This window comes from Pinus tabuliformis, chromosome 1_2, assembly GCF_031772625.1.
Source record: "Pinus tabuliformis cultivar Carrire ecotype Pingquan chromosome 1_2, CPIR1, whole genome shotgun sequence".
Classification (NCBI taxonomy): Eukaryota; Viridiplantae; Streptophyta; class Pinopsida; order Pinales; family Pinaceae; genus Pinus; species Pinus tabuliformis.
The window spans coordinates 59,916,176-60,060,354 of record NC_142298.1 but is presented as its reverse complement, the minus strand read 5'-3'; positions in this window follow the sequence as shown (position 1 = coordinate 60,060,354).

Below are 144,179 nucleotides of genomic sequence, written 5' to 3'. Positions count from 1 at the left end.
ACTTCAGTTATACTTCAGTTCTTGAGTCCACTTGGAGATCCTTGCTTCCACTTGGAGTTTAAGAACCTCTTACTCATCACTGGGCGAATTCCTTGATCCAAGTGTCATTTTGGAAGCTTCCTGGGCATTGACACCTTGAGAAATGAGCCTGCCACTTGTCCTTGACATTCAGTGCAGGTAGCCAGTGTAGCAGTTGACATGATCCAGAATTGCCTTGTTTTTGAGCGTTTTCAGGTGGAGAACTGATTTGAAGTGCTGTGGTTTGCTGACCTTGTTCCTCTAGGGGTAAGAACAACATGTTTAGGGACTTTGGATCCCTTTGATTATGGACATTTCATGCTTCATGCTGTAAGGCACAAAAATGTCTATAACAAAAACCCATCCATCTATAATGTCTTGATTTTTGCAACTTAGTTTGGGAGTGCAAATATTGAAGTGGTTGATGATCAGTATGTATTACTGTCTCTTTGCCCATTACCTAATGTTTCCACTTTTTCACACTTTGAGCTAATGCATACAATTCTTTATCATATGTAGGATAGTTAACTACTATAGGATTAAAAGTCTCAGAATGATAACATATGGGTTTACCATGCTGTGTCAACACTGCTCCCATGGCATAGTCACTGGCATCAGTTTAGATCTCAAATGGTCTTTGTAGATCAGTCAGTGCTAGTACAGGTGCAACACTAATCTTTTCTTTCAAGGTGTCAAAGGCTTTCTGATGTTTGCCTCCCCACTGAAACACCTTATTCAATCTTGTTAAAGCATGTAATGGATCTGCAATTGAGGAAAAGGTAGAAATGAACCTCCTCCAATACTGTGTTGCTCCTAAGAAGCTTCTCACTTCTATAGCAGACTTGGGTTTAGGCTAGTTCACAATGACTGCCACTTTAGAGTGATCTATTTTCAATTCACCTCCCCCTACTATATGACCCAAGTAGTTTAGAGATTTTTTGCCAAAATCACATTTTGAGAGTTTAACATAATGTTTTTCTCTTTTCAAAACATCTACTGTCTACCTAACATGCTTTAAATGTTCTTCCCACGTTTTACTAAAAATCAGAATGTCATTTAGGTACACAATAACAAAGTCATCAAGAAATGGTTTGAGTACATCATTCATTAATCTCATGAAAGTAGCAGGAGCATTGGTCAAGCCAAAAGGAATAACCAGCCATTCATACAATCCCTGCTTTGTTTTGAAAGCAATCTTCCATGCATCTTTCTCTGCAACCCTGACCTGATGGTATCCACTGTGCAAATCCAGCTTGGTGAAATAAACAACTTCCTTCAATTGATCTAAAAGATCATCTATGCAAGGAAGAGGATAACGATTTTTTATTGTTATCTTATTCAGTGCTCGGTAGTCAATGCACATTCTCCACGAGCCATCTTTCTTTCTCACCAAAATGATTGGTGATCCACATGCTGATGTGCTAGGCCTGATGAACCCTTTCTCGAGCAACTCCTGCACCTGCTTCTTCATTTCAGCATTCCCTAAAGTAGACAACCTATACATCCCAATGTTAGGCAATGGAACATCTTGCTGCAAAATAATATCATGTACTATTCCCTTTTTGGGTAGCAGACCTTTAGGTTCTTGAAATAAGATATCATACTCTGAAACAACCTTTTCTATATCAACTTGTTGTTCAGCATTACAACCCTCAAATACATTGGTTTTATAAGGTTTCCTTTCCTGTACAACCATCAGTAAGAATTGTTTGCATGAATTTATCATTCTTTTCATCTGCCTTGAGTTTATGAGAGTATAATTATTCTTGAGCTTATGATCTCTTACAAAGCATTTGATTCCATCTTTAACAAGTAGATACTTGTTCTCAACTCTATAGAAAATATCCTTTCTATCATACACGTAAGGACTTCCTAAAAAAATTCCACATACATCTAGAGGAATTATGTCTAACTCAACCTCATCTACAAATGCTGACCCAAAAGAAAACTTGAGTTTGCACTGTCTAGTCACTTGTAGTTGTGCTTTATCATTCAACCATCCTAATGGGTATGGTTTCTTGTGAGGTGTAGTTTCTAATCCCAATTTCTTTACAATTGCTTCAGAAATTAGATTTACTTGTGAGCCACTATCAAACAAAGTATCAATCTTTTGATTTTTGGAAACAACTCGAATATGGAAAAGTTCATGTCTTTTTCTCTCATTTTCTTCATCAATAACAGATTGAGTAGAATTACTAGTATATGCTTCAGAATTCTTACCTTTTATACCTTTGGCTGCAATAGTTGTTTCATCCCCTGAGTCTGACCCCAAATATTTCTGAATAGTTGCAGCAGTCTTCTTCTTCTTGCCCTCAGACTTCTTAGGTCTTAGCTCTAGATGCAGAATCCAACAATGCTCATCATCATGCCCATACTTTTTATAGTGTGTGTATGAAGTTTTACTTTTCTGTGCTGTGTTAGCCTTCCTTGCTTTCCACTTTTGCTTTCTTTTCTCCTTTCTCTTGCTTACAGTGGGTTGGGATGGTCCCCCAACTTCTGGATTTCCATTCTTTCCTCTAGCTTCTAAATGAGTAGCTTGTACAGATACCTCATCTATACTATTTGGATTAAACATGAGGCTAGTATGCCTCATGTAGCTATGTAGACCACCATTGTACTTCAAAAGAGTCTCTGGTGAGTCTAATGAGACACCCAACATCAATGCTCTCTTTCTAAATTCTTGAGTTTACCCTTGCACACTTTGCCCTTTCAACTGCCAAAGAGTTTTCCAACTCATCATGGCTTGTTGCATGTAGGCCAATCGATAAAACTGCTTCTTGATTGCAGCAACAAATTCACTCCAGAAAGAGATAATATTACCATGTCTTTTCATATCAGCTTGGGTCATGCCTTCCCACCAAACAAAGGCAATGCCTCCTAGGCGTAGGCTTGCAAGTTGAATCTTACTCTTGTCTGAGTCTATGTTCTGTACCCTGCAATACACATCAATTTGTCTAATCCAATTCTCCAACTTTTCAACATTTAGCTCTCCATCATATATAGGCAAATCAAATTTAACATCTAGCTTGATCAAAGATGCTTTCTTATTATGCATAGGGCTATTAGGAGGTGTGAGAAAGCTTTCCTCTTTCCCTTCTCCTTTGGAGTGGTCATGGAAATGAGACTCATCTTCTTCTTTATCTTGTTTAGAACCAGAGGAGTCTTCATTCTTATGCTTTCTAAAGTCCTTGTACATTTCTTCTACCATAGACTTTATACCTAGGAAACTTTATATGAATTGAGGGTTTGGCCACACAAAACCTTCCTCTGATATTGTCTTCCAAGGATAGACTCTCCCAATTTCAGGATTAGTTTCCACCAACTCTCATTCTTCTAATTTGATCTTTGATCTAGTGAGCATTCAACAGCTAAACCAACACAAGCTTGTCCAACCTTACAGCCTAAAGCTCTTATACCACTTGATCTGATAATCACCCTATGAGTGACATCAGTTAAATATTTATTGATTAAAAGTATTATAGACTCATGTGTTGGTGTGTGTGTCTATGTTATTTAAGCAACGGATCAATTAGATTGCTAATATACACACATTTAAATGGAAAGACAACAGAGAAATACAGTAAGAAAATACAAGAACACAAGAAATTAATAAGGAGTTCACCCTATTCTCTAGGGCTACATCTCTGGTCTATCTCTCAGTGGTGGCCTTGTTTACTGTGTCTTAAGCAGAGAATTACAATGCAGGAGCTCAATATGAGTCACCTGAAGCAGATTTGCTTGGCAGGGTGGTTCTTGGATTTCCCAAGCCAATGGAGTGCACAAAATCGTTTGCTTACCAACTCTGTGACCTTATGTTCTACAATGGAGAGAGCCCAATGTGGTGCTTAGTCTGGACAGATCCTCTCTAGGATGGCTTGAATCTCTCAAGCTCTCTGGTGCTCAATGCTGCCTTTGGTCAGCTTGGCCCTTTGTCTTCTTCTGCTTTTTCTTTACTGTCTTCTTCACTTCTCTATCTTTTGTCTTCCTCTTCCTTCTTGTCTTCCTCTCTGGGTTTTGGTTCCTCTCTGTGTGTCTTCTGTCTTTGTTCATAGCTTTGAAGCCATTCCTTCCCAGTCTGTTCGGTTCCTCTTCCACCTTTGTCGAATAACCTTCTGCAGCTGCACTAGGAGTTCCCTTTTTAGTGTCATCATCACGCTCATAGGGAGTGGCCACATGTTCTCCTGTAAATGGCGTCAGCCTACTTCGTCGATTGAATTCTTCATTTTCATCATGGAATGAGTCTTCCTCCACCATGGCAGTCAAAACGAACCTCAATTCCTTCTAAATCACGTCTTATTCCTTCATTGATTCCGCTTCCCCATCAGGCGCAATCTCAGCCGTCTGATCTTGATCCCCCAGATCTAATGTCGTTCTCTCATTTTGCATGGTTGACTTGCTCGACCATTAGCACATGATCAACGGTAGTTTTCTCTCTCCTCCACCTACCACATGTCGATCAATGAATGGGATCACTCCAATTTCTCCAAAAATGCTTACTCTTTGAGGGCGCCCCGATCAATACTGCCATTTTTTCGGAGTGCAGGTCTCACCTTGTCCTTTAGCACTTTCACCTTTTTTCCTCGTGGTTATCTAGCTCCCCACACAACCAAGTGCCCAGGGCTTCCCCATTTCAAGCCTTTTTGCCTAGTGAGCGCTAATCGTGCATCAAAATATACCTCTGTTTCCTGATCCGGGCCTCCCAGGGGATAATTTGGCCTCATGCGTAGTCTCCATGGGCCTCGGTCAGCGTGCTTTGACCGAAGTCCTCGTCATTCCACGCTAGCTGCCATTGGCACTGGTTCAGGGTGTTTTTCATCTCTGTTTTGAATTCTTAGAAGTTTTTCCCAACCTGATACAGTCATGGTTCCTTTGACAATTCTTTATGGATCCAATTCGAATCAGGAACCTTCCGTGAAAGTAAGAAACCCAACAGGTATCAAGGATACTTGACCAGTATGAACACAATAATACAAAATGAGCCTTCATCATTCTCAGATGACATCAAGCATCAAGTATGGAAGGATGCTATGATCATTATGGAGAATGATGTCTGGGAAGTAGTTCCCAAACCCCAGGACAAGACAATTGTTACTTCAAAATGGATTTACAAGATAAAGTTGCAGCAGATGGAAGTATAGAATAGTATAAGGCTCATTTTGTTGCTCATGGTTTCTCCCAGAAGAAAGGTATAGACTATCATGTGATATTTGCACCTATTGCTAGATATACGACCATCCACTTGATCATAGCCCTTGTGGCTTGACAAGGATGGAACCTACATCAGATGCATGTCAAGACCGCGTTCTTGCACAGTTCAATCAACGAAGAGGTCTATGTGGAGCAACCCAAAGGATTTGAGATTTATGATTTAAAATCTCATGTATGTAGGTTGAAGAAGGCTCTCTATGGGCTAAAGTAAGCACCCCAAGCCTTGTATGAGAGGATCAATAGCTACTTGATGAAGTTGGGATTCACTAGGAGTGAAGTCAATCCTAACCTTTACTTTAAGGTTGAAGATGACAAGCCTCTCATACTAGTGTTGTATGTGGATGACCTCTTGCTAACAGATGCATACCCTCTCATTCACAAATGTAAGACGGAGTTGGCTTCTAAATTTGAAATGAAGAACCAAGGACTTGAAGTGTGGAAGAAGCCAAGGGAAATTTTCCTATCTCAAGGAAAATATGTGGTGAAGATTCTGAAAAGAATTGGTATGGTGGACTACAAGCCTGTGACTACCTCGAGGATCTTAACTTTTAGATGTTATATGGTAGTGATGTCAGACTAGATTTGGGAAGTGCCTCTGAGTTTCAAAAACTCATTTGTGTTGATGTTCTTGGTGAACCTCCATCTCAACATATGTTTTGTAGTTAGAATTGTGAGCTCATATTTGGTTGAGCCTCACTAGATTGGTGCCAAGAATCTTCTGAGATGTCTTCAGGACACAATCTCTCATGGATTGAGATACACTACAAGAAATATGAAACTGCATGATTATTCGAATGTTGATTAGGCAGGTAGTGTGGAGGATCACTGGAGCACCTTTTAGTGTTGTTTCTCTTTGAATTCTTCTTTGATATAATGGATGAGCAAGAAGAAGAAGTTGGTTTCCATAAGCACCACCGAGACCAGATACATATCTACGAGTATGATCTCGTATGAAGCTACCTGTTTGGGGAAGCTATTCAGTGAGTTGTTTGAACACATACCATTGTGATTCTCTGTAAGAACCAGAGGTAGGATTCGATTATTGAGGAATCCCGTATTCGTCGATTGCTCCAGCAGATAGACATCATCTAGGATATGGTAAGTCGATGAGCAAGGAGGCTCCATTGCATTAAGATGATGTACAGGTCAATACACCTTGTCAAAGCCTAGAGGAAAGATATAATCTGTGATATTCCCAAACGACTTGGAGTTGTCAAGAAACCCTTGTACAAGGGTCCTACATGTTGCATACATTGAGCTCTGGGAGCTCTGAGGCCTTGTGGTTCTTACTAGAGCAACATACGACCACAGGGTGAGTCACCCTCCGCTGGTGGTGCGCACTGGAACAAGATGATTCACTCTCTTGTGTGACAAGATGATTCGCTCTCTTATGGAATAGGATGATTCACTCTCCTGTGTAGCAGGATGATTAGTTCTCCTGTGAGGCCTGGATTGATGTGTTCTCCATGGTGATTGTAGCAAGATTGATGTGTTCTCCTGTGAGGCCAAGATTGATGTGTTCTCCTGTGAGGCTTGGATTGATGTGTTCTCCTGTGAGGCTAGGATTAATGTGTTCTCTTGTGAGGCCTGGATTGATGTGTTCTCCATGGCAATTGTAGCAGGATTGATGTGTTCTCCTGTGAGGCCTAGATTGATGTGTTCTCCATGGTAGTCTAGATTGATGTGTTCTCCATGGTGATTATAGCGGGATTGATGTGTTCTCTTGTGAGGACGGGATTGAATAAGTTCTCTTGTCGAGACATCCTACCCATGCAGTCTGGGACTCATGGGAAGTACCTCTCATCTGATCAATGAGAAGGGAAATGAAGTTAGGGACCATAGTAGTACCGATGGACACATCATTATATCTATTATACTCCCTACACTAGGATGACCTCCATTGATCTAGGATCAGTGATACTGGTCTGGGACCAGTGGTAGGAGTGGTACATTCTATGACACTGACTTCGGGTCGGTTGTTACTGGTCTGGGACTAGTGGTACGCACTTTGAGACTAACTTTGAGTCAGTGGAGAATGTTACTGGTTTAGGACTAGTGGTAGGAGTTGTACTTACTATGATGCTGACTTTGGGTTGGTTGAGACTAGTTTGGGACCAGTGGTACATACTCTGAGACTAACTTTGAGTCAGTATGATACATCCTCGATCATTTCTTCTTTTTACATAATTTGGACAAAAGCAGAGAAGAGCATAATAGAGCAGAGCCATACAGATCAGTACAGGGTAGAACAAGACAAAGCAAAATAGGTAGAATAGAGCAGAGTTGGGCAAGGGTCAGGCTATGTAGGGCAGTGCATTCTATGGATGAATAGTAACAATCGATAGACAGATTGCAGATTGCAGATGAAGTTCTCCCTAGTTGAGAGGGAGTGTTAAAATTGGCAACTAGGACCAAACTTCATGTGGGTCATCTTATTCATGGCCAATAATATTTTTATTAGATTCCTCTCATTGAGAGGTGTAGGATTGATATAAAGATCATCCGATTATGATAAGTATTCATGGAGATATGAATTTATTTTGATTATGGAATTATTATCAAGCCGACCTACAACTCATGTAGGCTCAAAAGCCCAACAGTCACATCTATTCAAACACCAACGTTGTGTATAAATACAGTAGGAATTTTCCTCATTTGGACTTACTCATCTCATCACATCTCTCTCTCTCCCTCTACTGCATAGAAAAGAGTCTCTTCTCTACTACTCAAAAAAGGGTCTCTCCCTCACACATGTGAAGCCGAAAGCTGCTGAAACTGAAGCTGCAACTACAGAAGTAAAGTTTGACCTAAATGGACTAGAATATCTCCTCATCTAAACTATGCTATAGGTTCATCTAAACCTCCTATGAAAGCCGCAAATTTTGGTGGTGGAATCAAGTCAATCCGATGGATGGTTTGCAAGATATCGACTGCACTAGTTTGAAGGACGCTGCTAAAACTGAAGTTGTAACTGCAGAAGTGAAGTTTGACCTACGTGGACCAAAAGATCTCCTCATCTAAACTGTGTTGTAGGTTCATCTAAACCTATTCTAGAAGTCGCAACTTTTGGTGGTGGAATCAAGTCAATCCGATTGTCGGTTTGTGAGATATCGTCTACCCTAGTTTGATGATGAAGCTGCTAATGCTGATGCTGCTGATCTAGGGTTTGCTACTACTGATATAAATCAGATTTATTGTACTATTTCTCTCTACTAAATTATTGAATATAAAATAAGATTTGATTAAAGGGTTTCCCCACACATTGTGGGGTTTGTCCCTGGCTAGCCACCACATCTTATGTCTCTTGTATTCGCTTATTTTCAGTCGATCATTTAATGTTCTATTTGCACTTTACTTTATGTACATGTGTTTGCTAATCTGTGGAATATAATAAGAAAAAGAAGTAAATTGTTATAAGCATATAACATACCATAACGTAACAATATTTTGCTCTAGTAAGTACCCCAATCCCCCCAGAGCTCTCAGAGCTTAATGCATGCAACATGTAGGACCCTTATAAGAAGGTCTCTCAACAACTCCAAGTTTTTTAGGAAAGTCACAAATTTGACCTTTCCTCGGGGCCTTGACAAAATGTTTGTGACCTATACATCAGTCTCAATGCGATGGAGCCTCCTCACTCATCGACCTACCATATCCTAGATAAGGCAGTATCTAATGTCTATCCACTGGAGAAATCATCAAATATGGGATTCCTCAATAATCTAATCCCCCCTCTGGTTGTCACAGAGAATCACAGTGGTATTCATTATGTGTACAAACAGCTCACTTAAGAGCTATCGCAACCATGCAGGTTCACACGAGATCATACTCGTAGTTATGTATTCGGTCTTGATAATGCTTACAGCAACTGACTTCTGCTTCATGCTCATCCATGATACCAAAGCAGAATCCAAAGAGAACTAGCACTGAGAATTGCTCTAGTGATCCTCCACACTACCTGCCCAGTCAGCATTTGAATAATCATGTAGTTTCATATTTCCGACAGTGTATCTCAATCCATGAGAGATTGTGCCTCGAAGTTATCTCAAAATATTCTTGGCACCAATCCAGTGAGGCTCAACCAAATATGAGCTCACCATGCTAACTTCAAAACATATGTCCGGATGGAAGTTCACCAAGAACATCAATGTGAATGAGTTTATGAAACTCAGAGGCATTTCCCAAATCTGGTCTGACATCACTACCATATAACTTTTGAAAGTTAAGATCCTTGAGGTAGTCACAGGCTTGCAGTTTATCATTCCACATCTGGAATCCAACTCCCTCTTACTTCTGCAAATGAGAGGGTCTGCACTTGTCAGAAATAGGTTGTCCTCATAAGGTGTCGGTATGAGAGGCCTATCATCCACAACCTTCAGGTAATGGTTTGGATCAGTTTCACTCCTAGTGAATCTCAACTTCATCATACAACTATCAATCCTCTCATAGTACACCTGAGGTGTTTTGCTTCAAGCCATAGAGGGATTTCTTCCACATGTGTACATGAGATTCCCGATCATGAATCTCAAACTCCTCGGATTGTTCCAAACCTGTGGACCCGCTGCATGAGGGGAATGGTCCCCTTATAAGATTTTCGTTTGGTACATCTCAGACATGTACCTTCATGCTATTCTTGAATTTAGGAATCCATATCACCATCTGACTCACATCAGGTAGGGCCCCATAGGTAGATGTCTAGTGTTATAGATGTGATATGTCAATTGATATGATCCTAAATGGACCATCCTGCAACTTGATAAAAATTTCCAACCCTGAACCCATGAGAAAAATCATTTTTAAAATTCTATTTTGAAACACGTACCTTTCCATCAATGAATGCCACCCTGAAACCTTTGACTTCCATTTCCGAGATGGACACCAAGTTCTTCTTGAGATTAGGTACATAAAAGAGATTCTTGTAGATGAATAGAGTTACCCTCATTCAATTGAGGGGTAACATTACCTATACCCTTTCTGGGATAGGTGACATCGACTCCAAGTATAATCCCACAGTTTTCCATCTCTACCAAATTCGAGAGAGCACCCTTCTATCCGATGAGGTGCCTTGAAGCACTACGATCAAGAAGCCAGATTCCCAAAGAATATGAAGGAGAGGGCCAATACAAGATAACACTTCTTTATCTTATCAGAAACAACATTTGATTCTTCATACCTATGGTTCCTTACTTTCTCTGAAGGTTTGGTCGTTTCCTTGATGACCTTCATTACCTGTCATTCCTCCAATCATTGAAGATTTCCCTAGAATGATTGTTATCTTCATCAAGAGATGTGTCTCTACCATTCAGACACTCCTTCACATAGTGGGTGAACTTATTACAACCAAGGCATCTGCCTTTCCTTCCACCCTTAGATCTAGACTTCCTATTGAAGTGATCTTTAGGTAGGCCATCAGAAACTTATGTTGTAATGGATTGCAGATTTCTATGGTTCGGTTTTTTAGAATCTGAACTCGGATAATCCACAGTTTTCATTTTTCTCTGTCGACGTTTCGAGTCTAGACCAAGACTCATCATCAGGACTTGATTTACAAAGGAGAGAGAGAAATGTGTTGATAAATAGGGTTTGAGGATGAATTGTCAAGAATGTGGACCGGCCAGTTTCATGCTTGAATAAACTGGATTATTTTTGACCTATCCAATATATATTCTATTAAGTTTCTTTTTAATTTTATTTATTATTTATGGAAATTTATTATAGCTATAAATTAATTTCCTTTTAAGTGAATAGTTTTAGTAATAAGTTTTTTATTTATAAATGATGATTTTGTTTTTATTTATTTGAAACTTTATGATCTGTATGTATGATTATTTCTTTACCCATTATGTAATGTTTCTACTTTTTCACACTTTGTACTAATGCATACAATTCTTTATCATATGTAGGATAGTTAACTACTGCAGAAGTAAATGTCGCAGAATGATAGCATATAGGATTTTTGTGTTGCATTAACACTGCTCCCATGGCATAGTCATTGGCATCTGTCTCAATCTCAAGTGGATGTTGAAGATCTGGCAGTGCTAGTACTGGTGTTGTACTGATTTTTTCTCTTAAGGTGTCGAAGGCTTTCTGCTGTTTGCGCCCCCACTTAAACACCTATTTCAATCTTATTAAAGCATGTAATGGAGCTGCAATCAAAGAAAAGTTAGCAATAAACTTTCTCCAATATTGCGCTACCCCTAGGAAACTCCTAACCTCTATAACAGATTTGGATTTAGGCCAGTTCACAATGACTTCAACCTTAGAGGGATCTATCTTCAATTCACCACCCCCTACAATATAACCCAAATAATTTAAAGATGTTCTGCCAAATTCACATTTTGATAGTTTTACATAGATATTTTCTCTTTTTAAAACATCTAAAGTCTGCTTCACATGATTTACATGGTCTTCCCATGTCTTACTAAAAACAAGAATTTCATCTAAATAAACAATTACAAAATCATCAATAAATGGTCTGAGTACATCATTCATGACTCTCATAAATGTAGCAAGAGAATTAGTTAAGCCAAAAGGCATAACCAACCATTCATAAAGTCCCTGCTTTGTCTTGAAAGCAGTCTTCCCTACATCTTGTTCTGCAACTCTGACCTGATGATAACCACTTCGTAAATCTAACTTAGAAAAGTAAACTGCTTCTTTTAATTGATCTAATAAATCATCAATACGAGGAAGAGGATAATGATTCTTGATCGTTATTTTATTTAGTGCTCTATAATCAATGCACATTCTCCAGGAACCATCTTTCTTTTTCACCAGCATGATTGGAGATCCACATGGTTATGTGCTTGGTCGTATAAACCCTTTATCGAGCAATTCCTATACCTACTTCTTTATCTCTGCATTCTCTAACACTGACAACCTGTACATTCCAATGTTAGGTAATGGAGCATCTTGCTGCAAATAAATATCATGTACTATTTCCCGCTTGGGTGGCAGACCTTTAGGTTCTTGAAATAGAACACCATATTCTGAAACAACTTTAACTAAATCAGCTTTCTATTTAGAATCACAACCTTCAAATGCATTGGATTTATCAGGATCCTTTGCCTATACAACCATTAGTAAAAATTTCTTACATGATTCACAATTCTTTTCATCTCTCCCGAGTTTATGAGAGAATAGTTACCTTTGAGTTTATGAGCTCTTATAATGTATTCTATTCCATTTTTAGTTAGTTGATACTTATTCTCATCTCTATAGAAAATAGCTTTCCTATCATACAAGTATGGACTTCCCAAAACAATACCACATATATATAATGGAACTATATCTAATTTAACCTCATCTACAAATGTTGATCCAATAGCAAACCTAAGTTTACATTGTCTCATTACTTGTAACTTTGTTTTATCACACACCCAACCTAATGGATATGGATTCTCATGAGGTTTTGTTTATAATCCCAAATTCTTTACAATTGTTTCAGAAATCAAATTTACTTGTGATCCACTATCAAATAAAGTATCAATCTTATTGTGCTTAGAAATCACTCTAATATGAAAAAGGTCATTTCTTTCCCTCTCATTATTTTCATTATCAACAGATTGTGTAGAATTACTTGTGGATGCTTCAAAATCTTTACCTTTAATACCTGTGGCTGTAACTATTGTTTCATCGCCTGAATCTGATCCCAAGTCCTGCTGAATAGCAACAACATTCTTTCTCTCCTTTCCACCAAACTTAGTAGGTTTCAATTCTGGATGAAAAAACCAGCAGTGTGCCTCATCGTGTCCTTCCTTCTTGCAATGAGTGCATGAAGGTTTATCCTTCTTTACAGTGTTTTCTTTCCTCTCCTTCCATTCCAGTTTCTTCTTTTCCTTACTCTTTCTTACAGAATATTTAGATGATCCCCCAACCTCTGGGTTTACATTCTTACCTCTGGCTTATAGATGTGTGGCTTAAACTGATACATCATCTAAGCTAGTGGGATTAAACATGAGAATAGTATGATTTAAATAGCTATGAAGAACACCTATTGTTACACAAAAATATCGTCACCATAATTATTTGCAGTCAGTATGGGTCTATCATCACTTGTACTGTCCTCCTAAGCAAGTCTCATACCTCAGCTCTTCAAGTCAAGCTTTGAAAATGGGAGAAAGACATTGAAAATCAATGAAACTCTGGTTCCGCACTTTCTCTCACTGTCACCTGTGGTCCCGCACCTTCTGTTTACAAAAACTGCAGACCTGCCCGCTCTGTCCCTAAAGGTGTGGGTGCGGACCCCTGTGAAAGTCAAAAGGCGCAAGTTTTATCTTAAAAAACTCACTTTGGGTTAATTCTAGAGGATTCTAGAAGGAATTTTGACGTGGATTGTTCGCTCTGAGGTGGTTCATGCATCCCAAAAGAGAAGGAGCTAATCCCTTGATGAGAGGAGCTATCCCTTTGAAGGAGGGCTTTATCCCTTTGAAGGAGGACCTAGTAACCTCCCTCCATTGCACTATAAATTCAGGAATTGGGCTGGTTGCTGGAGAGGTTAGAAGCTGAACATTTTTTAGGGTAAATGCTGGTGAAATCAAGACTTCTTAGTTGAGCTTAAGAGGAGAGATCACATACCTTTTTGGCTTCATTGGGGAGTGAGTGAAACTTGTCAAAGTAGAGGAGACTTCTTGCTGGACCCTGGGAGAAGCTTGTACAGCATCAAGGCATAGGTTTTAAAGTTCTTCTTCTTTTGAATTAATACAATCAAACTCATTTTTCTCAACAAGTATCTCATGTTATTTGTTTCATGGACTCCTTTACTTTCATGTTAAATATGTTTTATGATATTGGCTTTTCAGGTGCTATTTAATTTGTTTGCCTTGTTTGTGTTTGCAAATTCGCGACAAAGGAGCTCATTTGGATCGAAGGAGCGAGGGCATCCACAAACTTGCGTTGGACCTAAGGTAGGCCCTAAAAACACTTGTTTGCCATTATTTATAAAAGCATATTTAGAGAAAGATAGTGTCTGGTTGGTTTGCTTGTCATTAGGTCTTCTTTAGATTCTAGGAAGGTCTATCTTGTCTGCAAGATCAACTTATTTTGTGTGACAAAATGGCGACTTCGCTGGGGACTTGATTGTTTTCCTTGTTTTTACTTTGACCTGAGAAACTGTGTTTTTGTTTCTGTTTTTGGCTTGTTGTGTGTAAAATTGGGTAGAGTTTGTAGATCTAGGGTTATTTTTTGTTTTTCATAGCTTTGGGAGAGGACCGCACCCTAGCCTTTTGACACAGTGCGTACCTATCCGCACCTTTGCTTTTAGCACAGAGCGGGACCGCACCTATGTTAACTATGGGCCTGCGGATGATGTCAAAATTTTGAAAAACCTAAGATTTCCTCTGTTAGTCAGCTTAGTTTTTGTTTAGAAATTGTTATCCACTGCCCAGACCTACATATAACCTGTCAGAAGCTTTCCTTAGGTTGATTTCATTAGTGTTAGGGTTTTAGGTGAAATTCCTAGGAGTTTTGCTTGTTGGGCTTGTTTTTCATTTTGGTTGTGTAGTGGCTCTGAGCTTAGAAGCTGTAGGGACTTCAGATCACCTTGGTGTCTACCAGCCATCTTATGAGTCTGACCATTTATGAAATCTCCCCTTGTTGAGGAATCTACTTTGAGTTTTCTCTTTACAAAACTTCGAAAAGCTTGTGTTTAAAAGTTTGGATTTTCATTTTCAAAAAGAAAACAAAATTGGTTGTTCTTGACTGATTTGTGATTCTGCATAAATTGGTCCTTAGCTTACATCTAGGTAAGTAAAACATCCTTAAAAAAGACATCTAGTAGGCTTTGACTTCAAATAGGTTTTTATAATTTATAGATCTCAAAGTTAGTCATTTCCATAGTTTTGAGTGTTTTATAAAAAAATAAAAAATCTCTTTTGGAAAAAGTTTGTTTTTTGTAGTGGTTGAGTGCTTTGAAACGAAAAAGGGAAATTTTTGTGAAATAACTAGTTGTCTCGTTTTGAGTGCATTGGAAAGGATAAAATCTCTTCTTTTAATTTGTTTCTTAAGAAGGATTTGTGTTTACAAAGTATTTGCATTCTCAAACTCTTTCTTAGTTTAGAAGTTCATCGAAGAGAAAAAGATTGTTTAAATCATCGTAGGTGCATTTTTAGTGATTTTGAGTCAAGTCTTCACACCACGAGTTTCATCTCCGCACCTTTTGACTTAAACAAAAACCAATAAAAATAACACTTAAAGTAAAATTCATCTAGTAACATTTTTATTTCTAGGGCTCTCATACACCAACTTAGCTTAGGCTAGGGTCTTGGAGTAGGAGAGTAATTAACTCTCCAAGACAGTAAAAACAAACAAGTAGCTGTATCTTGTGGTAGGGAAGAAATCCAATTGTTGCATTTATGCTCTGGGAAAGCTCCTCTTAAAGGAGAAGCACGAGATCGTGTCCGAACCAGTGTGGGAATCAATCCTTCCTCATTGGGAACGATGCCAGATATTCACGTATTAAAAATAGTAAACCTTGGATTAACCATTGTCGAGGAGCCTAGGGTCACTTGTTGGTAAACCTTGGATTATGCCAAGGAGCCTTCAAGGGGATTGAGCTTGCTACTCTGCCCTTGCGTGCGTATCGGATCGTAGACTGTTCCCCCAGATATATTTGTTTCAGTTGGTAACCTTAGTGGCCATATTATTTAGGATTCTTCCTAAGGTGACAGTGGTGGGAAGATCCCACTGTACCTGGAGCAGACGTCGGCTAGACTCACTTGGATTTTCTGGGGGGTTCTCTTCACTCGAGACGGTTAAGTGGAGGAACTTGTGCCAGTCTATTCATTAAGCAGGTTGTCGGGGTAACTGTTCCAACCGCCATTTCGGTATTGAACTCTGCGACGTTGGATTTCATCACCAACTAGTGTTTTCAGTACGGAAAGTTACTGTTTGTGTGTGTTTGATCTCCTAGATTCTTTAAGCGTGTGATTCAAATCTGTTTGGTTCTTTAGAGGCCTTAGGTGGTTTTCATTGAGATTTTACTTTGTTTGCGTGTGAAGTAGTTAAAAGTTTTTAACTGTGGCTAAATTACCAAGGCAGTCCCGTATGCTTCGGGGCCAACCTCCTGAGTTTTTAACCGTGGCTAAATTATTGAGGAAGTCCCGTAGACTTCGGGGCCAACCTCCTGAGGAAGTCCTGAGCCAGCTTGAAGGCTTGAAAGTCGTCGTAACTCCTAGAGACAGTAGAGTTGGGTCACCTGAAGAAGGAGAATCTTCTTTGATAGTACATCCTGATTTTCAAACGTTAGTGGCAGATTATAATCCACAGTCAGTGTCTGCTTCCGAAGTGACTGGTAGCTTTTCATCTACTAGTGATATAGGTGAGGAACCTGAAATATCCGAGCCTGAAAGTAAATTTGCTGCTACTCCGACATCGGGGTTTGTTTCTCCAGCTTCTAAGTGGTCCTGGTTCACCTAGGGTAGAAAGAGTAATCACCCAAGATCTTCCTTCTGAACTTATTGCTATTGAAGAACTTGCTACTCCGGAAGAAGAAGTAGGCATCCCTATCCCTAAAAATCAACCTTTTATTTAGCTAAGGGAGCGTGAATCAATTTTTTACAGTCCACCTAGGAGCAGTGCTTGGTATCTTTCTTTGACTAATTTCTTAGAAAACCCAGGGTTAAGTTTTTCACCACCTCGCGCTCCTTATCACTCAACACCTAGAGGTTATTATCCTCCGTTAAATATGTTAGGGTAGTCGTCCGTGTTTACTCAATCGCCTGAATCCTTTTTGTATGGTGGTCCTTCTGTTTCCTCTGGGTATCAGTCTCTTTCTAGTACTTTTTCGGGAGCATCTCCTCAACCCATTGAGCAAGGGTTATTAACTGGAAGCAATGGTACTAAGCCGTTGAGCATAGAAGACATTCTCATGATGTCAGGTTCTATTCCCAATCCTCAACCTCAAGGTGGCTAGTTACCGCCTGGGGGGTAGCCTCAATTATCGCTTGGGGGGCAACCTCAAGGTACCCAATTTGCATCTGGGGGGCAACCTCAAGGACAGTACATACCTACGGGACAATACGTTCCTCAAGGTCAACCCCAGACTCAATATGAACCCCAAGGTCAACACCAGTATCAATTTATACCTCAAGGTTAACCCCAGTATCAGTACGTGCCTCAAGGGTATCAACCCCAAGGTCAGTACTTGAACCAAGGTTTCCAACCACCCTCCGGTCAAGCGTATATGCAAGGAACGGGAAATGTACCTTTAAATTATCAATCCTAGCCTCAACCCGATTATGGTCCTCAAAATTCTCAACCTGTTATGGGTCAGTACCCCGGAATGAATATAGTGTGGGATCCATCGCAAACTCAACAGGTGTTGCAGCCAAATGTACAGTTGTCATCTCAAACTGGACAACCCTTAGTTTCTGGTACACCCCAGCAACCAGTGCAGTCTAACATTCAAACTTCTGTACCTTCGGTAGTTTCTCAGTTTGGGCCTAGTACACCTCGTACTCTACCTCAAACGACTGCTACAACTACCACAACATCTGTTCAATCTACCCCACCTACTTCCGGAGTATCGACGGCTCTGGTTTCTACTATTCCTGTATCTACTCCTCAGACATCTTTACCACCGTCTAGATCTACGATTCAAACTTTAGTTTAGATGCCTGTAGGACAACTTCGTTCAAGTACGATTGTCACAAGTCAAGCACAATTTACTTATCAATCGTACCAGGGACAGTACCAATTTGGTCCTGATGTGCAGCAGCCAGTCTATCAGTATCAACCGTACCCTGGGTACACTTATCAACAACCACAACAACCTCAGTACGATCCAATTAATCCTAGTTTTCCGGGAGGATACAATATCCCAAATGCAATTCATATTCCTAGTTATCCCGGATATCCTCCTCCTGGGGCTCGTCTCATGACCCAGAGTTTTAGGGACCCTAATCATCAGTTACCGTTTATTGCAACTTTGGACTTACCTGACTTGTCGCGCCTGATGAACGATCCCATTAATTATCTTCCGTTTTGGCCGCTAATGCCGAATAAGTTGCCCAGTGACATTCCTAAGTTCGAAGGTAAATCAGGAGAGGACTCGTTGAACCATGTGATGACTTACCACCTCTGGTGTGCGTCTAACTCCATTTCAGATGATTCAATCCGTCTTAGACTTTTCCAGCGCACTCTAATTGGTCTCGCGACCAAGTGGTACATTGAGTTACCGCGAGGTACTTTTTATAATTTTAGTCAGTTAGCTACCTCGTTTTTAACTCATTTTCAGTTGCCAGTCCGATATGACAATGGCACAGAATTGTTAACTTTGTTAAAACAATCGACATCCACTTACATTTCAGATCATATTCATGAGTGGAGACGTTGACGGCGTTTAGTGAAGGTGTTTATTCCGGATCAGATCTTGGCCGAGTGGTTTGTAAAATCTTTGTTGCCAAAGATCACTGAAGATGTAGCTAAAGCCGGAGTTGTTACTGAGGAGCAAGTAATTTCTCAAGCATAGTACCTTGACTTGGTCTATACTCAGTCAGGTACGTTACACGAGAAAATCCCCGATCTTCCCAAGCAAAATCAAATCGCTGCAGCTCCTTCGGGATCTCATGCCGCCGATGGTATGATTGGTACGGTTAACACTAAAAGTAAGAAGAAGTCTTCCAAGAATTCTTCTCCTATTATAACCTTGCCTGATTCCCCAACAGGAGATTCTTCTGCAGAGATTTCCGCCGATATTCACGTTGTAGAGTCATCTACAGCCAAATCAAAATCCGGTGGGAAGAAGAAAGGAAAGAAGAAAAATAAAACGGACAAAAATCCAAAGGAGAAACTTGAAAAATCGGAATCCAATGATGAAAAGCACAAACCTCGTTATCCTTGTCTAATTTGTCACGATGAACATTTTACAAGAGACTGCCCTCATCGTGCAGAGGTTGCGAAGATTGTCAAAGGTTCCCAAACTCCTGCTGTTTTGAAGGATCCTTTTCCAGCTCAAGACAGTAAGATGATAGGTTCGTCCTCGAGTGCCAATGAATAACCCATACTGATGATGTCCCATGTTAGGATTGCGACTCGATCGCAAGATTTTGGTATTAAAAGTCCTGTTGATGGTAAAGAAGCAGAATCTTCTCATTCTAATCCATCAACCTCAGCTCCCGGTTCTGATCCAATACAGATCGAGAAACCTAATCCAGACTTGGTAATCAAACCGCCTGCCAAGGGTATACTTCGAAAGTCAGCTTTCAATTCACATGCGAGAGCGGCTCAGAATTATAACATTGTTGAGGATTTAGCTGTTTCACCCTCAGCAATGTCAGCTTTGGAAGTGCTACAATCATGTCCAGCACAACGTAAATTACTTTTGTCAGCTATAGGCTCTGTTGATGTTCAGGACTTGAACCTAATAATTTTCGATCTAGAAAATATTACACCACGTTTGCCTCATCAAATGGCTTTCCAGATTCCAGTGATAGTAAAAAACAGGCCTATTCATCGAATTGTAATTGATGAGGGAGCCTCAACGTGTATTATGTCGATACAGTGTTGGAGATCGCTTGGTTCTCCTTCGCTAAATCAATCCCCGACGATTCTAAAGGCCTTTGATGGCCGTGGGTTTCATCCTTTTGGCATTCTACAGGATTTTCCTATAGGGGTTGAAGGAAAAACCGTTATTCTAGATGTGGAAGTGGTTGATGCCCCTCTAGATTACAACCTTCTCTTGGGTCGAAGTTGGTCTTACGCTATGACAGCGGTCGTTTCATTGGTCTTTCGAGTTATAAGTTTCCGCATAATGGAAAGATCGTAACAATAGACCAGCTGGCGTACTTTTCTTCCGACCCACCCTCTTCTGAAAGTATTCAGCATGTCGGTAAAATGACTATCCCATATAAGGATGTTGGAGTAGGACTAATTAAAGATGCCGGTTTACTGGGAACTTTTCCTTTTCCTCCGATCAATACATCGTCTTCATTTGTAACCATTCATATGATCACATCAAACACCATTATTTATGATGATCCTTGGATCATTCCTTCTGAATCTGAGATAGACTCATTTGGTGATGTCATGCCTTTGAGTCCATATGAAATTGCGTATGAGGCCGTGCAATCGTTTACCGGCCCATCTTCAACCGAAATTGACTTCATGAATGTGGTCCATGAGGAATCACTTTTAACATCAACCTCGTATTTAATCACGTTTTCTGAACTTGTTCACTCTGATGAGCAAATTCGTGAAATCCTATGTGTAGATGATTTACCATGGGAAGATCTCCATCACAGATCTTCGTTTTTACCCGAGAATGATCATTTTGAAAATGATTTCTCATCAATTTTTACGACTGAATATGTCAAGGAACCTCAGAATCTCATGAAACATCCCGATTCAGAGTTAAATTTGGGAAACATCTCTCGAACTATTCCTATTGACATTTCGGTTAAGCCCGGAATTGTTGAGAACATTCATATAGGTGCTGTTATCACAAAATCAGTACTAAGGGCTGCTACCTAGCAAGATCTCATGTAACTATTTCAACCAGACTTTAGACTAAGGATTAGCCTCCTTAGTCAGAGAGGGCTCTCTCACTGATTTTTGATAGGAAATATTAACAAGAAAAGATGGCTAACTCTTCAAACAGTTTATGAAAACAAGCTGGTTGGACAAATATCAAATTAGTCTTCATTGGGCTATGGAGTCTCACACATTCAGTAAACAAAAGCACAGTCATTTCATGGAAGTCAAGGCTCTTTACATCAGATGTTCAAACATACTTTACAATAAACCACAGCTTGCCAAGCATACAGGAAGTCAGAGCATTAAACATGAATTCTGAGTGATTATGCTGTAACAAGGCTGTAAAAGAACACTAAGAGAATAAACCACCATTACATTTGAACAATATGATCTATTGAGAATCTTGAGAAGAAACAACAACTGTTTTTCTATTACTGTAATAAGTCTTTTACATCAGCCAAAATAAAACTCTGTTTTTCATAAGTCTCCAACCCCTATTACATCCTAGTTTTCACCATATATAGGAAAACCCCCAAAACTATCACTATCTTGAGTCTCCTCAACAAGCATGAAGGGAGAACTCGATGATCTACCATTAATTACCCTTATCTATTTCTAAACCAACTCATTAAATACATGAAGTGTTGGGCTGTAAATACATAGAAATATTTCAAATCCAATTCCATCTCCTCGTATGCATGATTCTCCTTGGATCCTTGACAGCTGTACAATTTATGTTGTGGCTGAGACATGTTGAGGAACATTCACTGAACGAGCTGACCCTCGGGTGCTAGCTGTATAGATAACTCATAAATTGGCAAACCCGAACACCCTATTTTCATGGTCCCTGTCTTCCACTTTTCTTTACCATTTAAAGAGCACACTCCAAGTTCTTTAATACCTTTAATAACCACGCATAACACCATATGCTTTATGATCTGGATGCTTTGTGAACTGAACAGGTGTCTGCAGTTGCTTGTTGGCCCTTAATATAACATGTTTTCCATCACCCTGAAATATAGGAAACTGTTCCTGTTTGTCGGTCTTTGATTTGCCTCACCATATTAGAATCCAAAAGAGCTTACCTTTTATCTTTAATCGACCAAAATAGAGCGGACTGCCACATCTTGGATGTGCTGTAGGCTATACTGATAGACATGTGTCTCTCTTTCAAGTTTCTCAATCATCTCACCAACATAGCTGCTCTGCGTTTAAAATCATCACCTACAGCAGTTTCGTAGCGCGCTACGAAACTGCTGTGTGATTTAAAAAACACAGTCTTCCTCTAAACCCCTCACAAAATTGAATATCTGTTGTTTTCTAGGCTTCACGGTTCACCATTTGAAAAATAAAAAATAAGGCCTTGCATATAAGAGATCAATTGAAATCCCACTGAATTTAAACCGCATCAAGGAAACCCTTTCTATCAATGCTATAAACCCCATTTTCAAACAATGCTACAAACGTAGGAACCCATCCTAGAACGTTAAAACAATGGCTTACTTGTGAACGCTGTGCCAAGGTACATATACCCACCTACAATCTCGCTGAATCTGGAAGCTCCCAAATGCAGAAAACCGGGTATGAGAAACCCCGACATATCCACAACTATCTCTGCTACTCCCGGTGCAAAATCCCTAGATTATTATAAGCTTCTGTATATGCAGGATTTGCCATTATAGCCTTTTCAATCATGCTTGCAACAGCCTCCAACCATAAGATGTAGAGGTTCAATTTCCAGTTCTGTTTTTTCTAAAGTCGACGTTCAGATGTGAAGTAGAAATATTCCCAATTTCATCTCGGTAATAAACCGAATGTGCTTGAGGTGGCAGTCTTGCCACTAGACTCTTAAAAGATGATGCGCCTCTAGCATTTGGTCTTGATGGCTGTAGTTTGCACTTTAACTAGATAAGGAGAAAGAAAGTAGGCACTGTCACGATAAAGAACAAGCTGAATTTGTGCCTAAGGGATCTTCTTCACTGAATGTGTAAAGACTGAAAGCACTTCTATAGTTACAGTGTCACCCTTTTTAATGCCGTCACCAAAGAGCTTGAAAATAAAACTATACCACCAGGTGCGTCCTCTGATTGAGAAGGGCTCACTATAAGTGAAACAGAAACCTTATTTTTACCCTTTCCTTTACGGGCAGCTGCTTTCAAATACGCCAGATTTTCAACCTGGTCAGGAGGAAAGGCAAGAAAACTTTTGAAGTCGTGCCCAAACCAGTATTTTCAACCTTCAAGAATGTAACAACCCGTATAATGGGTGATGTCAAGTCAATCCGGCGTTCCACCTTTAGGAGCACCAATTCTGATGACGGTGCCGCCAGACATAGATGGCATAATGTCAAGAGCACTACACATGCAAACACTGAATGCTTGAGTTTTGACGGGATCACTCCACCAATCGCCATTACCATTGCTGATATCTACATTTTCTCAATTTTATAACCTCCTCCCAAAGCAACTTCTCGTTCCAGATATGCACAATAGGTCTCAAACACACTAACAGTTACCAGTTTGTATTTGGAGTAGTAATTCTGGATCATGCTACGACAATCTGATCAAGGCGGAATTACCTTAAATAATATGAACACCTTTCTGGCAACGATAAGCTAATTTCGACCATGTGTCTCTGTCTTTTGTCGGTGGCAGAGCTAATAAACGAACAGCTAATATCGTTTGCCACATCTTCAACGTTTCGTTTGTCAAAACTCATGACTGACACGTACACGATCCCACAATCATGTACACCTGAAGATGACATATGCACTTCCTTAGATTCAGGATCCAATGCCTTTGTCGTTGCAGAAATTGTCTTAGGAGTGAAAGCCTGTAGAAAACATGACTCTGGGCAATTTCAATTCGCTCCCGAGGATCATACATGATCTCATCCTGTAACTAGCTCATTTTCCCGCAATCACTGAAAATGATAACTGCGCCAAGCCACAGATATCGAACCAGAAAACACTAGTACACAGGTTTTGCAATGATAGATCATCACATACCACTCTGACATCTACTCTCTGGTTCCAAAATCCATGTTACTAACTAACACCAATTAAAATTCCCTTCATACTAGCGCAGATATTCCCTTACAATTCACTTTCATGTCTTCAATATGTGCATTAATAATGAACCAACGTGCTTAATAAGATTCACGACATTTTCACCTATATCAGTCATCTGTAAAGCAAATGCAGAGTTAGAGCAGGCTAATATTTTGCTCCCAACGAGCTGCCAACTGAACAACTGTTTGTGATGGACCAAAAAGGCTCTGGTGTGGCTCTAAACACTGCAGTGTCAATAGTAGTAAGCACCATTCGGGCAGGAACCTTATCATCACAATTTAGGTATATGAACCTTCTGCTGAAAGCTCAAGCCAATCCCCAATTTCGTAGCGCGCTACGAAACCGCCTAAACATGTAGCGCTGCGAAAACACCCTGTCTTTAAGCTAGGCTAAAAAAATTTGGCTCCACAGCATTTTCAGTGATAACAGTGGCTCCACTTGGGATAGTGTGCCCTTGTGGTACACTAAGAACCTGCAGTTCCAGTGCCTTATCCATTTTGACAAACTGAAATTTGCTCGACAATCATCCCTGTAGGAGAAAGAAAGCTACATCTACTGAAAAAAGAAATGCTCAGTTAACCTTGAGCTTATTTGCAATTACCTCTACCTACCTACCCTAACCATTTCAACTTCTTTTCTGCTCAATCAATATGAAATTTCCAATGTAGCCAATCATTTGTCTTATCTGATATTTGATTTCTTTGACTGCATCGGAGTTCAGAGCCAATGTGATAGTGTGATGACCGCTGCCACTGAAATTGTCTCTGATCTTTGTAAGTAAACTGAAACACTGGAGAGTAAAACTCTTCCATGTAATCAGCTATAGGATCCCAGAACACATGAACAGCTTGATTCTTCTTGTAACCTTCAGGTTGTGCAAACTGATCTTCAACAACCATGTATAGCTCCTTAAACGTGAAAGAGAAAGGAAGTGGCACTCTCTCCTTGTGTTCTGTCATAGAAAGCTGCTGAAAATAATGATCATGATAACACTCTTCATTTTCAGGCCACTGATTCTCAACCACACAAGACCCCTCTGATGTGCTATCCACTTTTCTATTTGACAAGCTATCCAGCTGCTTTTCTGAATCATTCCAACAAACAATGGAATTTTCCTCACTATTATGATTATTATTTGGAGTAAGATGCTGCAAGGAATTACAAAATTGAGCAAGCTTTTCCTCTGCCTGAGGGTCATAGAAAATTTCCTCCAATATTTCTTCTTGCTGAGTGCAATCAATTTCATCTCCATCATGATCTAAAACCTGACAAATCTGCTGCATCTCTACATCAATATCTAAGGATAAAACATGGTTTTCACAGGTAAACTCTTGCTGCTCTTCATGTTGTGCTTCATGGAATGTTATACCTTCTCCTTGGTGCTGAAAAACATTGTTATGAAGAGCCTCTAAAATTTCTTCATCTGTAAATTCATCATCACCATAACAATCCTCCAAGTACTGAATAAGATTTAAAGAATGCCTACAACAATCTTTGAGCAGCAACAAAGAAGGATAAAATTCTTTATACATTTCACAGAACACATCATGGAAATCAGCAAGAGAAGATAATGAACCATTTTCCAAACTTTTATACCAAGACCATGCTTCTCCTTCTAAAGTGGCCATAAACATCCTCATGAGACAATCTTCAGGGAAATAAACCTTAAGACTGCGTACATGCATGTGAAACCTAACCAAATGGAGAGCAGCATCATCCTTCTTTTCATCTTTGAATATTGGAAGATCATCTAACCAATCAACCTTTGGCATAGGATTTGGAAAACCAGGGATATGAGACCAATTCATAGGAGCATACCTGGCATTCTTTCTTGCAGTGGAATCCATCTTGAAACTTCATCAAGCTACTGATCTTCTAGCAGTGGAGTCACCTTCTAATTTATTCTTTGATGTGTGGAGTCGCCAAGGTAGTTTTACAGCCTCAAAATGATGCCTGAGCTCCTGCTACCTTCAGAAGTTCAGCCATTGATTTCGGGAATGAATAGACTTCAGACTCCCGGCAGACGCACCAAAATGTTATCACAAAATCAGTACTAAGGGCTGCTACCTAGCAAGATCTCATGTAACTATTTCAACCAGACTTTAGACTAAGGATTAGCCTCCTTAGTCAGAGAGGGCTCTCTCACTGATTTTTGATAGGAAATATTAACAAGAAAAGATGGCTAACTCTTCAAACAGTTTATGAAACCAAGTTGGTTGGACAAATATCAAATTAGTCTTCATTGGGCTATGGAGTCTCACACATTCAGTAAACAAAAGCACAATCATTTCATGGAAGTCAAGGCTCTTTACATCAGATGTTCAAACATACTTTAAAATAAACCACAGCTTGCCAAGCATACAGGAAGTCGGAGCATTAAACATGAATTCTGAGTGATTATGCTGTAACAAGGCTGTAAAAGAACACTAAGAGAATAAACCACCATTACATTTGAACAATATGATCTATTGAGAATCTTGAGAAGAAACAACAGCTGTTTTTCTATTACTGTAATAAGTCTTTTACATCAGCCAAAATAAAACTCTGTTTTTCATAAGTCTCCAACCCCTATTACATCCTAGTTTTCACCATATATAGGAAAACCCAAAACTATCACTATCTTGAGTCTCCTCAACAAGCATGAAGGGAGAACTCGATGATCTACCATTAATTACCCTTATCTATTTCTAAACCAACTCATTAAATACATGAAGTGTTGGGCTGTAAATACATAGAAATATTTCAAATCCAACTCCATCTCCTCGTACGCATGATTCTCCTTGGATCCTTGACAGCTGTACAATTTCTGTTGTGGCTGAGACATGTTGAGGAACATTCACTGAACGAGCTGACCCTCGGGTGCTAGCTGTATAGATAACTCATAAATTGGCAAACCCGAACACCCTATTTTCATGGTCCCTGTCTTCCACTTTTCTTTACCATTTAAAGAGCACACTCCAAGTTCTTTAATACCTTTAATAACCACGCATAACACCATATGCTTTATGATCTGGATGCTTTGTGAACTGAACAGGTGTCTGCAGTTGCTTGTTGGCCCTTAATATAACATGTTTTCCATCACCCTGAAATATAGGAAACTGTTCCTGTTTGTCGGTCTTTGATTTGCCTCACCATATTCGAATCCAAAAGAGCTTACCTTTTATCTTTAATCGACCAAAATAGAGCGGACTGCCACATCTTGGATGTGCTGTAGGCTATACTGATAGACATGTGTCTCTCTTTCAAGTTTCTCAATCATCTCACCAACATAGCTGCTCTGCGTTTAAAATCATCACCTACAGTAGTTTCGTAGCGCGATACGAAACTGCTGTGTGATTTAAAAAACACAGTCTTCCTCTAAACCCCTCACAAAATTGAATATCTGTTGTTTTCTAGGCTTCACGGTTCACCATTTGAAAAATAAAAAATAAGGCCTTGCATATAAGAGATCAATTGAAATCCCACTGAATATAAACCGCATCAAGGAAACCCTTTCTATCAATGCTATAAACCCCATTTTCAAACAATGCTACAAATGTAGGAACCCATCCTAGAACGTTAAAACAATGGCTTACTTGTGAACGCTGTGCCAAGGTACATATACCCACCTACAATCTCGTTGAATCTGGAAGCTCCCAAATGCAGAAAACCGGGTATGAGAAACCCTGACATATCCACAACTATCTCTGCTACTCCCGGTGCAAAATCCCTAGATTATTATAAGCTTCTGTATATGCAGGATTTGCCATTATAGCCTTTTCAATCATGCTTGCAACAGCCTCCAACCATAAGATGTAGAGGTTCAATTTCCAGTTCTATTTTTTCTAAAGTCGACGTTCAGATGTGAAGTAGAAATATTCCCAATTTCATCTCGGTAATAAACCGAATGTGCTTGAGGTGGCAGTCTTGCCACTAGACTCTTAAAAGATGATGCGCCTCTAGCATTTGGTCTTGATGGCTGTAGTTTGCACTTTAACTAGATAAGGAGAAAGAAAGTAGGCACTGTCACGATAAAGAACAAGCTGAATTTGTGCCTAAGGGATCTTCTTCACTGAATGTGTAAAGACTGAAAGCACTTCTATAGTTACAGTGTCACCCTTTTTAATGCCGTCACCAAAGAGCTTGAAAATAAAACTATACCACCAGGTGCGTCCTCTGATTGAGAAGGGCTCACTATAAGTGAAACAGAAACCTTATTTTTACCCTTTCCTTTACGGGCAGCTGCTTTCAGATACGCCAGATTTTCAACCTGGTCAGGAGGAAAGGCAAGAAAACTTCTGAAGTCGTGCCCAAACCAGTATTTTCAACCTTCAAGAATGTAACAACCCGTATAATGGGTGATGTCAAGTCAATCCAGCGTTCCACCTTTAGGAGCACCAATTCTGATGACGGTGCCGCCAGACATAGATGGCATAATGTCAAGAGCACTACACATGCAAACACTGAATGCTTGAGTTTTGACGGGATCACTCCACAAATCGCCATTACCATTGCTGATATCTGCATTTTCTCAATTTTATAACCTCCTCCCAAAGCAACTTCTCGTTCCATATATGCACAATAGGTCTCAAACACACTAACAGTTACCAGTTTGTATTTGGAGTAGTAATTCTGGATCATGCTGCGATAATCTGATCAAGGCGGAATTACCTTAAATAATATGAACACCTTTCTGGCAACGATAAGCTAATTTCGACCATGTGTCTCTGTCTTTTGTCGGTGGCAGAGCTAATAAACGAACAGCTAATATCGTTTGCCACATCTTCAACGTTTCGTTTGTCAAAACTCATGACTGACACGTACGCGATCCCACAATCATGTACACCTGAAGATGACATATGCACTTCCTTAGATTCAGGATCCAATGCCTTTGTCGTTGCAGAAATTGTCTTAGGAGTGAAAGCCTGTAGAAAACATGACTCTGGGCAATTTCAATTCGCTCCCGAGGATCATACATGATCTCATCCTGTAACTAGCTCATTTTCCCGCAATCACTGAAAATGATAACTGCGCCAAGCCACAGATATCGAACCAGAAAACACTAGTACACAGGTTTTGCAATGATAGATCATCACATACCACTCTGACATCTACTCTCTGGTTCCAAAATCCATGTTACTAACTAACACCAATTAAAATTCCCTTCATACTAGCGCAGATATTCCCTTACAATTCACTTTCATGTCTTCAATATGTGCATTAATAATGAACCAACGTGCTTAATAAGATTCACGACATTTTCACCTATATCAGTCATCTGTAAAGCAAATGCAGAGTTAGAGCAGGCTAATATTTTGCTCCCAACGAGCTGCCAACTGAACAACTGTTTGTGATGAACCAAAAAGGCTCTGGTGTGGCTCTAAACACTGCAGTGTCAATAGTAGTAAGCACCATTCGGGCAGGAACCTTATCATCACAATTTAGGTATATGAACCTTCTGCTGAAAGCTCAAGCCAATCCCCAATTTCGTAGCGCGCTACGAAACTGCCTAAACATGTAGCGCTGCAAAAACACCCTGTCTTTAAGCTAGGCTAAAAAAATTTGGCTCCACAGCATTTTCAGTGATAACAGGTGCCTCGTGTACAGATGATGAAATTAAGATATATAAGGCCCTATTTCAAGAATTCCGCAACGTGTTTGCCTGGTCCTATGAGGAAATGCCAGGAATTGATCCCGCGATTGTTGTTCATGAGATCAAGACTTACCCGGACGCTAAACCCGTCCGGCAACGTTTGCATCAGATACACCCGAAAAAAGCTGCTGCAATTAAAGCAGAAGTTGAAAAATTACTGAAAGCAGGTTTCATTTATCCGATCCCGTTAACAGATTGGGTATCGAATATTGTTCCGATTAACAAAAAGCAGGGCACAATAAGAATATGTATCGATTATAGGGACATTAATCGAGCCTGTCCAAAGGAAAATTACCCAACTCCCTATATCGATCAAATTATTGATGATTGTGCCGGCAGCGAAATATTCTCCTTCATGGATGGTTTTTCCGGATACAATCAAATCAATATTCTACCTGCCGATCAACCAAAAACGGGTTTCATTTGTCCATGGGGGACATTTGCTTATTGCAAGTTACCTTTTGGGCTCAAGAATGCCGGAGCAACTTTTCAAAGGGCCATGTCTTATGCATTTCATGACATCAAGCACATTGTGAAACCGTATCTCGATGACTTGCTTGCTCATTCATTACATCGAGCTGATCACCTCGTCCATTTACGAGCAATCTATATGAGGTGTAGGCATTATCGGATTCGGTTGAACCCACACAAATGTGTTTTCTGTATAGAAATGGGTCGATTACTAGGGTTTGTAGTTTTGAAAGCCGACATTCGCGTCGTTCCCTCGAAGGTCGAAGCTATCGTCAAATTGCCTCCTCCTTCGAGTCTTCGCCAACTCCAAAGTTTGCAAGGGAAAGCAAACTTTTTACGACGATTCATTCCTAACTACGTCGAAGTTACAAAGGGTTTTACCTGGTTGTTGAAACAGAATACTCCATTCTATTGGGATGAGATAGCTCAGAAATCTTTTGATGCACTTAAACACACGTTGACCCATGCACTGTTATTGCATCCTCCCAATTACAACCAGGATTACTTCTTGTATCTCGCCGCCTCTCATTCCACCATTGGAATGGTCTTAGTTCAGGAAGATGAATTCGGAACTGAACATGTGATATATTACCTTAGTCGAACTTTAAATCCAACTGAGCTAAAATACTCACATGTGGAGAAATTGGCATTGGCAGCTGTTCAAGCTGTCCAACGTTTTTGTCACTACATTTTACTACGTAAAACTACAGTAATTTCGGATTGCAACCCTATGATCTACATTTTGACCAAACAATTGCTAGGGGGCAAGTACTCTAAATGGATTGTTATCCTGCAGGAGTTCGACTTGGAATTTGAGAAATCTAAGTCTAAGAAATCTTTAGTCTTTGCGGAGTTAATGTGTGACTTCCCGCGTGCTGAAACGGAAACTGTGGCAGAGGAGCCCATTGCGGATGAATCCTTGTTTCTAATCAGCACTTTAGATCCGTGGTATGGGGATATCATCGTTTATCTCTAGACCCAATCCTTTCGGCCATAAATTTCAAGGTCAGAACATCGAAAAATTCGATTCCAGTCCCAACATTCAGGATTATTGGAGATACTCTTTATCACCGTGGAGCGGATTCTGTGTTTCGACGTTACTTAACTCACGAAGAAGCTGAAAGGGTTCTAAATGACTGTCACTTTGGAGCATGTGGCGGTCATATGTCTGGGTATGCCACAGCCCAAAAGATATTGCGCGCTCGCTACTTCTGGCCGTCTTTATTTAAAGATTGTATTACGACGGTCCGAAAATGCCACAACTGCCAAATTTTTGATCGAAGGATGTGCGCTCCACCTGCTCCTCTCCACCCTATAATTGTCGTTGGTCCTTTTGCCAAATGGGGTATCGATTTTATTACATGTAACCCTCACTCGGCCGGGGGGCATGTGTATATCATCCTTGCGGTAGGTTATTTTACCAAGTGGGCCGAGGCGATGCCTACATTTGAGGCAGACGGTAAGACAGCTACAATTTTCGTGTTCAATCATATAATTGCTAGGTTTGGTGTCCTGCAAGTGATAATCACTGATCATGGGCATCATTTTCGAAACGTTATGATGACCAAACTTACAGGCCAGCTTGGTTTACGTCACGATAGTTCAACCCCTTATTATCCACAAGCTAATGGTCTGGTTGAATCCATCAACAAAGTTTTAGTTATCATGATCCGACGAATCATTGGGATTCATCGGTCGAATTGGCATAACATGCTATTTTCAGTGCTTTGGGCGTACCGAACTTCAGCAAAAACATCAACAGGGTTCACTCCTTTCCAACTAGTCTATGGTTTGGAAGCTGTGTTACCCATTGAATGCGAAATCCCGTCACTGCAAATGGCCATCGAGTTACTTCCAGCCATGGAAAATTTTAGGGGCTAATGTTCGCCCAGTGGGCTAATCTTGCATGATTTTTCCACAAAAAACATTCGCCAATTTCCAATTTTATAAAATATGATTCGCCCGAATTTTAGAATATAAAATTATTTTACCTTAAAAATCGCCAACATTATATAGAGACTATATATAAAATCATTATAATTTTGAATAATTTTACAAATATATCAATACACATTTCATAGTTTGCATATTAGGGATTAGTGAGATTCGCCAATGCTTTTAAACTTCAATAAAATTTTCCATCCTTAAAATTTTCCTTGCTTCCAGCCACTTCCGAAGAGGAAAAGCGTTTGTTATACTTGGCTCAATTAGATGAGAATCGATGTGATGCTGCATTGGCGATCGAGACTCACGCAAAACGCATGAAAGCTCAGTATGATCGAAATGTGACCCCTCGAAATTTTTTGGAAGGAGATCTAGTCTTAGTTTACGATCAAGCTAATGATAAATTAGGCGCTAGAAAATTCATTCCTATGTGGCATGGTCCCTATGTTGTCAAGCGAAAGCTAGCAAAAGGGGCCTATGAATTGGTAGACTTTGACGGGGACTCTTTGGGTAAACCCAGAAATGGTCTTTACTTGAAGAGGTATTATGCTTAAAGAATGGGTATGGAGATTTTTAGTTAGGATAGTTTTTCTTTCTAGCTGGTGGGTTTTAGTTTAAACAGTGTGCTTAGCTTAGAGAGAGTTTTTTCGTCATTATTCCTGCTTATCTTGGTTTTACTCTTGATATTGCAGATGTTGATGCCTCTCCAAACATACATTGGTTTCGCTGATGGTGCTTGTCGTAATACACAGAACATTTCTTCCGCAGCTTGGGTTATCTATTCGCCCTCTGACGAGTTACTATCTATGCATGGGGTAAGCCTCGGCCAAACAATGAACAACATTGCCGAGTATAGTGCAGTGATTGAGTTATTATCTGAATCTATTTCATTTGAGATTCAGAGTTTGATAGTGAGGTTAGATTCTGAACTCGTTGTATTACAGCTTAATAGAGTGTGTGCCATTAGAAATCCAGTGTTATTAAGATTATTTTTGAGAGTGCGTCTCTTGGAATGTGAATTTGACTATCTTGAATATCAGCATATTCCAAGATCTTTAAATACATTAGCAGATGCAATTGCTTCTCGTATGTTAAATAGACATTTGCAATAATCATACATGTAAATTTAAAACCATTCCATAACATGATTTACAAGATAAGCTGGTAATAGTGATATATATATAGGAGTGTGTCAAAAAATACATCGTCCTCGATCATAGGTTGAAAAACACCTTATGATCGGCAAAAATGATAAGTACAAAAAACAAAAATGTCATACGTGCCCACAATAGGCGATCATCCTATCACTGGTGATGATCTTGATAAGAAACCATTGCACGGGCCACCTTGCAAAGGAACCTCCTAAAAGGTCCCGGGACCCCAATCACATAGCGCTGAAGTCGACGAGGAATGTCATCTATAGTGGTCTCCCGAATATCTCCTATCAAGCGCTCCAGATAACCCTCCAACTCAGCCAAAACCTCTACTGATTCGTCCTGTGGGGCTGGCACGGCTGGAACTAGTTTTTTCCTCTCGTAAGGCCGGAGAGCGGCTGGTCGCTGTGGACCCACATCTGCATTTCAAACTTTTTTTATCAGTTTTGAGGCGATGGAAAAATGATAAAAAAAATTAAAATAGGAAAAATGTTGAAAATGATTTTACGTGAGTCATCCCACTGCTCTCCTGGTGGAAGAGCCATGTCTAGGTCGCCACGAAAATCTACCCCAGCGTAAGGGAAGTCCTAAATAGAAAATACTTGGTTTTCCAGCCATTGGAAATACTCAGGTTTGAATCGAACAACCTCTGTCCTCTCATCCGGGTGACGGGCCATAACTGCGACCCATCGCATCAGTTTGGGCTCTAGAGGAAGCCCAGCTCCAACAGTAAGGTGCTGCTGGATCAACACGGGAACCCTCTCCAGGCCAAAACTCACAACCAAAGCCCTATAACCAAAGGTCTTTAGTTGTTTGTTTTTGGCCTTGGTCAGTTGGCCTTTCAGATTGGCCAACATGGCATCGCACGAGTTGAAGATGGTGCCTCGAAAGCAATCAACTGCCATACGCATTTGGGATCTGGTGGCAATATGTAATGCGGCAGCCCTGCAACGTCTGGTGACAGTAAACGCAATCACCATGAGTTCAGGACGGGATATGGTCTTTATGTATATCCCTTTGTCTCTAGCCTGGCTGTTGCAATACTCTAGCCGGAGGCTATCGACAGACTGGCCACCTGGCCTAGCCCCAAACAGAGTCAAGTCTTCGCCTCTCTTAGGCAAACCAGTCAAGAAATATATGTCCGCCAGCTCGATTTCGAGCTGGTGGCCACCATTGAAGAAGCACTGGTCCTGTATGCTCCATCTGTCAACCAGCCACTATAAGAAATCCACCTGAGCCCTCATGCGAGGAATGGCCCAGAATTTGTACAAGCCGCATGCCCTCAAAGCATCAAGTGAAGGCTGATGATTCCATGCGGCAACATCCACGTCCTCATGCTCTCGTTCATGCCAATCTAGCATGATGTACTCTCTGCATCAAGTATAAAGATAAATTAAAATGCTAGAAATTATTTTGTTTGGTCCAATTTTGAGAATTTTTGGGTTAAAAACCCTTGCGATGGGGACCGCACCCTCCGGGTTAGACACAGTGCGTGGGACCGCACCTTGTCTACATGGAAGGTGCGGACCCCTGGCTTTTTCCCAATGGAGAAAAAGTCGGGGTCCGCAGGCCAGCAGTGGTAAACCTGCGGGCCCCCGCGCGCGGGTTTTAAGCCTAAAAACCCTCCCAAAAAATGAAATGAATGACTAAAACAAAAATTGAAACGGTCAAAAATGAAGAGTAGGATGATGTGGATTACCTGGAGAAGACGACGTTCGATTCCGACGATTGGATTTTCCGCAATCTTCACGGGAAGTTTTCTGAACAAAAGCACTATTTTCTCACCCAAAACTCAAATGGTAAAAATGAATTGATGAAGGCGCTTTTTATAAGTTTTTTGAGTAAATAAATTGCAAATTTGTTTATGTTTCACTTTGGAAAGGTATTTTTGCGACATTTTTATCCATTTCAAACAGGTATGAGTAATGTTTGTGTTTTTGTGCAAGATAACGGATTATTCAGGCGAAATCTATCGTTTTCGACGAAAAAAACATTTAGAGTCACCTTTAAGCTCTTTTCTGACTCCTAAAACATGAAAAGATCGCCGAGTTTTTATTTTAAACTCATTAAAATGGAATTAAAAGACGGTCCAATTACAACTCTTTTCCGACCGTAAAAACATGAAAATATTGCCAGATTTTTGTTGTTACAAATTCGATATTGGTTATAAAACGACGTGTCGTTGATCGCTTTTTTACTTTTTCAGATCAAGGGAACTAATGACGAAAAGTAATCCTTGGTCGTAAAATATCAAGCGGTTCTTTCAAGTATTATTTTATACTTTTTCGGGCTTGGGAGACACAAACTTACGAAAAAGGTCAACCCTGGAGTCTTCTTAAGTTTTTTCAGACTCTTTAAAATTGAAAAGCGTTGAGTTTCTCCTATACTGGACTCGTTAAAATTTCACAGTAAAGGACCTGTTCAATTACAAACAGGAACGAACCACTCCTTCTGAGGGTTCGAATTTAAACTAAGTTGGACTCATCCAAAGGATGAGCTTATAATCAAGCAAATGTTATCCTCCTCAAGCTTGTAAAAAATAAACAGGTACTTGCTAGAAATGGTGGGGGAAAAGAGAGAAAAATGAGCCTGTTTGTCATACTTTGTAATCACTCTTGAACACAACACTTTTATTCACCTGGGTTGGGAAATCCTTTACCTAACAGTTGATCAAACCACATTGAAAGTCTTCAGCCGGTTTCTGGGTATTAACTTTGGGTCAATTGTCACCAAGCCATCTGTCGTGTCGTTATGTGTTCAAGAGGTCACTGCCAATAAGCCATTCATCTGCAAAATATCTGTCATCCATCTTGACCATCCCTAAGTCAGTCCTTGCAACTAAATTTCTTCGACTTGATCTATGATTTCGTGTTGTGGGCTTGCCTACGACGGATCGCTTTCTATCGACTTCAGCTCATTATCTAGAAAGATGATCTAGAAATAGTCAGTACCTTGAGATCTACATGCCTCAATGGCAGGTTTCTCGCCTTTGACAACAGGTTGCATCATTGACCTTTGATCAAAGGATTCCATGACATGTTCGACATCAACACATTTAGTCGCATCTCATGGATTGTACTGGGTACTTTGAGAGCCATTGACATCACTGGTGGTTTCTCTCACACTTGTTAACAATTTACATCATTGACTAGTAATCAAGTGGTTTCTACCATATTTGACATCAACACATTCATTCGCATGGATAGAATCGTACTATTTCGGGAAGTAGAAATGAAGACCCTGGATCTAGTTTCCACAATCTAGGCTGCGAGGAATTTTGTATTCATTATATAATGGACTATTCATAAACAGATGGCTGTGTCCATACTGTGTCCACATGAGTCTATACTTGTGATGTTTTACAAGATCATTCCTGTATCAGAGCAGTAGTTAGTTTTCTAGTCAGTTTTGATCTGAGCATGGGAATGCTTACCTTAGCGATGATATGATCTCATATATATATCTTGCATTGAATGTTTTTTATAGGTTCCAACTGGGCTCTCCACAAGATGATCCTCGAAATGATAAAGTACTTCACTCTTCCTAAATGATAAATGAAATCCTCATCTACTACAGACTTTTCACTTTAGGGGTCAAACTGTTACACAAAAATATCGTCACCATGATTATTTGTAGTCAGTATGGGTCTATAATCACTTGTACTATCCTCCTAAGCAAGTCTCAGACCTCAGCTCTTCAAGTCAAGCTTTGAAAATGGGAGAAAGACATTGAAAATCAATGAAAATCTGGTTCTGCACTTTCTCTTACTGTCACCTGCGGTCCCACACCTTCTGTTTACAAAAACTGCGGACCTGCCCGCTTTGTCCCTAAAGGTGTGGGTGCGGACCCGTATGAAAGTCAAAAGGCACAAGTTTTATCTTAAAAAACTCACTTTGGGTTAATTCTAGAGGATTCTATAAGGAATTTTGACGTGGATTGTTCGCTCTGAGGTGGTTCATGCATCCCAAAAGAGAAGGAGCTAATCCCTTGATGAGAGGAGCTATCCCTTTGAAGGAGGGCTTTATCCCTTTGAAGGAGGACCTAGTAACCTCCCTCCATTGCACTATAAATTCAGGCATTGGGCTGGTTGCTGGAGAGGTTAGAAGCTGAACATTTTTTAGGGTAAATGCTGGTGAAATCAAAACTTCCTAGTTGAGCTTAAGAGGAGAGATCACATACCTTTTTGGCTTCATTGGGGAGTGAGTGAAACTTGTCAAAGTAGAGGAGACTTCTTGCTGGACCCTGGGAGGAGCTTGTACAGCATCAAGGCACAGGTTTTAAAGTTCTTCTTCTTTTGAATTAATACAATCAAACTCATTTTTCTCAACAAGTATCTCATGTTATTTGTTTCATGGACTCCTTTACTTTCATGTTAAATATGTTTTATGATATTGGATTTTCAGGTGCTATTTAATTTGTTTGCCTTGTTTGTGTTTGCACATTCGCGACAAAGGAGCTCATTTGGATCGAAGGAGCGAGGGCATCCACAAACTTGCGTTGGACCTAAGGTAGGCCCTAAAAACACTTGTTTGACATTGTTTATAAAAGCATATTTAGAGAAAGATAGTGTCTGGTTGGTTTGCTTGTCATTAGGTCTTCTTTAGATTCTAGGAAGGTCTATCTTGTCCGCAAGATCGACTTATTCCGTGTGACACCTATATACTTCAATAAAGTCTCAGGTGAGTCTAATGATATACCTAGAGTAAAGATCTCTTTCTAAATTCCTGAGTATAACTTTGTACACTTTAACCCTTCAACTAACGAAGAGTTTGCCAACTCATCATTGCCTACTGCATGTAAGCTAAAGGATAGAATTTTTTTTTTATAGCAGAAACAAATTCATTCTAGGTAGAAATGATTTTACCATGTTTTTGCAAATCAGCTTGTGCCTTTCCTTCCCACCATACCAGTGTAGTTCCTCCAAGTCAAAGGCTAGCCAGCTGAATCTTTTTCCTTTTTGAATCAACATTTTGTACCCTACAATATACATCAATTTGTCTTATTCAATTATCTAGCTTTTCTACATTTAGTTCTCCATCATAAATTGGCAAATCAAACTTCACACCTAATTTGATTAAGGAATTTTTCTTCTTCTTCTTAGAAGAGCTAGAAGATGGTGATGATGAGGATGATGATGGAGGAGATGGTGGAGGAGTCATTCCTCCTTTTCCTTTGCCTTTTGGAGGGGCAACTAGAAACGGTTCCTCTACTCCTTTGTCTAGTTTGGGTGTTTCAGTGCTTCCACCACGACCCTTCTTAAATTCTAGATACATCTCTTCCACCATGGCTTGGAGTGTCTTAAAACTTTCTATAAATTGAGATTTTGATCCAAATGGAGCTTCTTCTGCCATTCTCCTATGAGAGTAGACTCTTCCAATCTATGGATTAGCCTCAACAAGTTCTCCTTCTCCTAGTCTAAGATTTAATCTAGTTAGCATTCAAAATCCAGCACAAGCTTGTCTAACCTTAATAAAACCAAAACCAAATGCTCTAATACCACTTGATCCAAAATGGATACTAAATCAAGAATAAAAGGTATTACAGAATCACGTGCAGGAATTCCTATATTACTTAGTGCAATGGATTGAAAAGATTGTGAATAATATAGAAAATTGACAGCTAGCAAACATAACAAAAACACATCAACACAACCAAAATGATAAAGGAGTTCACCAGACTTCCTGGCTACGTCTCCTGGTCCAAGATTTCAGTGTTGACCTCTATATTATGTCTTCAATTATAGGTTGTTACAAGTGTGAGCTCAACACTAAGTCTCAACACAGTAATTGTATTTCACACAGAGTTTACCTCGAAACTCTTGAGTCGACTGAGAGACACAACCTCCAAACCCCCTAGATGGTTCCAAAACCTCTTTGGCTCTATTCTCCATCACTCTGTCTATCAACTCTGCCTTCCCTGTTTTCTCTGTGTTAATCGTCGTCTTTAACACTGTTTCATTACCCTCCTTAAAACATGGAAACTGTAATGGTTTCCCAATGAAGGGATTGGCGGGCATGGGTGGACTCGACCGTCGGACTTCCTATGACATGAATCCCAAAATGGATGGATCAGATGGTTATCATGCCTCGTACACCTATGCCCTTTGACATTCCACACCATTTGATCTACCCTCATCTGACGGTTCGTATCCAACTCGATCATCAAACAACCCACTCAATATCCATCATTGACCCATGGTCTCCAAATCAACGGCTGACAGTCATTTCAAGTGGCCCACTTGTACGGAGATTACCCACCCGAAAAAGGTAGTTTTCTCTCTCCTGCAGCGTCCTACGTGTTGGCTGGTGTATGGAATTAGAGGAAACCCTTCCAATACCACTTACTGCTTGAAGCTCGCTCAAAATATCGTTTACCACAAAACTCAAAAGGTTCGTTGTTTTATTCATAAATCCATCAAGTCCGCTACCTAATGAGGTTTAGTGGTAAACAACGTTTAACATCATTAATCATGTTTTCCACTTTTAACCCTATTCCACATCTTTGATGCTGTGAGCCAATCTCTGAATGCCACCTCATCTGTTGTGCTAACATCACTAGAAACCTGTGACTCTATCCCGGGTTGCCACATGTCCTGCTGACGTGGCCATTGATTCTCTGGCTCAAAGTTTGACTTGGTTCTATTCTCGGATTTACATGTGATTTGCGCCATTCAACCTGTACTTCTTATTTGAATATTTTTAGACTTAAAGGTCATGCTAGATCCATTTTGGATCATATTTGTTCATTTTCAAATGATTTAACTAGAGTACTCACCTCATCTAGAGAGAAGGGACTTGGATTAATAATCATCACATAGAGTGGAATCATGAAGGAGCGGCTTGGAAAATGTGGCTTTATTTTTAGAAAGTGTTATCTATGCATTTCGTTCAGCTATTGCAAATTTCTGGATTGGTCTGATTAGATGCATTTCCCGCCATATTCCAAATATTGTTGTGATGAAAGTGCTCAACATGTGGGAAATAATCTAAGTTTTGTGGTAAAGTTGAATATTTATATGAATTGGAACTGAATGTTAAAGGTTTAAATAATTTGCAAAATTGTTTGGATGATTATCTAAGTACTAAGCATCCGCAAGTTGAAAATTAATACTTATATGAATCTTGTAAAGCTCGTGTAGATGCAACCCATTGTATTAATTTGTGTACGCTTCCTCTAGTACTAAATTTTTAGATTAAGCAATTTGTTTTCATTACCAATATTACATCAAAGAAGAATTTCGCTTCAAAATTCATTTTTCCAATAATTTTGGATATGGGATCAAGACTGAGTGAGACTTAAGAGCATGGGACTCTCGTTCTCATATATGATATTTAAAATATATGGATACACAAGGGGGCCATGGTAATAAATGGTAATTATGTTGCACATATTAAATAAAAACAAATTGGAATGTGGTGGGAGTTTTATGATGAGAAAGTGTTAAAGTTAGGATCTTATCCATTTGGTTAAGGATCATCTACATGAGGTAAAAGTGGCAATGCTTTGCTGGAATCTAATACTAACTTATTTGATTTTCATGTAAACACAAATCCCTTTGTTCCAGGACAACCGAGCCTCCTATTGTCAGAAGAAGGTCTACAAACCTAGATAATAAACAACAAAACTCTATTTCCAGCATTGATTTGAAAATCAAGAACATATTTGAGGGGAAGAACCTGATCTGATCCATGAAATCTGAGCATTGAGTGTAGATGAGAAATATATTGTGAATTATGCTCACTATAAGAAAGTAGTTTCTGTAGCTTTACTTGATAGTGTACCTGAGGAAAAAGTATCAAGAACTAATATTATTCTTATAGTTGTAAAGGAGCTATGGTTTCAAAGTGATGATGTGGTTTCAAAATGATTTGAGTAATGTTCAATCTCCATGACCCTTGAGTGAATCCGATTTAGATTCATTTTGTGGTCAAAACAAAGACAAATCACACAAATTGTGTTTTAATGGACAATTCTCTTTGATGATGATTACGATTCTAAGTATCATCCTCTCATAGCTTTGATTCAAAAATATTTAGAGAACTAGTCATATGTTAGCATGTATGGCCGACCATTTAATGTTTTTAAGATAAATGATGCAAAATTAAGGGAAAATTTGAGTAGAGAAATTGGCCTAACAATATGAGAGATCTTAGGGGATGAAGAGTAGCTAAATCACCATCCTGGAACATGAGCACTGTGTTCCTATAACTTTTCCAGAAACTCAACCAAGTTTGTTTGTTTTCGAGTATGGGAACACCATTGAATTTGATGTGGATACACTATTGGATGTGGGACACAAAAAAAACTATGACATATTGGATTTATTTTGAGTGGGAACCCATTTTCAATGATGAGTTACAAATACAACATATTCCTAATTATGAGAAACCACATTCCATGTCTGAAAACAAAGAGGATATTGCTATGGATATTCACACTATTGATGATATTGAGAAACAACACTACTTAGGCTTCCCAGGACTGGAAACAAATTAATTCCTAGCCATAAATTAATATGTTACCACAAAATTGACAGTATATGATCACCTTGTTGATTCTTTTGGCCACACACTGGTCAAGGAACAAGCAAGTGAGTAGGACACATCAATATTTGTGATACATTATGTAACACCCTTCTCCCACATCCACCCAAGTAACCATGCCAACTGGGTTAACATGCAACGAGAGGCCACTATGATTTGATTCAATCTCCTATGTGACCTTAAGGAAGTGGAATCAACGGAACAAATCAGCCAACCTATCCACATTAGCAATAGAAACCTCAAGAGACATGTATACCAGTCAGAAATCCTATCCCTGGGTCCCACTGATGTTTTGGACATCTTAGGTTTCAGTCACTCCCATGCTATAGGCAAGCGAGCATCCAAAAACCCAAATTCACTCTCATAGGTTTGTCTGCCAACAACTAGAGACTAAATTGGTCAGTGCTATGCCAATGACTCTAGGATTTGAGCCACTTTTTTAGGCCTAGAGCCCAGGTCACTATCCAAAATGGAATGATAACTCAGAAACAGTAAAATAATAGGGAAACAATGATGTAAAAGTAATAAGTGGAACAAGACCTTAATCAGACCCCTACAAGCCATGCCAGGCATTTCGTCAAGCATATAATCAACATGTAACCTATAGGTGTAAACACCATAATTAATTGTAGGGATCTCATACTTATCTGAGAATCACTATGAACCATTGTTCCCTCATTCCATTTGCTGCATTATCATCTATTAGGCCATAGATACACTATCCATTCATTTACAAGTAAAAACATGCTAAGACCCATACATAGTTGTTGTCATAAAACACACATATAACCATCACAATAAAAAACAAATACTCATGAAAGTATAGCCATATGGATCACATATAATCCATCAAAATGATCATAGAACTACAAGGAGAAATAATCTTTCATTAACGATGCAAAAACCAAACCCAGGATGGGACTTCCATGTTCTACCCGACCATAGAATGGCTAAGACAAATCTCTCTTCAACCATTCACCCCCGCGCCATATTCCAAGCATGAATGTGGGACTCAAACCAAAAGAACCAACCAGGGCATACCAAGGCTAAACCTCCTCACCCTCATCAATAGAAACCAATCTTTACTGTAATCCATGCAGAATCACTAGGCCAACACAATGAACACATCATAATAGGATTTACCATGATCTCCACTCGATCACTAGGCCGAACAAGTATGGATTCCACTGGGTTTCTCCACCTACACCATGAGGAATTTTCCTGTCTCCTAGTCTCTTAGGCTTTACCTCAATCCAAACTCGTATCACTAGACCCTAAACAGAGACCTACTCTCTAGGCTTTAGCGCATATCCAAAACTTGGGATTACTAGGACCAACAAAGAGAAAACCACCTTTTGGATTTACCACATATCCTGCCATTCACCGACAAGGAGTCCTAGGCCCATCGACAAAACACAATCCTGGATTTATCGCAACCCACAGTCTAGCTCAAGGGTCACTAGACCAGTGGCTTTATCGTGATCCATAGTTTGTTTCAGGGACCACTAGGACATGTGCTCTATCATTCAAAGATCCACCCCACTTAGCTTCAAATCCATCTAGAAATCTAGCTCAACAAAAATGTGAGAACCCCATTGTTGTTGGGAAAAGTATCCAATACTGAATGACCCTATCCCACTCTAAGGGTGATAGTACCTCAGCAACAATCAAAGCAAAGCTATTTGAGATTACTTCTTTATGAGATGTAAGAGAGAGGAGAAAGAGATCCACTAACCGTTATCTTCCGCTAATGATTGATCCAATCTTCCCTCTTTGCTGCTTGCTCCCAGCTCCTTGCTCTTTCACTGGCCCAACTACACAAAGATCCTGCAAAATGACAAGAGAGGGAAACTACAAGAAGCATACATTCATAATTGATTCAAGGATTAGAATAAATCAAATATACAAGCATAACAATACACCATTGAGACACATGCATATAGAAGAACCTCAAATGCTTTATTAATGGAAGAAGTAAAGTTCAGGAAGTAATACAACCATAAAAGGCCCAATCCAGCATCACCTCCCAGCAGAAAGAAATCTCCTCTTCACCTCCTTCAAGCAAATCACCCAATAGTTCTATACTCAAACCAACAACACTTCCTTACATTCACAAGATTCCAGCCTCTATAGACCTCATGAGAGAGCTCTATATATAGGAGTTTTGGAGAAAGGATGAGTCAGCTTGAGGCTGGCATGAAGCTGACTAGTGTCCTCTCCCACTTCAGTTATTCTTTAGTTCTTGAGTCCACTTGGAGGTTCTTGCTTCCACTTGGAGATCTAGACCCTCTTACTCATCACTAGGTGAATTCCCTGATCCAAGTGTCATTTTGGAAGCTTCCTGGGCATTGACACCTTGAGGAATGACTGTGCCACTTGGCCAATCTCACCCAGCGCAGGTAGCCTTCATTAATGTTGACATTCAGCGCAGGTACAGAGTGGAGCAGTTGACATTCAGCGCAAATGCTCAGTGGAGCAGTTGACATGATCCAGAATTAGCTTGTTTTGAGTGTTTTCAGGTGGAGAACTGATATTTAGTGCTGTGGTTTGCTGACCTTGTTCCTCTAGGGGTAGGAACAACATGTTTAGGGACTTTGGATCCCTTAGATTATTGACATTTCATGCTTCATGCTGCAAGGCACAAAAATGTCTATAACAGTTGCCCCCTAAAGTATGAGGTTGTTTATCGGGTGAAATGCTTTATCAGGAGGATCCGAAGTTCATTCAATTGCTGAGAGGTGACCTGTAATAAAATACAATACAATACATTATTTTTCATTCTGCTTTCATGATCTAGCTGAGGCGGGCATTCCCATGCTCAGCTTTATAAATTCATTTTGGTACATAGAACAGACGATCGTCTGATGGTAGACTGATAATTCTCTGCTGAAATTATCATCCTTTGAGTAGGATGATCATCTGCTGCAATGATGTACATATCAAATGTCTTTATATTTCCTGAATATATATCACAGCCCAGATGGATGAAACTAGATCTGGGGTCTTCAAACTCGTTCGATCTTCACTCTAAGTACAAGTCGATCCATGTGAGAATTGCGCTGAAGTCGAACATGGAAAGACATCGCTTGATTACTGGGCAATAATGTAAACCGTTAACAAGCGCGAGAGGAATCACCGATAATGATAATGACCCTCAAGGTACTGTAGTACAATTCACGTGGTGTGAATAAAGGACTTGGCGTCGAACACCACGCAAAATCTTTTGGTCGAAGGTCATTAATGTATACCTGTCGCTGGAAGTGAGAAACTTGCCATTGAGGCATGCAAGCTTCAAAGTACTGGGGGGTTTGTCCCTAGATCAACTTCTTGGATAATGAGCTGAAGTCGACAAGAAGCGATCCGTCAAAGGAGGGCCTTAATGAATCCCTCATCAGTGACACGGAACGGAGCTAATGATTTTAGTGGAGGTGAAAACAATCTGTGAAATATGATTCAGGGCGGCGATCATGGGTGGATGAAGGATAATGTATGGCAGTGGATGGGACACGGTTGACTCTTTCTGAACAACATCTCTTGAACATATAACGACACTGATGTGATGGATCGGTAGCATTACCCCAAATGTGGATGGTTTGGCGAAGACCATGGTGATGAGACCAGTGAATGAAACAACCCAACCCGATGTGATACGGAGGACAAAGTGTCATGTTCAAGAGCGACTTGCTACCATTAAAGCTTTGAGGTTCTCCCAATTTTCCCCCAGTCATTTCTGACCAGTACCTCTTTATTTTTGTCAAGCTTGAGGAGGATAACATATGCTTGTTCTATAACCTGCCCTTCGGGCAAGCCCATCGCTATGTTTTAATGAGCCTAGCGATAGGGAAACTCGTTCTCGTCTAAAGACAAGTTTGTCGCTATTTAATCATTTTAACGAGTCTAACGACAAGGACAACTCGGTCCTTTTCATTTTTAGAGAGTCTGAAAAGGTACAGAAAGTCAACTCCAAAATTCCTTTTTCGTCATCTAATCCCTTAAGTCCAAAAAAGTATAAAACAATACAGAAGGGATGAGTTTTCGATAACTTTAACGAGCCGAATAAAACAAGCGCTCGACCTTTTTGTGCAATAATCCCTCAGGTCCAAAAAGATTAAAATCTAGAAGAGGGATAGCTCTTCCGGTCACTTTAACGAGCTGGAAGGCCAAAACTCTGTAAAATTTTCATATTTTACGAGTCAGGAGAAAAGAGCTCAGAGAAGACTCGTCTTTTGAGGAACGAGTGATAAACAGGGATAGCAGCAGATTCCAGGTACAGGTTGGAATTTTCCAAACACGGCAGTGTCACAAGGATGGCTAGGTGAGATCACTCTTCGCAGCTGTTCCTCAAAATGGGTAAACAATCATATGGAGGTGAACGATTGGCCAAATGAAATGGAAGTGGCAAGTGCAAAACACGACCAAGGCTTTTTATGGCTAATAAATTTACGATCACAATGGTTATTTACTGGTACTGGGTTCATTTTTTAAAGAGCTTGAATGCGCCAAAACACTGCTCATTCTTATGTTTATTTTTTAACGAGCATGAACTATGTGCTAAAACTGCTCGGATCTTCGCTTTTCTATTTTTTAACGAGCATAAATTCCGCGGTAAAACTGCTCGATATACCAGTCATAAGATAAGAAATGTCTCCTGTGAGATAGCTATTTTTTATGGAGCTTTATCTCACGAAGCTATGCTCCTCATTTGGCAAATTTTGACCTTTGCCCCACATCCTTTCTTTATGCAAGTTTAGAAACGACTAATCCAAAAAAAAGATAAATAACCGCTCTTTGCTTGCACTCCAAAAGGTTCGCATGCCCCCAGGTATAAAGTACAATTTCAAGGCTGCCCCTACTTATCCGATAAAACATTTGTTTTAAAGGGTGAGGCTTGCCTCTTTCTGGTTACCCAAAGATTGTTTCGTTAACACCATCAAACTAAAACATTTCCTCGGCACTGTCTACCGAAGTAGACAATGGTGAATGACCTTTGTCAAACAAGTAACCTTGACAAAAGAATCATGTTCCAGAACAACCCCTCTTCCTCTACGGACGGGGTACGGACTAGTCATATTCTCCCGCGGAAATTCTATTTTATACCTAAGGTTTTTTCTGCCCGAAGCAGACCAGGATGCATGCCCCCTGGGTTCCAGTCCCATCTTTTCGAATCACTCGCACTCATCGGGAAGGAGGACTGGGGGTGGAGACATTTCTTGGGTGAATAGACCATTGAGGGTTGGTATGTGACTATTTGCGATGCGTGATCCCGGAAATGAAAGTTGGTCTACGAGCTTGACCATTCTTCCTTCGTGTGGAAAACACATTACTCTAAAGAGTGAGGAGACTATAGCTCCCATGCAATATATATAGTCTCGTCCAAGGAGTAGGTTATAATCCAAGGGTCCTTGAACGACTATCACGTTCATTTGAACGGTCTTCCCTTTCAATGTAACAGGTACATTGGGGAGGATCCCTAATGGTCGACTGGTTCCTTTATCAAAACCCGAGAGATTTCTTATCTCAGGCAAAAGCGCCGGGGAACCCAGTGCTTTCCAAGCAATAGAGGAAAGGATACTCACAGATGCCCCTTCATCAATGATAGTTCCAGCCATTACCATTCTATAAATTTGGATAATGATTCTGAATGGTATACTGGCTGGCAACCAGGGTCTGCCTAGTTGGTTCCAATCAAAGGACACAACCAGGTTGCTTGGTGGTGGGACCGAATACACGGCCGGATATGACCCTGACGATGTTCCTTCCTGCGATAAAGGAATGGGCGCATTGCCCTGATGCTCATCAGAATTTGTGTTGATGAAAAGAACCTGGATGGTGTCATCCTTATTCTCTTTAGTGAGGGTGTCATTTGAAGATGAATCTTCATTGACGGTGTCATTTGAGGATGAAACCTCTGAAGGAAGAACCGGGTCAACTGCCGTATCGACCTTTAGACTTTTGTCTGGTCTGGATTCAGTAGGTTCATTTTCAATGACTGACGCTTCAGCTGACCACTTGAGTGGGCCGGCTGTATTTTCAACCAACGAAGGACTTGGCACGAGTTTTTTGTATCCAGGAGGAAGTCTCATCGGTGAAACTGGGCGATCTTCCAAAACTCTCTTCGCTTCGTCTAAGAAGGGACAACGGTGGATGGCGTGATCGCCTTCACACAGTCTGCAGGGGAATCTTGCTCCCCTTCTTTGTCTTGAACCTTCACTTTCACTGGTTGACGGTAAGCATTCAACATGGCTATCAAAGGTTGATGCTCCCGAATTGTGCAAACGAGGTGACCAGTCCCTTAGTATCCGGGGAATACAGGGACAATCTCTATGGAAGTGGTCTCCTCTACATATGACACATGGCGATTGAGGCCCGGTCTGTGCTGTGTGTGGATTTTTGTCAGATGTCTTTTGCTTGCCCCCAGTCACCTTAGGCTCCTTCTTCTTCTTCTCTCTCTTCTTCTTCTCCTTCTTCTCCATGGGAGCTTGGCTTTTGCCGGCTCTACCTTGCGAAGATGAAGGATTGGAGGAAGAGTTATAGGAAGTAGAAGGCTGGTGGGCAGCTCTAGACTGATCTAACTGTTGACTCGACTGTTCAGGAACCATGGTGTTCTGAACTACATTGGTTGAGAATAGCCAAATTGGTAGGCCAATTGTCAATCCTGGAGGCAACAATGTGGCCATGTGGGGCGCACCAACTTCTCCCCAAGAGGAGAAAGGACTAGGATTTCCATCTTGTGGAATTCCTTGGTTGGGGCGTTCCATGTTCTCAACCTACAGATCAACGCAGGAATAGGAGGTGATTATGTTCCGTTTAAAATAAATTTTATAACGACGCTTTAGACACAACTTGCTTTTTCACTTTTTAAGAGTCGAGAAAAAGCTAAATATGACTCTAGTCTCCTTCGATGTTTTAACGAGCCCGAAGTGACAAATGCTCGGATGGACTTTTTCAGTTATAGAGTTTGAAAAAGGCCAAAAGAAACTGCTCTGGAGATCTAGGCAGAGGGTGTGCCAAACCTTTCGCAAAACCACAGAATACGTTTTATGGTACGAGTGGTCGATCTTCGTGAATGCTGTGTTCACTGCATTGCGATCAGTAGGGCGGACGACATGGTTTCCTATGGATAAAGGCTTTGTTCCTATAGGGGTCTCCCAATATATACGCGATGGTACGTAGGAGCACAAGTCCGTATTGATACTTATCGCTTCACCGTGGAGGAATCACCCAACCACTCAACGCTAAGATATCACGTTTAACGACGCCGGAACACGTCTCTAGCTTAGACCTCTATGTGTTTGCGTTATGTTTCAATGCGTTGTTATGTAAATTCAATTTATTTTAAGGTTGATCTTGTTTAGCAGTTTGCCTTTATGGATCACCACGAGATGTATAGTAACACTCCTAAATGCAGTCTAAGATGATAAGCAAGCTTTTCAAGCTTTCAACTTTGAAAATCTTAACTACTGAGGAAAAAGAAAGACAACATCTTTTCACACAGATCATAGAGCACACACTAATGCACTTTTTCCTAAATCAATATACAAACTGTCAAAGATGCACATGCACAATGCAGGTATTTCTTTTCTCTTTCTTAATGTTTGTGCGATACAAAAAGAAAGCTGTTGTATAACTTTGAATTCAATTTCGAGTGAAAGTAAACAAGCTTGTCCAAAATCAAAAGACACCTTAAGATTTACTTGTTTCGACACTAGAAATATATAAATTCAAACCATATGACGAAAGCAAAAGCTCAATTGACTATGAACAACAAATAAACTAACTCTTGAGATCAAAACGACACTTATCACAGGTCTAGATCTAAGAGGCCACAGCAAGACTAGTTCACTTTCGTTATGGGAAACTGTAAATGATATAAGAAATACAAAAAGAACAAATACAGTTTCTTTATACAACCGAGGTGGAATAGTGGCAAGGAAAGTTGGTTTCAGATAGGTACATTGACTGGTAACAAGCTGCAAAAACAAGGGTGAAAACAGGGCAAGAAACAACAGGAAACCCCAGTAGCACAAGGCAAGACTGGTTCAGCGCAGGTAGTACACTGTCAGTTTGACATTCAGCGCAGGTAGTCCCTTCGGGAACTGCGCTGAAATTGAGACAACCTTCACACAGCCTGCACTGAAGAACGAAACTTTCGTTTCTCTTGGTTTCCGGGTCACAGATTGCTCAAAAATTCACAGTTTTTGGCCAAATCAGAAGCTATCAGTCAAGTACACACTAAGGGATGAAAAGGAGGATGAAAAGCTATCACTAAGAGCTATTTAGAGTCCTTGTGGATCAGCTCTTCAAATCATAAACTTGCCCAGAAACGGAGCTAGAGTAGCTGCCCTCTACTTTGCATTTGAAAGATCCAAATGCAGTTCGATTCGATACTCCCTTTGTTTATGAAATGAATAGCAAAAACACAAACAACCAACAAGATACGATCCCCAGCGGAGTCGCCAATTTGTTGTTGGGAAAAGTATCCAATACGGAATGACCCTATCCCACTCTAAGGGTGATAGTACCTCAGCAACAATCAAAGAAAAGCTATTCGAGATTACTTCTTTATGAGATGTAAGAGAGAGGAGAAAGAGATCCACTAACCGTTATCTTCCGCTAATGATTGATCCAATCTTCCCTCTTTGCTGCTTGCTCCCAGCTCCTTGCTCTTTCACTGGCCCAGCTACACAAAGATCCTGCAAAATGACAAGAGAGGGAAACTACAAGAAGCATACATTCATAATTGATTCAAGGATTAGAATAAATCAAATATACAAGCATAACAATACACCATTGAGACACATGCATATAGAAGAACCTCAAATGCTTTATTAATGGAAGAAGTAAAGTTCAGGAAGTAATACAACCATAAAAGGCCCAATCCAGCATCACCTCCCAGCAGAAAGAAATCTCCTCTTCACCTCCTTCAAGCAAATCACCCAATAGTTCTATACTCAAACCAACAGCACTTCCTTACATTCACAAGATTCCAGCCTCTATAGACCTCATGAGAGAGCTTTATATATAGGAGTTTTGGAGAAAGGATGAGTCAGCTTGAGGCTGGCATGAAGCTGACTAGTGTCCTCTCCCACTTCAGTTATTCTTCAGTTCTTGAGTCCACTTGGAGGTTCTTGCTTCCACTTGGAGATCTAGACCCTCTTACTCATCACTAGGTGAATTCCCTGATCCAAGTGTCATTTTGGAAGCTTCCTGGGCATTGACACCTTGAGGAATGACTGTGCCACTTGGCCAATCTCGCCCAGCGTAGGTAGCCTTCATTAAAGTTGACATTCAGCGCAGGTACAGAGTGGAGCAGTTGACATTCAGCGCAGATGCTCAGTGGAGCAGTTGACATGATCCAGAATTAGCTTGTTTTGAGTGTTTTCAGGTGGAGAACTGATATTTAGTGCTGTGGTTTGCTGACCTTGTTCCTCTAGGGGTAGGAACAACATGTTTAGGGACTTTGGATCCCTTAGATTATTGACATTTCATGCTTCATGCTGCAAGGCACAAAAATGTCTATAACACCCATCACACCATGGCTATCCATAAATCAAAAGGGTAGGATGAAAACACTATTACACCTTGAAAAACCCATGCCATGATAGAAAAGAACCACATGAAATACCATGCATGCCAAATCTATCAAGGAAAATACACATGCAAATTGATAGTTGCAAAGAATCTTGTTCTAGCTGCTTGATCCTGCCTTTCCTTGCTTGATCTTTGCTTCCTCTTTCATTCTATTCCTTTCTTGCTCCAATGCCAAAATTCTCCAAGGAAAATCTATGTTTCCAAGAGTGAGAGAGAGAGAGAACAATGAGAGAGATCCAAAATAAAGTGACAAAATTTTACCGACTGATCCTCACAATCCCTTTTATGAATGAGACCTTTATTTTCTTCATTTTCCATTATTTTTCTTCAATTCCCTCCTCACGTGAAACCTGTGACCTTTCACCTCCCTTTTCTCCTAATTTCCAGTATTTTCATAAATAAATGTGCCAAAAATGCTACTTTTCCTTTTCAAAGCCTTAGCCATTGCCTTTGCCAATTTCCTTAGCCATAAAAAACCAAATGAACACCCACTAGGATGTCTTTCTCAACATTTAGCTTGGAATAAGTGTCCCATCAACTGTAATTATTATTTTTTCCTTTTTAACTTTTATTACATGGAAATGTTCGCCAGGGCTATTACAGAACCCTCCCCATTAGGGAACACCATCCTTGGTGTTATACCACACCAAGAACTCAGCAAAACCGCTAGAAAAAAAATACTACCCATGGAGCTTTATAACATAGTTTGATGCAGTATTTACAATGATCAACCTGCTGAAAAGAAAACCAACATCATAACAACATAATAACATGATGTCATAATGACATGACACCCATACTGCTTATTGGATCTTTATAACTTAGCTCATGGTGATATTTACATCCATATACATATGTACATATAAAAACATCACCAAAACATATACCAAAACATGTACTAAGACATATACCCAAAACACCATACCAAAAATGCTTTGCCTCAACTGGAAAACAAGGAAGGATACATAGCCCACATCTGACCCTCCATCTCCAATGTAGATTCATCAGGCCCAAAGTGCTTCCACTACACTCTAACTTGCTCGATTTCTCAGTTCCAGAGCATAAGCACCTTTTTCTGCAATATACATTGAGGCTTCGACTGAAATTCTCCATCTAGTTTTACCTACAATACAGTCCAGTCAATCACATGATCAACATATTTAACATACTTCTTAAGCAATGATACATGGAAAACATCATAGAATTTCACTATTAGAGGAAATGTAATTCGATAGGATACTAGCCCAATCCTCTCAATGATACTAAAGGGTCCACAAACCTGTGGTGCCAGCTTGGAACATGATCCAATCCATAAGGAGATATTCTTCAGTTCGATGTGCAAGTACACCTGTTCCCCAACCTAGAACTCCTTGAACAACCTGCTCTGATCTGCATAAATTTTCTCCCTATCCTGTGTTGGCTTTAGATTTTTCTTTATAGCCTACATGTCCTATTCCATGTCTTCCAACATCTTTGGTCCAATCGACACCCTACTAACCGGATCACTTCAACTGATGGGAGTGTTGCAACTCCACCCATACAATGTCTCAAAAGGACTCATCCTCAATGACTCTTGATAACCATTGTTTTATGCAAACTTTACCAAGGGGAGATACTCTTTTCACTTCCTCAAATGATGCATCACATACATACACAACATGTCCTCCAATATCTTGCTGACCCTCTCTATCTGTGGATGATATGCTATATTGAAGGCCAACTCTGTGCCCAAACATGCAAATAACTCCTTCCAAATCTTGGAAGTGAACTTTGCATCCCTGTTTGACACAATCTTCTTTGGAACACCATGCAATCTGACCACGTCTCGAATGAATACCTGTGCCACATCACTAGCTGAGAATGTAGACTTCACGAGAATAAAATGTGTAACCTTTGTTAACTTGAACCGAAATCACTGCACACACCAAGACCCAAGAAGGAAAAACAAGCAATGGCTCCCGTACGTGCGTCCACGTAGAACCTGTTGCACAGCAAACTGTCGGTGGAGGAGAAGGGGAAAGCCGTCACTATAGAAACATATGAAGAGAAAGAAGATTTGCAGGATCTTACAATTGTAGAAGAAGATGATGAAGGCATGGAGGGGGATACTCAGCCTAGGCACTCTGTGAAAAAAATACCTGCCTATGTCCCCCCGTGAAAAGGGAAGGCCAAAGTGCCCAAGGATTTGGACAAAGGCACAGGACTATAAACATATGTAGTAGATCCAGCAAGCAATAGCTTAGTGCACTGCTAACCTTTGCGCAGTTCGAGAACAGTTGGAGGGACTCCGCGCCAAGATTGCCGCGCTGACAGAGTGACTCGAGGGCGAGTCATGATGTTTGTGTTGGGGGCTTGTTGGGCATGGAATTCCCCCCAAGGCATGTTTTGGGGCTCAAAGCCCAAGTTTTGTCCTAATCTTGTTGTAAAGCTCCGTGAATTGCGGGTGCAGAGCGCGAAAAGTATGATAGAGTCACAGGGTTGTCTGCCCTAGTTTTGTAACGTAATGTCGACTGGATGGACCTACCCATGGTCCGCGGACCGTGGGATTATATAAATATAGCAAGGCTATAAGTGTAAAAAAGAGGAGAATTATAGAAATAAGAAGAGAGGCTACGGAAGTAAGGTGAAGTGTGTCTTTGTGTCGTAAAGTAGGAGAAGGCTCTGCAACTGAGTGCACAGAGGCCTAGTAGTCTGCAGCTAAGTGCACGGACTCTTGTAGATGAGTGCGTAGGATAGAGTCGTGTCTATAACCAAAGAAGGAATTAATAAAGAAAAGTTTTATCATAACTCTGTGTATCTGTTCTTGGGTTAATGCATGTTTGATATACTTTGCAAATATATTGTTTATTTACTACGCGCACCTATATGAATGGTTTATGTTGTTAAGTATATCTTAAATCACACAAGTAGGCTAAAATAATCAACTAACATTGGACTACCAGTAAGGTCTTGGTTAATAACGGAGAAGCGCAATGTTTTTCCCCCAAGTAGGGCTGTGCAAAGGTAGCATATCAGGTTGTGAGGTACGAGAAAGTGCGCAAAGAGAGTTGCGCATAGGGTCAAACCACAGACCACTCGAACTCATCAGACATCTCTAGGATGTGGAAACCTTGTTCTAGCACCCTCCCATACTACTTTGGGTGAGACCTCAGTTCACACTCCAAGTACTGTTGTCGAAAGGGCCAGTAGTACCGGGATTTGTTTGGCTAACTTAACTATGAACCTGGGTTAGGACCCAATAAGACACAAAATCTTAAGATAGGAGTATCTTAGAGAAATCTTCGAGAGTATTGTAACGAGCCTTGACTTCGCCACATTAAAATGCTAGTAAATCTCTTTGGAGCAGCAGGCGGTAGTGACTATAACGTTCCGCTACTGGGAATAGTGGTTGGTCATGGTTGTGTTGTATGATTGGAACTTTCACTTTCAATATAATTGAGCTAGCAAGTTTCGTGCATATGTTGTTATTGTATTTCAGCTATCTTGGTCACTCTAATGATATATGTATATATTTTCTTATGCATGGATGTACAGAATATTTTTGTATAAATATGTGTGAATCTTACTATGATGTGCCATTGGTTTAACCATCACTTTGGATTGTTAGCTTACTTGCTTTCCAGTTTGTGATGCATCTTCACTCGTGTGTTCCCTTCTAAGCTACGCGCTTCCATAGGTTTCCAAGGGGCACACTCACCTTACTTTCCGTGTGTTGGAACCATTCATGCACCTTCCTTGGCTTGCTACACATGTCACACCCTTGCTACCAACAAGGATATCTTACTTGCCTCTACGCACAACCATAGTCAAGGCGATAGCATATGACCCACTATTGGGACTCCTACACCAAACGATATGAGGTATAGTTGGGACTTCTTACCGGGGAGATCCCTTGACATGTTGGCGGGTTCAACACCATCAACATTTTTGGCACTAGAAGGAGGGCCAGATGACAAAATGAGTCCTCTCATCCAGTTTTGAACCTTTCCACATCTATCATGGATACTGTCACACTCACCCCACCATGATGGTTTTCATATGTCGAACCTCTTGATATCACGAGGGAGTTTGATTATCTCTTGTCCGAATTCACATATGATGGTGAAGGTGAAGTAGCCTAGCCTGAGTACTTAGAATAATTCTATTCATTCCTTTCATATGAGTTCTATGCAGAAGAGGCCAACGTGTTGCTTATATACACACTTCATGAATCCCCACTACGGTGATGCTGGAGTCTACCACCTAGCAGCGTGCACTCACTTGAGGAGTTATGTGATCTCATTGAATCTACTTTCCATCATTTTGATCTAGAACCTCTTGACCAAAAACTATTAAAACAATGGAAGGCCCTGCATGAACTGCTTATGGAATTTTGGGACCGCTTCCATGTCTTGCAGTTTTAAGATCTGAAATGTCAAATGAAATTCCAGTATCTCATGGACATGTTTGAGTATTGTCTCACTAAATCTATTAATCCTAAAAGGAAGTTCAAGCCCAAGCCTCGCTCATCATACTTCGATGATGGAGCTGCACAATCACAGATGGACACAGTTGTGTCACAAGTCACTGTCCTCCATCCCCTCATCAAACAACTCCACCACTGGAGAGTGATGTGGGAGAACAGGCACACAAATCCCTTCAACTATCACATCCTCCCAACATCACTTATCTCAATTTCATGTAGATTTGGTTGCGAATCACATGGGTTTTTGCATGTATTTCGTACCTCAACCTTCATCTTCGTATTCTGATGATCCTCCTGATTCCACTATCTTGTGTTCTCCCATTTCGAACTCTACACTTGTTGTGAACAAGGATCAAGCCATTGACAGAGTTGGTATTTCACAACCAACCTACGTAGTCATTCATGAAAAGTATGACTGGGAGGTTATGCATCAACCCATGGTGAAGGATGATTCCCTTCTATCTACACCTCCTCCACTTTTCTCTGACATTTTGGTGATTCTACCATCCCTGATTTCGCTCGTGTATCTCCGTCTATAGATGCACCTATTGGGGGGTTAATTTGTCATTATTATTATCACTTTTTAATACCTGTTTCATCCATTTCTATTCTTTATCATGTCATTTATCATGGTTTATCATATAATTCCATTTTATAATTATATATGATCTTATGGATAAATATTATTTCTTCTCTATTTTTAATAAATTGATTATTATACATGTTTTTACCAATGATGGTTTATTAATAAATTTGTTCACCATTTTAGCCTCCAAGATATTTTCCATATTGAAGATTTGATCTCCAGCTCATCATTAAATGTGCCAACTCAGAAATTCGTTGGAATAAGAAGTGACAATTTTTCATTGGACATTTTGGGCAAACGGAGAAGAATCTAGAAAATCCGAAACATGGGTTTTGTCTAGAACAGACCAAATTAGTTTTGTGATGGGCCGTTTTCCCAAATTTGGTTTGTACTGAGAGAAACAGAAGGTTCTCTAAAGACGTTTTTCTCAGATTCGCTATTGTGGCCATTTTCCAAAATATCTCAGCTGCAATGCCAAATTTGACCTGTTCTTGTTGAATGATTGATGAAAAGATATTCTAGATAGGATCTTGTTTATCAATTTGTTGTGAGAAATCCAATTTTGTAATGAGGATCATATTGTAATCATCTCTGTTGTAACTGCTCTTTGCTCTCTGTATTTAAATGAAAATAGAGATCAGAGAAGGGGATTTAGGATTCAGGATTCACGATGGATGATTAGAGAGAGAATTAAATGGGTCAGTAGATTAGAGATAGGATAGGATAGGATAGGAGTAAAGGGGATGGATCTCTATTATTTCAAATTGTAATTCTAATTTACAGACTTGTGGTGCCAAAAGAACGTGATCGTATTGTAATGTCACTCAAGTTCAATGATTAATATACAGTTTGGAGGTTTCTATTCATTCACCTTATCTGAAGTAGCCCAGCAGCATTCGCTGGTGGCTAAGGGCCCAGCCTCTGGTGGATTAAGCTATTGCTGTATTATATCTTTCTAATTTATACAAGTGTGGTTTGTTTAATGATTACCTTCTGCAATTGAATTTTGTTGCTATTTTCTTCCACCATAACAAAGATTGCTATTTATCACAACTTAAATTGTTATGCTGTTCATTTTGTTTATAAAGCTTCACTGTTCACTTCAGATTCTACCGTGCATTACAGGTTGCTTCTTATTTAGTATTGTTGCTCATTTCTATTAATTTTGTAGTGTTGTTCATTTCCATTTAGTATTACTGTTCCTTTCCATCAATATTTCATTTATGTAAGATGAGCTTTGTTGTTCAATTCATTTCCACTAAAGTTAAGCTTTGTTGTTCAGTTTTTCAATAGACTCAGTTGCTGTTCTTTTCTGCAAGGATTTGATTTCATCTTTTAATTGATATTGCAGCAAGTGTGTTTTAGTAAGCATTTCCAATTAAATTTCCATTTCCAGTTATTTGCTTTAGTGTGGATTGAAAGATCAATAACTGTAAAGAGCATTGACTATAGCTGTCTAAGTTCTCAGATTAGAGATCTTGCATATGATAGATTTTCATTTGCATCAGTTTACAGGGGAGAGAGTTATCATTATTGAGTCCTCGACTAATGATTGTTTGAGTAAATGATTTAATTCAGAACATTTCGGTTTCTTGTTGTTCCAAATAGATTTTGTTTCCAACATTCATTTATCTTTGCATTTTAAAGCACTATACTGAAAAACATTACTCTTGAGTAAATAGCCACCTCAGACTGAGTACACTCTTGAAATAAAAAATTGTCCCTCGGTTGACAATTAACGTGAAGATAATTAGGAGTTAAAAAGACACCTTTTATCACTCAACAACACCTATTTTTTATCTCTCACAAAACACACTGGATGTCATTCCATCATTTGACAATAGATAGGACAAATCATTCATTGAATATCCATTTGATTCTTCATATGCTTTTTCTGGAAATGTAGAGGGTAAACATTCTTGCTTCTCATATACCCCTCTATGATATTCATCAAATCATGAGGATCCTGACAAACAACCTGAATTTCCTGATCTTGGTTGTCGTGATCTCTCTACTTTTTCATCTGATCAAGATGTTGATTCAATCGTTGCTAACCTATCTAAGACATTGGTCTATGATGATATATCTGTCAACGAAGTCAAAACCCCATAGAATGTCGAGGCACTTCAGCCCGAGCTAATGGTTATGTCATGCCCTCGCTATCCTGAGGTTGGTTTCATTTCTAATCAGGAAATTGTTCAAACACCCAAGGCTCCTCATCACTCATCTGTATGCATTGAAGATCAATCTCACACACATATTTTTCTTCCTCCACTTGAACTACACTATCCCATCGCTCATTCATTGGAGGAATCTTACACACCAAGCACACTTGCGCAACGTAAGTGGTCTACCTTTTTTACATTTTCTTGCATGTCACAGTCAAGAGAATGCATACACTTAAAATATGCACACACTTGAACATAGCACCATGGCAAGTCTACATAGTGCATGTCATGCGCTTTCACTTCTTTTTTGTGGACGCACTTAAGCTCGGAGTGTGTTTGTCTTCATTTTTACATCCTTCATCTTTGCTCATTTGCACTTTTGTGCTATTCACGAACCATACCTTCACCAACATGGGTCGACCAATGTGTCGGTGGCTACATGGGAAATATCAGTTCACGTGAGCATACCCATGTATCATTAACTTAGGAGTAGGAGTATTTTTTTCTTTTGGTTTGTTTTCTTGCATGCATGATTGCTTCTTACTTTGCATGTTTGTTTGTATTCCTACTTTTTTTCTTACTCCCTTTACTTATGCACTTACTTCTACTTTTTCTTTGTCTTGTTGTTTGTTTCTTATTTACATTCGTAGGTTAGTTTCGCATTAAACTGTGTGCAACTCTTGAAACAAGCTGGGTAAGGTACAAGAGGACTTATGCAGTTATCAATAATTAGTTATCTTTCGTCCTACCTTTGTATGAAGAACTTATTATATTTAGTCTATGATATGTCAATGGAAAATACATACTCTTCGAAGTGAACCTTGGTGTTACAGGTCTATTTGGGCACATCACTCCCAACATTAAAATAAGTACTTTTAGGGCTCATCAAACCCTAATTCAGTTGCTACATGCCCTAGACAAGTCATCACATTGAATGCCAACATTCCTGAGAGTTTCTTGGACTGAAGATATCGTGAAATGACTCCTTGAGGGACCAACGCAACCTTGGTTAGGGGTAAGTGCTCTGCAGAGTAGGCCCATTCAAGCCTACTTTGCACAACACCTAGGCCCACTTTGACCTGCACTGGGCAAGATTGAGTGAAATATTCATGGGGCTCTGGGAATATTCTTTCATTCTAGATCATTCTAGAAGATTCCCACCTCTTATCCTCTCTTATGAGCTTGAAATTGGATAGGGAATGAATCAAATAACCTCCTATGCTCTCATCCCTTCCTCCATGGAAACTTACTCCCAAACTAGGAAGACATTCAATGCCTAATTTATGACAAAACCACCTCCATTTCCCTATAAATTGATCACTCATCATCGTGATCAAGGGCTGGACTTTGAGAATTTGCAAGGAGATACTGTTGGTTTGAGGTTTGAGATCATAAGAAAGTATTGTTATGCTACTGGAGTGTTGTGCTTTTAGTGTGGTGAAGGATGGAACTCAAGCTGGTTGAGTGACATGGGATTGAACTTCTTTGGTTGTAACTCTTCCTTCTAATTAATAAAGCTATTTACACCTTTTCCCATATTCTTGTCTTTATGTATGATGATTATATGTGTAAATGATTTCGATTTTATTTGCTTATAGTAGATATATCTCTTGCTTTGATTGGTTTTTTTCCTCTATTTATGATTGCAGGTACCTATCGAGCAGATTCAGTTTGCGAAGGAATGATGGGATCTATTGAAAGGAGACAAAGGGAAGTGAAAGATAACAAGTAGGTCCCTTGTCTTATTTATCTTCTATAGGAAAAGGTTAAACTCTTTAAATATGGTGTTCTAAGTGTAGCTACCCACTTAGGGAAGTTGTGTTTATCCGTAGATGCAAAATTCCACATAAAAAAATTGGCGACTCCATTGGAGATCGACCATTATTCCGAGTAGTTTATCCTCATCATAGTACACCCTAGTAGACTTTACTGACTTTGTTGATCTCTTTTCAGTCATTTTGAAGCTTTTTTGGTAAAAATTTGCACTAGAATGCCTACTTTAGGAATGTGTTGGTACCAGATCACCCTTGGTCAGGGGATAGTGCTCTACAGAGCACCCTTGGCTTAGAGACAATGCTATGTAGCACAATTAACCCACTCTAACTTGCGCTAGTCCTCCTTAAGCTTAAAACCCATCTTTGGGTTGGATTTTTCCAAATTTTCTTCTCAAGTTGTTTGGTGAAAGATCAATGGTTGTTATGGTCTTTGAAATCAATTTGTGTTTCCTTTCCTAGCCCTAGTTCGGCCTTGATTGTTTAGTGTTTCTTAAGTCATTTCTTTTTCATTATCAATTCATTGTCTAAGTTAGTTTATATCAATTAATATTTGCTAAAAAAACGTGTCGTAAAGTCTTCATTTCTTTGCAAAAGAAACTGTCGTGAAGTCTTCATTTCTTGAAGAAAAGTATTGATTGATTTGTTTGTGCATCTAGTTCTTTTTGTTCATCTAAACACTAAAGGGACTGAAAAGAAAAATTTTCATCGTGCATATTGTAGTTTGTGAATGCTTGATAGGAATAGTTTAGGGAAAGTTGCATTAGGTGTGTTCTTTGCTCTTTGTCAAAGATCTGATTCCTCTATCCCTTACTAGTTACTATTTTCATTGTTAATTGAATGAAAGAATGTTTCTCATGTTAGTTTCATTCTAGGAATTGCAAACATACATTGCGTGGTGAACCTTGAAAGGTAAAATTTTAAGAAGATCAACTTAAAAGTTATCTAAATTAACCTAATGGAGCATTGTAACTTAACGCATAACATTTAGAGGTCTAGGATAGAGATGTGTTTTGGCGTCGTTAAACATAGCAGCTATCGCTAACTTGTCTCCGATACATTCCTAGTGTGATACCTTATTCCACGTATGTAATTATATCGCAGCTAGTCCACGTACCTTCAGGTATATAGGGCAGTGTTATAGTATGAAAAGTATAAAGGAATGCTCTCACTGTGCAGCTTCACATTAGACAACGCTAACATGGATTGGGCCTCCACATACTTTCAGGTATATATGGGAGGACTACATTAGGTTGTGATGCATTTGTAAGTAACCAAGTCGCCTGCCTTGTACAATGTGATACGCCAAACACATCATTCGGGGATATTTCCTGTACGTATGTTAAGTCCTTGGTTTACCGAGGTAGTATGTTGCAGTTCACAGTTGCTTGGTAATCCTTTTGCCGAGATTATCCCTCTTTTGATTTGTTATGTTATTTTGATTAAAATAAAATTAATTGACCATGGATAACATCCTCCATGTCACTCCTTAGTTGATCTTAGGTTGAGACATATGGCAACAACTCCGAAGTTCACCGATCAAGGAATTCCTATTGATGGGAATCCTAGTCCTTTTCCTCCTTTCAGAAATATTGGTGCTCCTTATATGGCTACATTGTCCCTTTTGGGACTTACTATCGGCTTGCCAGTATGGGTTTTCTCAACCTCCTTGGCCCCGCAACTAAATATTCCTATAACTGGACAAATTCAACCTCCAGTTTATCCTCAAGTTGACCCTTTGCCTTCTTCATCGGTTGTTTCTTCCTCCCCTTCTTCCTCTTTGCTTGGTGAAAGTATTGACACTAGTAACTAGGTGGATAAGAAGAAGAAGAAGAAAATTTAGCAGTGGGGCAACCAAGCAACCATTGCTTTGAATGCAACCTCTGATGAGAAACTGTCCAATAAGCCTCACAAAGTTTGATATCCATGCAAACTTTGTACGGGAGACCATATTCTTCGAAATTGTCATGATATTCCTCATATCTTAGAAGAATGGTCTTCTTGTTCACATCGTACTGTGTCATCAAATTTTGGAGATCATGCTGGCGACACACCATCACCTAGTGATAGTAAAGTTAATGGAAATAAGGCTAAAGTTAAGTTTCCCTATAGGTTATGTGAAGGGAATCACATCATTCACCTTTTTCCCTATTTGGATAAAGCCAGAAAAGTGTTGGATAAATGTCTTGCTTCTCCGCAGCAACTTCCATATGGTTATGGGAGACTCTCCCTTATTCCTTCACTAGTTGATAAAGTGACTGACCCAAATCAACTGTTGGTCAAACCCACTCTCTCTGAATGTGAATCCCATGATTCTATACTTGACCCATCACAGGTTGAGGAAACAGTTGACCCAATTTCACCTTCAATTAATCGTACCTTTCTTGTAGAGAGTGAGTATGATACCACTCAGGTTCTTTTTCTTTCTTTAGATTCCAATGGGCTTGAAGGAAACCGTCCTGTTCCATCAAGGCAGGAGGAAAATCCTTCCGTTATCGTAACTCAAGGGGGTAATTCTCCTGTTCTTATGGTACCCCCTCCAAGTAGTCTGGTCACTTCCTTTGATTGGAATCGACTGGCAAGATGTCGTCTTCCTTCTTATGTGCCTTTCCAGATCATAGTACAAGTTTGTAATATGATTGTACCTAGCACTATTATAGATGTTGCATCAATGAGTATCGTTTCCTCCACCACTTGGAAAGCACTGGGATTTTTGCCACTTGTGCCTGTTATCCAGAATCTGTTGGCTTTTAACAGAGGAACTAGTTAACCATTAGGGATCCTTCCTCATTTGCCTATTACTTTGGGATGAAAAAATGTTTATCTCAATGTGATGGTAGTCCTAGGCCCTTCAGATTACAATTTACTTCTTGGGAGTGACTATGTTTATGACATGGGAGCTATTGTTTCAACACTCTTTCAAGTGATGTGTTTCCCGAATGAAGGCAGAATTGTCACTGTTGACCAGCTTTCATTTCCTAGTCCAAATATGGCTTCCAGTCAACCATCTTCCCTAAATGGTCCTTTTGTCCCAATGGTATCTTCCCTGCCATGGGTCAATTATGTGGCAACCCATTCCATGCCTACATCATGGACGATCAATTCTATGATGTTGTACATTATGTAGTGGGGGAATTGGAACCAGATCTCTCCTTCCAGAGAATTGTTCTCCCATTTGATGAGAACCTCTTGGAAGTCATGACCTCTTATGGGTCGTGATCAAGTAATATGAGGACAGTTCCTGGTCTTGTGTCAACCTCGTTAAAAAATGAAACAAAGAGTATAAGCATAGTTCCTTGTCTTGTGTCAAGCTCGTTAAAAAATGAAACAAGGAATATGAGCATAGTTACTTGTCTTGTGTCAAGCTCATTAAAAAATGAAACAAGGAATATGAGGATAGTTCCTATTCTTGTTTCAACCTCATTAAAAAATGAAACAAAGGGTATGTGCATAGTTCCATGTCTTGTGTCAAGCTTGTTAAAAAATGAAACAAGGAATATGGGGATAGTTATTTTAGTCTGTCAATCTCATTAAAAAATGAAACAGGTCCCAAAGCATAGTTCCTTGTCTTGTGTCAAGCTCATTAAAAAATGAAACAAGGAATATGAGCATAGTTCCTTGTCTTGTGTCAAGCTTGTTAAAAAATGAAACAAGGAATATGAGGATAGTTCCTGTTCTTGTTTCAAACTTGTTAAAAAATGAAACAAAGGGTATGAGCATAGTTCCTTGTCTTGTGTCAAGCTCGTTAAAAAATGAAACAAGGAATATGAGGATAGTTATTTTACTATGTCAACCTCATTAAAAAATGAAACAAGTCCCAAAGCATAGTTCCTTGTCTTGTGTCAAGTTCGTTAAAAAAAGAAATAAGGAATTTGAGAAGAATTCCTTGTCTTGTGTCAAGCTCATGAAAAAATGAAATAATGTCCCTTGGAGAAAAGTTCCAATTCAAGTCTTTGATTAGATCTCATAAAATCCTAGTTGAGTCTTTCACTTGATCTCGTATATGAACCTTCATTCCATCCACCTGATAGCCACGAGTAGTCTACTTAGGTGAATGCAATGAAGCTTGGGGGGCATGCACCTAGAATCGAGTCATCATGCTGGGTGCATGTAAACTAATCTCAAACATAGTTTTTTGTTTCAAGCTTGTGTAAAAATGAAACTGAATCCAAGCATAGTTTTTCGTTTCAAGCTTGTGTAAACATGAAACTGAATCCAAGCATATTTCTTCGTTTCAAGCTAGTGTAAACATGAAACTGAATCCAAGCATAGTTCCCTATGGTTCAAGCTTGTGTAAAAATGAACCCATCTCCATTTTAACCCTTGTGATTGCCATTTTATCAGCCTCTTCCGTCAAATGAGCCTTGGTTTTTCTCCTTCCATCGTCACTATTTTCTTGGCCAATCATATGCTTTCACTTGGTTGTTTTACCATTTTTTGAGGAACAGTTGCAATGAGTGGTCTTATTAGCCAACCTATTCACATAAATCAACATGTTTTGAGAAGTTCCAACATCATCGAAACTAATTGCTATCCTACACACCACTCGTTCCTCTAATTGGAGTCCTCCTTAAGCTCTTTTCAGACTCTCGAAATATGAAAAGATTGCCAAGCGTTTGTCCTTTCCAGCTCATTAACGGATTGGAAACGACATCTACTCAATATAAGTTTAACCCTTTTCTGGATTGAGATAGATTATTTACAAAAAAAGAATACGTTGATCAAACATGGTCAATAGGTTCTCTCTCGTATTGTTTTACGCTTTTTTGGACTTGAGAGACAAATCTATGAAAAATAACTTGTGGAGTTTTCTTTTTGCCCCATTTCAAACTCTCTAAAAATGAAAAGGACCAAGTTATCATTGTCGTTAAACTTGTTAAAACATCAAATAGCGAAAAACTTGCCCATCATGACAAGACCGAGTTTCACCTTCCTGAGACTCATTAAAACATCACATAGTGATGGATTCACCCGAAGGGTGGAATTATACAACAAGCATATGTTATCCTCCTCAATCTTGATAAAAAAGAAAGAGGTACTGGTCAGCAATGACTGGGGAAAATGGGAAAATGGGTAAACTACTTTATGGTAGTAGGTCGCTCTTGAACATGACACTTTCACTTCATCTCTGTGACTACTTAGGTTGGGTTATCTACTTGATGGTTATCACACCTATGGTATATCATACCATCCATTACTATGGTTTTGGGTCAATGCTACCAATTCATTCAGTGTCACCGATATGTTCAAGAGAAGTCACTCAGTAAAACTTCATCCTTTGCAATACTCATAAACCTTCATTTTCATGGCCACCATTCCTGAACCTTGTGTCATCAGTCACATTTTGCCTCCAAAATCATTACACTCATTTCGTTTCGTTGACATGGGATACATTAAGGGCCTCCTACGATGAGTCGCTTCTTGTCAACATCAACACATTATCCAAGAAGTTGAGTTAGAAATGCCTTTCCAGTACCTTGAGGCTTGCATACATCAATGGAAATTTTCTCGCTTTCGGCAATAGGTTGACATCAGTGGCCTTCGATTGAAAGACTTTGTATGGTGTTCAACATCAAAACATCCATTCACACAATGTATAATGTATTGTAATACCTTGAGGATCATTATCATTATCGGTGATTTCTCTCACATCTGTCAATGGCTTACATCATTGGCTGGTAATCAAACAGTTTCTTCCCATGTTCGACTTTAGATCACATATTCACATGGTTATACTCATACTTGAGCAAACGATTGTATGAGATAGAAGGCCCCAGATCTAGTTTCATCCATCTGGGTTGCGATTCCAAGAAAGTACTAAATCACCTGTACAATGGCTTTACACTGATGGGCATCCCATCATGGGTCTATATCTGTAGATGGCTATCTATGTAAATGTAATGAAAAGTTTATATGTTGAGTGTGGGTATGCTTTCCCTCAAAAATTCATGAAAAAATCCAAAATATCATGATATTATGTATTTTAATTGGTGTACATCACCATTCGCTTCAAAACCTCCTCATCACATCGTAAAGCATATCATCGACATTATCATTTTTGACTTCATGCTTTAGGGGGTAGCTGTTACAGGTCTATTTGGGCACATCACTCCCAACATTTAGATCAGTACTTTTAGGGCTCATCAAACCCTAATTTAGTTGCTACATGCCCTAGACAAGTCATCACATTGAATGCCATCATTCTTGAGAATTTCCTAGCCTAAAGACATCTGGAAATGACTCCTTGAGGGACCAGCGCAACCTTGGTTAGGGGTAAGTGCTCTGCAGAGAACTTAGGTCCATTCAAGCCTGCTCTGCAGAGCACCTAGGCCCACTTTGACCTGCGCTGGGCGAGATTGAGCGAAATCTTCATAGGGTTCTGGGAATATTCTTTCATTCTAGATCATTCTAGAATATTCCCACCTCTTATCCTCTCCTATGAGCTCAAAATTGGATATGGAATGAATAAAATAACCTCCTATCCTCTCATCCCTTCCTCCATGGAAACTAACTCCCAAATTGGAAAGCCATTCAATCCCAATTTATGACAAAACCACCTCCATTTCCATATAAATTGAGCAATCATCATAGTGATCAAGGGCTGGACTTTGAGAATTTGTAAGAAGATATTATTGGTTTGAGGTTTGAGATCATAAGCAAGTATTGTTATGCTACTGGAGTGTTGTGCTTTCGGTGTGATGAAGGATGGAACTCAAGTTGGATGAGTGACATGGGATCAGACTTCTTTGGTTGTAACTCTTCCTTCTTCTTAATAAAGTTGTTTACACCTTTTCCCATGTTATTATCTTTATGTATGATGATTATATGTGTAAATGCTTTTGTTCCATTTTCTTATAGTAGATAGATTTTTTTCTTTGATTTTGTTTGTCCTTTGTTTATGTTGCCTTATTGGGGCCTGACCCAGGTTCAGAGTGATTTAGCCAAACAAATCCCAAAACTACCGGCCCTCTCGGCAACGGTCCATGGTGCGTGGACTGAGGTCTCACCCGAGGTAGTATGGGAAGGTGCTAGAACCAGGTTTTCACACCCTAGGGATGTCTTGATGAGGTCTAGGAAGTTCGCGACCCGATCCTGCGCACTTGCACTGCTCTACTCAACCATCTATCCTTCGCAACTCATGCGTCTGCTTCCACATAGCTCTATAACGAGCATGAAGAGGAGCTGTCTATATCCTTTATCCATATTGTGGTTTTATTATAGATATTAACTTAATTATGTGGGCCCAATATTCTTATTAATCATTCAACAATTATAACTAGTGTGCACAATCATAAATTGTAAAGAGATGCATAAATATCACAGAAGAAATAAACACATAGTATTTTAGAATCAACTTATCTTTTATTAATCCTCTATTCAAATACAATCCCAACTCTACCCTGCACACTCAGCTGCAGGGGTCCGCACACACAACTGCAGACTCTACCAGGCCTCTATGCACTCAGCTGCAGAGCCTCTTCCTACTAATATAACCCAAAACTTGGACTTACAGACTCAAATCTAATTCAGCATACAAAACCCATATCCTTTCTCAAAGCTTATAACTCCCTTTTTCCCTTAGAGCCTCGCTCTATTTATACAATCCCATGGTCCACGGACCCTGGGTAGGCCAACACATTCTATATTAAATTACATTATTTTAGGGCGGACAACCCTAGACTCTCGCACTCCGCGCTCACATTTTGTGGGGCCTTTACATTACATTGACCAAAAATTTGGGCTTTAAAGCCCCAAAAACATGTTATGGGGGAATTTGTTGCCCAACAAGCTCCCAACACAATCATCGTGACTTGTCTCGAGTCACTCAACTAGTGCATTGATCTTCGAGCGAAGTTCATCCAACAAACTTTGCGCTTCGCTGACATCCGCCGCACATGCTTTCGCTGTCCACTGTACCAGTTGTGTGCAACTCACTAATGCATCATTGTCAGGAGCAATTCCTTGCCTAAGTGCATATATGCCCTGCATCTGTGACAGCGTTCCCTCGATCTTGGTGGTAACGGTGAATGCTTCCTCGAGCCAAGGCTAGATGCGTGCTTTAAGCATTGCTTCTTTCTAACGTGTGGCGTCCACCTGTTCCTTTTGAGCCTGAGTCTCCCTCATCTTGGCCAGTCATTGAGTAAGGGTGACTATCTGCACAATCCCCCAAACAATGGCATAGGCTTGCTGCAACTCCCACGCTTTTGTCTCTAAACGTTGTAGCGTTGAGTCTTCCTGCAGTGAAGTGAGGGTGAAGAGTGACTGATCTAACAAGCCCGTGCAATCCTGTATGGTGCGCTCTATTGCTTCCAACCCTGATTGGATGGTGCAACATTGCCGCTCTCTATAGAGGGTTGCGCCTTCAGTCGTAGCTCGGCGATCTATAGGTTTAGGTCCAGATGGATCCTTGTTGCTTCCTCTTTTACCTCGTGGAATCCACTGGCCAATTTATGGATCTGTATCCTTACTGGTAATTCTGTTGCAATCTCTAGCTTGAGGATGCGACGACATGCTTCTTCAACAATTTGCTCCAGCTGCTGAGTCTGTGCTACCGCTTCATCGCATTGGAGGCTCAGTTTCTCAATGTTGATTTGCTGTTCACTAAGCATCTATACTGCACATCCATACCTAGCGTGGAGCTCTGTCATCGCTCCATCCTACAGTTGGTATAATACCTCTTGCGGAAGGGCATCCAAGTTTAGGCCAAGTCCCTTGAGCCAGCCTACCATGGCTTTGCCCTCCATGTTGTCGGCTGTCAGTGCTCTATTTGGCAGTGCGACGATATTAGCCATTTTGGCCTGCAGCAATTACTCAATTTCTGATGTACTCGTAGCCCCATAGACAGCTACTATTCCCTACTGTGGGGGCCACACCTAAAGTTCCCGGAGTTGCGGCCTGAGTGCCCCCAACACATTCTACTGCTGCGTCATTGCTTCTTGGAGCGCCTTCCTGGTGAGTTCGCGAACTATGTCACTGACGTCGTACAGGTCACCCTTGGTTAGTGTAATAGGCTCCCCATCCAACTTAGAAGCCTTGGTCTTCTTCCGTGGCCCTGTTCGTTCCATCTCGCGTGACTGTTTCAATTGTGTAAAAGTGGTGCTTGGGTCTGTGTCTTCCCTTGTATCATCTGCTTCTTGTCAGGTGGTGAGGTTTGGGCCTCTTTGCTCTTGCGTCGTGGTGGCCCCTACTACTACTGTTTCATCGATGGCCTTGGTTTGCTCTACGATGACCTTTGCTACTTCGCGGGAAACCCTAAACTCCTCGGTGAGCTACTCGTTCTGTTTCTATTGTGCCAGCAGCTTGGCGACATCCTTCCGTCTTTGTATCGCTGCCCCATCGCATACTGTTAGATCTGGTGTGCTCCATTCCTATGGCCATGAGTCAAGCACTACGAAAACAACGTCATCTATTTCGATAAAGGGGAGTGTGGTCCACTTCTACTCTAGGTCCTTCCTTGCCCTAATATACATAGTGTGGATGTCTGCTTTAAGGTATGCAAAGCTATGTAGACTGTCAATATACCGAGCGGGATAGGCATGGCCATTTGTTGATCCACATTCATATGCTCACCTCGATCAATACCTATAAGATCTTGGTTTCACGGATTCATGTGGCATCCTTTGTCGTCCATAGCGACGTGTACTTTGTTGCTTCTGGCCAGTGCTAGTCTAGGGGAGGAAACTAACTGTTCCCCGTCAATTCCCCTACAACTAACAAGATGGATAAGAGCAACCACGCGTAATGGAAGGTCTTACCGTACTCTTGAGCCTCCTTGCAGTTTGTCAGGAACTCTTCGCAGAGGAATTGAACCCAGTTGTACCGTACCCCTTTTGTGCATTGCTCGGCTAGTGTGATGACCGTTGCTAGTACCTTGTTCCCACGACATTTTCTCATCACTTTTCCTACCAACAACTGGGTAGTGACTCAGACCCCTTTGTCTTGAATGCGAGTAATAACGTAACCCCTTTGCTTTTTCTCCAACTTATATTTATTTTTCATATCCTCTACAATTTCCAAGTCTCCACTTGTACCAGCTATTTCTGTGGGTCCCTTCCCGTACAGGGAAGCCGAGAAATCTTATGAATAAGTTTCACCGTGATGGGAATGGGCTCCTCCAGCCACAAGTACCCATCATGCATCAGGCAAAGCAGTTTCCCGATGACAAATATCGTGATCGGTGCTCGATGAAAGTGTGGGATCGAGAGGAGGCGGAGTAGCCCGGCCTCCTCCACCCCGTGCAGCCATTTCTATGGTTGCAGCGCTGTAACTACCCCCTCCTTGCTTTGCTCCATCAGTTGGCTGGTTTCTAAATGAGGGAACTTTTCACTATCCACAAGTTCCCAGTCTTCAAACTTCATCGTGGGTACGTGGCCCACAACGGAACCTTCAAACATAATTTCCTCAGGGAGGAACAGGGTTTTGAGTGTGCTTTTAACGACATCCAAATCTTTAGGTACTTTCACCGTCCCTTTCCACCATGGGACATACTTGGGCAGCTTTGCTGCGGTGCGCACTAGCTGGATGTCTTCCTCCATTTCAACCTCTAGTTCAATCTCTTCTATGAATGCCTGGAAATCCTCCTCTTGATCATCGCTCCCAATATTAACAGTTTTTCCCTTCTCTTCCATGGACAGCTTTCCAAACCACGAATTTCACAAAGACATATGGATCGGTCCTGCTGCCTGTGGGTCCTTTTTGGGCCTTGGTGTCTGGGGTGATTTTGGGATTTTCGGTGCATCCCCTACTAGTGGCATAGAACTCTGCGCGGATCCCTTGGTTGTTGTCATTATGCTTATCAGGGAATCTTGTGTCTCCTTCAGCAATCCTTCAAACCACGAACTTGCTCTTACAACCTCCAAATTCGTCAAGTTCATACCCACTTGATAACACAACAACTGAATTCTTAAAATGACAAGGGTCATTTTGTGGAGAGCCACCTATGATTTATAGGCCCTTTTTAATTAAAATTAGACCCTTCCCCCTATTAGGCTCATTAGCGTGAGAATGGCAGTAGATAGCCCCAAATCTTGGTTTGAATTTGTGACTTAATTACCCATCGCCCACTCCTCGTTGCCTTAAATTGGACACCTTGTCATGAACAGTGACACCAATGGTCACTTTCCAGCCTACCCGCGTAGCAGTGCAGCCCCTTGTGCGTGAACGCTACCCCTGTGACATACTGAACCTCCCATGCTCTCTTTCAACTGCTGGGAGTGTTGAGACTGTGTTTCCTACAGATAGTTAGGTGGTCGCACCCGTCGTGCAAGGCTTTAAGTCACCTTTCAGTCCAGTTTGTGGACCTTCCTTAATTATTCTTGTGCTAGTGAGTGCCTCACATTCTTCGTTATGTGGTGCACTTCCTTGGCTACATTGTCTGATTAGGTGTGGTCACAACCATGGTAGTATAGCCAAAAATTCTCGGCAACAATCTTCTAGTGCGGTGGTAGGGCTGCCCATATGTGGCCTTTCCTTTTGTCGACGCATAATGCTTGTGACATTTTGGTTTCCAGTTTTATGATATCCTTGTCCATTAATATGCTTTTCTGCTTCAGTCCTACCTGATCTTCTTTGACTTCGCGAAGCTCAAGGTTCCCTCGCTGAAAAGCTTCTTGAATCTACATATGTTCATCCTCGCATGGCTACATAATCTCTTCAGTCTGGTCTTTGCATGTTGTCATAATTATGGAAGTTATTGCATGAGGAACTTTTCCTGAAGCTATGGCCTCGACTCTGCTCGTCATCTTCGAACTCATTTTTACACTCAGGTTCTTGCACATGGCCCCATAGGCCCATCGGACCATTAGCACGCGCATGTCCCAATCAGTTTGTTCCACCTGGTAAACTCAGTTCATGATTCCACATAGCTTTGTGAATGCTCTGACGTGGAAGATTTGTGGTGTGCATCGCTTTCCCTACTGCCGCATCGGGTTTTGATTTCCAATTCTTAGTCTGGGATGTGCTTGCACAACACACATCTGCACCCATCGACACAGGTGGGTGTGCAAGATTCTTCGTCTTGGTTGCCCGGCTCTCATTCGACGCCGGGGACTTCCAAACTATAAATGAATCTGTCTTCTAAATTCGCTGTAGTTTCCAATAGTCTTCTGATATGTACTCCACCATCGTGTAGGTGTCGTGCGCAATGCCCATTCCAGCGTGCCGTACCACTGTGAATTTGGTACTGCATTTTCAAATTTATCTAAGAATTCATCCACCAATGTTACCCCATCATATGTTAGCAGTTCCCTTGCTTCTGTCGTCACGCACCGTAGTGATCTAATCATCATGTTGCAATTTAGAGTTGTCACATCATGCAACCGGTTCTACTAGCGTTCTACTTCTTTATCTGAATCTGAAGTACATGAACTGTCGCATTCCCATGAGATTCTCCCATCTACAGTTAGGTTCACCCGATCCTGGTCTTTTGCCGTTATCTAGTAAATGTAATGTAGCTCATCATCGCTGTCATTGTCATGCACAGGTTCAGTGTAGCGCACTCCTTCTGCTGGGTCTAGTGGAATGACTACGCAAAGGGAATTTTTCTCAAATATCATCTTTTGCTTATTTAGGTTGATGACTCCATTCATATCAGTGGCCCAGTCTATTCCTAGCAATCCGGGATAAGGATTGCTTTCATCCACAATCTCTATCACTTCAAAGTCCATCTATGTGCTCGTGCCCTCGATATCAACTGTTACCCCTTGCAACCTCCCAATGGGAAAAATATTTTGTTGGTTCACCATTCGTAATTAAATAGGGGACCACTGCAACGTGGGCCTACCCATGCATTCCCATGTCTGCTTTGGTAAAACATTTGCATCCGAACCCAAGTCTAGGATTACTTGATCCATCTCATATTCACCAATCTGCGTCATTAATATCATTTCCCTCCCAGTGCACAATGTATGTTTTCCTAGTTTCCAAAGTACGTGTGATTCACTCGACCTTGCACACCTAGTGATCAGCTCTTGTAGTCCTTTAATTGCCTTATTGTCATGCAGCAGCTTCATGCATGTCTCTAAAAAGGTAGTAAGCATAGAAGGATCCATTCCTGGCTCTCGTTGATCCTTACTGCCTAAAGTAGAGCAGGGAAAATTTTAAGAACCCCCCCTAAATTTATAAATATAATAAATGGGCGAATCTCCATGGTATATAGGAAAAATGGAAGGCGATTTTATCAATAATATAATATGTATATATAATTTTTTGGCGAATCTCTCACCAGCCATGGCGAATATTTTACTCAATTATAAAATCTTGTAAGATCTTGGTGAGTCTTTCACTAAATAATAAAACTTTGTAAATTCCTAGTGAATCTTAGCATAGGCTACATGCTGGTTTAATTCCCCCAGTTAAATAGGCTAAGGTGAATACCATGGGTCAATACCATGTGCCATTTTGGTGAATACCATGGGTCAATACCATGTGCCATTTTTATTTTTATTAATTCTAATATTAGGGTTAATAATGGTTTTTTGCATGGTATTAATAATAATCTAGTCCATGGTATTTGTCCCATAGTATTTTGGCCATAGTTTTCACCTAAATATAACCCATTTTTTGAGTGTTCGTAAATATAAGGTGACTTATGGAGTAAACATAAAAAAAAAAATTATTTGTTTACCATACCTCTCATTTATTTATATTTTTATTAATTTACCATACCTCTTTTACAAATATGGTATTTGGCCCATAGGATTCACTTAAATAAAACCTCTTTCTTGAGCCTTCATAAATAGAACGAGGGTTATGGACTAAATATAAAAAGAGGTTTTATTTAGTCTAGTTTATTTATATTTTTATTTATTTACCATACCTTTTGAGTAAGTATAAAAAGACGTTTTATTTATTTACCATACCTCCACTTTACTTATATTTTTATTTGTTTACACCCTTACATGTATATAAGGTGACATATGGAGTAAATATAAAAAATGTTTTATTTATTTACCATACCTCTCATTTATTTATATTTTATTAATTTACCATGCCTCTTTTATAAATATGGTATTTGGCCCATAGGATTCACTTAAATAAAACCTATTCTTGAAAATGGGCGAATGGATTCACTTAAATAAAACCTATTCTTGAAAATGGGCGAATGGAAGGTTGTAAGTCCTAATTTCAAGGGCTAAATTTACCTTTTTTACCCTCTCCCTTAAAATAAGGTGGGCTATTTGAGGTGATTTGTAAAAATGTACTATGATACAAAATATTCGCCCACTAAAAATTTAAAACCCCTTAATTTCGCCAAAGGGCGAACATTCGCCCCTAAAATTATCCTTGAAGTAGAGGCCTCCGCGAAGCTCTTCTTAGCTTCCGTAAACATCTCTTTTGCGCATTCCAACTCAAACTCAAGTTCCTTTGTAGGAGACTTGTGAACCCATGTATCCTCCTCAGGCTGCTTCCCCTTATCTTCCCCTGTGGTTGTGCTGCTTCTGAGCACCATATTCACATTTGGGTCTTCTTCGCATGGTTCAGACCTCATCATTTGAATATTTTGAGTCGGAGTGGGCTGGAGTACTCCTTTCTCGCACATTTGTGTGATCAACGTAGGACAATCTACCATTTCATGATCAAATTGATTACAATATGAACAAGATATCCTCGTTGCGTTGGTACAATCACGAGCGTAGTGCCCTGGTCCTCCACAATTGTAACATATTAACTGTCCACGGCCCCTTCCTGGTCCCACTCCTCCTCGTCCTCGACCTCGGCCTTGAAATCCAGCACGCACCATCCCTGTAGCTGGATTGAGGCCTCACGTTTCCATTTGCATTCTATAGGTTGAGGTCCACTCCATCATCAATTCATAGCTGCGATAAGTATGCTTGTTGTGGCCCAACGACCTACAAACATTACAAAATAGCTACTGCGGAGTCTGTGGATACTTCTGCAACAAATGATAGCTATCCATCATGTGTTTTCTTCCTATCTAACATATCATGCACTAGAGCGCAGGTGCCACATTTGGCCTTACCTGTGCCTCCACCCTCAATGGCATTGGCTCCCCTCCTGCCAAGTAGTTCATGAATACTGTACAATGGTATTTGTCATGGCCTTGGCATTTACATTTTATGCACCACACTTCTTCGCGCGCCTCTGGCCATGGCGCCCTATCCTGCTTCAAACTCTGTATCTTCAAGCATAGATTTTGTAGTTTCACGTGGATTTGTTTGACTCCAAATCTCGAATCCTGTATCAGTATTTCATGCAACCTCATTGCCATTTCCGAAGCTTCGGCCTGGGTTGAAAGCTTCTGCTATGACAATGCTATCCTCAGGTGTGGTTTTAAAGATGCTACAAACCATGCGCAGTGTTGCACATCTGTTAGATTTATAAATTTTGAATAATTTAACACATATTCAACAGAGATTATCCTTATCATGTACTATTGCAGAATACATACACAATACATAAGCTCCTCTACGTTGATCATCAATATAGCAACATCAATAACAATAAAACATCAAGAGCATTCACACATTAACACAGTATGTAACTCGGGGAAAGCATCTCGCTAAACACCCCACACTATCTGTATATTAATGATTGAGACCATGTAACATTACAAAGTACAATGCTTATCACAAGCAATCCAGTACCAGCTCCACCTGTTACACACAATACAGCTAAGATCTGATCTCCAAATCTATTCCACTGCTTGCCTGCCTCCACTGCTCAATACCTGCTCAAGAATTGAATGAGAATGGTTTACCAAACTCGTATTTCACCTCCAAAGAATCACTCAAACTGTGTTAGACATGAGCAGAGGCTATAATACTGGGCAAATACATGAGCAAACTCATTGGCATACTCAATCCCTTGATTGTGCAAATCCTCATGCACAACTATAGTCACAAATGATAGCAATCTGATCCTCTAACACCTGTCCCTGTTGAACTGAACATGCACTGACATGCAACTGAGTTAACTGATGTATTTTTTAGTTGTATTATGAGTTAATGATTAGTTTAACAACTCATCATTATTCTATTTGTAGTTAGACTAACTACAACTAGTTTAACCAAGTCAAACTGAACACAACTCCATCAACTCTACAATCAACTCCACCAAACTCAATTGATTGAGTTCTAACTGAAGTCATGCATGCAACAACTCAACTGACTCATAATAAAAGCATACTTCCTTCTGACAGCTACATGGGCCACATCTGTAGCTCAAACTAATGTGCTCGAAGAGAATAAGATCAAGTTTATAGTCCAAATATTATTATGAGACAATAATATTTGACTTTTCTATTTTGGACAGCCAGTCTAAAAATAGACTTTGATCACTCCTGCTGTGATCCCTCCTGCCGTGGTCACTCCTGCTATGATCATCCCTGCTATGGTCACTCCTACTGTGATCATCCTTGCTGGGATCCAAAAATAGAACTTGCGCCATAATTTGCCTGCGGGCCCACTTAGTGAAGGCGACTCTTTTCACTAAGCTCCATCATCTTGTTGCAATCTCAACACTCCCTCTCGAAAAGATATGGATTATTAGCAACCCCTATCCTACCTCGGTGGTACTCGAATTTGCTCCTGGTGAGAGCCTTCATCAAAATATCAGCATCCTGATCCTCCGTTGGAATGTATGAAAGTAACATGATCCTCTGCTGCACACAATCTCTGATATGATGGTACCTAATGTCCTTGCTGCCATATACTCGGCCTCTTGAGCTCCCTGCCCAATCTGCATCCTTCTGTCTGTACCAAGATCCATATTCCGATGTGCCTCTCAAGTAGCACAATACATGCTTGCCAACCTTCCAGAAGAGCTTGGTAGGCTTAACCATAGCTTGTGAAAGCTGGTTAACTGCATAGCATATATCAGGTTGTGTATTGACCAAATACATCAGCGACCCCACCAACTGTCGATAAACAGTGGCATCCACTTCTTCTCCCGAAGTGGCATCCTCCTTCCTCCAACCTCCAGGAAGAGGAGTATCAACAAGCTTGCAGCCATGCATGTTGAACTTCTCCAGTATCTCCCGAGCATACTTGCCCTGAGAAACAAATAGTCCACCACTGCACTACCATATTTCCAATCCTAGGAAATAGTGAAGGAGGACCAAGTCCTTCATCTCAAACTCTGTAGCAAGATCCTTCTTGCATGACAGTATCAACAACTCATCACCCGTTAGAATCAAATCATCAACATACAGTACAATGATAAGCAACTTACCCTCCACCACAATCTGGTATAGGTTAGGATCTGCCTCACTCTTGGAGAATCCAAGTCCTGTGAAATAGCTATCTATCCATGTGTACCAATCACGTGGTGCTTACTTCAACCCATATAGTGCTCTCTTGAGCCTGCACACATGCGACTCGCTACTGAAGACCTCAAAGCCTTTGGGCTGCTCAATGTACACCTCCTCCTCAATGACTTCATTGAGGAACGCAGTCTTCACATCCATCTGATGAATGTGCCATCCCATCTGCGTTGAGAGAGCAATTCTGTATGGAAGAATACCTTGCGACAGGTGTAAAGGTCTCCTCATAATCGATCCCCTCTATCTGTGAAAAGCCTTGGGCAACAAATCTTGCCTTGTACTTCTCCACACTCCCGTCAGCTGCCTGCTTAACTTTGTAGATCCATCTCGAACCCACCAGTGATTTCCCTTCCGGTCTAGGAACAATCTCCCATGCACTGTTTCTGACAATAGAATCATACTCTTCCACCATGGCGTCTACCCATCTAGGATCCTCCATAGCTTCCTCGAAAGAGGATGGCTCAGTCACAACACACTTGCTCATAAGAGCCATGTATCCAGTGTACCGATCAAGTGACTGTCTCTGCCTGCGTTGGGCTGTAGGTGGTCCTACAACTTTCTCTGCATCTTGAGCCAGTCGCTCAGCTTCTGTCAAGCGCTTTCTCCCTCTAATGGTTGGCGCTGCATGAGTGGTCTCTTCCACTCCATGAATCTCATTCTGTGGCTGATCCACGTCCTGAAGCTCATCCTTAGGAACTAATAGCTCCTCATCAACATGTAAGTGTAGCTCCCTCTCAAGCGTCGCATGACATTTTTACCACTGTCTGGAAAATACACACGATAGTTGTGGGGCGTATCAGTGTACCCCACAAATATCCCAACCTCTGTGGATGGCTCCAACTTCTTCCTGGCATCCTTCGTCACATGCATGTAAACGTTAGCACCAAAAATCCTCAAATGAGAAAGATCGGGCTTCTTACCAGAATAAGCCTCCTCGAGTGTACTCATGCCAGTATCCTATGAGGACAACGGTTCTGCACATAAACTGCTGTATTGCATGCTTCCACCCACAAGTGAAGGGGTAGGCCCTGATCATGCAACATTGCCCATGCAGCACCCACAATTGTTCTGTTCTTCCACTCAGCTACCCCTTTCTGGTGTTGGTTATGGGAAGCTATGAGCTCTCTACGAATCCCTTCTGCCTTGCAGAAATCCTTGAACTCGTCCGAGATGTATTCACCACCATTATCGCTCCTAAGAGCCTTCACCTTCTTCCTCGACTCCTTCTCGACCAGTGCTTTGAATTCACAGAACTTTGAATATGTCTCGCTCTTCTTCTGCATGAAGAAGATCCAGCACTTACGAGACAAATCATCAACAAAAATCACATAATACCTGTGTTTTGCTGTCGAAGCAACTGAGAAAGGTCCACACACGTCTGTGTGAATTCTCTCAAGGATCGTCGTGGCGCGACTATCCTTCTCATGAAAGGTGGCTTTCACAAACTTCCCCAAAGTACACCGCTTGCACTGATCTGACTGTGCAAGTGTGCCTTTAGGAAGCCCTGTAGTGATCTGCTGTAGTATCTTCAAGGCTCCATGGTGAAGGTGACCCAATCTCCTGTGCCACAACTCGCCATCATCCCGGCTCACCAATCCTTCTACCTTTCCTGCCATTGCTGTGCATCCATATACATGCAACTAATAAAGGTTCCTCACTCGAACCCCTATCTTCCGGGTCTCACTAGTTGTCTTGCTGCGCAGGAAAGCCTTTCCCTCGCTGAAAACAACATCATACCCCTTGTCTTCTAACATCGCCACTGAGATAAGATTCTTCTTCAATCCTGGAACATGCATGACTTCCTTCAATACAAAGGGTTTACTAGACTCCCTCTCAAAGGAAATGGTACCGATACCGGTTGCACTGTATCTACCATCATCGCCCATCTCGATGTGCACTCCAAGATCTTTGTCCTCCAGATCAGAGAACAAATGTCTATCTCCCATCATGTGAAAAGACGCACCACTGTCCAAGAACCACACCAATCCCATCACACTTGAAACCAAGTATGCAATCAATGAAAAATCAAGCTCAAACTATGAGGCTAGGACCTCTCCTGCTGAAGATCCAGCAGCCTACTTGTTCTTCTTCTTCTGCGGACAATTAGTGGCATAGTGTCCATGCTGGTGACAGTGAAAACACTTCACCTTGGACATGTCCTGCTTCTTGCCTTTCGCACCAGGCTGAGAAGATTTCTTGCTCTTCCCTTTCTTTGCTTTGGCAGCCAAATCGCAATTCTCTTCATCATCTCCCTTTGACGAAGATCCGTCCCTGGTACTCCGCCTGATCTCCTCCTGCACAAGATCTGACCATAGTCTTTCCCATCCTGGCAATTTCTCCGGACCATTGACAGACTCCTGATAGGAATTCCAACTCTTCAGAAGACGAAGGAGAGCCAAGCTCACCAAGTCCTCATCATCGACAGTAACCGCCACACTTCCCAGCTCATCTCGACACTGAGTGAACTTCATGAGATACTTGGGCATACTGTCACCCTTCTCGCATTTGATGTTTCTGAGTTTATCTTTGAGTGCCAGCTTCCTCTGATTGCTCTTGCTTTGGAATAATTCTGTTAATGATTTCCACATCAAATATGGAGTAGCCTTTCCATGGAGGCTGGACACAATGTGATCCTTCACGCCCTCCAACAGAATCCTTCGACATTTTGCGGTCTTCTTTTGCCAAGCATCAACTTGAGTAGCATCAGTAGGCTTTGGGAAATCCATATCTATGAACTCCTTCATCTCGTTATCATCTAATACTGCTTCCATCATGTCCTTCCATGCAATATAGTTTGAGCTGCCCTCAAGAGCATACTCCAATCGCAATCCGTTGAAAGACATTGCTGCGTTGCCACCAAGAAAACACTGCTGCAAATTTGAATTCCACCAGCAACCAACTCAACCGCCTCGGATCTAAGATTCGTGAGAACATAATATTTCTCGTACAGAGATTGACTATATGGGAATTCATCGGATATCTCACCTTCCAAAGGAAGGATGAATCCAGAGGCTACCTGGCCCGATTACAAACTCTGCCTGAAGAAATAGAATGTAAACACTTCCTGAATAGTAGATCTGATGATCAACAACTCTGATACCATGTAGAAATTTTGAATAATTTAACACATATTCAACAGAGATTATCCTGATCATGTACTATTGCGGAATACATACACAATACGTAAGCTTCTCTACGTTGATCATCAATATAGCAGCATCAATAACAATAAAACATCAAGAGCATTCACACATTAACACAGTATGTAACCCGGGGAAAGCATCTCGCTAAAAACCCCACACTATCTGTATATTAATGATGGAGACCATGTAACATTAAAAAGTACAATGCTTATCACAAGCAATCCAGTACCAGCTCCACCTGTTACACACAATACAGCTAAGATCTGATCTCCAAATCTATTCCACTGCTTGCCTACCTCCACTGCTCAATACCTGCTCAAGAATTGAATGAGAATGGTTTACCAAACTCGTATTTCACCTCCAAAGAATCACTCACACTGTGTTAGACGTGAGCAGAGGCTATAATACTGGGCAAATACATGAGCAAACTCATTGGCATACTCAATCCCTTGATTGTGCAAATCCTCATGCACAAATATAGTCACAACTGATAGCAATCTGATCCTCTAACACCTGTCCCTGTTGAACTGAACATGAACTGACATGCAACTGAGTTAACTGATGTATTCCGTAGTTGTATTATGAGTTAATAATTAGTTTAACAACTCATCATTAGTTTATTTGCAGTTAGACTAACTACAACTAGTTTAACCAAGTCAAACTGAACACAACTCCATCAACTCTACAATCAACTCCACCAAACTCAACTGATTGAGTTCTAACTGAAGTCATGCATGCAAAAACTCAACTGACTCATAAGAAAAGCGTACTTCCTTCTGACAGCTGCATGGGCCACATCTGTAGCTTAAACTGAAGTGCTCCAAGAGAATAAGATCAAGTTTATAGTCCAAATATTATTATGAGACAATACTATTTGACTTTTCTATTTTGGACAGCCAGTCTAAAAATAGACTTTGGTCACTCCTGCTGTGATCGCTCCTGCTGTGGTCACTCTTGCTGTGATCATCCCTGTTGTGGTCACTCCTGCTGTGATCATCCCTGCTGGGATCCAAAAATAGAACTTGCGCCATAGTTTGCCTGCGGGCCCACTTAGTGAAGGCGACTCTTTTCACTAAGCTCCATCATCTTGTCGCAATCTCAACATTAGCATCATATTAGCTTCATGGATCGTACTCTTCAGCTGCTAATCTAGATCCCAAGGGGTCTCGCCTGGAAGCATCGTGATTTTTTTGAATCTGATAATTGACTGGGTCTCTGATTTCGGCCAACTAAACTCTCTATTCAACGCGTTTTGGATCTCTGCTATTCCTACATTTGGTGATCATTAGAATGCTTGATATACCATGTGAACGCATGATCCTGTACTGCGCTCACCAATGCGGCCTTCTTGATGTTGTCTTCCATGATCCCTTATGCTTCCTACACTACTCTTACCATGAACTAGAACTGATCTGGATCCTCATTTCCTACTCCTTTGAATATGGGTAGCTTGATCGTGCTCACCATGTTGAAATGTGGGTTTGGTGGAGGTGGGGTGGTTGGAGATGGCTGTGAGGTAGGTGAAGTGGGTGATGGTGTAACTAGAGGGGATAGCTGGGGAATGTGCTGCCTTATCAAACTGATTGCACTTCTTGGAGAAACTCGAGTGAGCTCTTCCTCATTCTCGCACGAAGGTGAAATTAAGGGACTATTTCCTAATCCCTCGGTACCTTTGCAGATCTTTCTATTCCACATCGTTCCAAATATTAATGTATTCGCATTACCCGATTCTCACATAACAACACCTTAATCTAGGTATTCAAGGACCTAATGTTCCTACCTCGCGGTCCCTTGAGAAAACATCATTTTGCTTCGCTATAGCTCACGGTCGTGTCTATCGCATACTCAGTGATAGACCCTCTGTTATAGACATTTTTGTGCCTTACAGCATTGAGCATGAAATGTCCATAATCTAAGGGATCCAAAGTCCCTAAACATGTTGTTCCTACCCCTAGAGGAACAAGGCTAACAAACCACAGCAATTCACAGAAGTTCTCCACCAGAAACTGCTCAAAAACAAGTCAATTCAGGATCATTTCAGTGGCTACACTAGCTGTTTGCGTTGAATGTCAAAGCCAACACTGGCTACCTACGTTGAATGTCAACTGGAACACTGGCTACCTACGCTGAACGAGAATGGACAAGTGGCAGGCTCATTTCTCAAGGTGTCAAAACCCAGGAAGCTTCCAAAATGACACTTGCCTCAGGGAATTCGACTGGTGATGAGTAAGAGGTTCCAAATCTCCAAGTGGAAGCAAGAACCTCCAAGTGGACTCAAGAACTGACAGAGGGAGAGGACACTAGTCAGATCTCAAGCTGACTCATCCTCTCTCCAAACATCTATATATGGATCTCTCCTCCATGAGATCTAGAGGCTGGAATTTTGTTATTGCAAAGAATTGCTGTTGGTTTGAGACTGGAATCATTGGGTGCTTAATGCTTTGAAGGGGGAAAAGAGAGGAATTCCATTTTCTGGGAAGGAGATGCTGGATTGGAGCCCTTTGGGTTGTATCTCTTCCTGAACCTTGTTATTCATCAATAAAGCTATCTTGGTTTCTCCTATATGCTGATGTATTTTGATGTATGAATGTATTAGTGTATTTGGTTTATTTCTAATCCTAAACTAGTTATGAATGTGAACATCTGTCTTTGTGTAGTGTTCTTCTCTTGTCGCAAGTAGCTGTTCTCTTGTGATCTTGTAGGAAGTTGAAGCTGGATAAGCAAGAAGGCAAGTAGCTGTGAACACCCAAAGAGAAGAGAGACCTGATCGAGGGACAAACGGAAGACACCGGTAATTCTATTGATCTCTCTTCTTTCACATTTCATAAAGGAAGAAACTAGAATAGCTGTACTCGTTTGTTGCTAAGGCACTGTCACACCTTAGGTGGATAGGATCATCCTGCATAGGCATTTTTCCCCACAACAAATTGGTGACTCCACTGGGGAGATTTGTTTAGTCATTTTGTTTGTGTTTCTATCATTGTTTGTTTCATAGACTTGACAGCAACAATCGAACTGCATCTTTCCCGGATGCAAAGTAGACAGTTGCTGCTTTGATCTAGTTACTGGACTTGTCTATGATCTGAACAATATATTCATAAATGATTTGATGATCCTTGTGATAGATCTTAGTAGCCCTTCAAAGCATCCCTTTGATTGTACCTTGCTTGTTGCTTTTATTTGGCCTGAAACAATGAATTAAAGAGCAATCTGTGACCCAGAACCTGAGGGAAACGAGAGTTTCTCCTTCAGCGCAGACCTAGAGAAGGGATTCTGCATTTCAACGTAGGTCCCGTGAAGGCTACCTGCGCTGAATGTCAAAACCCCTGTGTTGAGGTTGTGCTGAACCAGTTTGCTCTTGTGCAGCTGGGGTTCTCTGCTCTGTTTTGCCTTGTTTTGATCTCTGATTTTTGCAGCCTGTAACCAACATAGGTACCAGTCTGATAACTCCTTTTCTCTGCTTAGATTCCGCCTCTTTTTGTACAAAAAGACTGTGAGTGTTTTTATGCGTTTGTGGCGTCATTTACAGTTTTCCTTTGCATGAGTGAAGTAGTCATCCTGTAGCCCTTGATTCAAATCTGTTGATTGTGATCTTAGAAGAGAGTTCATTGGCTGTTTGCAGATTGATTATACATTTTCTTTTGCTTATTGGTTTGAGTTTGTCTCTTTTAAGTGTCAAAACAAGTCTTCATTTCGAAAATCATTAAGTGTTGTAATCTCTTCTATCTTCTCTGATTTCGAAAAAGTAAACTTGTTTGTAATTGATCATTTAAAAGCAAATTCAAAGTTGTACAAAAAGCTTTCTTTGTAGGCATCAATACTAAGAAAGCGGAAAACAAACACCTGCATTGTGCGTTTTGCATTTGATAGTTTGCATGTTGGATTTAGGAAAAGTGCATTAGAGTGTGCTGATTGCTCTTTGAGAAAAGATGGTGTCTTTCTTTTCCCTTAGTAGCTAGGATTTTCAAAGTTGAAAAGATATAAAGCTTGCTTATCATCTTTAGACTGCATTTAGGAATTTGTATCATACATCTCGTGGTGAACCTTGAAAGGCAAACTTTAAAAAGATCAACCTAAAATAAATTGAATGAACTTAACAACGCTTTGCAACATAACGCACAACATAGAGGTCTAGGCTAGAGACGTGTTCCGGCGTCGTTAAGCCTGGTGACTATCGATCTCGCGGATGGTGGGTGATTCCTCCTGAGGGACGATAGCGCCAGTACGGATTGTGCTCCCACGTACCGTCACGTATATATTGGGAGACCCCTATAGGCATAAAACCTTTATCCTTAGGAAGCCGTGTCGGCCGCCCTACTGATCGCAATGCACTGAACACAGCATTCAGGAAGATCGACCGCCCGTACCCTAAAAAGTATTCTGCGGTTTTGTGAAAAGTTTGGCACACCCTCTGCCTAGAACTCCAGAGCAGTTCCTTTTGGCCTTTTTCAGACTCTATAATGGAAAAAGTCCATCCGAGCATTTGTCACTTCGGGCTCGTTAAAACATCGAAGGAGACTAGAGTCATCTTTAGCTTTTTCTCGACTCTTTAAAAGTGAAAAAGAAAGTTGTGTCTAAAAGCGTCTAAAAAATTCATTTAATTCAGAAATACACTTTCCCCTTTTGTATTTTGGTTGATCGAGTAATCCGCAATCGTGGAAGAAAGTCAATCGAAACCCCGTCGTTCGCGGAGGCTTACGAGTCAACCGTCTTTGTCTCCGGAATCGAAAATAGTACGGACAAAGCGAACTCGTTTAACCGGTTCGAAATCTCCTATCAAAGTTAGAACAAGTGTTCCAACGACATCTGAGATTCCGGTTACTCCAAACATTTCTGGAAACCCTGCCTCTATAGAAGAAGTTCAACAGCCACAAAGGGACAGTAACACTGACCCTAGTCTGGGAGCAAATACTTGCATTACTGAACCAGTTCCATCCGTAACCGGTTTAGAGAGTCTTGCTCCTCAAACAACTGTCGCTGTCGATTCAACCCCTTCTTCGGCACCAGAAATATTTTACGGACCTGACGGTCTTCCTCTTCCACCAGGTTTGATTGCGATAGAGGAAATTGTAGAGGATCCGCAAGCAAGTACTCCAACCCATTTTGGAGTCGGGGTCACTCTATTTCCTTCATCAGAAGTTAATCCACCACAAGTGGAAGTTCCTGTAGAATCGCTAGGCAATCTATTGGATAGACTCAAAATGTCTGAACAACTGTCAACATCTAGGACTGTGTCGAATGACGCAACGACAGCAGAAGCCCCTGCTATCACTCCGACAATGTTTGCCGGCATACCATCTGTCCCGACTAGCTCGCAACCGCTAGGAGTCCACCAAGGGACTATTTCGACAGTGTGGTCTGTTCTAGTTTGTTCATCCAGAATAATATCCGGCAACTCTTATGTTGAGACTCGCCAGATTGATCCATTTGGAGGTCAGTTTGGGCAATCCAGTCCCCAAGGACAAACAATCCCCTTGAGTTCCGGATTGCTACCGTATGGGGGGCAGTATGCCCTTTCATTACCCCCTCCGGGAGGGTATCCATACGGGAGTTCACAACAGTATTCAGGTTATACTGGAATTACATCAAGTGGTTGGGTACCTATGCTACCTCAACAACCAAGGGTTGTATATTCTATGCAACAGTGTGTACCTATGTCGAACATCTCGACCACACTGGCTATTGTGACAGTGTCGCAAGTTCAAACGTTCCCTGTTGTATGTCAACCTCAGATTTCTCAGGTTGTAATGCAACAGCCCCTTGACCCTGTGACACAACCACAATCGCCAACTGGTGGGGCGACACAGGTCCAAACGGGTACAATTACCCCACACCTTGGTCCAACGGTTAGCATAGCGCCACAGAACATGGCTTCACAACCGTGGCTGGTGCAATACCAACAACCACAATTCCAGCAAGTGTACCAAGGTTCTGAGCAGCAGATCTTTGCGAACAGTGGACAACCGTATATTCAAAACGGTCAAAACCAACCGCTTTACAGTGGTCAAGTCCACCAACCGTATCAGTCATACCAACATCAATTACATTATGCTGGTATGCAAAGGCCCACTGCTCAGGTGATCCCATCGTACCCTGGGTATGCTTCACCTAACCTGAATCAATAGTTACCATTCATGGCAACTTTAGAGTTACCCGATCTACACCGGTTAACCAACGATCCGATTGCTTACGCCCCTTGGTGGCGAGCGATTCCTCACAAACTTCCATCTGACATTCCTAAATTCAATGGAAATCCAGGTGAAGACTCATCGAATCACATGATGACTTTTCATCTGTGGTGTTCATCAAACACCCTGAATGATGATTCGATAAGGCTTCGCCTTTTCCAGAGGACGTTAACGGGTCCAGCGGAAAAATGGTATATTGAATTACCCAGAGCCTCGTTCGACAATTTCAGCTCCCTAGCCACGACTTTCTTAACACATTTTCAATTACCGATAAGGTATGAAATGGGAACGGAAATCTTAACCAACTTCAAGCAGACAACGGCCACTCATATATCCGATCATATACATGAGTGGCTTCGTCGTCGTAGGATGGTGAAAACATACGTTCCCGATCAGCTGTTAGCTGAATGGTTTATAAAGTCGTTACTTCCTGCTATAACAGAAGATGTGGCAAAGGGGGGAGTCGTAATAGAGGAGCAAGTTATTGCTCGTGCACAATATCTAGACTTAGTTTATACTCAGTCTGGCACGCTCTACGACAAAATACCTGACGCCCCTAGACCAGAATTTTCAATTCCTCCTCCTCCTAAATCAAATAGTCACTCTCATACCAGCGATGGCGTGATTGGCACGGCAAACGCAAAATCGACAAAGGCTTTGTCTAAGAAAGCCCGTAAGAATTCGGATCAAAATGCAAAAGATGAAATTCTTGCTTCGGAAGTAAATGTCGTATCAGTAGATAAGTGCAAAGAAACCAAGCAACCAGGGAGCAAGAAGAAACAAAACAAAGGGAAGAAGAAGAAACAGTGTGAGTCATCCCCTGGAAAAACTTCTTCAAACCCTCCTGGGAAAGGGAAACAAAAAAGTCCATGCATGATATGTGACGAGGATCATTGGACAGGCAATTGTCCATACAGAGCTGAGCTTAAAAGATTCTTTAAAAGTTCGCAGACTTCAGCTGTGTTAACTGATCCATTCCCAAACCCAGGTCAAAATCTGGTTGATAGTGGAAATGCTTCCCCGTCGCAAGTGCTTATGTTGTCGGTCTCAAAACAGCAGAATGATGCTTTGATTTTGACAAGGAACAAAGATTACGGGAATCCGCAGCTGTCGAACGACAAAGGTAAAGATCAACCAAGTAGTTCGACAACAACTTCGACAGAAGTTGTACCACCCATCATTCCTGAATTAACAATAAAACCGCCAAAGGGAGTAGTACACAAGTCGACATTTAATCCTCGCGCCAGAGCAGCGCAACATTATAACATAGTGGAAGATTTGGCCCAATCGCCATCCGCTATGTAGACTCTTGAAGTACTACAAAATTGCCCATCCCAAAGGCAGGCGTTGTTATCGGCTATTGGTGGGGTTGATCCTAAGGATTCCAATCTTGTATCCTTTGATCACAAAGGATACGATCCTCAGTTACCAGCTCAACTAGCTTTCCTTATTCAAGTGAAAGCCCTCTACAAAACTGTTCACCGAACAATTATTGATGAGGGGGCATCTACATGTATTATGTCGATGAGTTGCTGGAAAACTTTAGGATCTCCAACCTTGTTGCGATCTTCGACGACATTAAAAGCATTCGACGGAAGGACATATACCCCATGCGGTATCCTTAATAACTTGAAAGTTGAACTAGGAGGAAAAACAGTAGAAATAGATGTTGAAGTCATCGATGGGAATCTGGACTACAACATCCTACTGGGAAGACCGTGGATATATGCCATGGCAGCTGTAGTGTCGACTTATTTTAGGAAGATCGCATTCCCTTTTCAAGGAGGGATTACGATCGTCGACCAACAAGACTTCCTCCCTAATGGTTCACAAGTTACAGGAAGCATTCCCATGATCCATGGAAGCAACCACTCGCTTCAAGACATCGGAGTAGGCATACTGAAAGACCCCACATTAATGGGAACTTTCGCACTTCCACCTCCAATCTATATAGGAGAAGTAGCGATGGTAAGAGCCCGCAACATGATATCTTCCACGAAGATCTCAAAAGATGATGTCGACATGGATCATGCAATGGTTTTGCCCCCAAGCCCTATAGAAATATTGTAGCAATCAATGTTTCGGGCATGGGAGGCGAACCCAAGTCAACGCTCATCAAGCGTTTGGGTAGATAGGTCTAGAGAATATGGTACCCCATTAGATCCTTGGTCGAAAGTACATGGGACTGACGAAGGAATCCTACAATCAATGTTGATTGAGGGGACACCATGGAATGATTGCCACCATCGTTCCCTTCTTCCGGAATATGAAGAAGATACTCAGCATGACCTTTACCACCCTTCAGTTTTTGAATTCCTATCAAATACTGTAAACACGGTGGATTCCGAGCGAAATTTATCCAATATTGAAGAGACTATAGCCATAAATATCTCGACTAAAACAAATGTTGTAGAGAATATTTATGTCGGCAAAGGATGTTCTCCTTCAGAACTGGAAGTATATAACGCTCTTTTTCGCGAGTTCAGAGATGTATTTGCTTGGTCATATGATGAAATGCCAGGAATTGACTTGAGTATCATTGAACATGAAATTAAAATGTATCCTGATGTCAAACCAGTAAGACAACGGCTTCGACAGGTGCACCCCAAGAAAGCCGCTGCCATTAAGGCAGAAGTTGAAAAACTTCTCCATGCTGGCTTCATCTACCTGGTTCCTCTAACCGATTGGGTATCGAATATTGTCCTTGTTATGAAGAAACAAGGGACAATTAGAGTGTGTGTTGATTATAGGGATGTAAACCAAGCTTGTCCGAAGGACAACTACCCTACACCTTTCATCGACTAGATAATTGACGAATGCGATGGATGTGAAATATTTTCATTTATGGATGGATTTTCTGGGTATAATCAAATAAATATCCGCCCACAGGACCAGTCAAAGACTGCATTCATCTGTCCGTGGGGCACATTCACTTATCGAAAATTACCCTTTGGTTTAAAGAACACAGGGGTGACATTTCAGAGGGCAATGAATTATGCCTTCCATGACATCAAGAACATCGTTCAACCTTATCTCGACGACCTTCTGGCTCATTCGCGAAAGCAGACTGATCATCCGCAGCATTTAAGAGCGATATTTCTACGTTGCCGACACTACAAGATAAGACTCAATCCACACAAATGTGTGTTTTGCGTCGGTTCTGGTTGTTTACTTGACTTTGTAGTCTCTAAGGATGGGATTCAGCTCGACCCTTGCAAGGTTCAGACAATCATTAATTTGCCTCCACCTTCAAATTTGCTTCAGATCCAAAAACTCCAAGGGAAAGCAAACTTTCTGAGAAGGTTCATTCCAAATTACACAGAACTTGCTAAAGATTATACTCGTCTTTTGAAAAAGGATGTATCTTTTGTCTGGGATCAGGCGGCGCAAGCTTCCTTTGATGCTCTGAAAGATTCTCTAGTAAAAGCATCATTAATGTATGCCCCGGACTACCAAAGAGATTTTAACCTGTATCTGGTTGCAGCAGATACGACCATTGCGATGGTTTTAGTTCAAGAAGTCGATGGAATTGAACATCCAATATATTATTTAAGTAAAAACTTGAACGATACAGAAAGCAAATATTCTTATGTTGAAAAGCTAGCACTCGCTGCTGTTCAAGCGATACAAAGATTTTGACATTATGTCCTCTTTCGGAAAACTACCATTTTATCAGATTGCAACCCCATGACCTATATATTGTCGCGACAGTTGCTGGGGAGCAAATATTCAAAATGGATAGCGATCCTTCAAGAGTTTGATCTGGAATTTGTCAAATCCAAGTCAAAGAAAGCTTTAGTTTTCACAGAATTATTGTGCGATCTCCCATCGTCCTCCAATGATGAAACATCAGAAGAGTCAATCGTGGACGAAAGTTTGTTTCTGATATCTGCAAGCGATGAGTGGTATGGAGATATAATAATATATCTCCAAACCCAAAAATTCAGGCCTGACACCTCTCACTCAGAACAGAAACGTATACGATACCAAGCGAAAGACTACATGATCGTCGGTGATACGCTTTACCGTCGTGGTATCGATACAGTTCTGAGGAGGTGCCTCACCCATGAAAAGGCCGAAAAAGCCCTAAATGAGTGTCATTCAGGAGCGTGTGGGGGGCATCAATCTGGATATGCTACAACACAGAAAATCTTATGAGCAGGATACTTCTGGCCAACCATGTTCAAAGATTGCATAACCGCAGTCAGAAGTTGCCATGCTTGTCAAATTTTCGATAGCAAAACCAGAAGACCACCCGCACCTTTATAGCCAATAGTTGTTGTTGGGCCTTTCGCCAAATGGGGCATCGATTTCATGCAATGTAACCCCACCTCGACTGGTGGGCATGGGTATATTATAGTCGCTGTTGACTATTTTACCAAATGGGCCGAGGCGATGCCTACATTAGATAACACTGGTGAAACAACTGCCCTTTTCTTTTTCAATCATGTAGTCGCCAGATTCGGCGTACCACAGGCCATAGTTACAGATCATGGGTCGCATTTTCGCAATCACATGATGGTTGAATTAGCTGCCAAGCTAGGGCTATCTCACGACAGCTCTACCCCGTATTATCCGCAAGCCAACGAGCAAGTTGAAGCAATCAACAAAGTCCTGAAGCGTATGTTACAAAGGATGATCGGGGTTCACAAAAGAAGGTGGCACCTAATCCTGTACTCAGCCTTGTGGGCTTACCGAACATCGGTAAAGAACGCGACCGGGTTCACACCTTTCCAACTGGTGTATGGCCTGGAAGTAGTCTTGCCAATCCAATGTGAAATTTCGTCGCTTAAACTCGCAATTGATCTCCTCCCCGGAACTTCGGAAGAAGAGGTTCGTTTCTTGGAATTAATCCAATTGGATGAAACCCGTCGTGACGCCGCTTTGGCTAACGAAGCCCATAAGAAACGAGTCAAGGCGCAGTTCGACAAAAATGTCAAACCCCGTGTCTTCTCAGAAGGTGACTTGGTCTTGCTTTATGACCAATAATCCGATAAATTGGGAGCAGGTAAATTTAATTCTTTATGGATGGGCCCCTATATTGTTAAACGAGTGTTAGCAAAAGGAGCCTACGAGTTAATGGATTATGACGGAATTCCACTGGCGCAACCCCGTAATGGGTTGTACCTCAAGCGTTACTATGCTTAAATAGTAACCTGTATGCTTTTGTTGTATTTTGTTTTCGCTAAAGTGTTTGTTTTGGTCGAGTGATCCGCCTTTTTACATTTATTGCAGATGTCAAACCTCCTGGAGACATGTGTTGGATATGCCGACGGAGCAAGTTGTAGTTCGCAGAACCTATCCTCCGCAGCCTGGGCCATTTTTGATCCAAGCGGCGAGTTAGTAAGTTTCAGAGGTGTGTGTATTGGGCAATCAACGAATAACATCGCTGAGTATAGCGCATTGATAGAACTACTCTCTGATGCCATCACCCATGGTATACGCCGACTAATTGTCAGGCTAGACTCATAGCTCGTAATACTACAACTCAATGGTATATATTCCGTTCGCAATCCAGCTATTTATCGCATGTTCCTAAGGGTTAAGATTTTGGAAAGACAATTTGATTCAATTCAATACCAGCATATTTCCAGAAACTTAAACACATTAACCGACTCATTAGCAAACTATGTGTTAGATAGACATTTGCGACATTTATAAAAAGAGACACATCATCAATGTTGTACATATGGATCATATAACTCAACCAGAATAAAACTCGAAAATCAAAATATATATAAGCTGTTTATCGTTTATACATAATGTTCTGTAACCAAGACAAAAATCGGTCATATGACCCAAAAACTCAAAAATGCTAGGGGGCACCCTAGCCTAGTGATGCTCATGATAGCACGTCACGGCCTGTGCAATCATGCGCAAGAGACGAGTCCATCGTCTAGGCACGCCAGTAGTATGCCGCTGCAACTGTAAAGGTAACTCATCAATCCTCACATCGGGAATGCCGAGAGTAAGGCTCTCAACCTGCTCCTGCACAGCTGTAAGGGTCTCGGCTACGTCAAGGTCGCGGAGAATAACTCTCCCAGCAGTCTCCCCTGCTGGGGCAGCAACTGGCGCTCTCGGGCGAACTGCTGGACGAACAGGACCAACATCTACATGCACACATGAGTTTGATCAAAGTCTTGATAGGATAAAGCACAAGGACATTATAAATAAGAACAGTAAACAGTAATATGTCCGAAAATCGTCCGTAGAATCTCCCGGAATCAGCTGGTGAAAATCAAGGGGGAAGAGGCACCTCCAAAGCTCCAACAAACCAAGTTCAAATGAAATGGTAAAATGAGAGGTAAAAACACCTTTTAATGGCTTTTTACGTAGTTCAAAGCGAAATATTAGGGTTATAATCTCATTTTCAAGTAAATGTTATTCATTTCTAACTAGTTTGATGCAACAATTGAGGATACAGTACTATCTTTGAAAAGGGCAAAGCTAGTCATGGTAAAAATCAAAATTTGACCATATAAGATTCGAGCAGTTTTAGCACAAAGTTTATGCTCGTTAAAAAATAAACGCAAGATCCGAGCAGTTTTAGAACGTAATTCATGCTCGTTAAAAAATAAACGTAAGATCGAGCAAATGTTTCCACCCGCGTTTAAGCTCGTTAAAAAATGAACTATCCCGGTAAATAACCACTGTGAATGTAACCTTATCAACCATTAAAGCCTTGGTCGTGTTTGCACCGTCACCTCCACTTTTCCATTGGCCGATCGTTCACCTCCATATGATTGTTTACCCATTTTGAGGAACAGCTACGAAGAGTGATTTCACCTAGCCATCCTTGTGACACTGCCGTGATTGGAAAATTCCAACCTGTACCTGGAATCAGCTGCTAACCCTGTTTATCACTCGTTCCTCAAAAGACGAGTCTTCTTTAAGCTCTTTTCAACTGACTCGTAAAATATGAAAAGATTGCCGAGTCCTTGGCCTTCCAGCTCGTTAAAGGGACAGGAAGAGCTATCCCTCCTCTAGATTTTAATCTTTTTGGACCTGAGGGATTATTGCACAAAAAGATCAAGCACTTGTTTTGTTCGGCTCGTTAAAACTATCGAAAACTCATCCCTTCTGTATTGTTTTATACTTTTTCGGACTTAAGGGATTAGATGACAAAAAAGGACTTTTGGAGTTAACTTTATGTATCTTTTCAGACTCTCTAAAAATGAAAAGGACCGAGTTATCCTTGTCGTTAGACTCGTTAAAATCATTAAATAGCGACAAACTTGTCTTTAGACGAGAACGAGTTTCACTATTGCTAGGCTCGTTAAAACATAGCGATGGGCTTGCCCGAAGGGCAGGTTATAGAACAAGCATATGTTATCCTCCTCAAGCTTGACAAAAATAAAGAGGTATTGGTCAGCAATGACTGGGGAAAAATTGGGAGAAACTAAAGAAAACTTTGATGGTAGCAAGTCGCTCTTGAACATGACACTTTTCCTCCGTACCAAAATCGGGTTGGGTTGTTTCATTCACCGGTCTCATCCATGGTCTCGCCATACCATCCATATTTGGGGTAATGCTACTGATCCATCGTATCAGTGTCGCCACATGTTCAAGAGAAGTCATTCAGAAGAGTCAACCGTGTCCCATCCACTGCCGTACATTATCCTTCATCCTTTCATGACCGCCACCCTGAATCATATGTCACAGATCGTTTTCACCTCCATTAAAATCATTAGCTCCGTTCCGTGTCACTGATGTGGGATTCATTAAGGCCCTCCTGTGACGGATCGCTTCTTGTCAACATCAGCTCATTATCCAAGAAGTTGATCTAGGAACAACCCCTTCAGTACTTTGAAGCTTGCATGCCACAATGGCAAGTTTCTCACTTCCGGCGACAGGTATACATTAATGACCTTCGACCGAAAGATTTTGCGTGGTGTTCGACTCCAAGTCCTTTATTCACACCACGTGAATTGTACTGCAGTACCTTGAGGGTCATTATCATTATCGGTGATTCCTCTCGCGCTTGTTAACGGTTTACATCATTGACCAGTAATCAAGCGATGTCTTTCCATGTTCGACTTCAGAACATTTCTCACATGGATCGACTTGTACTTAGAGTGAAGATCGAATGAGTTTGAAGACCCCGGATCTAGTCTCATCCATCCGGGCTGCGATATATATTCAGGAAAAATAAAGACATTGACATGTACATCATTGCAGCAGATAATCATCCTACTCAAGGGATGATAATTTCATCAAAATTATCAGTCTACCACCAGACAATTGTCTGTTCTATGTACAGAAAAATGAATTTATAAAGCTGAGCATGGGAATGCCCGCCTCAGCTAGATCATGAAAGCAGTATGAAAAATAATGTATTGTATTGTATCTTATTACAGGTCTCCTCTCAGCATTGGATGAACTTCGGATCCCCCTGATAAAGCATTTCGCCCGATAAACAGCCTCATACTTTAGGGGGCAACTGTTATAGACATTTTTGTGCCTTACAGCATTGAGCATGAAATGTCCATAATCTAAGGGATCCAAAGTCCCTAAACATGTTTTTCCTACCCCTAGAGGAAGAAGGCTAACAAACCACAACAATTCACAGAAGTTCTCCACCAGAAACTGCTCAAAAACAAGTCAATTCAGGATCATTTCAGTGGCTACACTAGCTGTTTGTGCTGAATGTCAAAGCCAACACTGGCTACCTGCGTTGAATGTCAATTGGAACACTGGCTACCTGCGCTGAACGAGAATGGACAAGTGGCAGGCTCATTTCTCAAGGTGTCAAAACCCAGGAAGCTTCCAAAATGACACTTGCCTCAGGGAATTCGACTGGTGATGAGTAAGAGGTTCCAAATCTCCAAGTGGAAGCAAGAACCTCCAAGTGGACTCAAGAACTGACAGAGGGAGAGGACACTAGTCAGATCTCAAGCTGACTCATCCTCTCTCCAAACATCTATATATGGATCTCTCCTCCATGAGATCTAGAGGCTGGAATTTTATTATTGCAAAGAATTGCTGTTGGTTTGAGACTGGAATCATTGGGTGCTTAATGCTTTGAAGGGGGAAAAGAGAGGAATTCCATTTGCTGGGAAGGAGATGCTGGATTGGAGCCCTCTGGGTTGTATCTCTTCCTGAACCTTGTTATTCATCAATAAAGCTATCTTGGTTTCTCCTATATGCTGATGTATTTTGATGTATGAATGTATTAGTGTATTTGGTTTATTTCTAATCCTAAACTAGTTATGAATGTGAACATCTGTCTTTGTGTAGTGTTCTTCTCTTGTCGCAAGTAGCTGTTCTCTTGTGATCTTGCAGGAAGTTGAAGCTGGATAAGCAAGAAGGCAAGTAGCTGTGAACACCCAAAGAGAAGAGAGACCTGATCGAGGGACAAACGAAAGACACCGGTAAGTCTATTGATCTCTCTTCTTTCACATTTCATAAAGGAAGAAACTAGAATAGCTGTACTCGTTTGTTGCTAAGGCACTGTCACACCTTAGGTGGATAGGATCGTCCTGCATAGGCATTTTTCCCCACAACACCCTCCTATGATCCGGTCGAGCCAATGGTCCACAGCTAGTGCGATCTTATCTTCTGATTCCTCTAGTCTGTGCATTAACTCCGGAGTCCACACTATCAATTGATTGAGTTTGTGCCTTCCCTGACTGTCGGCTAACCTCGTGCTCCAATCGTACAACTCTAATGGAAAGGATGCAAAGAAGATCTTGTGGATTTCCATATACACGTATCGATCCAACCACCACCTTTTCTCAAATATTTGAAGAGTTTTGTTTTCTTGTATCACGAACTCATGAATCTTCTAATCCAACCACTCTTCAATTTCCTTCTTTGTGGGGTTCTAGTGTTCCAACATCAAACATCCCTTAGGAAAATCCTGGTCCCAGAAATGGAACCATTTGTTGGCTTATTGGGGCCTGGCCCACGTTCAGAGTGATTTAGCCAAACAAATCCCAAAACTACTGGCCCTTTTGGTAATAGTCCGCGGTGAGTGGATTGAGGTATCACCTGAGGTAGTATGGGAGGGTGCTGGAACCAGGTTTCTGCACCCTAGGGATATCTTGATGAGATCTAGGAAGTTCACGACCCGATCCTGCGCGCTTGCACTGCTCCACGTAGCCATTTATCCTTCGCAACTCGTGTGTCTGTTTCCGCGTAGCTCTATAATGAGTGCGAAGAGGAGTTGTCTAGATCCTTTATCCCTATTGTGGTTTTATTATAGATCTTAACTTGATTATGTGGGCCCAAGCAATTATAACCAGTGCACAAAATCATAAACTGTAAAGAGATGCTTAAATATCACAGAAGCAATAAACACATAGTATTTTAGAATCAACTTATCTTTTATTAATCCTTTGTTTAGATACAATCCCAACTCCACCCTGCGCACTCAGCTATAGGGGTCCACGCACACAACTGCGAACTCTACCTGGCCTCTGCGCAGTCAGCTGCAGAGCTTCTTCCTACTACTATAACCCAAGACTCTGACTTATAGACTCAGATATAATTCAACATCCAAAACCCATATCCTTTCTCAAAGCTTAGAACTCCCTTTTCTGTTAGAGCCTCGCTCTATTTATACAATCGCATGGTCCGCGGACCATGGGTAGGTCGACACATTCTATATTATATTACATTATTTTAGAGCGGAAAACCCTACTCTTGCACTTCGTGCCCGTATTTTGCAGGGTCTTTAAATTACATTGACCAAAAATTTGGGCTTTAAGCCCCAAAAACATGTTATGGGGGGATCCACTACCCAACAGTTTATGATTGTAGGTACTTATCGAGTGGATTCAGTTCGAGAAGGAGCGATGGGATCTATTCAAAGGAGACAAAGGGGAGTGAAAGATCACAAGTAGGTCCTTTGTCTTATTTATCTTTTGTAGGAAAAGGTTAAACTCTTTAAATATGTTGTTCTAAGTGCAGCTACAAACTTAGGGAAGTTTTGTTTATCTGTAGATGCAAAATTCCACATAACACTTGGTGAATACACAACTCTTGCGTGCTAACTAGTGTCATCTGATATAGTCGATTGTTTTTGGGTTAATAATTGTCAGCTCAGTGAAGTAAAGTAAGGTGAGGGGGAAAAACCTCAATAAGCATGTCAGAGGTATATATAAGTACTTATATGAAGGAACAACATCTTTTCTCTCAATAAGTCGGGATCCTTCTTCTGCCTTTGAAATGAATAAGTGCTATGCACAGTTATGAAAATGTGAAAAATTTTGAAAAAAAATGAAAAATGAATAAGGCGAAAGAAGAGAATGGCTTCCTGCACAGAGATGTGATGCAAGTAACTCCACCAAGGTAATGACTAGGCTCACTGGTAGTGGAGTGATGCTTGTGTTCCTGCATGACTCTGTTGGGGTACTGTCTAGGCCTATTGGTAGTAGAGCAATACCAGAGATGAAAACTTAAATCTGACTAACATATGGCTTGTGCACCAATATACCCCTCATTCCCAATCGAAACAAATGTGTTGAATTGGCTTGGAATGTGTGCTAACTGACCAAGATCTTGGCAAGATGCTACATGTTACAATAAAGTAAGTGTGGAAACCAAGAAGAACAGAGAACTAAACAATACTTCCAGAGGTGTTAGACTTGATTTTCACGAACAAGGTCCATTCAGGGAGCTAGAGTTCTACTAGTGTATCACAAAGTGTTGTAGCGGCTACAACCACCCTCCAAAATTTTTCCTTAGCTTCGTTTTGGAGCCTCCCTACCAAAAATCCTAGTGGCATGTCTTTCACTATCAAGTACATAGGCTTCATTGGTTTTTCATCAACTTTCTAGCATATGCATGTTAGTTTGCTTCTCTCCCCTCATACGCTGCCATTCTGGACATGGACTAGTTGCTAGCTGAGCAACTCCCTCAGAAAATTTTGCAATTTTGGAGGGGAACCAACCTTCCCTCCAGAAATTGCACAAATATACTGGCTATCCTATTGGGCTTAGAAATTGCGCAATACAGTCAGACAATCTTCCTTGGGAAAATTGCGTAATTTGGCCCGGAACTACAACTTAGCTCAGAAATTGTGTAATCCATTTGGGACAACCATCCTAGCTCCTCCCAAAAATTGTGAAATTCTGGGATGTAGTCACTTGCTCATCCCAAAAATTGTGCAATCCCTCTATGACAGCCAGCACAGTTCCTCTCAAAAATTGTGCAGATACCTCTCTCAGTCATGCAGGCTATCGCATGTGCCTTCAGGTTGACCATTTCCCTCCGGGACTAAGAAAAACTGATTTGCATGCATGCATTGCTCTTCCCTAAATAGCAAAAGGCAGCATGCAAAAGGCATCCCTAGATATAGGGATCTATTCTTAGCAGCTAGAGGTTACATGCAAAGATCATTTTAGAAACCTCTTGCCAAGTGTCACTTTTTCCTAGATTTGTGGTTTGCACGTCATAACCTCGATCTTATCAAAACTTATGAATCAGATGTGGTAGATATCATTCCTCACATCGATCTTATATCTATGAACTCCCACATTGCATCCACGAGTCTTCGGCACTTTCATCTTAGCTGCCTCAGGGTAAGTCTTCTTTTCATGTCTTGCGTTGTGTTTCTATCACTTTTTGTGTTTGGCTTTGTGTGAGTGTTGTCTACTTGATTTCAATTAGAAATTCCTATCATTTTGATGTATGTTAGCTTGTAGAAGCATCGTTTTAGTTTTCATTCGTATCTCACTACTGTAACATGCATGACACTATTTTTACACTGACGATCACTGTTGTAGTGATTCGCTTCAAACACATGCATGCTTTCCTGTTTTCTGAATCTTTCACTTACTGTTTGCATTCATGATCATTCACTCTTGTTTACACCCAATATCACCATGCAGTCAGACTTCTCGTGTTTTCAATCGTCTGTTAGAGGGTCTGGGTTGCCTTAGCCTAGACCTTGCCTTGCTCAGCTAGCATTGTGCATTTCTAGAAGTGAAGGATCTACCTTCCCTCTAGAAATTTTGTAAGTCTGGCCCAACACTATCCTCTAGGCTTGCATTGTGAAATTTTGAGAGGTAGTGCCTTGCTGGCCCCAAAAACTGTGCAAAGAAGTTTCCTGGTTTGCATGTCACTACTGACTGAAATTGTGCATTACGCTTAGCAAGCCAGGTTGGATTGTGCATCACGTAGTTCTAGTAGTAAATCAGCCTCCTGATGGTCCAGATTATGCCTTGTGTAGTTTTGGCAGTCAGGCTCCCATCCTCCTAGTGACAATTGCACAATCTTCACAGGCAATTACACAAGTATGTTGCGTGTCAGTCCTCTAGTTTGTTTTGGTTTTCAACTGACATATTTCTTCTCATCATTGTTTCTATGTCTCTAGGTATCACAAGTGTTCATTTTTCTCTCAGCAACATAGGAATAATGGCTTCCAGGAGAGCAGAGCCAAAGACACCGTTCGGAGCACAACTAGGGATGCAGTCGATTAAGTGTCTATGAACTTTCCTATCTATGAAGACATCAAGTTGTTTATGGACAAGGATATCAATATGAAATGGCAGTGGAGTCACAGTGAGTAGCACCATTAGCAGCGACAGAAGGTATCACACCTGTATGTGACAAATACAAGAGGAAGGTTGTTGATAATGCAGAGGCAGAACAAAGTTGCAAGCTCAAGCAGATACACTTGTGATGAAATCAGCGTTGGAGATTGAGGCTATGAGGTGATGGCGCGACAAGAGGATCACATGAAGGTAGAGAGAGAAACAAAGAAGGAGTTATAGGTGCTAGAGTGGCAACTCATGGAAGAATAAGAGCTACATAGACAATAGAAGGAGTTGCAACAGGAAGAGGCATAGACAGAGGCACAACATGCACAGACTGATTAAACTGCTCCCATACAAGTTATGGATCCATCTAGCAGTTGCCCTGCAGTAGGCAGGGTGAGAAGTGCTGTCGATCGCATGCAAGGGTATATAGGATCATGGATGTAATTGTGCTCATGCATGTGATCCCACCCATTTGGCACAGTCACCGAGGTGAAGACAAGAAGCAAGTACGACTGGATCTAAACATGTATTTCGATAAGTTGATGGCATGGTCACCCGCACACACTTAGAGATCAACACAGAAACTATGCATTAGTATGTTGTTGGTCCAGCTACACTCAAGATGATGATGCGCATGTTAGCAGAAGTGTTGGAAAAGGGAGCCAAATCTGTGTACCTAGATGCAATGGAGGTAAGATTTCACTTTCAACAGGATGTCACCATTGAGCACACACACACCATCATGGACGACAAAGCTTGGCATCAGTTCACCATCGTCGATCATCGTGAGGATGTCGAAGATTTGGTCTTCCCACAATAGTCTGAGTCTTAGTGATGTCTTGCATGGCTTTCTCAATCCTATTTAGTCTCACATGGGTACATGTGCATATTATATGTAACATCTTGTCAAGTGGAAGTTCAAGTGTCAATAGTTGAATGTAACAGTCATAGAGTAGTTGAAGAGTCATGAGGGTAGGTGAATAGTGACAAAGGGGAATGTCAAGGGTCACACCACCCTTTTCCACTTATAGTACCTCATTACTAATTGTAGAGGCTTTTGGTCAGCCAAGATTCTCATAGGAGTATCTTAGAGAAATATTGGAGAGTATTGTAACGGGCCTTGGATTCTCCATAGTGCAGAGCTATTACATCTCTTTGGAGGAGCAGGTTGTAGTGACCATAACGTTCTGCTACCGGGACTAGTGGTTGGTCATGGTTGTACTGTATCATTGGAACTTTCACTTTTAGTATAATGGAGCCAACACATTTCATTCATATGTTGTTATTGTATTTCAATTATCTTGGTCACTCTAATGATATATGTATCTGTTTTCTTACACATGAATGTATGGAATGTTTTTGTATAAGTATGTATGAATCTTACTAAGATGTGTTGTTGGTTGAACCATCACTTTGGATTGTTAGCTTACTTTCTTTCCAGTTTGTGATGCATCTTCGCTTGTGTGTTTCCTTCCAAGCCATGTCCTTCCACAAGTTTCCAAGGGGCACACTCACCTCATTTTCCATGTGTTAGAACCATTCATACACCTTCCTGGGCTTGCTGCACATGTCACACCCTTGTTACCAACAAGGATATCTTACTCGCCTCTATGCGCAACTGTAGTCAAGGCAATACCATATGACGCACTGCTAGGACTCCTACACCAAACGGTCTGAGGTCTAGTTGAGACTTCTTATCAAGGAGATCCTCTAACATGTTGGTGGGTCCAACAGTGTCAACATGATGCTTTATGATTTTGAGTAAGATGAGGTACCCAACTCTTGCTAACTTCTATCCCTTCGTCTCTGTTGATATTGTTTTGATGCTTTAGGATTTTGGGTAAGAAGGGTTACCCTTCTCCCTCCAACTTCCATCCCTTCATATCTTTTGAGATTGTTGGAATTATTTAGGATTTGTAAGAAGTGGTACCTAGCTCCTACTCACTTCTATCCCTTTGTCTCTTTTGATATTGTTGGGATGCTTTAGGATTTTGAGTAAGAAGGGGTACCCAACTTGTTGACTTCCATCCCTTCATCTCTATTGAGATTGTTGGGATTCTTTAGGATTTTGAGTAAGAATGGGTACCCATCTCCTACTGAATTCCATCCCTTCGTCTCTGTTGAGATGGTTGGGATGATTTAGGATTTTGAGTAAGAAAGGGTACCCAACTCCTGTTGACTTCCATCCCATCGTATTTGTTGAGATTGTTGGGATTCTTTAGGATTTTGAGTAAGAAGGGGTACCTAGCTCTTGCTGACTTCCATCCCTTTGTCTCTATTGAGATTGTTGGAATGCTTTAAGATTTTGAGTAAGAAGGGGAACCCAGCTCCTGCTGACTTCCATCCCTTCATCATTATTGAGATTTTTGGGATGCTTTAAGATTTTGAGTAAGAAGGGTTACCAAAATTCTGCTGACTTCCATCACTTCATCTTTGTTCTGATTGTGGGCATGCTTTATGAATTTAAGTAAGAAGGGGTACCAAACTCCTCCTAACTTACATCCATTCATTTCTATTGAGATTGTTGGGATGCTTTAGAATTTTGAGTAAGAAGGGGTACCCAACTCCTGTTGACTTCCATCCCTTCATCTATGTTGAGATTGTTGGGAAGCTTTAGGATTTTGTGTCAGAAGGGGTAACCAACTCCTGTTGACTTCCATCAACTACATTTCATTTGAGATTGTTAGGATTCTTTAGGATTTTGAGTAAGAATGTAGGGTACCCAGCTTTCATAGACTTCCATCCCTTCGTCTATGTTGAGATTGTTGGGATTGCTTAGGATTTTGAGTAAGAAGGTGTACCCAGATCTTGCTAACTTCCATCCCTTCATCTCTATTGATATTGCTAGGATGCTTTAGGATTTTGAGTAAGAAGGGGTACCCGGCTCCTGCTAACTTCCATCCCTTCATCTCTTTTGATATTTTTGGTATGCTTTAGGATTTTTAGTAAGAACGTGTACCCGACTATTATTCACTTTCATCCCTTCATCTCTTTTGAGATTATTGGGATTCTTTGGGATTTGGAGTAAGAAGGGTACCCATCTCTTGCTGACTTCCATTCCTTTGTCTCTGCTGAGATTGTTTGGATGCTTTAGGATTTTAAGTAAGAAGGGGTATCCATCTCATGCCGAATTCCATCTCTTCATCTCTATTGAGATTTTTGGGATGCTTTAGGATCTTGAGTAAGAAAGGTTACCCAAATCTTGATGACTTCCAGCCCTTCGTCTCTGTTGATATAGTTGGGAAGATTTAGGATTTTGAGTATGAAGGGTTACCCAACTCTTGCTGACTTCCATCCATTAGTCTCTATTGATATTGTTGGGATGCTTTAGGATTTTGATTAAGAAGGGGTACCCAATTCCTATTGAATTCCATCCCTTCATCTCTATTGATATCTTTGGTACGCTTTAAGATTTTGAGTAATAACGGGTACCTAGCTCCTATTGACTTCCTTCCCTTCATCTCTTTTTAGATTGTTGGGATGCTTTAGGATTTTTAGTAAGAAGCGCTACCCAACTCCTGTTAACTTCCATCCCTTCCTTTGTTTTAGTTGAGATTGTTGGGATGCTTTAGGATTTTGAGTGAGAAGGGGTACCTACCTCTTGATGAATTCCATCCCTTCATCTCTTTTGAGATTTTTGGTATGCTTTTTGATTTTGAGTAAGAAGTGGTACCCAGCTCCTACTAACTTCCATCCCTTTGTCTCTATTGAGATTGTTGGGATGCTTTAGGATTTTGAGTAAGAAGGAGTACCCAAATCGTGTTGACTTCCATCCCTTTGTATCTATTGATATTGCTGGGATGCTTTAGGATTTTGAGTAAGAAGGGGTACCCATCTCCTATTGACTTCCAACCCTTTGTCTCTATTGAGATTGTTGGGATGATTTAGGATTTTGAGTAAGAAGGGGTACCTAGCTCCTACTAACTTCCATCCCTTTGTCTCTATTGTGATTGTTGGGATGTTTTAGGATTTTGAGTAAGAAGGGGTACCCAACTCCTGCTTATTTCCATCCCTTTGTCTTTGTTGAGATTTTTGGGATGATTTAGGATTTTGAGTAAGAAGGGGTAGCCAGCTCCTGATGACTTCCATCCCTTTGTCTCTATTGAGATTGTTGGGGTGCTTTAGGATTTTAAGTAAGAAGGGTTACCTAGCTCCTGATGACTTCCATCTATTCATCTCTGTTGAGATTGTTGGGATGCTTTAGGATTTTTTGTAAGAAGGGGTACCTAGATCTTGCTAACTTCCATCCCTTCATCTTTGTTGATATTTTTGGTATGCTTTAGGATTTCAAGTAAGAAGGGGTACCCAACTCCTGTTGAATTTTTGAGGAAAAAATTGTAAGATTTGATGTAGCTAAGCTATTCACAAAGATTCCATTGGAAGAAGTTATCCAAGTTGTTAAGGAGGTTGCTAACCCTGATATTGCCAAGCTTGCCAAAGTTTTCCTCTGTTCTACATTATTCTCCTTCTAGTGTGAGTACTTTTAACAAACCACAGGGGTGGCCATGGGGTCTCCCTTATCCCTATTACAGATCAATTTGGGAAAATCACTCCCATCATCTAGATTAGTGTTTTAGGGCTCATCAAACCCTAATTTAAATTGCTACATGCCCTAAAAAAGTCACCCTTTTGAATGCCTCCTTCCTAGATAGTTTCATGACTTGAAGACATCTTGAAATGACCTCTAAAGGGACCAGTACAGGTAGGCCAATGTAAGGGTGCGTTGCAGAGCAGTTTAGTTCATGCCAAGGTGCTTTGCAAAGCACTTAGGCCCTCTTTCACATGTGCTGGGTGAGATTGAGTGAAATTCACATAGGGTTTGGGGAATATTCTTATCTCTTGGAGTAATATAGAAGTTTCCCTCACTTATCAACTCCTATGAGCTCAAAAATGGATGAGGAATGAGTTAAGATGCATCCTATCCTCTCATCCCTTCCTCCATGGAACTAATTCTAAGTATGGAAGGCCATTCAATATCCCCATTAATGACATAACCTGCTTCATCCTCCTATAAATTGAACACTCATCTAAGTGATCAGGGGCTAGACTATGTTGAATTGTAAGGAGATAATGTTGCTATGAGAATTGACTTTGAGACAAGTATTGTTATGCTACAAGTTTGTCATGCTTTTGATGTGATGTGGATGGGATCCAAGCTGGAGGAGTGACTTCGAATCAGACTTGATGGTTGTAATTCCTTCTTCTATTTCAATAAAGTATTTGAACCTTTTTCCCATATTCTTATCTTGTTATATGATGCTTATATGTGTGAATGTATCTGATTCCATTTACATGTATTCAATAGATCTTTTGCTTTAATAATTTATTTGTCTTCTGTTGATGTTTATAGGTACTTCTTAAGTGTGTTAAGTACGGGAAGGAGTGACAGGATCGATACAAAGGAGACAAGAGGAAAGCAGAACTACAAGTAGGTCTTCTCATCTTCTTTGTCTTATATATTTCTTATAGGAAAAGGATAAAGTTCTTTAAACTGTTATTCCAGATATGACTACTTATCTAGGGAATTAGTATTTATCCGTAGATACCGAATTCCCCAAAATAAATTGGCGACTCCGCTGGGAAAGATCATCCTTCCTAGTATCTTATCCACCTCCCAAGACACTCTTGTAGACCCTACTTGTGTTCATTGATTGTATTTAAGCTCTTTTTCATTGAATTTTGGTCAAAACTATGTCAAATTTCCTCTTGAAATGGCTTACCGTCACCAGCGCAAGCTTGTGAGGGACACAGTGCACTGTAGAGCACCCTTAGCTTAGGGACAGTGATCTAAAGCACATTGTCTCCCATTCAGGGCTGTGCTGATCCTCCTAAGGTCAGTTTCCCACTATTGGTTTGAGTTTTTACAAAATTTCCTTTGTTTGATTGCTTGTTGATTGATCAATGAATGTCATGTCTTAGAAAACAAGTTTTTATCTCCTTTTCTAGCCCTATCTTGACTTGGTTGATTAATGTTTCTTAAATGTTTTCTTTTTCATTATCGATACATAGTCAAAGTTAGATTATAGTCGACTAATCTTTGTTCAAAATAAAGTGTTGTAAAAGTCTTCTTTTCCTTCGAAATAGAACTGTCGTAAAGTCTTCGTTCTTATTAAAGATTGATTGATTGTATGTGCCTTAGTTTCCTTTTGTTCATATTCACATTAAGGAAATCAAAGAAGAAATATATGAATTTTGCATTGAAAAATTTTGTGTGTGCTCATAGGAATAATTTATGGAAATTGCATTAGATTGTGTTCTTTGCTCTTTGATCGAAAGAAATCTGATTGCTCTATCCCTATTAGCTAAGTTTTACATTGTTAAATTGAATGGAAATAATGCTTATCATAATAGTTTCATTCCTAGGGATTTCAGAATACATAACGTGGTGAACTTGAAAGGAAAATTCCTAAGCAAGATCAACTTAAAATTAACATCAATTTACCTAATGGAGCATTGTCACCTAACGAAAAACATTTAGTGGTTCTAGGCTAGAGACATGTTCCGGCGTCATAAAACAAAGTTGCTATCGCTAACTTGTCTTTAATACATCCCGAGTGTGATACCTCATTCCACATACGTGAGTATATCGTAGCTCGTCCATGTACCTTTGGGTATATAGGGCGGTGTTACAGTACGTAAAGTATATGGAAATGCTCTCACTGTGTGGTTTTGCATTAGACAATGCTTATACGGATTGGGCCTCCATGTACTTTCAAGTATATATGGGAGGACGAAACTAGGTTGCTATCCATCCTTAGGTAACAGAGTTGGCCACCTTGTACAATGTGATACACCAAACAAAGCATTTGGGGAGACTGCCTGCCCTTACTTCTTGGTTCACCAGGAGGTATTTTGCAGTTCATAGTTGCTTGGTAAACATTTTGCCTAGGTTACCGCTTTTTGTTTATTTCTTTTTTGTAATAAAATTTATCAGCAATCGTGGAGGAACATCAAGCCTTACCTCATCGTTCACAGAGAACAATGAGTAAACTGCCTTTGCCACCCAAAGCTACACCTATTCGGTCAAAGCAGTCTCACTTAACTAAATCGAATACATAAAAAAATCCTGGTTCTTCATCTGAATTACCAGAATCATCCATTTCGGTAAGTACTGAGATTCTAGTTACTCCAACTATTTCTGGTACATCTGTTAGTGAAGAAGAAGTTTCACAATTACCTAAGGACACTATAACTGATACTAGTGAAACAGTAACCAAAGTTGTTCAACAAAAAGTTGATCCTCAACTTGAAGTTTCTCAACAAGAAATTACTTTTGAACTTGAATCAACTCAACCAGAAGTTAATCTAGAACCTATTACAATTCAAACAGAAGTTACTTCTAAACCTAAAGTTGTTAAGGAACCTCTCCCTGAAACTGTTGTTCTTTTACCAGAACATTTGGACTTCGAATTTGAACATTCAGAAGTTGTTACTCTACCAGAAGACAATTAACCGGTTAACCCTTAGACATCAATAACTACTGAAACTTCCACTTTACCAACACCAAAAGTCCATTACAGACTTGAAGGTGAAGTTCTTCTGCCCAGTTTAATTACTGTTGAGGAAGAATTTGAAGAAGATACTACACCTGGAACCCCATTCCATTTTTGAACCAGGGTTTATATTTACCCTTATACTCCTCTTTTTACTACTCCTTTTGATCCTGATCCTTTTCAAGTACCCATTGATTCTTTAGGATATCTATTGGGTAAGTTAACTATGGCTAAAAAACTATTAACATCCCAGACTGTATCATCTTATGCAGCTGTGACAGAATCTTCTGTCGCAACCTCTTAGATGTTTTATACTACTCCTGAGTCACACCTATATGGTGAATTTTCCATCCCGTTTGGTTACCAATATTTATCTGGAACCCACTCAGGGGTTGCTTCTACACCATGGTCATCACCCATGTCCTCAACCAGAATTTTACCTGGTTCTTCATTTATGGGAACTCAATAGTTTGATCCTGCATATCAATATCAAACTGGGCAATCTAGTCAACAATGACCTATGTATCCATTACATACTGGATTGCCACCATATGGAGAGCAATATGCTTATTCACCTTATCCTCCATATCTTGGAGGACCATCATATGGTAGTATCCCATCGTATTCAGGTCAGTCTAGAATGCGAGTCTATCAATGGCAACCAACAATGCCAATTCAACCAAGGTTTTGGTATCCAACAAAACTGATGCAAATTGTGTCAGCTATTCCTAGCTCACATGTTGTTACCACTGTATCGTAGTCTCAAGTTCAAACAATTTTATCTCAACCTATACAAGCTGGCCCTTCTACCTCACAACCACAAGTTTTGGGTCAAGAGGCCCAAGTTTCTCAGGCTATTATACAACAACCGCTTGTGTCAGGGGTCCGACAACCTTAGGTTAATGTACCTTTATTCACAGTGACTTAGGCTTACACTGGTATAGTTTATTCAAACCCTGGTCAAACTTACATTGCTGGGCAACAAAAACTATTAAATCAACAACAGTTGTACCAATAACAACAACAGTTGATTCAACAACTGTGGTAGCCCCAATATCAACAGCCTCAATTCCAACAATTCCAACCCCATTTTGGACCTTCCCAACAAGCTCAACCTAGGTTTTGACAATATCAAGCTCACTAAGGTCCTGGTCAACAAGGCTTTGCTAGTTATGGACAATCGCAAAGTCAACCTAGTTATCAACAACCACTTTATACTGGATTTGTTCAACAACCACCTTATCAAGGTTACTAGATATAGATGCCCTATGCTAGTATGCAAAGACCTATTGCTCAGGAAATTCCATCATATCCTGGGTATGCTCAACCTGACTTGAATCGACAGTTGCCGTTTGTAACAACTATTGAATTACCAGATTTAAACCGACTCACGAATGATGTAATCTTATATTCACTTTGGTGGCTGGTGATTCCACATAAGTTACCTTCTGACATTCCGAAATTCAATGGAAATCCTGGAGAAGACCCATCAAATCATGTCATGACTTTTCATTTGTGGTGTTCATCAAACTCCTTAAATGATGACTTAGTTAGACTCTGCCTTTTGCAACGAACGCTTACTGGTCTAACTGCGAAGTGGTACATTGAGTTACCACGATATTCTTTCGACAACTTTACGGCTCTAGCCACCACATTTTTGACCCACTTCCAGTTATCTATTAGATACGAGACTAGAACGACACTCCTAACCAACTTTAAACAGACTACTACTACTCATATATCAGATCATATTCATGAGTGGCGACGTCATCATCAAATGGTTAATACTTATGTTCCTGATCAGCTTTTGTCTGAGTAGTTTATAAAATCCTTGCTACCATTAGTCACCGAGGATGTGGCGAAAGGTGGAGTTGTCACAGAAGAACAAGTAATTTCTCGTGCCCAATATTTGGATTTGATTTATACACAATCCAACACGCTCTATGACAAGATTTTGAATGCACCTCGACCAACTTTCACTATTCCTCCTCCTCCACAATTGAGTAAGGACTCTCATGATGGTGACCGTGTGATTGGTTCTTCAAGCATGCAAACGGTAGGTAGACCATCTGGTCAAACACTTCCCATTTCCAATCAAAATTTCAATGCATTAGAAAACACTCTTGCTTCCAAAGTCAATGCCGTGTCATCAGACAAAAGCAAGAACCAAAAGCAACCAGGAGGCAAGAAGAAGGGGAAAACCAAGAAGAAGCAAGATAATCCCCCTCAAGAGAAAGCATCTAATTCCTCTACTTTAGCAAGGAAATCTCGATATCCATGTTTAATTTGTAATGACGAGAATTTTACAAGAGATTGTCCACACCGCTTAGAAGTCTCTAAGCTTTTAAATAATTCTAACACATCTGCAGTGTTGATTGATCCATTTCCAAACCCAGAGACACATTTGGTTGCGACAGACCATGCTTCCCATCCCAAGTAGTTATTCTATTCGTTGCAAAGCCTAAAAACGAAGTTTTGGTGTCGACATGAAATAAAGATTATGGAAATCCACTGTCATCATCGAATAATCTAGCCATTGATCAACCTAATCCTTTGACTTTGACTTCATCAGAAAATATTCCACCACCTATTGTGCCATAATTGACAATAAAACCACCAAAGGGAGTTGTTCATAAATCAACATTTAACCCTCGAGCCCGAGCAGCTCAGAATTATAACATAATAGAATACATTGCTCAATCACCTTCTGCTATGTCGATGCTCAAGGTGTTATAAAACTATCCCTCCCAGAAGCAAGCTTTTTTTTCATCAATTGGTGGAATAGACCCTACAGATTCCAATCTTGTGGTTTTTAACCATGCAGGATATACACAACAGTTATCGACACAATTAACTTTCCTAATTCAAGTAAAGGCTCTCAATAAAAATGTTCAGTAAAGTATTATTGACGAGGGGTCATCTACTTGCATGATGCCAATGAGCTGTTGGAAAACACTTGGTTCACCACCATTGTCACGATCACCAACAATGTTAAAAGCTTTTGATGGACGAACATATACGCCTTATGGGATTTTGAGTAACCTGCAAATTGAACTAGGGGGAAAAACAATTACTGTTGAAGTTGAGGTAGTTGATGGACCTCTCGACTACAACATTTTACTGGGAAGGCCATGGGTGTATGCTATGGCTGTTGTGGTTTCCACATACTTTCGTATAATTTCATTCCATCATGAAGGTGGAGTCATAGTTATCAATCAACTTTCCTTCTTTGCATCTAGTTCTCAGGATACTAGAAGCATTCCATTAGTACACGGACCCCTGTCACTTCAAAGTGTTGGTGTATGTCTCTTTAAAGATCCTTCCCTAATGGGTACTTTTAAGCTACCGTCACCATCTGATTTGGCAGAAGTGGCAAGAGTAGAGAATTGCAACATGATTTCCTCCACCTCATCTGATTTAAGGGGGATTACCAACAATTTTGAAGTTGATAATAGTACTGAAGTTATGCTACTAAGCCCCATTCAGGTTGCATAACAATCAATTTTTCTGGCTTGTGCGGAAAACCCAAATCCACTTTCACCAATTGATGGGTAGACCGTTCATTAGAATATGGTACTTCTTCAGATCCTTTTTCATGTATATTTTCTACAGATGAAGGGATTGTCTAATAAATGATGATAGGTTAAGAACCTTGGGAAGATTATCATCATCTTTCCCATCTTCCAGATGACATTGAAGATTATTCAAATGAAATTAACCACCCTTCAGTTGTTGATTTCCTTTTGAATTTTTTTTCATAAACACAATAGATTCCGAGCGAAGCCTATCAAATATCGAAGAAATGATTTCTATTAATATTTTGACCAAACCTAATGTTGTAGAAAACATTCCTGTCAGAAAATCTTGTTCTCCATCAGAAATTGATAATTACTGTACTCTCTTTCATGAATTTCGAGATATATTTGCATGGTCATACGAGGAGATGCCAGGTATAGACTCTAGTATTGTTGAACATGAAATCAAAATGTATCCTGATGTCAAACCAGTACGACAATGACTTCGACATGTTCATCCAAACAAAGACGTTTCCATTAAGGTAAAAGTTTAAAATATTTTGAGTGTTGGCTTCATTTACCTTGTACCTCTTACTGATTGGGTTTCCAACATTGTTCCTGTCATGAAAAAACAAGGGACAATTTGAGTGTGCATCTATTATAGTGATGTAAATCAGGCATGTCCAAAAGAAAATTATCCTACTCCATTTATCGACCGGATAATTGATGAATGTGCTGGATGCGAAATATTCTCATTTATGGATGGTTTTTCTGGTTACAATCAAATCAATATCCGCTCACAAAACCAATCTAAAACAACTTTTATTTGTCCATGGGGCACATTCGCGTAGAGGAAACTCCCTTTCTATTTGAAGAATGCATGGGCCACATTTCAGAGGGCAGTGAACTATGCCTTCCATGACATCAAGCACATTGTTCAACCTTACCTTGATGATTTTCCTGCTCATTCACGAAAGCAGACTGATCACCAGCAACATTTGAGAGCAATATTTTTATGGTGCTGACACTACAAGATATGACTCAATCCACACAAATGTGTGTTTTGTGTTGGTTTTGGTCAATTTCTTGGATTCGTAGTGTCTAGAGATGGAATTCGACTCGATCCATTAAAGGTTCAGGCAATTCTTGATTTTCCTCCACCTTCAAATCTTTTACAGTTACAGAGACTCCAAGGGAAGGCTAACTTTCTAAGGAGGTTCATTCCCAATTACGCTAAAATGGCTAAAGGTTTTACACGTCTTTTGAAAAAGGGGATACCCTTCCATTGGGATCAAGTTGCATAAGCTTCCTTTTATGCTCTTAAATATACCTTGATTATAGCATCATTAATGTATTCTCCGAATTATCAAAACGACTATTACTTGTATCTTGCCGCTGCAAATACAACCATTGGCATGGTTTTAGTCCAAGAGGAAGATGGGATCGAAAATATGATATATTATTTGAGCCACAATATCAATGATATAGAAAGTAAGTATTCTTATGTCAAAAAGTTGGCTTTGGTAGCTGTGCAATTTGTTCAGAGATTTCACCACTACATCCTGCTCCGGAAGACCACTTTCATTTCGGATTGCAACCCTAAGACATATTTTGTCACATCAATTGCTAGGGGGAAAATACTCAAAATGAATAGTCATTTTGTAGGAGTTTGATATGAAATTTATCAAGTCCAAATCAAAGAAATATCTAGTTTTCACCAAGCTACTTTGTGACCTTCCCTCAACCTCCATTGATTCAACACCTGAACCATCGATTTTGGATGAGTCTCTATTCCTGATATCATCATCTGACCCGTGGTATGGAGATATACTGATCTATCTCCAGACCCAAACTTTCCAGCCTGATACCTCTCGCTCATAACAATGACATATCCGATACCAAGCCAAAGATTATCTGATCATTGGCGACACTCTTGACCATCATGGTATCGATACAGTTTTACGGAGGTGCCTCACACATGAGGAAGCTGAGAAATCATTGAATGATTTCCATTCAAGTGCTTGTGGTGGACACTTATCTGTTTATCCTATTGCATAGAGAATTTCCCGTTCCGGTTACTTCTGTCCTAGTATATTCGAAGATTGCATAATTATCGTAAAACCTGTCATGCATGCCAGATCTATGACCGTAAAGTTAGATTTCCACCTGAACCATTGCATCCAGTCGTTGCTATTGGACCATTCACCAAATGGGGCATTGACTTCATGACATGTAACCCCACTTTGGTTGGGGGGCATGGGTATATTATAGTCACTATTGACTATTTTACCAAATGGGCCGACGCAATGCCCATATTAAATAATAGTGGCGAAACGACTGCTCTTTTCTTTTTCAACCATGTGGTTGCCTGGTTTGGTGTACCACAAGCCATAGTTATAGATCATGGGTCGCATTTCTGCAATCACATGATGGTTGAGTTAACTGCTAAGTTAGGACTATCACATGATAGTTCTACCCCTTATTATCCACAAGAAAATGGACAAGTTGAGGCCATCAACAAAGTCCTTAAGCGAATGTTGCAAAGAATGATAGGGGTTCATAAATGAAACTGGCATTTAATCCTATATTTTTCCTTGTGGGCATATCAAACCTTGGTGAGAAATGCAACTAGATTCACACCATTTCAGTTGGTGTATTGTTTGGAAGCAATCTTATCGATACAATGTGAAATTTCATCTCTCAAACTCGCGATTGACCTGTTACTCGACACTTTTGAAGAAGAAGCACATTTCTTGGAACTTATCCATCTGGATGAAACCCGTCATGATGCCGCATTGGCTAACAAAGCACATAAGAAATGAATCAAGGCGCAATATGATAGAAATGTCAAGCCTCATATCTTCTCAGAAGGATACCTGGTCTTGCTTTATGATCAGGAAGCTGATAAACTTGGGCAAAGAAATTTGAACCATTGTGGATGGGTTCTTATATTGTCAAGCGTGTTTTGGCAAAAGGTGCCTACGAGTTAGTAGACTATGATGGGATTCCATTGTCGCAGCCCAGAAACAGGTTGTACCTTAAATGTTACTATGCTTAATTGAGTGTAGTAAAACTCACTATATATGCTTTCATTGCATGTGTGTGCATTAGTGTGTGTCTTTTAGGGTTTTTATCTTGTTAGTAATCCACTTTACATTTGTTGCAGATGTCAGAATATTTGGAACCATTTTTTGGTTACGCCGATGGTGCTAGTCGTAGTACACAGAACCTATCTTCTGTAGGATGGGATATTTTCTCTCCAAGTGGCGAGTTAGTGAGTTTTCAAGGAATTTGTATCAGTTGATTGACAAACAATATCACTGAGTATAGCACATTGATCGAACTTCTCTCGGATGCCCTTTCACTTGGCATTCGCCGAATCATCGTTAAGCTGGACTCACAACTCATCGTACTACAACTTACAAGTGTGTATACCATCCGAAACCCAAAAATTCTTCATATGTTCCTTAGAGTTTGTATTTTGGAAAGGCATTTTGAATACATTCAATATCAACATATTTCCAAAAACTTTAACACATTAACTAATTATTTAGCGAATTATGTGTTAAATAGACATTTGCGACACATGTAAAAATAACATTTTCAATTCACATCATTAGTCGAATAGGATTTCACATAACCATAGAAAACTCTGAAAGTAAAATAGATAAATGTTTTAAAAAGTTTTTACAAAATTTATGTCCAAGAAAAGTTCGGTCATTTGACCCAAAACTCAAAATGCATGCAAATATCCTAAGTAGACCTAGTAATGCTCATGATAACAGGTCATAGCCTATGCTATGATGCACAAAAGCCTCAACCAACAGCTACGAACACCAATAGTGTGGCACTAAAGCCTCATAGGTAACTCCTCAATCTGAACATCCAGAATAACAAGGGTTAATCCCTCTATGTGATGCTACAACTCTGCCAAGGTCTTAGTCAATTCCAAGTCCTGTAGGACTGCTCTCCCAATGTTTCTCCACGCTGGACCACCTGCACCCTATTGGTGTCCCATAGGCCGAACAGTACCCACGTCTCCATGCATGAGAATGATTTTAGTTTAGTCTTGGAAACGTTAAAAACACAAAAAACATGTATAAACTTGAAAAATCACAAACACTTTGGTCAAACAATTTACCTACAACACCCCATTGTGCTCCAACTGGTAGAATCAAGTATGGATCTCCACATAAATCCATCTCTGAGTATGGATGATCCTCGATGACAAGGTGTTGTTGATCAAGCCAACTGAAGAATGCAGTGGAAAAAATGATTGTTGATTAACCCACATGTCGAGCCATCAATTCGACCCACCTCTGCATACGTGGATCTCTATGGCCATCTACACCCAGTGATACATGCTACGGTTGCATCAATGAGATTCTCTATAAGGTAAAAATGATTAAGATCGAATCATAGTATAAATTATTCATCTTACCACTTTTTACCTTAGTTATTTGTTCTTGCAATGAAGAAAGTACGACCTCACACCAGTTGAATACTTTTGGCTCTAGACACTCAAGTGAATATTGCATATATGATTTGTTTGCCAGATGAAGTTCACACTGCCAGCCAACTTTGCGATTGTGAAGAGGATCATTCTCAAAGAAAAATCACCTACATCACTGATGTTTATTTTCCCATTCTTGCTCGGCTGTGTACCTGGCTGACAAAAATGTCGAATGTAATCCCTTACCGATTCACCTCCACAGGAAAATCCATAAAGTGAGATGGGGGCACCTTGTCTCGATAGTCTGGAAAGAAAGTAAATATCATCAATGGTAATAGGGACCATTTTTTCCCTTATGTGAAAAGTTTGATCTGTTATATCCCATGCATGAACAAGGAACTGCAATATTTCTATTTGTTACCTCATTCCAGACAACCTGAAGTATTTGAGTAACCCGCAGTTTTTGAGGGCCTCAACTGTACCTGGATTGTTTAGGGAAACCATGTCTTATTCTTCATGCTCTTTTTCTCGCCATGTAATTGACATTCTGATCCGATGAAAGCTTGAAATCTAATCATAAGCTTAGTTAGGATCCTTTCCATGCAAAAAACAAGACAAATTTTTGAGCAAACAGCTAAATCAAATTTGGGAAACTTGCCTAGAGCAGCCCAAGCACAAAGACAGTGTGCTGAAGAGAAGGAAGCCTTCTATCAAGGTGCTCTTTAGCGCAATTTTCGATGTGAAAGCCTGTGCTGGTCCCAGGGTGAAAAAATCAAACCCCATAGGCCCCAAAAAACCCTAAAATTTCATGAAACACTAAAAGAATGACTTAAAAATAAAGAGGAGAGGTAGATCTCCTACCTGGTTCAGACAGAACAAGAAATGGTCCACAAAATCTCTCGCAATCAACTGATGAAGTTCGAGGTAAAAAACTAGCCCAGAGCACAAAACTGAATGGTAAGTATCAAATGGTAAAACGTTCATCGTAAAAACTTGTTTTATGTTTATTTCATGTTCATTAATTGAGTAAACATTAGTATTTTCCTATTTTTACCTATGAAACAAGTATTTTTAATCCATTTGGTGATGTTTTGAGCAGGTTTTGCAGCTAACTTATAGAATTTGACGTGCTTGATTACAAATTGTACGTTTGACCACAGAGCATACTTTTATCTATTTTTAGAGCTCTGTTAAATAATGAAAAAGGAACCCACTTGGAGTCCTCTTTAAGATCTTTTCAAAATCTCCAAACATGAAAATATTGTCGAGCACTTGTCCCTTTCAACTCGTTAACGGATTGGAAACGACATCAATTCAGTATAAGTTTAGCCCTTTTTTGAGCTGAGATAGATTAACCTTGGAAAGGAATACGTTGACTGAACATGGTTAATAGGTTCTCTCTCGTATTGTTTTATGCTTTTTCTGGCTTGAGAGACAAATCAACGAAAAATAACTTTTGGAGTTTTCTTTTTGTCCCTTTTCAAACTCTCTAAACATGAAAAGGATCAAGTTATCTTTGTCGTTAAACTCGTTAAAACATCAAATAGTGACAAACTTGTCCATCTAGACAAGACCGAGTTTCACCTTCGCTAGACTCGTTAAAACATCACATAACAATGGGTTCACCCAAAGGGTGGAATTGTACAACAAGCATATGTTATCCTCCTCAAGCTTGATAAAAAATAAAGAGGTACTGATCAACAATGAGTGGGGAAAAGGGAAAAATGGGAAAACCACTTTATGGTAGTAGGTCGCTCTTGAACATGACACTTTCAATTCATCGTCGTGACTACTTGGGTTGGGCTATCAGCTTGATGGTTATCATACCGTTGGTCTATCATACCATCCATCAATTTGTTTTGGGTCAATGCTACCAATTAATTTCAGTGTCGCGGACATGTTCAAGAGAAGTCATCCAATTTAAATTAATCCTTTGCAGTACCATAAACCTTCATTTTCATGCATGCCATTCCTGAACCTTGTGTCGTAAGTCAAATTCCATCTCCAAAATTATTACATTCATTTCGTGTCATTGATGTGGGATACATAAAGGCCTTCCTACACCAAGTCACTTCTTGTCAACATCAACACATTATCCAATAAGTTGACTTAGAAACACCCTTCCAGTACCTTGAGGCTTGCATACATCAATGGCAGGTTTCTCGCTTCCGGCGATAGGTTTACATCAATGGCCTTTAATCAAAGGCCTTTGTATGGTGTTCGACATCACAACATCTATTCACACCATGTAGAATGTACTACAGTACCTTGAGGATCATTATCATTATCGGTGATTTCTCTTGTGTCTGCTAATGAATTACATCATTGGATGGTAATTAGACAATGTCTTCCCATGTTTGACTTAAGATCGCATATTCACATGGTTAGACTCATACTTGAGCAAACAATTGAACGAGATAGAAGATCCCAGATCTAGTTTCATCCATACCGGCTACGATTTCAGGAGTACTAAATCATATGTACAATAGATTTACATTTATGATCATTCCAATCATGGGTCTATATCTGTAGACAGCTTTATATGTACATGTAATGAAAGTTTATATGCTGAGCATGGGTATGCCTTCCCTCAGAAATTCATGTAAGAATAAAAAATCATGGTATATGTATTGTAATTGATGCAGGTCACCTGCCACTTCGAAACCTCCTCATCACATTGTAAAGCATTTTATTTGACATTAACATTTTTTCGACTTCATGCTTTAGGGGGCAGCTGTTACAGATCCATTTTGGCACATCACTCCCATCATCTAGATCAGTGTCTTAGGGCTCATCAAACCCTAATTTTAGTTTCTACATGCCCTAAACAAGTCACACTTTTGAATGCCTCCTTCCCAAATAGTTTCATTACTTGAAGACATCTTGAAATGACCTCTAAAGGGACTAGTGTAGGTAGGCCCATGTAACGGTGTGCTGTAGAGCAGTTGAGTCCATGCCAGGGTGCTCTACAGAGTACTTATCCCCTCTTTCACCCGAGTTGGGTGAGCTTGATTGAAATTCACATAGGGTTTGGGGAATACTCTTATCTCTTGGATTCATCTAGAAGTTTCCCTCACTTATCAACTCCTATGAGCTTGAAAATGGATGAGGAATGAGTTAAGATGCATCCTATCCTCTCATACCTTCCTCCAAGTAACTAATTATAAGTATGGAAGGCCATTCAATACCCCCATTTATGACATAACCTCCTTCATCCTCCTATAAATTGAACACTTATCTAAGTGATCAGGGGCTGGACTATGTTGAATTTAAGGAGATATGTTGCTATGAGAATTGACTTTGAGACAAGTATTGTTATGCTACCAGTTTGTCATGCTTTTGATGTGATGTGGATGGGATCCAAGCTGGAGGAGTGACTTCGAGTCAGACTTGATGGTTGTAATTCCTTGTTTTATTTCAATAAAGTATTTGAACCTTTTTCCCATATTCTTATCTTGTTATATGATGCTTATATGTGTGAATGTATCTGATTCCATTTAATTGTATTCAATAGATATTTTTCTTTGATTGGTTCTTTTTCTTTTGTTGATGTTTACAGGTACTTCTCAAGCATGTTAAGTATGGGAAGGAGCGACAGGATTGATACAAATGAGACAAGAGGAAAGCAAAACTACAAGTAGGTCTTCTCATCTTATTTGTCTTATATATTGCTTATAGGAAAAGGCTAAAGCACTTTAAACTATTGTTCTAGATATGGATACTTATCTAGGGAATTAGTATTTATTCATAGATACAAAATTCTCCAAAACAATCCCCCATAGTGGCCAATCGTTTTATAGAGAAATTCGAGAAGATGGCCTTAGAAACCTACCCTCTCAAGTCCAAATTTTGGATAAGGTTCATTGATGACACTAGTGTGGATTGGCTCCATGGGGAATCTGAGTTAAATAAAGTCCTTAACTACCTTAACAGCATTTCCAATGACATTAATTTCACAATGGAGATAGAGGAAAACACTTGTATTTCATTTCTTGATATTATTCTTCTTAGAAAAAGAGATGGATCAGTGGGTCACAAGATATTAAAAAACAAGGCTTACACAAACATATATCTGCATGCTAATTCATATCACCATCCAACTTAGAGAATGAGAGTTCTCAATACTATATTTACTAGAGAATTAAGGATATTAGATGAAGAACATGTAAAGGAATAAATTGAATATCGTAAAAATGTCTTCTTAAACACTGGCTACAAGCTTAGATATATCAACAAAGCCATCAAAAGAGCCACAACTATGCACCCCTCTTACAACTTTCAAACCCTAATCGGTAAATCCTATCTCCTTTACATCTAGGGTGTCACTAATAAATTATCCATGGTTCTAATGAAGAAAGTAATATCAACATCATTAAAGCCCTTGAATATTGTCCAACATAGGATGAGAAGGATGATATCAGTAAAACATGACCTAGATCAATTCTAGAAAAAAAGAATCTATAAAATCAAATGCTCATGTGGTAATGTTACATTGGGGAAACATGAATATCCTTGAAAATTATACTTAAGGAGCATGATGCATATATCAGGAGGGGAGATTTAGTCCACAATTGCCCTCATTTATCCCCATCCCCACTATTCCCTGATTAATAACTCATATTAATAACTACAATGAAGAACCTAACCTAATTTAGACATCTTAATGAATAATACATCATGAATATAATTAAATAAACAATTAAATTTATTGGTATATTTAATTTAAATTTCATCTAGAACATATTAATATATTTAAATAGATTTAATTGTATTAACATGTAAATAAAATATATACCATAACTAATTTTCCTTCCTTAATCAATGATATAGTGTGTTAACATAACCTTTAATTTTGGTATATATTAATTTAAATATAATTAAATTTAAATTTAAATATATTAATTTACTTTTAGGGTTATATTAATATATTTAAATACATTTAGACTTGTATATATAAAAATCATTTTAAAGCACATTATTATTGTGAATCTAAAAGTTTACCTTTGATTTTGGATTATATATTAATTTAAATATAGTTAAATTTAAATTTAAATATATTAACTTACCTTTAGGGTTATATTAATATATTTAGATAATTTAAATATATTTAAACTTTTTTATATTAAAAATCATTTTAAACTCATTATTAAGATGAAATTAAAAGTTTTTCTAATAAAACAAAATATAAAATAAAATAGAACAAAATATAAAATAAAAATTTTAATACATACTAATTAATTAAAATTCATTTATTTCATCTTCTTCTCACTATCGACCAATTTTCCTTCCCGTCTCTATATTTATTTCATTTGTATTCTCTTCTTCTTCTTCTTCAGCTTTGTCTTGACGATGTGTCTTGGTGTAGATGCAAAACATCAACTGTCAAAAATATCCATTGTGGAGCAATTTATGATATTTCAGAAAGTTCAACCCCACAAAAATATACAAACAGTAATCAGTTCCCTGTATGGAAGGGAAATTTTCCATGAGGTCAGTACGCTTGAGAAAATCAGGTTTGAACTAGAGAAGAGAGCTGATGATCTTCATTTTCTAAAGTAGTGCAGATATTTTGGCCTTACTCCTCCATTTTCCTTCATTAATCACAAAATTCACAACAAACACAACAATAGAAATTTTGATCACCTGGGCATGGCTCTAATCTGTAGTGAAATTAGGAAAATAAGATCCACTCTTGATAGATTGTCAAAACTAGCTATGAGATCCCAACTAAAATTGTCCCAACTAATACGCTCTGAATTATCATCTTCAATTGATGCCATAGCTTATCTAAAAGCTGAAAGGGAAGGATGATGCACCATAGATAGACATAACAATAAATTAGATAAACTAGAATCTCATAACTATTAAAACAATTCCAACACTAATCAAATTAGTGGCAACCAGTCTAGAGGAGTCTTGAATAACAATGCAATATCTATTGAATCATTAGGCATGAAAAAAACATCTATGGATTGGGCCATTAAAAATGCTAGGGTTCTGGAGGATAGTCATTGTCTTAACAAAGCCACAGGCTCCATTGAATATCGACCAAGTAACACATTTGGGTCCATCAATGACTCAAATCATTCATCTAGCAAAGTTAGCAGTGTTAGGGTCTTCGTGGAATAAAATGTCATTAAACAATCTTTGAACATTGTTTTAAAGTGAATTAATAATGTTGAAACCATGAAACACATATATGTCGAATGTTCGGTAAATGCAACAGAAAATAAAAGCATAATTGAGTTAAGAAACGTTGGGTTGGGAATGAACTACATTAACTCCGTTGACAAGCAAATGAAAGTAAAAATTAGCAGACAACTATCGATTATAGTAGATTCAACTTTTCAAATAGTGAGTGCAGATAAAGATGTGTCTTCAAAACAATCAAAGATGAATGATAATAACATAATTGAAGATTTATTGAGCTCAACAGATAGGAATAATATGGTTTCCTCTGATACATTGAACATGAATAATGGAACCCATAACATTTTGCACAACAAGAAGGTGGTTAAAGTTTCCTCCTATGAATTAAGCAAATAAGACAGGACTATGCTATCATCTTAAGGAAATATAAGCCTCCCAAAAACAAGTCAAGTAGAAACAAACTCATCGCTCTCAAAAACCTTAGGAGCAATTTCAACATTGTCGTTTTAAAAGCTGAAAAAAGGAGGAGCCACGATTGTGATGAACAAAGAGGATTATGTATCGAAAATTAGGGAAAACCTATACAATAGTGGTAGTTACAAACAACTGAAGGGCAACCCTATCACCTATATTATCATAGAATTTAAGAAGGAAATCAACAACTCCAATCTTGAGGATGGTCTAAAGAAGTGCCTTTTACCCAACAATGAGATTACCCCCAAAATTTATGGAGCTCCAAAAATCCACAAGAATGATGTACCCATAAGACCTATAGTGAACACTACAGACTCACCCACATATCTATTAGCTAAATATTTGGCAAACGCGCTATCCCCACTTGGTTGAAAACTAAATCCTATATTAAATATTCAAATCATTGCATGGAATTCATCGAGTAAAAGGCTTGATCTCGAGGGAAAAATTGTAAGATTTGATGTAACTCATCCATTCACAAATATTCCATTAGAAGAGGCTATTCAAGTTGTTAAGGAGGTTGCTAACCTTGACATTTCCAAGCTTGTCGAAGTTTTCCTTCATTCTACATTCTTGTTCTTCCAGGGTGAGCACTTTAGGCAGACCACAGGGGTGGCCATGGGGTCTCCATTATTCCCCATAGTGGCCAATATTTTTATGGAGAAACTCAAGAAGATGGCCTTAGAAACCTACGTTATCAAGCCCAAATTTTGGATAAGGTTCGTTGATGACACTAGTATAGATTGGCCCCATGGGGACTCTAAGCTAAACAACTTCCTTAACTACCTTAACAACATTTCCAATGACATTAAGTTCACAATTGAGACAAAGGAAAACAATTGTATTCCATTCCTTGATATTCTTCTTCTTAGAAAAAGAGATGGATTAGTGGGTCACAAGGTATTAAAAAAAGGCTCACATATACAACTATCTACTTGTTGATTTGCATCACCATCCAACTTAGAAAATGGGAGTTCTCAACACGCTCTTCACTAGGGAATTAAGGATATCAGATGGAGAACATGTAAAGGAAGAAATTGAATATCTTAAAAATGTCTTCTTAAAAATTGGCTACAAGCTGAGAGATATCAACAAAGCCATCAAAAGAGTCAGATCAAGAGCCACAACTATGCAGCCATCTTCTAGGTCTCAAATCCTAATTGGTAAAGCCTATCTCCCTTACATCTACGGTGTACTAATAAATTAGGTAGGGTTCTAAGGAAGAAAGAAATATCAACATTATTCAAGCCCTTGAATACTATCCAACATAGGATGAGATCGGTAGAAGATGACCGAGATCAATTCCATTCAAAAATGCATCTATAAAATCAAATGTTCATGTGGTAAATGCTATATTGGGGAAAAGGGAGATCCTTCAAAATAAAACTTAAGGATCATGGTGCAGATACCAATATGGGGAGAGTTAGATCTTCCACACTTACCGAGCATTATTCTAAGACCAACCACCATGTGTGCCTCGAAGACATTGAAATAATCTCCAATGAAAATAACTATCATAAAAGAAAATTACATGAGGTGCTCGAAATTCTAAAAAATCCTAACAACCTCAATAGAGACGAAGGGATGAAATTCAGTAGGAGCTGGGTACCCCTTCTTACTCAAATCCACAATCCCCCATCCTTATCCCCCATCCCCGCCATTCCGTAATTAATAACTCATATTAATAACTACAATCAAGAATCCAACCTAATTTAAACATCTTAATAAATAATATATAATGGATATAATTAAATCAACATTTAAATTTATTAGTATATTTAATTTAAATTTGATTTAGAACATATTAATATATTTAAATAGATTTAATTATATTAACATGTAAATAAAATATATATCATAATTAATTTTCCTTAATGAATGAAATAGTATGTTAACATAACCTTTGATTTTGGTATATATTAATTTAAATATAATTAAATTTAAATTTCAATATATTATTTTACTTTTAGGGTTATATTAATATATTTAAATACAATTAATACATATACATATATATAAATAAAAGTTTACCTTTTATTTTGGATTATATATTAATTTAAATCTAAATATATTAACTTACGTTTAGGGTTATATTGATATAATTAAATACTTTTAATATATTTAAACTTATATATATTAAAAATTATTTTAAACTCATTATTATTATTATTATTAAGATGAAATTAAATTTTTTTTTTCTAATAAAATAAAATAAAACAAAATATAAAATAAAAATGTTAATACATATTAATTAATTAACATTCACTTATTTCATCATTCTCTCACTATCGGCCAATTTTCCTGTCGGCCTCTATATTTATTTCATCTGCATTCTCTTCTTCTTTTAGCTTTATCCTCACGATGAGTCTTGGTTTAGACTCGAAACGTCGACAGTAAAAAATGCCTAATGTATAGCAAATTCTGATATCTCAGAAACACACTTATTAGTAAAAAATACACAATTTTAGATATAGAATATGACCCAATAGACTATATTAAGAAAATAAAGGCTAATATCTCCTTGTACGAGCTCTGGAAAATTATTGTAATTCAGAAAAAAATTTAGTTACACATTGCTAGCTTGAAGGCTACTACAAGTAAAGATATAACTACTTTTGATAAATCTATTTTGGTAAATGTTCACATACTAAAACATTTTGCAAATAGCCTTGTTTCTTAGAAAAATAAATCCCCACCCTTTTTATTAACTTTGCAAATATTTAATCGAAATATCCACAATTGTATGATTGACACAAATGCATCTTCTAATGTGATGCCACTTTCTATATCTAAGAATATTAACAGATAGCTAAAACCTTCTGATATAAAATTTGTACAATTGGTCATAACTTTTGTTAAGGTAGTTGTGTAATTAAATGATGTTTTGATCATATCTTCAGAAGACCAATGAGTATGTTATATTATAGATATCGTGATTGTTGACATTCCTAAATTTTATAGATTGTTTTTTAGTAGGGATTGGATGCAACACCTTAAAGGATTCATGGACACTAATTTCACCCAATTAAGGTTTCCCTAGAAAGGGTAACCAAATAAAATGAAAATTAATAGGGAGCCTTACATGAAACAAATAATTACTTATTTGAATGAGACAAATGAACTAGTTAAATCAAATGGTTTCTTGGTTGTTGACTCTTTCTTTGGAAATTTTGTTGCTAATTTTTCTTCAGTTTCTAATTTAGAACAATAAGCTGATTTAGAAAAAGTCAAAACATTAGTCATAACTGATCATAAAATTGTTGATATTAGTAATATATCAAATTGTGATAAAACTAAAATCTAGTCATTTTATTTTAATGGTTCTAAGTTTCAATAAGGGGTTGGTGCTGGAAGTATGCTTTTGGATCCTATTGTAACATGTATTTTTTGTTTCCTTTAATATTCATGTTTCATTCAAAAATCACTTAAAAATATCTTTAAAAAGATAAGGCAAGAGGGAGATGTAATAAATTGCATATCGGAATCAAAACACAAAAGAAACAAGTGTAAAAGAATTGGCCCATGTGATCAAGTTAAATCATATTATAAATGGTTTATGGAGCCATAACCAAAATATATATGTGTGTGTGTGTGTGTTAAGCGATGCGGTTAATCGCAATCGCAAAGATGCAGTGGGCAGTTATATTATTACCATAGGAATCACTGATCGCTGATTGCGATAAAGGCGTATCTTGAAAACTGTTCAAAGGCTTTGGAAAAGGTGGAAAAAGGTATGGTTACACATTTATATATGTATTTCTATTATAAAGGATTGTAATAGAAATAAGCATTGAATAGGTCAGACTCAAAGTGTATACATATTATGTTTTATAAGCCCTAGCAGGTCCACGATCATCACATAACGCTTTATATATATGAATGTGGTATGCCAATTGCAATTTGTGATTGGTCGGACCTGAAACACATATTTATTATGTTTTAAAGTCTCGGTGGGTCCGCCACATTGCAGGGCTATAGATGTTGGTTCCACTGATAGTGATTACGATGGCTGGACCTGAAAGCATATATATCATGCTTTATAATTCTGGCAGGTCCTTAAAGCGCTGAATGCATATGTGATTAGTTCATTCACCGATTGCAATATGCGATGGGATTTCGGACCCAATATTGTTATATATCACATTTTATAACTCCGGCAGGTCCACAGTCATGTAGTTTGTAAAGGATTGGGTTAATACACCACTGGAAAGGCCCGATTGCGATTTGCGATGGGAAGTCAACGAAGCGTTGAAAAGGTGGAACTAATGGGTTTATGCAACAAATTTAATTCTTCTTGAGTTCCGCAGTAAACCAAATGTTTGCGTTAATTTCATTGTATAAAGGGAAAATCAATGTTAGAGCTGAATCCGAAGAAGAAGGCAACTAGTGTGGTTCCTTTGTATTTTGGCCAATAAAAATGCCTGATACATCCGTAAGCCCATATTTACACATAGCTAACACAGTTTATCACGACTAAAATGGATTAATCATTATTTAGGCATATACAGAGGAATTCGGTAGCAGATTAACAGAGCAAGCTAGCAATTATCATCCTCTTATAAATTTAGTTATGTGCCTGTTATTTCATGTTCTTTGAGGTGTCTTTTACCCTTTGTAAAATCCTGTAATATTTTTTAATTCATATAGTTAGGGAAACAGTTTAGTAGTTTGATAGTTTCAGAGATCAGCAATTGTTTCACAAATGTATAAAAGGAGGAAAATTTACAAAGAAGGGGTTTGAATTTTGGAGAACCCAGAGGCAAGGCCATTGTATTCATGTTATAATTGTTGATTAATGAAGAATCAGAAGTTTCCATGCATTTGTTGAGTATGATTTTGTGACTTCTCTTTTATGTGCCATCTTATGTTTTCTTCCTTCAAGTATGGTAATGAAGCTGCAGGTCTTTATTTGCTTAGGTAGATAAAGTTAAAGTTCCTTAAAAGAGCACTCTTGTACTTGAAATTTTCTCCTTTATTTCTAAGTTATAGATAGTAGTTTCTCTGCAAGGCATCATATTATCTTTAACTTCTCCAAGAGTCATAGATAGTAGTTTCTATGTTGAAAAACATATTATCCATGATTCAGTTCTCATCCTCATAATTATTTTAAGTTATAGATAGTAGCTTCTGCGTAAGGAAGCATACTATTTTTAACTTCTTCAAGCTTTCTTCATTTATCATTCATATTTAGCTAATCAAATGGCATTCTGATATTTCCTTGTCACCTATGTATTGAGAGTAAAAAACAAGTCTCTAGGTCCTTCATTCGAGAACACAACATATATCTAAGTGACAAATAAGTGATAGTAAATAATATTTATTAATGTCTTAAGCACAATTTCTCTACAGCTAGGAAATTGGTTTCTTAAGGTACAACATTAATTGGCACCTACCGGGGAGAGAAGGCAAGAACACTTTTCCCTGCGTTTTTCATGTTTTCCTCTGGTTGTTTAGTGAGGAGGAAATCTTTGGCTATTTTGAATCAAAGAAATAATTATGGCTTCAAGAAGACCCCATAGAAGATCAAACACTTCACAACAAAAGGTTCAAGCTCTTTTAGATCCTAAAAGGCTAGTTTCTAGGAGGGTTGGAAGGTCTAAGATTCCAATTACACCAATTCCTATATTGTCTGCATCAGGCAATAATTCATCTGAACATTCATCTGATAAAGAGTCATCTTTTTCATCATCTTCATTTCATGAACCTAACTGTCAAGAGCAATCTTTAGAATCTGCTACTTTTCATTTATCTGCTATAATCATTCAACCTCAACCAATAGCCACATTACCACCTCTGCACATTCCATTTACCTCTCAGTCAGGTTCCACATCTATTGGTAATCAAAGTTCAATAAACATGGTAGCACCTGCATTCTTGGTGAATAGGTATGCACCTCTTCAACTACCACAACCATTCAATCAAATGCCACAGGATTACCTCAAAACTCTTCCTCGTTTTTCAGGGGAAGATGAATAGACAACAGAGAATCATGTAGTAGTATTTTGTAATTTTGTAGAAAGCCTAAATGTTGAACATTTAGATGTTATTATAAGACTTTTTTTTCATTCCTTGGATGGAGAAGCAAGGAAGTGGTTCAAAGGACTTCCCAATAATACTATTCCTTCTTGGGAAGAGATGGAATGTTTATTTATTTAGAGATGGGGAGAAAAAAGAGACCATGGGTATTCATTAACATAGTTTAATTCCATAAAGAAGAAGTCTGATGAAACTATGGCTCACTTTGTCAGAAGATTTAACAAATTGTACAATAGTCTCCTAGTGGAGATTAAGCCTCCTCCTGTTGGTGAAAAAATAACTTTTACAGGGGCTTTTGAATCAAAATTTGTATTCACATTAAGGGAAAGAAGAGCTCCAACCCTTGATCAAATAAAAATAGATGCATTAGAGATAGAAGAAAATCTAGTGGCTGCAGGAAAAGCACCAAAAACATAGTCTATCCAAGACAAGGGAAAGGAAAAGATGGAATCCTCTCAAAGTCAAGCATTGGAGGATATGTGTAATGTAATTAAAACTTTGTCAAATAAGGTAGATAAATTAGAATTAGAAAATAAGAATTTTCAGAAGCAAACATAGTATAATAAGAGCTTTAATCCCCAATACAGAAGACAACCTTTGCAAATCTTGCAAAGGGAAAGAAAAGATCACGATAAAATTCAAGCACCATTATATATAGAGGCAGATCCTGTTGAAAAGAAAGAGCATCCTGAAGATCAAATTTTTACATTATATGCAATGGATGAAGATGAACTTGGTATTGAAGAAGAAGAGTATGAATATGATGAAACATATGCCATTCATGATAAAATTGATGAATATTGGAAGCAATTCTCTGATTTTATGCAGGTTGAACTACATAAGAAATATGACTTGAGATCGAGGAAGAGGTCAAGAAATCAAGAAAATGAAAATGAGCAGCAAGTTTCAACTTCCTCACCAAAGGTGACTCCACAAGAATCTCAGTCTACAGAACAAGTGAATAACGAAAAGAAGCAACATAATGCAAATGGCAAGACACAGATACTTCAAGGTGAGTCTTCTCGAGATCAAACTGGAAAAATTCCTTTGGAGAGATTTTTTTCAATTCCTCAAGTAATCCCAGTCATGAAAAAAGGTGAAGAGGAGAATGAAAGGACTGCTAAACATGGTCACTTGTTTAGTTTGACTAAGGAGTTGGAAAAGGTAAGAATTCAGGTTCCTCTTACAGAATTGACAAAAATACCTATTTACCAAAAGGAGATTGCTGAGTTTATTAATTTAAAAGAAAATGAGACTATAAATGACGTTGTAAATATGTAGGAAGATAAACCAGTAGTGGTTTTTGGTCCACATGTAGAGGAAGTAGATTCTTCAATACCTCCTTTTTATATTTCCTTATTGGTTCATGATTTCCTCCTACATAATTGTATGTTTGATTCGAGAGCTTCACATAATCTTATGCCTTTGTCAGTGATGAAGCAACTAAATCTACAAGTTACCAAACCCTATAGGGACTTGCATTCTTTTGATTCGAATAAAGTCAAGTGTCTGGGGGTTATTAAGAATCTGGCAGTGTCACTAGCCCAAATTCCAGCTAGAAGCTTGGTCATGGATGTAGTAGTAGTAGATATCCCTGCTAGATTTGGAATGATTCTATCTAGCTCTTGGGGGGCTAAATTGGGTGTTGTTTTAAAACTGGATTTTACATATGCTATTATACTGATTTTTGGTGGGGAAGGGAGGAGATTGTACAAATAAACTAGATTTGTAAAAATAATTACAAAAAATGGAGCAAGTAATTCACCTATATATAGACAGGAGAAGGATGACTTTGCTTGTTTCACGCTGCATGATAATGCAGAGCTGGTTGAAGATAATTAGAAGGATCTTACTTCAACCAATGTAATTAAAGAGTTGCAAAATGAAGGAGTGTGGAAATGTTTCTTTGATGGAACTTATTCCAAGGAAGGAATAGGTGTTGGTTTTCTTCTAATTGCACTTGGAGCTAAACAGATGGGAGTTAAGTCAACTTTTGCTTTTGGAGATTCAGAGCTGATTATTAAGCAAATAAAATATCACTTCCAAACAAAGCACCCTAGGTTTAGGGCATACAAAAATGAGTTATGGGATTTGATTGAGAACTTTTTTGAAGATTTTAACATTCAATTGATTCCAAGAGATGAGAATAGATTAGCAGATTCATTGGCTGTGGCTACTAGTACTTTTAAGCTTGCTATTAATCCAAGACTAAGATATGAGGTAGAAATGAGGCACAGACCCTCTGTTCCTGATAATGTTAAAAATTGGCATGTTTTTGAAGATGATCAGCAGATTAAAGAGTTTTTGACTATGGTTGAAGAGTTTGAGGGTATAGAAATTGATCAGGATGAGGAAGAGACAACAGAAATTGCAGAAGTCAGTGATTTAAAAGATTCAATATCAAATCAGAAGAGCTTTCAATTGAAAGATAATATTCTGCGAAAGGGACTTGTTCCTCTTGAAAGGCTTTTTAATTCTAATGATGTGGCTGTTGACTCAAGGAAGGTTTCACAAGGTGAACACATTCAGGATCAAAACATTGGAACTTAGGAGAAACTCAAAATGAATTATTTTTTCAAGATTCACTGGCGAAATGGTTCTAGACTTCACCTAATGGAGATCAATCATGTACATATGTATGAACTTGTACATAAATAAGCTCAAGTGTTGAGCATTTGGTTTCCAATTGCAGTTCTTCAGTTTAATCATTAGTTGATGAATAAGGGTGACTTTCCCAGTTGGAAACTAGTTTGCAGAGATGTCATACTTCAAGATTGTCAGGTTTCAGTTGTCAAATTCCAGGGTTTTCACAGTTTTGGACTCCATCCCCAACTAAGGCTACTAATCTACAATTCTCAATATTTTGCTATCAAAGTGATGCATCTTATCACTGCAGATATTAGTGTGGGTTCGCTATACACATTTTCACACAATTAAGAGTGGTGAAGCAATTTATGACTCCATGCCCAATGGATAAGGCACTACTCTACGGTTCTTAGTGATTTTGTGGCAAAAGCACTATCCCCAAGTGGAGCCAAATGTTGTAACATGTATTTTTTGTTACCTTTAATATTCATGTTTAATTCAAAAATCACTTGAAAATATCTTTAAAAAGATAAGGCAAGAGGGAGATGTAATAAATTGCATATCAGAATCAAAACACAAAAGAAACAAGTGTAAAAGAATTGTCCCATGTGATCAAGTTAAACCATATTATAAATGGTTTATGGAGCCATAACCAAAATATGTGTGTGTGTGTGTGTGTGTTAAGCGGTGCGGTTAATCACAATCGCAAAGATGCAGCGGGTAGTTATATTATTACCACAGGAATAACCGATCGTCGATTGCGATAAAGGCGTATCTTGAAAACTGTGTAAAGGCTCTGGAAAAGGCGAAAAAAGGTATGGCTATGCATTTTTATATGTATTTCTGTTATAAAGGATTATAATAGAAATAAATACTGAACAGGTCAGACCCGAAGCATATATATATTATGTTTTATAAGCCCCAGCGGGTCTGCAATCATCGTATAACACTTTATATATATATATATATATATATATGTATGTATGTATGTATGTATGTATGTATGTATGTATGTATGTATGTATGTATGTATGTATGTATGTATGTATGTATGTGGTATGCCGATTGTGATTTGTGATAGGCGAGACCCGAAACACATATATATTATATTTTAAAGTCCCGGTGGGTCCACCACATTGCAGGGCTATATATGTTGGTTCCGTTGATAGCGATTGCAATGGTTGGACCTGAAAGCATATATATTGTGCTTTATAATTCTGGTGGGTCCGTAAAGCGCCAAATGCATATGTGATTACTTCATTCACTGATTGCGATATATGATGGGATTTTGGACCTGATATTGTTATATTTCATGTTTTATAACTCTGGTGGGTCCGCAATCATGTAGTTTATAAAGGATTGGGTTAATACACCACTGGAAAGGGCCAATTGCGATTTGCGATGGGAAGTCAACAGAGCATTGAAAAGGTGGAACTGATGGGTTTATCAATAGATTTAATTCTTTTTGAGTTCCACTATAAATCAAAGGTTTGCGTTAATTTGTTGTATAAAGGGAAAATCAGTATTAGAGCCGAATCCGAAGAAGAAGGTAATTGGTGCGGTTTCCTTTGTATTTTGGCCAATAAAAACGCCCGATACATACGCAATCCCAGATTTACGCACATCTAACACAATTTATCACGACTAAAATGGATTAATCATTATTTAGTCGTATACAGAGGAACTCAGTAGTGGATTAACAGAGCAAGCCAACAGTTATTATCCTCTTCTAAATTCAGTTATGTTCCTATTATTTCATGTTCTTTGAGGTGTCTTTTACCCTCTGTAAAATCCTGTAATAGTTTTTAATTCAGATAGTTAGGCAAACATTTTCACAGTTTGACAGTTTCAAAGATCAACAACTATTTCAAAAATGTATAAAAGGAGGAAAATTTATAAAGAAGGGGTTCAAATTTTGGAGAACCCGGAGGCAAGGCCATCATATTCATGATATAATTGTTGATTAATGAAGAATCAAAAGTTTCCATGCACTTGTTGGGTATGATTTTGTGACTTCTCTGTTATGTGTCATCTTATGTTTTCTTCCTTCAAGTACGGTAATGAAGCTGTAGGTCTTCATTTGCTAGGTAGATAAAGTTAAAGTTCCTTAAAAGATTGCTCTTATACTTGAAATTTTCACCTTTCTTTCTAAGTTATAGATAGTAGTTTCTGTGTAAGGCAGCATATTGTCTTTAACTTCTCCAAGAGTCATAGATAGTAGTTTCTATGTTGAACATCATATTGTCCATGATTCAGTTCTCATCTTCATAATTCTTCTAAGTTATAGATAGTAGCTTCTGTGTAAGGCAGCATACTATTCTTAACTTCTTCAAGCTTTCTTCATTTATCATTCATATTCAGCTAATCAAATGGAATTCTGATATTTCCTTGTCACCTAAGTATTGAGAGTAAAAGAAACCAAGTCTCTAGGTCCTTCATTCGAGAACACAACATATATCTAAGTGACAAATAAGTGACAGTTAATAATATTTATTAATGTCTTAAGCACAATTTCTTTAGAGCCAGGAAATTGGTTTCTTAAGGTACAATAGATCCTAAAGGGAATAAAGTTTTTATTGAATGCAGATTAAAATTCTAGTTCATTAAAAATGTTGCATAGTACAAGGCTTTAATTCAAGGCCTCCACAAGGCTCTTGACCTTGGAGCTAAGATTTCTTAAGCTTATGGTGACTCTGAAATAACTGTTAGACAGGTAAAAAATTCAATCCATTGTCCTTTATCTCTCTTGAAATCCTATCAGTCTGAGGTATGGTATATAATATTAAAAACTTATGCTTTCAATATTGATTATGTTTCTATAATTGTAAATCAAGAAGTGGATTTATTAACTAATGTAGTTTCTAGTTGATTCCAACTGAAAATTTTGAACTTGATTTTTTTCAGTAGAATTGATTTTCATACTGTCCATACCCGACTACTTTACGAAATGGTGTGTCTTTGATGATGATAAACATAGAAGACTTCTTGCATGTGGAGGGCATGCTCAACAATGCAGTCATTTATGAAGCCACTCATGAGGAAAATTGGTGTGATTTTGCTGAAATCAACAAACACTTTTCATCATATGAACTTTCAGAAATGGTAAAACCATTCCATAAGTCTATTGTTACATTAGGATATTTATATGACCTGCATGATAGATTCAAAATGGATAAAAACTGTAAAACAAACACCTCTATTATGGGAATCAAATTCATTAATTTTGGGTCAAAAGATAATCTATAATGCATCAGTTTAGGGGTAGAATGTACTAATAAAGAAAGGTCTAATTTCATTAATTTGTTCAAGTGATACAAAGATGTATTTTCTTGGAATTATAATGACCTAGAAATTTTTTATCCCAACACTATGCAACTTGTCATCCCTATGAAGCCCCAAACTAAACCTTCTCAGCGAAAACTTAGGAAAATGCATCCAAGTGTCAAAGCTCCAGTTAAAGATGAAATGAGTAAACTCTTGGCTGCTAAGATTAATTTTCCTATGCGACACAATGTGTGGGTTGCAAACCTCGTACCCATTCAAAAGAAGAATTGTGGTATCCATATATATGTTGATTTTAGTAATTTAAACAAAGCCTCACAAAAAGGACCACTACCTATGCCTCCAAAGGAGAAAATACTTCACTATGTTTTTGGCTCTGAGATGCTATCCTTCTTGGATAGTTTCTAAGGCTATAATTAGATTATGGTAGCACCTGTTGAGAAACTGAAGACTAGTTTCCAAACTCCTTGAGGTGTCTATTCATACAGGAAAATTCCCTTCAAATTAATAAACACATGGGAAGCTTTCCAATAGGAAATAGACATCGCTTTTAGAGGCATGATTAATGAATATGTAGTTATATACCTAGACGATGTAACTGCCTTCTCAAAACCAAGATCTGATCATTTTTTGCATTTGTAAATTGTGTTTAAAAGGTGTAGAAAAATCACAATCTCCCTTAATCTAAAAAATTCAATCTTCGCAGCCCTAAAAGGAAATTACTCTATTTTATTTTGTCAAGAGATGAAATTATGATTGGTCCTGAGAGGTCGTAGGCCATTAGCTCTCTAACTCCTCCAAATTTTGAAAAGGCCATGTAATATTTCATGGGAAAAATCAATTTCGACAAATGTTTTATTCCTATCTTTTCCGAAATTGTGAAACCTTTGCAAGACCAATTAAAAAAATACTATTGTCTTGAAATGGGAAGAATCACAAAAAAAATCTTTCAACACCATTAAAAAATTTATTGCAGAGGATTTTATATCGATAAGTCCTGATTTTACCAAAGACTTCCGTTTCTACACTTTTTCCTCAGAATATGCTTATGCGGCTATACTCATGCAAAAAATTTATCTTAATACTAAAATCCCTGTTGCTGTCATGAGTTCTACCTTTAAAGGGGAAGATATTAATTATTCACCAGTAGAAAAATAAGTGTTTATTGTGTACAAAGTAGTAAATCATTTTTATTTATAACTACTTAAGTCAAAAAGTAAAATTATAGTCCCATATCTAGTAGTTAGAAACCTCTTGATACGAAAGGAACTTGGGAAAAAAATGGCTCATTGGATGAGTATCCTCCAAGAGTTTGATTTAGAAATTAAACCAACACAAAACATTAGATACCAGGGTCTATGTAAATTGGATGTTGAATCTTCTTCTTCCTTTAACAACCATTCCATTATCCCAGATGATATCGCTTTGAACAATGGAGTATCCTTACTACAAAATGAAATTTCTTGTCAAGATCATAATCCCCATTCACGGTATTCTGACATTAGATTTTATCTATAAAATGGTACAAATCCCTCTCATTTAAATGTAACCCAGCGAAGGGAATTAAGATTAAAATCAACATATTATCAACTTATCAACAATGTTCTTTTTAGAAAAGTTATGATGGAGCGCTACTTCACTGTTTAGAGTAAGAGGATGCTTTTAAAATTCTTCATGAACTCTACTTTGGCCTTGCTAATGGGCATTTTGGTGGTGATACAACTACAAAAAATTTTATAAGGGAAGGATACTGTTGGCCCACACTATTTAAATATTCCCATGCCCTTGTCAAAAAATGCGAAGCCTACCAAAAGACCGCTAGCATATTTAAAATATTTTCCCTCTTCATCCCATCACTATGAAGCTCCATTTAAGTAATGGGGATTAGACCTAATTGGACCACTAAATCCTCCCTCATCCCAAAAATACAAGTTCATTATTACAACCACTAATTATTTCTCTAGGTGCATTGAGGCAACACCTTATGTATTGTAAATTCTAATATATTCATTGGTTTTCTGCAATCACATATAATCACTCGTTTTGGTGTTCTTGAGTCTTTGTTTTTTGAAAATGGATACTAATTCTCAACCCATGACTTGGACGCATATTGTTGGGCATGGAATCCCCCCAGAACATGTTTTGGGGCTCAAAGCCCAAGTTTTGGTCAAAAATGTGGTAAGAATTTGTGAATTGTAGGCGCAGAGCGCGCAATGTATATTGAGTCATAGGGTTGTCCACCCTAAGTATTGTAATGTAATGTAATTTCATGTCGGCCTACCCATATAAATAGAGTGATTCTCTAAGTTGTAAGGATAGTGAAGAAGGAGATAGATGATTACGAATGGTTCGAGCATATAGTAAGAATCTAAGTGTATTGGGTCGTAGTAGTAGGAAGAGGCTCTGTAGCTGAGTGTGTAGAGGCCTAGTAGAGTCTGCAGCTGAGTGCGCGGACCCCTACAGCTGAGTGCATAGGGCGTAGTTGAGTTTGTAACCGAAGAGGAAGAGTAATAAAGAGAAGTTTGATTCTAAACACTATGTATTTGGTCTTGCATGATTTTCTATGCATTTATACTGTTTTGTTAATCATGCACTTATATGAATGTTGAATATAATGTTAATTATCACTAGACTTACATAGATAAGTTAAGTAATTGGATAATAACAAGTTAATAGTAAGGAACATGGGTAATAATATGGATCACGCCCCGAGTAGGGCTGCGCGAAGGCAGCATCATAGGTTGTGAGGGACTAATAGATGCGCGTAGCGACGTGAACGCAGGGTCAAACCGTGGATCGCCAGAGCTCATTAGACATACCCCGAGTGTGGAAACATGGTTCTAGCACCCTCCCATACTACCTCGGGTGAGACCTCAGTCTGCGCTCCATGGACTATTACCGAAAGGGCCAGTAGTACAGAGATTTGTTTGGCTAAATCACCTCTGAACCTGGGTTAGGCCCATACAAGCCAACACATATGCAGTAGAAAAATGGATTAAGGTAAAGAATTCAACAAACTATTATCTGCAAGGAAATGGTCTTGTTAAATAATCAAGCAAAAATTTGCTAAAAATCCTTAAAATAATAGTCTGAGAAAATCATAAGAACTAGCATACTACACTTTTCAATGTGTTATGGGACGATAGGGTCATACCCAAAGCTGCTATAGGAAACTCACCCTTTTTTCTAGTTTATGGTAGAGAGACCATTTTAACTTCTTAAATTTGTCTACCGTCTCCCCAACTGTCTCAAAGTGTCCAAGAAATTAAGACATCAACAATGGAAAATAGAATTAATACCTTACTGAAATTAGAAGAAGTGAGAGAAAAAGATAAAAGGAAGTTGAATGAACATGAACACTTAGTAAAATGATGGTTTGATAGTAATGCTTCTTCTGACCACAACTTTATTTTAAAATGGGACAAAGGCCATGAAGACAAGGGCGAACATACTAAGTTTTATAGATTGTGGCTAGGACCTTTCATTATTACAGAAAAATCGGACCCAACACTTTTTGATTGCATGCTTTGGAGCATCAACTAGAGTCCCTCCCAGTCATTGGGCATATTTTAAAGATATTTTTTGCATGATCTCCTTCTGGAGACTTCTGTACATATTTTTTTTTATATATTTCTATTTTTGTTATCTGATTTTCTTTTTCTTTCTCTGTGTGAGTTTGGGATTTTTATTTGAGTATGTTTTTAATATTATTTTCTTTACATTCTATAGTAAAATGTTCTTGAACAAAATTTTCAAGGGAAATTTGATCAAATGATTTGTTGACTCATGTATTTATTTTTGAATAATTTTTATAGTTTTGTTCAAATAAATAGGCACCCCTTTCAAAATATCTTTAAATATGGTATCGATTACAAAACGTACCTAAATCCATTTCATTGTAGAATAATTCTCATCATAAGTTACAATATTATATCAAAATGAAAACACTACCATTTAGCTGGAAACATAAACTTTTCATGTTATCCCTAACTTTTTAGAGGTAGTTTTACCTCCCCATTTTTTAAGTAATCCTTTAAGGATTAAAAAAAAATCAGATTTTTTCTTTAGTTGGACAATTGGCATTGTGTGGATGTCGAGTGACCTAGTGAGGGAACCTTTAAATGTGTTAGAATTTGATGTCAACAATCATGCTAGGTAGATGTGTTGGGTAGTTGGAAGTGCCTAACAGTAGGCACGAGTGTTGGCATTGATATCAACAAGACAAGCTTGGTTTCTTGTTGCAACAGACGCTGGTAGTGATGGTCAAGGAGGAATCTCATGGTCGTTGTAGGCCTCATGTAGAGAAGAATCGTAGAAGCATGCTTATTGGAAAAGCCATAAATGATGATTACAGTGATTACCTAGGATGGAAGTCCACGGGAGCTGTAGGCTTCATGTTCAGGACAAATTGTTGGTGAGTTTCCCAGCTGTCCAGAGAGCCAAGGAGTAGAATATTGGCAGTGAGGTTGGAGCCATATCTTGAGGTATTAGATGGGCTCAATGGCTAATTAGACCCATTCCATTGGAAATTACTCTGGAAGAGCTTTCTAAGGATATGCAGAAGTCCATAAATGGACTTGTGGGTCAAACTTTATGACCTATGGAAGTTTAGGGTGTTAAAGCCTTAAGCAAGGAAGAATCCCAAATATTGCAAGTCTTGCAAATCGAACGTGCTGTGAGATCTAAGATCAGATATTGGAGGTCAATCCATCCTAAAAATTGGAAATTGGAGGATCCAGGTGCATAGCACTGCGAGGGAAAATCATTAATCAAATATTAGCGATATCGATAGTCTCGGCTTATCAGAGGTCCTGACAAAACACAATCAGGGATTGGAGGATCAGTGGTGCAACACAACAATGTATGCATTTCACCGATTAGAGACTTGCGATATTTGTAGTTGAAGGTCCTTACATATCAGAAATTGAACATTAGAGGGCATGCTATATTGGTCTTCACACGTCAGAAATCTAGGCAAATCAACGATCACAATCAGAGGTTCTACATATTAGAACTCCCACAAATCAGGGATTTGAGCCTCTAGTGTTAAATTATCGGGAGAGACAAAAAGGAAAATACAAAGGAATTCACTGAAAAACAAGGGTTGATGGGCCACTTTCTCTCTCCTCAAGGAGGAAACATGGAGGCATCCTATTGGGTTTGATAAGCACACATGGAAACTAGTGATGGGCTCCAATGAGGACACATTGTATAGTCTGGTTGGCTCCAATAACGAAATAAGGAAACATCGAAGGAGATTCGATGGGAACAAGTTGCGGGATCTGATTGGTTCCATTAAGGGACACATGGCAGGTTGTTTCGGTGTTTATGGATTGCCTAGTGGGCCATATTTGAGTGACACGGGTCACTAGTCAGAAGATGCCACGTGGTAGGTATGATGTACATCAAGGATAGAAAATTTGAGGTTTGCAATGGTTGGCTCATGTGCAACAATGAAATTTCATCGGGATGCAGGATAGCACGCCATTGCGAAGTGTTAAGGAACCAAAGGCTAGGGCTTAGGAGAGGAGCCTATCGATAATCAAGAATCGACGATTTATTGTTGTTGGCATAAGGTGTAGCAGATAGAAATCCTTAATAAGAAGGCTCTGATAGTGTTAAGCGATTGGTTGTGGAATAAATAGAAAACCAATGGTGCAATGATTAACAAAGGGAAAAAGGCCCTCGGGCGGGAGTCTATGGGCCTTAGAACCTTAAGGCTAAGCCTTAGGTCAAGAACTTCAATCCAATGCTGAGAAATGTGTGGTAAGAGCCTAAGATAAAGGATCTAGGAAATCATAGATCAGAGATGGGTGGTCTGTGGTTGCTGATATATGGGCAACATATGAAGATCACCAATAAGGGGGCTCCGATAAGGGGGTCACAACACCAGGTCCTATGGGTGAAATACATTAGGGAGGTAATCGAAAGGGGCTTGAATATCAGAGGTCAACAATTGAAAATGTGTAACATTGCACCATTGTAAAACTATGATGTGGAAGCACCGATATGGAACTATGGTGGGAATTCTCAATAACATAGTACAAGACTTTGAAGGCTAGATGGGTCGACAACTAAAGAGTAAATGTAGAGACAATGAAGTTGGTCACTAGAGATATCCCATGCACACATTATAGAAATAAATTCAAAGCCAAAAAGCCATACTGAAGTATTATAAGCCATGAAGAGGCATGGAGAGTCTCAGTGGAGTGTGCAGCTGGACTAAGATTAAATTCTCATCATGGAGAGCCTTAGTGTTGGGAGAGCTGCAACATAGGGAGGATTGTGCCTGATTTGAGTAAGATTTCAAAGTTTTTATGAGGCAGAGTTGCTGGCAAACTACAGTGAACATTTAGTTCCTATTTGAATGTGGGTTGGTGGACATGAAGTTGGTAGTTCCATCTCTAGTGGAGCTTAGGAGGGATTGAGGGCTGGTGCCTCCTACAAGTTGTTTCTTGCATAAATTCCAAGGAGATGCAAGTTTGTGCTTGCAACAAATCCATGAGGTTGGTGCCTCATATGGTGCTTCTGGTAAGCTGGACAAGGATCTACAAACAAAGGGAGTTGGTGCTTCATGTGAGTGGATTCTCACAAAATAGATTGATGTAATAGAGTGGGTGAGCTTAATTTACATCAATAACAACAACAAGTTTTGTGGTTTTTTTTCTCGAAAGGGTTATCACGTGAAAAACCTTGTGTCAAATGTGTCTGATGCTTATGGTTTGTTTGCTTGTATGTTGAGTATATGCTACTGCCACATTATATATATAACTATTGGTTATATGGATGAATGCCAAGTTAAATAAGAAAAGGAAATTGACATAAAGAAGTTAAAATTAGCCTCAATACTCATTCAACCCCCTCTCAGTATTATCATTGTTTCCCAACAATTGGTATTAGAGCAAAGTTATTTCAGAAATAACTTAATCGCTAGAAGGCATATCGAAGGGAAACAATGGCTAATGGAGTTTGGATATTAGCAGAAGAAGTTCCATTCTTATGTAGATCATTCCTTGAGCTTTGGTATGAAATATGGAAGGTAAGAATGGAAGCCTACTTGATGTCCTTCAATGGTGACATATGGCTGTCCATATTGAATGGAGAAAAGAGCAAGCAGGCTGAAGAAGCCCATACGATTATCATGAAGGGGCTATCTAAGTTAGATGTTGATAAAGTGAGGCATTGTGAGTCAAAAAAAAGTGCTGAACATACTTCAATGTCCGTATGGTAGAGATATCCATGTGGCTCAAGAAGAGGCTAAGGAGCCCTGTTTCCCTAGCAATGAATCAGAAAATGATGAAGTCGCTTCTAATCACACTTATATGGATGAGGAAGAAGTCTCAGAAGAGAGACCATGCTGCTCAAAATCTAGTACCTTTGATGGTGAAGAAATGATCTAGATGAAGAGATATTTTCTGAAAATAGGTTGATCTTGGCTCTAAAGGATTTTAAGGACCTATCAGGGTCAATTCTCAAGCAAGAAGAGAAACTGAAAATCTATGAGCTTGCGAATGAGAAGCTGAGAAAAACTATAGTTGAACTAAATGATCAACAAGAAGAGGCTAGCAGACTGACTCAGATATTAACCCATCAGTTGAGCGAAAAGGAATATTGCTATGAAATAATACAAACCGAGGTAGTCTCATTGATACATGACTTAGAGAAGTCAAACAAAGAGTTGTCTCAATGTTGAAGGCTTGACGGTTCCAACAACAAAAAAAGAAAGGTTATTATAGTAGCAACAACAATGATTGTAGAAACAACAATAGAAGAGAAGGTAGCATCAAAATCCTAAGAAGTAGTAGCCTGCAGTGCAACAAAATTCCAAGCAACAAAAACAACAAGAGAAGCCCAGGCAGTAGGAGAAACAAGTTCAGTAGGAGAGGGAAATGCAGCTGCAAGGAAGAATGCATGACAATTATGTTCACTATCATAGAAGGCACATGAAGAGCCAGCAGAGGACCCATCCTCCTCAAAGATAAAGCCTTCAAAGAAAAGGTAACCTCTGTCAACAGAAGCCTTTTCATGGTTTTTGTTTTTCTTGCAAAAAATTTGGACACAAAGCCATAGACTATAGATGGCTTGCAAGGAAGCAAGATGTGTTGGGCATCATCAAACCAAGAATGCATAATAAGGCTAGAAGAAGGCATGTTGGCCATGAGAGGAGTTTTCACAAAAGAGGTGTCAAAAAGGGTAACTCCTCTTCCCTAGTCTTATGCCATGTTGAATATTCCAATAGTCGCAATCTCGCGCACAAGAGAGATGTTTGCATAAATGAGAAGAAACATAATGCTTCTTAGCATGTGCATACGAATGCAACATCTTAGGATTTGAAGACAAGGAGAATGAATAGAATTGAAAGATACTCATATGTCTTCAATTCTCTATGTCAATAGAGAAAGGTGCATAGAGGAGGAAGAAGTCAAAAGAGTGATCCTCCTACTCTTGTAGTAGTCCGTTCTGAAAGGAAGAGAGGCTCCAAGCGGATCTAGGTTAAGAAAGAGGAGTTGGAAGGAAAGTTTCCTCTAGCCAAGTGTAGCCAAGAGAAGACCCAAACAAGGGTGAAGAAGAAGAAAAAAGGGAATTCTTCTATGAGAACTCGACATTTAAGGGTCTGGAGGGAGAAAGAGGATGCTCTACTCAGGGGCAGTAGATCCTCTATTTCTCTTCATTGAAGGAAGAGAAGGGCCTCAAGTGAGGCTGAGTAAGTCAGATGCACGAGGCCAATAACTATAATCAGAATGGTGCATCTGATGGATGAAGGAGAAGCATAGCCAGCATGAGGAGTATACAACAATATTTTTGGTTGTGGGAAGAAGATAGGGTGTAGTGGAAGTATGGAATGAAAAGAATCTCACATTCATGTCAGGTCCACAGGATCAGTCCCCAAGAAAAAGCATGGAACATTTGCAAGAGATCAAGGAGCATTGGCTTAGGGGGAGCTGTTTTGATAAAGTAGTAGTAGGAAATAATGGGCAGCCTCAAAGAGGAATATTGTTGGGAAAAGAGAAAGGTTTTTAGATTTGATGAAACACTTTTATTTCATTTAAGTTGTAAGTGTATAATGTATAGCAGTCTTGTGTTCAGGAAACACAATTGGTGTGTTCTTTTTCATGTCCCTTAACCCCCAATTGGTATAGTTATGTCAATTAGTTGTAATGGGATCATGTTGAGTAACCATGTGTGCAAATGGACATTTTTGAGAAAATAAATAAAAGAGTTTTCCTTGTGCAATCTTCCACTTGTATAATTTCTTTTGATGCAATTGGTATGATTTGTGAAGAAATCCCCATTGTATGAGAATGATATCAAGGGGAGAAGTGGAGATGCTCAAGAATGAGAGAACTATCGAAAGAAGAAACAACAACAAGAAGGGCAAACCAAAATGCATCATTATAACTTGGTAATTGTAGTAGCAACAATACCATGCATAGTTCAATGGGTATCAATATTTTTTATAGAAAAGATGCATTGGTGGATAGAGTGCTCAGCCAACAGCTATATGGTGTCAAAAAATTGAAGGAAAAACCAGAGGCAATATATGCTCATGGGTAGCATATCACATTTTCCTAGTTTATGGAGTAGTAGCAGTGACAATCTTACTAGAGAGGTCTTCAAGGAAGAATGCACATCCCAACAGCTAGACTATGATCCTCATAGTCAGTAAGATCATGAGGAGAGTAAGGAATCTTGTGGCCCCTTTCCATTGATTTCAAAGGGGTAGAAAAATTGTGATGGAAATAAGGTCATTGGTGACTCATGCCATGATATGTGTGGAAGCAGTTTGAGGTCTGGCCGTCACTTGGAGAAAAGGATGGTATGTTGCCATCAATGCCAAAGGGGTGGATTGTTGGACAATTAGCATTGTGTGGATGGACAATGGGATAGTGAGGGCATATGCAAGTGTGTTGGAATTTATGTCAACAATCATGCTGGGAGATGTGTTGGGTACTTGTTAGTGCCTAGCAATAGGCAGGAGTGTTGGCATTGATGTCAACTAG